General features: G+C 42.6%; 1 protein-coding gene across 6 annotated transcripts; it reads left to right on the top strand.

Moving 5' to 3' along the window:
* Positions 1 to 59,086: 59,086 nt before the first annotated feature.
* Positions 59,087 to 132,231, top strand: KIAA1549L (KIAA1549 like). Of its 6 annotated transcripts, none has more exons than XM_026850853.1 (23): positions 59,087 to 59,149; positions 59,613 to 59,945; positions 63,237 to 63,383; positions 64,669 to 64,781; positions 66,361 to 66,580; positions 67,583 to 67,716; positions 70,058 to 70,220; positions 73,352 to 73,411; positions 74,991 to 75,142; positions 76,632 to 76,803; positions 79,902 to 80,065; positions 85,936 to 86,126; positions 89,386 to 89,513; positions 91,124 to 91,147; positions 100,127 to 100,305; positions 101,939 to 102,147; positions 102,554 to 102,557; positions 104,966 to 105,097; positions 110,466 to 110,813; positions 117,565 to 117,662; positions 118,805 to 118,950; positions 123,160 to 123,311; positions 127,112 to 132,231. In XM_026850853.1, the coding sequence occupies exons 1-23, from the start codon at positions 59,131 to 59,133 to the stop codon at positions 127,391 to 127,393; spliced, it is 3,570 nt and encodes a 1,189-aa protein (XP_026706654.1). In that variant the 5' UTR covers positions 59,087 to 59,130; the 3' UTR covers positions 127,394 to 132,231. The 6 variants fall into 6 exon arrangements, with proteins under 6 accessions (XP_026706654.1, XP_026706650.1, XP_026706653.1 ...); XM_026850849.1 differs by having other exon boundaries at positions 62,769 to 63,383; XM_026850852.1 differs by having other exon boundaries at positions 59,613 to 59,960.
* The last annotated feature ends 4,779 nt before the right edge of the window (positions 132,232 to 137,010 follow it).

The raw sequence follows: 137,010 nt of genomic DNA, 5'->3' as shown, positions 1-137,010 counted from the left end.
GGGCCAGTTCCCGCAGCGAATGCGGGGCCCCCGGGCGGAGGCTTTTGTCAAACCCGAGGAGCGTTCCCGGCGGGTCTGTACGCGTGTGGCGGGGAGAGGGCAAGCTCTGCTGAGATCCGAGCGCTGCGCCTCGAATGCCGCTGCGAGCTCCCACAATTTCTGGGCCGGATTTTTCCTCTTTTCCCTTTTTGTGCCAGGCAGTATTCCGTGTCCTCCTGACTTCTTACAGCAGCCGATATACTCGGTGACCTCAATGCAGAAATGATTGCTGTTGCTACTAGTTATTGTATGTGCCAGATAGAGATGCCAAATATAATCCTGAGGCGATGCTAAAATAATTGCAAGAGGCTAAAATTGATATACGGCCAGATTAATCCCATGGATTTAAGAAAAGAATAGCGATGTGGATCCACGTTTCCAAGCTGTTAAGGTGAATCTACAGTGATCGTGTACAATGGATGTCGGTTTTATAACTGTAATATAATAAGGTTTCTCACTGGCAGGTTGTGGGTAGGTGGAACAGTGCCTCGTACTTCATTACTTGATCTGAACGTGTAAATACAGCGGTTGGATTTATCGCTGTAAGAGAATTGACCTGCGATCAGAGGAATGGCTGATTTTTTATTTCTGTTTTTTAACCCGTTCTTGTCAATGCAGGCTGGATTTCACGTGAACTCTCACACCGTGTCTAAATGAGGAAATGCATCTCCCCTCGGAGGTAGCCAGCCTCTCAGAGCTAAATTTTTAAAAGCCGAGGGATTTCTGACAACGGCAACAAGACACCTCTTCACACTTGAGCGGTAGATTCAAGAGAGGAATGAAAAGTGTTAATCCACCATTTCTCCCGTTGTGGTCCGTAGGTCTTTGGCACAGCCATTATCTCACTTTTAAGTGAGGTGAATCCGATAGAGTTAAAAACCGTATTTGTAGGTATCTCATAGCTTGCAGCTTGAAAGAAAAGAGGTGAGAAGCTACAACGGTGCCAAGCCAACGTACATAATAATAGTATGCATAGCACACACAGTGGAAAATACTGTCACCAGTAGGCATTACCTGGGAATTTTAGATGATCAGGTAGTAACATTAAGGTACTTAATGTAATCGGTTGTAGTTAATAGCTTTGAGCATTACGGCTGAAATTGCAAGTAAAACTTCATCAGTCCAATGCAGTGTTTATCAGCAGTGACCGTCGCTAAGGTGCAGAAATGGGGTGTCAGTCAGCGTATAAAACTCGTGTCTCCCAGTGAGACAGAGCACATGAAATGCAGCCTCCGGATGAACTCGGGGGCAAAACACGTAGTACAGCCGGATTTTCAATCAAGAACATTAGTTTTGTCTACTGCACGCTTACGTAAAGCGGTCTGTGTGTAGTCCTGGATTTCTGTTGAGGAAACGTTCTCAGTGATTTCTGTGATTATTACTGTACGTGGTTCATAGAGCAGGTCTACTGCCGTGGAGTCCAAGCGGCGTTATGTGATGCGTTAAACACGGGGAAGAGCATTTGTCGTGCACCATTTTCACTACAGCTTTGTCCACCGGGGAATATTTGCATCTATGGGAAAATTCTGTCTGTACATACGTAAACGCTCGCAGGTAAATGCTTGGTTCTCCTGCCGGGTTTACGTGCAACACGCAGCGTTGCTGCGTGTGAAGACGAAGCAGGGAACTTGGGGCAAAGGGTAAAAGAGAGTTTTATACTCTGGTGCTGGTTCTTCAGAAGACAGCTCAAAAGTTTCTTGATCCCTGAGATGATTTTAAATAGCTGTGGTAACAGTATGTCCTTTGACCTCAATAAAAAAATAAAAATAAAAAGGGAAAAGATTTCCCTGAAAAGAGATCCTGGCAGGATGAGGCATTGGGCTGCCAGGTGTTGGGAGAGGAGAGGTTGGTTATCTCTGAGTTAGGGGTTCAGAACCAGACCTCAGCGCTGGTCAGTGCCTCGGGACGCTTTCACCACCGAGTGCAGAGCGATTAGATTTCGAATGCAGCAGATGAGAAGCTTTATTTTTAATTTTACAAGTATTTTACGCTTCTTTAGCCAGATACGCGCAAAACTGCTCAGTGACACGCAGAGTTAATCGTTAATTTCCTCAGCATGTCATCCCCGGGACCGCTGCCTGATTTCAGGCTGAAAATAAAATTACACTGTCCACCTGAATCAGAAATATATAAGTATATATCAGAAGTGATTTCTGGTGGGTTGTAGAATAATGAATGCAAAAACTCAGTCAAACTGAATATATCTGTCAAGAAAGGAACAAGTAAGGAGCGAGAAAACCAACGAGGGAATGGGCAGTTCTGGGTTGACTCCTACCATGCTCCAGCCAGGTAAAACTCCCTCGTGCACCAGAGGCATGAACCGTGGGCAACCGTCTTCCCTGGGGGAAGAACAGAGGCAGTTTGTGAACTGGGTGTGACTTTGACAGGCAGCTCTTGACGGCTGACCTGGCCTCCCTGGACCATCTCTCAGCTGGTAAATACGCGCGGCACTATTGTTCGAGTCAAACAGAGGAAAAGGCATGTTGCTCACACTTGTGTTGCCCGTGGGCTTAATCAACTGATCAGAGGGGAAATAAAGTCTTAAGAAACATTAAAATATGCCTTCTATGTTTTCCATCATCCTTTACGCTTGTTTGTGTAGCCTGTTTGACTGATAAACTTGTCAGGGAAAGGTCCATTTTTTCCCATGTCTGTTGAACACTAGCACAGTAAGATCTCACCTTAATTAACAATGATTTTGAAAACAATAACGATACCTCCGGCGCAGGAGCTGCTTCGCACAGCTGGAGCTTGGACTGAACAACTCGGAGAGCGCTCCGTGCCAGCTGCTAAATCGCCGGTCCCCGCTCCCACGGACCGTGGCTTTTGGTGGATGGCAGCTACCCGAGCGCTGACTCTCCGCTCCTGAAACGCCACAGAAAGCACCAGAACTGGCACATCTGGGCTGGTGTTCCCGTCGCCAGAGGAGCTGCCGGAGAGGCGAGGGCTGTGAGCGTGTCAGGGTGCGAGTCACTCCCTGCGCCCCGCTCCCTGCGGAGGAAGGTGGTGAGGACGTAGAAAAAGACCCTCTACGCTTCCCGTGGTTGCTCTCCAGAGTTACAAATCCAGCATTTGGGGGAGGCAGTAGTGTCAGGTTGGTCACGTTGCTCTTTTAATGCTCTGTCTGATGATCCCAACAGAACAAAACATGGGCAGATACCTCAGAATAGTGAAAAGTTCAAGTTCTGACTAATTTTATTCAAACAGGAATCTACAGCGTGGTCTGAAAGATTAGGCTACCCGGAGCATGCCGGAAGGTGCTTCTCCGGGAGGGTACGCTCGGTATAAATCCACCAGTCATGAGTTACCTTCTTCCACTACGTTCCTGGATCGGAGTTATTCCCCACATTAATAATCTGGTTTATTCCCCACGTTAATAATCTGGTTAATAATACGGGTTTAGCATTCATATAGATACAGGATACTTTAAACTCATATATATTGAAATACCTCTGATGAAACCGTTCTCTGTAGATTAAGATAAGCAACTGGTGTCTCGGATGAGGATGAAGGGTGCAGATGTTTTGCCTGTAAGGAAGGCTGGCTGGCTGTTGGACACCCGTGGTTAGAGAAGAACTTTTACGTCTTATTTTCAGTCATGTTCAGTCATCCAGTGGTCTGTTGGGTATGTTGCATCCTCCTAATCTTCGCTGCACTGTTTTCTGAAATCTTTTACGCTTGCTTGAGGTCAGGTTGATGAACAAGAGGAAGGGAACTGTCAGTAATTTTCTGTTCATGGCATTTTCCCAGTCATGTGGGAATGGTTGTTTCTGCTGAAGTAAATACTGATATTTGCATATGAATTTAGGCTTCGATGTCCAAGCATGTCAACGTTTCATTAAAAAAAAAGAGCATTTTGGTGGTTATTTACTGTTTTAACTCCCTTCTGCTGAGTCCAAGGGAGGAACTACTGCACGTAACTGAACTAATCTGCATTTCCCTGCTAATCCCGAGGGCCGTGGGTAAGGCGCTGCATCCTGCGATCAAGGGGGTAGCACTGGTGGGCTTTGGACATAGGGCATTTCTCAGCGAAAACATCCCACAGAAAAACATTCCCAATGAGGGTATTTCGTTAGAGGAAGTACAGGATCCAGGAAAAACAGTTTCTGTACCTCTTTCACAGAGCAGTTCGCTGCCGAAGTAGCTGTAGTATTCTTGGCACAGTTGGTCTTTGTGCCTGAGGTTGCCTCTTGAATATTAAGGGTCAGGCTCCTGAAGAAAAGGCAAACACATCTTCTAGAAATTATTTAAAAAAAAAAAATAATCAAGGAAACAACACTTGTGTACTTGAATTGAAGGTGTGCAGGAGTTTTCTTACCAAAAGAGAAAGAACAGGGAAAAATAAATAAATAAATCCAGGTAAAATAGATTGGGACAGAGCATGGCAGGTAGTGCTCTACCTGTCTGAGGGAGAGAGGTGCTGCAGCTGCCCGTGGGAAGGTGAGAGCAGAGCTGGGTAAAGGATGGAAGTGAGGAACGTCCACCGCTGTAGCCTGGGTGATACATCTCCTTTCTTGGCAGCCTCCTCGGAGGCTGGGGGTCCTGCTGTCTCTGGGCTCCCGCTAGGCTAGCTTATCCTTTATCCACCGCTCAGACAGCTTCATTTTTTGTGGCCCTTGTCACCAGAGCGTTTGAGACTTCTTGGATCACAGAGCTGTAAGATAGGAAAGGTTTATCCTTATTTTTGCAGTTCACGGTCTTGCCAGTGATCACTCTCACGCTCCTTCATTCGTGGTTTTTGAGGCTGGGTTGGCGGCTCCACGAGGGGTTGAGCAGATCGGCAGCTGCTGGGACCTTTCTCTCTTTCAAGCGTTAGTGCAATCTAAACCCTCACACCCATAAATTGCTTAGCAATACCTCGCTTACTCTCTTCCCGTCCTGCTGAAAACCCAAATATACCAAAAAAAGCAAAAATGTTTAGGTTCCATAAATGAATCCTCAAAGTGCATCAAGACAATAACGAAATAAAGTTTTGAAAAAAAACCCACCAGGGTCTTCGCTTTTCTCTTCTAAAACGTAACTTTCAATAGGTTTAGATTAGAAAAAGTCTGCGACAAAGCTGTGGAATTGAAAAAGAAGCAGACAGGAGCAAAGTCCAGGCTTTGAACTGACGTTTTAGTGGCAGACCTTCATGCGTGCAGAAGGCTATGAAAGGAACATCTGCATCTCATCGTTGTTGTCACAAGAAGAACGGCCAGTGATGTTCTTAAAGTTGGAAATGGAGCTAAAATGCTGATTGTATCTGAAGTGCATCTGTGAAGGCAGTTGATGCTTCCTCTCGACAGCAGCTCTAAGTGACTCTATATATGTTTGACTACTCCCTCTTAAAAAGAGGAGTTGCTGTAGAAAATGGAAAGCCTGAAGATATAAGTACTATGGGACCCTTTGGGGTGAAAAGAAATGATTATGTTATTTAAATATTAATATCTTCTGCAGGGATGAGGTATGTACAGTGTGGACAGCAAAATGTAACACCCACAATATTTCTGTTTGATCTTGAGGTTAAATCAGGGAAAAATTCCTTTCTGAATTGTGGGAGCAGGAGGAAGGAAGGAACAATGAAAGGACGTTTAAAGATGGAAAAAAATAAAAAAATCCAGACTTAGTGCCTGTTTCCACATTTTCCCCACCATGTCTTACTGCGGATTTGAAACTATCTGCAAGTCCTCGTCTATCATTTTCTCACCTGTTAGCAATATGTCAGTGTTGGTCTTTTAAGGGAAATACCCCAACTGATTCCTGCTCTCCCGAGTTGCATTTCCCTTATTATGACTAAAAAGTCTCTCTAATGAATGGAGGGATTTTGGTTACTCTCGAGGAAAGTCTTCGTACAGGATATACCTGCTGATCGTGTGTTTTCCTAAGTGCTCGTGCAGATGGGTGGTGATAAAAAACTCCCGAAGCAAGCCAATATAAATTAAAATCCATCTGTATACCAGGTAATAAAAAAAAAAATAAAAACAGAACTATCTTGCATCACTCTGCTGTTTAGTGATACGATGATCTCACTGCAGTGTCTTTAGCTGAAAATAAGTGAAAAGCCTCAAAATAACTTGTTGCCCTGTATTTCAGAGGTACGGATTTTGTAAATTAAACCTGATATAGTTTCGAGCTAGGAGAACTCAGGAAGATTGTTACATAAATATATGTAACTCACAATGCTAAGAGCCAGATTCTTTAAATGTTAATAAGTCAAAAGGAAGGCTAAACATTTAAATGCATGGAAATTAAAATGTCAAAAAAAAAAACCCAGATTCCAAAGGAACGGGAAACAAAGATGTATTAGATTTCTGTGGTATTTCTTAAACAATGAAATAACTGAGTCCAGCAAAATATGTTGGCAACCAATGTAAAAACGGCAAGAAGAGAGTTGAAAAATGCAAGTTTATCCTCGGGAACAGTTTGTTACCAAATAGTTGTTCTTTGTTTTAAAAATAATAAAAGCGACTTAGGTTATGTGATGATGTTCGTCACTGAAGTTCTGAAAAGCTGATTTACAAAAAAAACCAAACATTACCGACTTGCCTACTTCTTTCTTTGTGCAGTTTTCTTTTAATTTGGTGAGTAACTTTGACAGATGAATGTATCAGTGATGAAAAACTGGATTTTTGTAGGGATCGTGGCTAATTCAGAAAAAGAATGCATTTTCCAGTTTATCATTGTAGTTTGTCTTTGCTACGAGGTGTTTAAGCTGAAATTTTTAGAAGCCGTTTTGAAAAAAAAAAAAAATCCTTAAAACTTATGGGTTTGGTTTTATTTATCATATTCTAGTCTGGCCTTCCATAATACTGTAATTTAAAAAATGTTTCTCTGATCTTGTGGTAAAACGTCTGATTTTAAAACGAATACGGGCTTGATTGTTGTGGCGTTTAGAATTGTCTAAATTTCCTGATGCTCACCCACTCTGAAAGTCTTAAAATATTTTTTTTTTCCCCTCTTGTACTGAGTGTAGCTGCTGAATTAGATATTCACGTAAAAGGAGACTTGAAAAAGACTGTCTGTTGTTGACTGGCAGTCCGTAAACATACTGGAAATTGCTCAGCTTTTGCTCAGAGCAGTTAGTAACAGAGATGTTTTCACAGCTGCAACCTGCTCAGTTTACCAATATATTTGCCTATGAAAGGTTTGGTTATCCAAAATTCGTTGCTATTTAAAAATAAAAGTTTGACTTCTTGGAGGATTAGAGCTTGGGCTCTAAATTGCCTGCAGGCAGCGATCTTTTGTTAAGCGAATAAGCGGGAGTGTTGATCAGACGGTTTATGGGGTGCTGCTTGTGGCTCTACTGCTATTAAAACCCCCCGTTATTTTCTATACCTACCTTTTATTTTCTTTGGCTAATGAAGCACCTGTAAAAAGCTTATCGAGTCCTGCCACGTAATTAAGATGAAATTATTGAATTATTTTCAGAAGAAACTCCATGAGATCGTCACCTACCAAAAGCTCTGAGACGCCTTTATGTTTCACTGAGGAGCCGTATACAAAAATTCTGCTGACCAGCTTGGGTTGTCCGTGAGCAGCGTTTCCTCTGGTCATCGCACACCCAAACGAACAGTGCAACTTGGGGAAGGGTAGAGATCGGCTGCAAGAAGGAGTATAGAACATGGAAAAAATTGTATTGGTGAGAGATCACTAGACATTTAGGTCACGGAGGAGTCACTGAGGTTGAATTTGCCTTCTGCATGAGGTGGGCCATAAGGTTTCTCGTAGTTTCAGTGGGTAGACTTTAAAGGACTATGTGACCCTAATTAAATTTTTTCAGGGGCTGCACCACGATTACTGGTGGAGGGAGTTAATGTCATGTTTGGAAGTGTTTATCATTTCTAAGCTGCATTTGTCCCACTGTGTTTTCTAGCCAAGCTATCTACCAGACTGAAGAGCTCGAAAATCTCTTTTCCACGCGGGGCTACTTGTACACTGCGATCAAGTCATGCCTTTCGCCTTGAGTTCTCAGATGGTTCAATCAAAAAGCACATTTTCCATGTCTTTCATCATTCTTGTGACTCGTCTTTGAAGTCTGATGTCCCTCTGGAACTGCAGCCTTGAGAGCTGATCTGGTATTCCTGGTTCATCAGGAATGGGCATCGGCATCAGTGTCAGAATTAATATAATTTTTTTTATTGATCTCCCTGTATATAAGAACTGAATTAAGGTTACTCCTGTAGGAGTTCCCATTGATTTGATTATTCGTCTCTGCTTCCAAGATTTATCTTTTTTTAGAGTGAGGCTACTCTGCAGACCTCAGCATAATCGAGGTTAACAACCCCTGAAGCTACAGTGCTTCTCCTACTTGTAGCTCCTGCACTCTGCTCAGTAGACACAACCCTTCTGTAGACACTCTTATCCTGTGAAACTGCTCTGTAGCCTTTATTGCCAGATGTGTGATCTGATACTTGACTGCATCTGCCTGACCGCTTCATCGTTCATCACCTTCCCAGTCGTCATCTGAGAACTTTTATCAGAGATAGTTTTAACTTCCTCCAGTTTACTGATAAAAATGTTGAGTGCAGTTCCGAGAATCGGTCCCAATGGGAGTCTGTTGGAAGCACTGCTGCTCAATTTAATAATTTAAAATCTATTGCATATGCACCGTATTCATTTTATATTTTATTAATCAAAATGTGAGAGATAAAGTCAAACGCCTCATTGAAATCGAAGAATATTAGATCAAATTTATAGTCTGATAGAAATATAAAATTAAAGTGATTCATTGTCCGTAAAAATTCATTCCTGGGTGTTAATTATTCCATCCATTTTTGTTCCTCATTAATCAAATCCTTTCTCTGCTAATCCGTCATCATCAGCAATATCAAAATCTCTGCTTGACAGTTCCCATTTACCCCATTTAAATGTCACAATATTATAGAACAAAGATAAATACTGTTCTTTGTTTGCTTTGTCTCCTAGCACTAGGAGTAAGGGGACAATCAGCAATTGAGAAAAAAAAAAAAGTCTTGTTCAAACCCCGTCAGTGCTGCTTCCTCTAGTTATAGGACTCACTGCTACTCTAAGAACCTCCAAAATGTAGGTGTGGTGTGGTGGTGCCTGGCTGCACCGACTGACGGAGACTGGTGGGTTCCTCTTTGGTGCGGGATGGCGTTTCCTGCCTTCCCGTACGGACAAACAGAATACCCAGAATTTGAATAATTAGCACTAAAAGAATATAGACTATAAGAAGACGCGTGGAAAATAAGCACTACTTGAGTGTAGGAGACGCTTCTCCGGAGAACTTTGTGCCTTTACTCCTGATTGCTGAGCAGACACCTGGAGGTCACGGTGTGTCCCTGTAGGATGAGATTAAGAGAGGAGATTAAGGATCAGGTCAGAAGAAGAGGACACACATACTGAGTTGAAGAGTCTTTCCAGTTGCGAACGGTCTAATCTTCTCTTTGTAGGCCTTTCAGGCAGAGGTGATGGGGCACTAGGTGAACCCTGCTAACACTTTATTCCTTGAGTTCACCTACAGAGCTGGGATGTTAGGGTTTTGTTCGACAGAGCTTGACTTCTTGTGCTTCTTGCTATAATTTATTTGGGAGCTGGAAATACGCTGGTGAAAATCTGAGCCTGAGTGGAGCCCACAGGAACTCTACCGCTGGTTTTCACGCGGGTGAGATTTCGGTTGGTTTGTTTTCCTTTTGTGATGACTTTTGACTTCCTTCTTTTTGCAGCACGGCTCTTGGTGTCCTAGGTAGGAGACCGGAATGGCGTTTTAATATTAATCTCCTTTTTGTCCTCTAAAAGGCCTCAAACCAGCTACTGCAATTAATGAAACTCTTCGGATGCTCGAAGGGAAGCACATATAATGCTTATCTGAAATTAGACTACAGTCCTCCAACACGCCGCAGAATACTGATCCCTGTTAGATGAGCTGACGGGGCGGTGTGTATTTTGTTGAAAAGCCAACAGCTCATTTGAAAAGTGAGTGGTGAAGTAAAAATAATAGATAATGGAAACAGGACTGAGATAGTAAAGCGTGGAATGTTCAAAATTTATCAGATATTTCAATATAACTATTATTTTCCCTGTAATGCAGATAATTAAAATCACCCCAAAAGAGATAATCTTACAGGAATATATTCTCAGAACGTGATTTGTTTTCGACAGTATTAACTGTAAGCTACAGTACTGTGGCGTGTCATGCGGGGTTTATGTAGGATAGATTTCTGTAGCTATTATTACGACTGTCCAATCAAAGAAATCTCTCTGTATAATTTCTATGATTATTTAACTGCTAATTTGATTCTAAAATTGGTCTTTCTGGGCAATTATTGCCAAAATCGATGCTATCTACTTGTGCACACATGGAAAAATTCTTAACGTCCTTGCAGCCACCCTGAATTCACTGCATTGATGTTGAGTTGTTTAAACTATTTGGGTATTTCCATGATTAATTAGGTCTAGCCGTGGGTATCTTGACTTTTAGATCTGTCCTGGTCCTGCTCGCGTCCGGAGCAGTGGGAGGAATCTCGGGGACCTCAGTGGGACAGAGTCTCTGATCTGCAAGGTGGCTCTCAAGTGTGGGCTGTTTCTGCCGTGAATTAGCGCTAAATTTATAGAGGCGCACCTGGGAGAGGTGTTTTCACAACGGGGAATTTTGCCTGCTTGTACTACAGTAATGACCAAAGAAAAAGGCGAAACTGTTACGGAGGACATCAAATATATGGGATGATACTGATGCTCTCCTAAAGCACGTGCTTGAACAAATTGACGTTGCTATTTTAAGGTTGCCCAACCAATTGTACTTGAGCTCTTCAGTGACGAGGACAATGTAAATAAAAGACTGTAAGGAGTAATCTGGAAGATAAATAACTGTAGTGCAATATTTGAGTTAGCTGTGCCTTCTTAAAATTGGTTTTCCCCCTTAAATAAATCGTGGGTTGTTTCAGGTGTAATTGTAGCCAGACAACATCGTACAGAGTCACCTGCATGAGCTAAACTGGGGTAGCACTGAGACATCCGTGCCTCTCTTCTATGGGGATAGGACATTTTCAGGAATACCCTGAACTTTATTTCAGTTCAGACGGGCATGTCATTGTTGTTTTTATATTGTTGACGACTTGTTCTAGAAGAAAAAGAAAAATAGTGATACGTGTATTTTAAGTCTCCTCACTCATTATTTTTATCGGTTTTCAACCCAAATACGCTTCGTTTGAGAGTGAAAACAATCCAGCGTATTGGTTCATGCTTCTCTCTCTATAAAAAGTTTGGTCTCTTTATGATCTTTTGGTTCCTTTGCTTTCACGGATAAATAGTTTGGGAGTAATTAGCTTCAAAAAAACCGCATGCTTCTTGCCTCACATCATCCGCTGGTAAACTAGCAGGTTCTTAAAACAGTAAGTGTGTGCGAAAGCTGCTGTGAGCAGCAAATTCCACTTTTTTCGGTATCTGCGCGTGTATCTGGGCGTTCCAGCATATCTGGGTAGAAATAAGACGGTTTTGCCTTTTAAGCACTGAATGTGTACTCCCACAAACGGAGATTTGTTAATTACAGAGCACCATCCCCTTTTGCAGGCGCTTTAATATCAGAAGAATGTCATTCTTTTCTCTTCAATACTGTTTAAACCTATGAAAAGTTGTTTTTTTGTTTTTTGTTTTTTTTTAAATGATAGCAATTACATAATGAAAAGCAATGCTTTTATGATTCTATTGCTGTATAAAGTCAGACTTATTCCCATCAGAGTAACGCTTACAACCCTTTTGTTATATTAGTCCTTCTCTCAGTGATAATATTGGCATTCATTCTGGTAAGCAATTGAAGGATTGCCACTTCAGCTGATGCCGCTGTCTCCTTAGGGAAACTATTTTTTTACGAGTATTACCGCTGCACCTTTGATAATTTCCATGTCTGAAAGGGAAATGTAATCTCACTTCGGAGCAAAGAATGTACGTTACTTGCTTTCTACTTAGTACAAGTGAATTCTTACAACGGAGTCAGCAATACAGTTTGGAAAATTCAGATTAAATGGAGTTTTACACACAATTTTTTTTTTTTTTTTTTCTTAAGATGCCTACTGACGGTGTTGATGGACTGACATTTAGGTGAGGTTTCTGGTGCGTGTTCTTGTCAATGGGGTATAACAGGGATTATTTTTAAGTACTTGGCAACACGTGTGTATCCCATTGTGTGGTAAAAATTGTTCTTAGGGGTAGTTTTAGGCTCACTGCTAGAGAAAATGTAGTAATATTCAAGAAGAGAGCTAGTCAAATCACTTCAACAAGCATCTCCTGTGGGTCCCCCAGTAGTTGTGAGGGGTCAGTATTCTTTCAGCTGGGAAGCCAGCGGGGTTCTTCGGGGGCTCAAAGAAATAGTAAAAAGTCTGCCGATAATTTGGAATAAAAGAGGTTAACATAAGCAGTATTTGCAGGGTAGCATCTCTGTGTTTTTATGCGGGACCTCATGTTTCAACCTGCAGCTCTGACTTCCATTCTCCGCCTGCCGTAGGTGAGTACCCCTGCCCGCTGCCAGGGCCAAGCGCGGAGGTGAGAGCGGAGGCGAGGGAGCCCAGGGGAAGCCCCAGCAGATGCAGAATACACTGTCCGCGGGGGGGTTGAGGGCCTCCGTGCTGAGCGTGTCCCTCCCGCCCGGGCTCAGCGCCCACATGCTGGGCTCATCCAGGCAGCGGCCGGAGCCAGGCTGCCACCCAGAAATAGGCACTGGTGGTGGCGCGGTGATTCGTCTGGAGTTTTTCAGCTCTTCTGTGATGTTTCCGTGTTGGAAATTGCGCTGCGTGGGGAGCTTCCGTATAGTAAGTACTTTCTGTACCGCCTGCCTGCTCAGTGTTCCCCAAGACCTGCTGCGGGCGTCTGCCTGGGCTCTGCTCTCTGGGTCCTGATGGCAGAGGCTCTGCGAGATAAAATTCTATACGCTTTACTCATATCATCAGCTTTAAAGAATTAATTTCCTTTAGCGTTTGTGTTTGCTGCGTCAGCAGTATTTACATTCACTGAACTCCGGTTATTGCACATTTTCCTTCCAAAATTTCATGCACTGTAGGAGCACCACCAAGGCTGAGTTTGTCAGGTATTTCTAGATCTTGCTCTGTCGAAAACCATTTATTGTCTTTATGTATTTATTGTGAGACGGTTATTGTGGGATAGTTCTTCCACTCTAAGTCCGGAGGAGAGAGAAGGCACCTATCCATTTTACTGCGACATTTCTCTACCCGTGGCTGCTTTTGCTAAATTAATCTCGGTGTAAACCATCAATTTTTCATCTCCACTTTATATTAACTTTGCTTGACTCAGTTTAGACAATCTGTGTACTCCCAGCACTACATCCCCACTAGAAGTTTGCGGTGTTGGCCGCCTCGGTGCAACAGCATGTTTATTTGAGGTTTTGCAGAGAAGAGGAAATATAGATCCGGATGTATTTTTCCTCGGTGCCGTCTGCAAGCAGCGATGCTCTCTGAGGGCAGCAGGCCGCCCAGACCTGGCCACCAGCAGGGTAACATCCAGGACCACTGTAGGACCCAGAGAGGCTGCTCCATTCTTGGCATCACGAGTCTCCATTTCAGCTTTGTGTTTGTACATCCACTCAGGCAGAAACTTGTTACCCGTTTCTAAATTGACATATTTATCTAATTGTTTTCGATAGTTGTTTTTTGTTTTGTTTTGTTTTTTTTTTCAGGCCAGCTGATTCATACACTTTCCTGAGCATTTAACATTATTTCTACATTAATTCCATATCAGGGAATAATTAGAATAGACAAAGAAAGAATAAGTAGGACTTAAGTTATGAAACAAAACTGCCACGTGAATTTATTGCCTGTGGTTCTTCGGGACCCAGTCATCTGCTACAACTTCTTTTAATAGCTCCTTCTGACTTTAATGTGATCAAAACAAATGTAGCTTTTTGTTCTTGAATTACATTCGGATTCTGCTGCTTAGCTGTTGGCACAAAGACCCCCGAAAAGGGGTGGGAGTGCTGACCCTGAAGTTTGGTATACCCAAACCACCAGGGATGTACTGCAGAGCCTGCCTGAAGTCCTCTGGTACAGGGTTATCTTCCCTTAGTCAGGTCACTCAGTGATTGTGCTGGCAGAAGCCTCTGACAAAAAATATGACTGACTTCTATGGGATAAATGCGTCGATTTTCAATACAGCTGGAGAGGTAATGTGCAAGATAGGCTCACTAACACGCTGTAATATTTTCCTTGCTTTCCTAGGGAAACAAAAACCAAAGCAATGGATTTTACCTTCCTTTCTTTTCTCAGTCCATTTGAAAGACCAACAAACGGACAACCCTCCTCAGTGACTTTTTAATCCCTTGGCCAGCTTCCATCAGGTCCGTCAGAGATGGAGATGTCTGCTGTCTCAGGTTCTTCCTGCTTTCGCAGAAACCTGTGCCTGCAGAGATGGAAGGCAGCTGATAACAACTGCTCTGCCGTTACCTGCCGTTTCCCGATGCTCGCCCCCAGCAGAGGGGTGTGATGGAGGCAGCTGTCTCTGGGCGGCAGGTGGGGAGCTCCGTCCGAGCACGGGGAAGGGTTGGGGTTTCTGGGGTACGCGGTGGGGCTCAGAGGCACAGGCAGCGCGAGCTGGCTGAGAAGAGGGGACGGGGCTCCTGAGGGTGTGGGGCGGAGCTGGGATGGCTGTGCTAGGACGATACCTTCCTCAGCAATTCCTGTTTTATTGTGGCAGAGGGGTCCTGGCCCTGGCCCTGGCAAGCAGAGCTGAGTTTTGCTCCGGGTAGGGAGCCCTGAGCTGCTTCTGGGCTTAGGGACAGAAAGCGACGACAAATATCTGCCACCGCTTCCATGGAACCAACTGCCCTAAGTGCAACGGGAAGGATGTTATAAACACAGTTGTTGATTCATTCAGCCAACAGAAGGTACCAAGAAATACAAATTAGCTCCTAAAAGGTCTGACCTATTTCTCCAGGCTTTTCATATTTGAAACAAAAATCCTGTCAGCGCACGGTCTTGTTTACACAAACACATATATACGTGCAACAGTTCTCTTTTATTCCATGGGCATTATCCTGCTGAGTGTTCACTTGCAGCTCTAGGTCCTGGGTTTATCGTTGTGGCAAATTGAAAGTTTTCAGCAATTTTCCACAATCAAAAAAACCCACAACAAAATCTCGGTGCACATTTTTAGAGAAGACACCAAATTATATTCAGTTTTCCAAGACATCTTGCAGTCAAGATATCAAGGGTCAAACACTCAACATCTTTCTGATTTATTTTTTTTTTTTCGCTGAGGGATTATTCAGAAATTGCTATTATCAAGTTTATGGGTTAATCCCACAAAGAGGCGATGCAGATCACTGGTGCTCAGCCTTTTCTTTGGAGGGAGGAAAAAAGAGGACACATTGCAGTGTTGTAGTTTTCAGATCAGTGATTTACATTATAACAAAGTGTGATTTAAGTTTTTATGGCAAAATGGGATGAAATTAACATAAACTTTGGTGCAAAAATAGCAATATGTTCCAGTTGGAGCTTGCAGAAAAATGCTTAAAAGTAAATAGCAAGTCAGGCTCTTGGAAGCTTGTCTGCCTTTGCTCGTCCCAGGTGCTGCCTCCTGAAATGAAACCACAACCTGCTCATTACTGCCTAGTAGCTGGGTCACGGCTTGTGAAGGTGCTCCCATGGCTACGAGAGAGAACAGGGAGGCTGCCAGGAGGAAATCATTCCTTTTTTTGGAATTTGCTGAAACGTCCGGGTAATTCTCTTGACGTGACAAACTGATGCGGCAACCTGTGGTGTTACTCCCTGCGTACTGATGCTGTGTGAGAGAGATGCTGGAGCAACGCGACTCGTTAGTGGGTATAACATTGCAAATAAGATTTGCGTCAAGGCTGTCATCGGCCATAAACTGAGGGTTTACAATATCCTATTTCTTCTCCCATTCGTCCTTTTTGACCTTTTGGCCCAAGAAAAAAATAGCCAGAAGTACCCGAGAATCTCTAAGGCTCAGTTTTAAGAGTGCCGTAGGTACTCCAGGCAGCGGTGCTCGGGGGCTGTCAGTGAGCCTGTAGGTACCAGAGCGCTGGCTGGTGAGCGTTACAAAGGCGTTTAGTGCCTACCGTTGCAGACAGGAGCCTGCAAGATCTGGAGTAATTTCGGCACAGAACTTGCACTGCCTTTTCAAGGGGCTGTTGGCTTCTCAAGTGAGTAGGTGTTAGGCAGCTCTGGGAGCTGGCAGCTTCAGCAAGTCTTACAAGATACGTCCATGCATCATTTGTAAATCTGCCCCTAAGGCGCTTGTGATGAATTATTCCAAGCGCTGTATAAGTTTCATGTTTGCTTCGTCATCCATGCAGGCACTGTGATCTTGTCTGCAAGGTTGTCTTACAGGTTACTCTTTGAGTAGCTTTTGTTCCTCTCAGAGTGTCGATATCTGCCTTTGGCGTTAAATACCAAAGACCTTCATGCTGCTAATACTAAAGAATTAAAGGTGGCACAAGCCAACATTCGTTTTGCAGGGGTTAAGCAGAGTGGATGCAATATGCTCAGGTTAGTCGGTGCTTGTCTGTGAGCAAAACCTGCCGCTTGCTTCTCTGTCTCTGACCTTCAGCTCTCAAAATGGTGCAAAATGCCCTTTTGTAGGTGAGAAGAATCTTTGCCCTATGCATGTGCCTATACGTATGTCTCGCTCTTTCATATGGCAGTGAATGTTGTAGCTGTGTCAGACTGGCATATTAAGTAACGGCGTGTATTTGTGGTTTTATGTAAATGTTTGTATTTCTCTATGTCCCTCCTTCCCCCCCCTCCGTGTTTTAAGGCCAGCATCTGTTTATCTGAAGGTGACAGCTTTAAAATCGTCGTTTTTGTGATTATTTGATTTGATGTCAGCTCCGTGATTTATACATTAAGGGATTAATAATCGCTGCAATTTCAGAACATGAAAGACATGGAAACTAGCTCTTTCCCTTTCTTTATTTCCTCAGATTTGTGTTCGCTCATGCTTCGCATTTGACTTCAGAGCTGCCCACGCCGCTGCCCCCGGGTTGGTTATCCCGTGGTGCTGTGGCTGTGCAGCAGCTGGGCACAGAGCAGAGCTTCCCCTTGCTGTGGTGGGGATGGACGTTTGCCTTTCACCCTGCAAGGAGAGGCAAGGCTCTTCTCCCAGCTTGGCCCCGGGGATGTCAGAGGGCTCACACCTCTGCAAGACACCGCCTTGGGGTATTAAATAGAACCGTCTGTAGGATTTCTACATGTTACCAGGATATTTAACCTCATAGTGCTTAAAGAAGCTTGTTCAGAATTTGCCTTCCTTCCAAACTGACCTGTATTTCCTCCACGCGCAACCGCATGGTTTGGGCAAAACTGGAAAGAATTGAGCAAGCCTCCGAGCTGCAGGTCCCTGCACACACGGAGCCAGAGCTGGTGCTGCTCTGAGGACGGGGTGCTCCTGTCTCTGGCGTAGGCAGCAGCGCACCGCAGACGCCGCACTATTTCCTACCCAAGGTGTCGCGCACGCTTTGCATCTCTGCTGGAAGCAGCGCGTAGCCGTAGAGGGATGTACACTTACTCATTAGTTCCCTGTGCCTAATGCCTCTCTCCTCGGTGTTCAGTAACGGAATTATCGTGACAGGAACATGGGAACAGTGATATGTTTGATAGAGGAGGTAGAGGAGCGTTCCCGTTTATCCCGTGTGCTCAACTCTCTGTATGTCTCCCATCACCACCATCATCCTCGGGCCATGGCCTTTGCTTCATGAGGAAGAAATGCGTTAAAATTCTTCAGCCCGAAAAAAGCTGAGCCAAGGGAGATTTTTGAAATCATGAGTTATCATTCCTGGAAGCGATCACGGTAGAGAATCATTACCGACTATATTTATTTGTATTTATTTATGATATATCTCGCTAAATCTGGGCTTCTCACCACTAATTGCTGTGCAAATATCAGACTAAAGCGTAGTCCTTCCCCAACAGCTGATCGTGCTTCTGTGTCCCGTTCAGTCTGCTGCTGAGGGTGCAAAGCCTCCTTCAGGGCTTTGAGTTTAATCTGGAGTAGTTTTCCCTCTTCCACTCGAATTCCCAGATGACTCCGTGGGTATTTTGTGCCATCCTGCTAACGTATTTTCTAAATCGGGTGCTCAGGAATAAAATGGGAACATCTTACTTCTGGCACCACAAAAGTGATTTCTGCTCCCTTTCCCCAGTGATGCTTTTGTTGGTGATGGCAGCATCTGCAAGTAAGAAAATGTCTGTCCTCCACCCTTCTTAGCTGAAAGTACAGCCAGTTTATTTCAGGGAAGTACATGGGACATTTTTTAATTAATCTTTTCCATAAATGTTGGAATTGCATTACACACCTGAGATCATGGGAAATAAACTCAGTGGCGTTGAGTTGTTTTTCAGTTATCATCGCGCAAACATCAAGGAGAGATAGTACAGGAAGGTTCTCTTAAAAATGCCTTCTGTTCTGCCAGGCTAATATTTTTTTAATCAAACCTCTTCGAATTTATTCCCTAAACTCTTATTTTTCTGGCATTCCTAATTCTTGGGAGACTTCTGAATTCTGAATAGATATTTTAAAACATGACAGGGAGGTTGGCTGCTGCTTATCCTGAGGAAACGTATTCGATTCTGCTGGATTAGGGCTTTCTGAGCTTTTAAACTGTCTGAGTATAGTTTAAATCTTGATATTGCACAAGATACATCGAGCAGCGTCTACCAGTCAGCAGTGAAATGGCGTCAGCATTTTATTACTTACAGCACCGAAAGTAATTTAATAAAATTAACAGAAAAAAAACCCGATTGTATCAAATTGCTGTGACAGATATTTGGACTTACAAGTGCAGTATAATAAACCCATAGTCATATCAAAATGGGAAATCGTGGAGTGTAGCAGTCATCATTAAATTTTTTGCATCTTGAATGAGTCCATTTCTAAATACAGCTGTGAAATATCTTCATTGCGGTGTTGATTTTTCTCACCTTCAGCGTACTCCTGGTGTTATCGGTGTCATTTGTGGTACGAGTAGCTCACACGAATGCCTCGAGGCGTACGTTGGGAGCGTTACTACCGTTATCGATTTACCACATTAGGAAACCCGAACTTGATACACACCTGGTAATTTTTGGTCTGAACATCCGATGCCTGTTTTAGCCCTGGGTTGTTCGAACCTCTCTGGCAGCCCCTTTCTCGTGGCAGCATCTGGACGGGCTCGGTGCGGGGAGCGAGTAGGTGGGGCGAGGCACATGGAGCACGTTTCATGCAACTACTCACCAGCTGAAGTGTGCCAAGTGTGGAGAGTTCCTGCATCGCAAGCAGAATTCATTTCCTATAAATTTACTGAAAACTGCTAAATATTGCTGATCGGGGTAGGAGAAGCCTCCACGTTGCTGTTTTTATTGAGTTGCTGTTGACAACGCTCCAGTTCGGTCCTAGCACTACAGTGATACGTCATGATTTACTAACTATTGTCGTCTTTACGTATTTAGCAGAACTCCCTGTTTATAGAAATGAAATAGGTGAACTATTATTAAACTATATGGGTTGGTAATTAAGGGGTGAGGTTTGCTTGTCTTGTAGAAATTATTATTTTATTTAATGTGACATTAGTATTCTATCTGATGTGTTATGTGCGGAGTAAATAAGGATTGTTCTGTAGTTCATAATTTAAAATCGGTTTATTTGTTTAGTAGATTGCTTATTATGTGTATTTCCTATGAAATTTATAGTGGGCCTGACCGGTAGGGCTGTAAAATGTGAAGTGATGTATTGATGCATTACAATGCAATATTACAGTAGTACAGCTGGGCTATTGATTTTTACCTTTGTATGATTCACCTGCCCCTTTATGGTCACACATTTGGAAAGAACAAATGCTGTTACTTTAATGTACAATATTCAGACTTGAGAACCATTTGGTCGTGGGGGGGGAAGCTGTTGTTGCTCTTGTTTCATTGGTGTATAACCAGAGTAATGTTGCTGACACAGCAACGACGTTGCAAAAAGCCCCTAGAAGTTTGGGAAATATTGCCTTTTGAATGCTAACAGAATAGTCTTTGGTTTCGTAGTCTCTTATTTATTTTTTAAGCCCTCGAAAGGTTTCATCTCTTTCAGTCAAGAACGGATCAAGCGCTAGGAACGAACCAGGGTTGTGAGATGAGGGTTGTTACCTGCGAGACCACCGCCTCGGCTGTAGGATTGGGAAGGTGTTTTCTGCTGTGGACAATCAACTGCAGAAAGGGAAAGGTCTCTCGAGGCAAGGCAGCCGAGATGGTAGGCTTTTGTGGTTTTGAATGTAAAGAGTGAACGCAAGAGAGTTTGTTCGTGTTGATAATGCAGATAACTTAAATCAGATTTGAGGCTTCTCTTTTTCTGAGTGTCTAGCTTGAGAAATCTAAGGCCCAATTTTGCGTACGTGTTGGGAAGAGGGAGTTTTGGCAACGCTGCCGAATTCTAACAGGTCTTTAGAATGGGGGAACTGTCATTTTTCAGAGGCTTGTGATGAGCAGATTTGGCTGGATAGTCATAGGGACAGTAGGTGGCACATCTCTTACAGTAAGATAGCTCCAGTTCTGTGTTCCACACACCTGCTCAAAAGCATCTGTATGCCTGTGTTTCTCAAAGAAAGAGCTGCAGTAATTTTTGAGAGGACAAAATAGCAAATTTCCTCCTGAATTCTAGTTTCTTAAAAAAACCCCCATCATCTGTTTTATTGAAAACCCACATCCCTACATCTCCAAGTTTGATTTAAGCATCGTCCATGTATAAACTCTCCTCTTGACTATTCCAGTTTAACAAACGTACAAGGGAGTGAAAATAGGGCATTATGAAAGAATTCAGCCACCTCAGCTACAGGAGTCCCCACCACCGACGCCTCTGATAGGGCACAATGTCTGTGTCGAGGTCAAAGCCGTAGATGAGATCTGGGAGTTGAACTTGCCTGTCCTGAGTCTCAGTCCAGTACACCGGCGGTGGGAATTCTCATCCCCCTCTAAATGAGCTCCCAAGGAGATTTACCTGGCAGGATGCAGCGTGGCAGAAGTATTTCAGTCTTGAAATGGTAATAAATATTCACAGCGATTTCTCCAGAGCTCTTTAGTATTGTTAAAATGAACAACTCTAATTACAGAATATTTGTTGAGGTTGTGATGACTCAGCCACTGGTGGTGGCAATAAACAGAGGAACAGAAACACTGTCCTTCCTTGCTTGGAAAACGTTCTTCCTGTGGTTTTGTGGCGTGAGTGCCTGGAGTTAACACCACAAACGCAGCTGTGATTTTGACTGCCCCTAACCTATCAAACTTCCCGATGCATCAAAAGCTTATATCAGCCGTTTCTGAAAGTCTGTTAATGAGCAACGATAATTAAGTGGTCTTGAGCTTCATGTCGATTCTGAAAACGTCTGGTTTGTAGCGAACAATTCTACGGTGGCAGTTTGCTGCGTTCAGGTTGGACTGGTTTGGTTCATTATTGAAACAAACACCTGAACATCACCCGCAGGGCTTGCAGTGGCAGCACTAATGCTGAGCAGGGCATCTCTTCCGCTGCAGAATGTGCCGCGGAGAAGTGGACAATGTGCAGACGTTACCTAGTACCTGCTCTGGTTAGTTTTGAGGTTTGGAGGGAGTAGTAGATGGACACTGCTCTTGACCTGGATTTCTGGGATAATGAGCCCCAGGAGAATAAGTCTGTAGAATTTTAGAAGGGTGGAATCAGTGGGTTTTACAGAAATTAAACTTCTTTTAAAAACCTCTACAGCTCAGCAGAGAGCGCTCTGTGGATTCCTATAGGATCACTTAAGAGTGCTATAGAAAACAGAGTTTTCTGTTCAGTTTCAGAGTATCTTACTATGTTTACAGCCTCAGCTTAATCCTTGTGCTAAAGTATCATTCTCTTTGGCAGAAACCCCTTTTTTACTGTAAGAGTGGTCAAATGCTCCAACTTTGCCCATGGAAGCTATGGAGTCTCCATCCTTGGAAATGTTTAAAACCTGACTGGACGTGGCCCTGAGCATCCTGCCCTGGTTGACCCTGCTTTTATGGGTGCTGCTGGACTCGGTGACCTCCAGAGGTGCCTGCTAGCCTCATCCATTCTGTGTGACTTTCTCTGGGGTGTTCCCCTTCCAGATATCCCATAGCTACACAACTGGAACCATAGTAAGGGGATAAAGTGCCGGGGTCGGTTCTATAGGACCTGCAGAGACCTGTGGTTAGTCTCAGACCCACAAGCCTTCATAACAACTCTATCAGGACAGATCTGGTCCACAACCTTATTCTCCTGAACGGCAATCCCCTCTCTCAAGGCCTCCAAAGAATGAATATTAGTACTTAAATAGTGACTAAAGATAATCTGTGGAGTCATCGCGCTGATGTACTTGCCCGTGCAGAACCAAGGACTGCCCGTTCCCCTGGCTGGCTTGCCCCTGTGAGGCACTCCACTGTGCAGAGCAGGACGCCAGCATACCCGCTCCAGTGCAGAGAGCCACGTGTGGAAGGTGACCCTCTGCTCATAGGTCTCATAGACAGGACTGGCACAGCACCGGTATTCCGGTTATTGACCACCCGGGAGAGACGAGTGTCCCCTGCATCGGAATTCCTTTATGTACAGTGGCACAGTGAACTCTGTATCTCCGTGTGTGACGTCACCGTGCTAATAATGACCTTTTAACACTTCTTTTTTTTATAAGGCACTAAAACGACAACGAGTGGTACTCTTTCCTCTGTCATTCCCACCGCCGGAGATAACAAACCTGCACTGGAACTCTGCTGTAACACTGCACAGAGTCTGAGGCAAGGATTTACAAAACCCCTTCAGGAAGGAGAAACTCTCTCAGGGGATCAGCGATGGTGTCAGCCACCATGAACACCCTGAGGGGTGCTGGGACCTGCTCAAGGCTGCAACAGCCGTCACTTCTGCTGCCTTGCATGGAAGAAAGCAATAGCGAGGAAACAGCCTCAAAAAGGCTTAGGAGAACGGTAGATAGCAGGAGGCAGAGGTGGAAAAAATAGTTAGTGCATTAATAAAAGAAACTTTTGTCCAAGGTGATGTCCTCTACAGAAGGTTGCATCTGCCAGCGAGAAAGAATTGAACTAAAGATTGTTCATAAACATACGGACCACCTACTCATTTTTCCTTCCCCTGCCAGTGGCTAGCCCCTGGGCTACACAAGTGAACGTTACGCCCTCTCCACTCGATGCACCAGCCACCACTGGTGCTGCTCTGCAGCAAAAACGACCATTTTGTGAAAACCTGAGTTTGCCAAATACAATTTATATTTTTCCCCCAAAGTGTGGGAAAGAGAGGGACCGAATAATTTACAGGAGGATATCAGGAAAATAAAGAAGCAAGGTTTCCACTGAATGAATGGAACTGTGGGAAGCAGGCTTTGTAGATGTGGCCAAATTGTGCAGAAGTTTTATTTAAATAGCATTATAAATTGCAACTTGAGTTTAGATGTCTCTGTCATAGCTGTGAGAAATCAGGGTCCTGTTGCAGGAAAAAAAACCCCACGAAGCACTAAATTGTTTCGTTTAACTCTGCAGACATTCTAATTAAGCAGGTCAGCTCATTTCAGACTTAAAATTTATAACAAGACACCTAAAAGCCTTTGCAGAATTGGAGGTCACACGCAAAATAAAACAGCACAGTATGTACAGCTTGAAATCACAGAATCGCTGCAAAGACAAGAACCCCTCCTGAGAGGTTTGTGAAAGCATTAGCAAAATGATATTTAACATCTCTGTTTGTGGTTTGCTTCGTTCCCAGAAGGCAGCATTCAAGCCCTCTATCAGAGAAGAGCATTTGAAATTTGCTTGTGTGGTGCTTAATCTCAGTTTGGTGGGTTCGAAATTCCTCAGCGAGGAGGCTGCAGAGAAACCACTGCGATGGAGGCAGTCCCGCCGCTGACCTGGCAGCCGGTTGTGTCACCCAAACCTGTCCTGCTGCCACGGCCTCATCCTGGGCACCCCCTGGAACGGGAAGCAGCAAGAAATTGTTCACGTTCACCGCTGTGAGCTTCTCTCTGAAACTCTGTACGTCGGGGTCCTCTCCAGTTTCACAGTCTGAGCGGTCGCTGTTGGGGCTGGGCTGCCCTTGCCCCGTCCCCGGTGGAACGATGGAGGCTCGGCTCTGGGGGGGTGGGCTGCGGGGGGTGCGTAACGGGGCCCTGCCAGCCTGCTTCGGGTGGGCTCCGGGCAGGATTCAGGGCTTTGGCCAGTTTTGCGAGGGGCGATACGTGAGCTAGGCAAACCTTTGCTTGTGAATAACTTCAGAAGGGCATTCTCTTCTCTTCACGGGCACGGTAACCACGATAACCCCGACCTCCGACAGGTCAGCCCGCTGTCTAGCCAGCAGTTTTGTAGCACGACATTCCTGTGGTGACTTCTGCTGGGAGGCACAGACAGGGACAGCAGCCTGGGGTTCAATAAAGAGCATGCTTTTTTTTCAAAGGTTTACTCTATTTTCATGACTCCTTGAGGCCAACTGTCTTTCTCTGTAGTGTAGGAGTTGGCACCTGAACACCCAGTAGTGAAATACAGTGGAAATACTTGCAAGTGTTAGTGCACCGGGTTGGACCCCGAGCTTTACTGAGGGAGACTCCAAAGCCTCTCTGGACAAACTGAGTGTTTGACCACCCTGACAGTAAAAAAGTCTTTTTCTTATGTTTAAATGGAGTTTGCTGTATTTCAGTTTGTGCCTGTAGCCTCTTGTCCTGTCTTTGGGTACCACTGAGAAGAATCTGGCTCTATCTTCTCCACTTTCCCATGAGGTACCAGAGAGGGGAAGGATTACCTCCCCTGACCTGCTGGCAGCGCGCTGCCCAACACAGCCCTGGAAGGTGTTGCTTCGCTCTTCTGTTTTGTTTTAGAAAGTATAGCACTGTTTGTTGTCATTAGTGCTCTCCCTGTGAGTGCTTGACCCCATCCTGCCACCAAACACTGCCTCATGCGTGGGGACAAAGGGAAGAGACGGGGATCTGAGCTGGAGCCTCGAGGTTACTTGATGGGTATTTCAAATGTGGAACAGGCTGGAGGTATGTTGTTAGGACTGCTAGAGTGAAAAGGAGGTCTGAGACTGGACATAAGTGATTCTCTTATTACAGATTCAGCTGTTAGGTGTGATTAGCCCAAAGAAAGGCGGTGTTTTATAGAACAACTCCAAAAATAATGAGTGGGTGCATTCCAGTTCATCCCTTCAACACTACTCCTAGTGGTTTAGATTGAGTCACCTTCATCCTATGCAGGTACACAGAGGTAAAATTTGGCCTTGTAGCTTCATTTTCACCATCCATATGCATATCAGAGTTGTTTCACGGAATAATTAAGTCGGTTTCTAATTCACACTGGAAGTATCCCTGTGTGGTTTGGTTAAAGCCTTTAGAAATAAAGGTAGTGAAAAATAAAGGCAGCTCTGAAAAGTTACGTTTACAAGCTCTGACAACGGAGCAGTTAAATAAGACACACTTTATTGTGTCAGTCATTAATGTAGAAAAAACCTGAACTGTCTCCTGATGATTTCAGCATGGGTCATTACCTAGAGCCATCCAGTAGCGCATAAAACCCACTGTCAGCAGAACGGAGGGGAGGAAGGGAGGAAGGCATTAGTGCTGCCTTGCGGCAGAGCGCTGTGCTGGAAACTGGCTCTGCACCGCTCAGGTGTTTTGTGTTGGGATCACAGGATTCAGCCCATGGCCGCTTCTAGGCTCCCACTCCGAAAGGTCTCCCAAGTTTTGGGTTTAGTGCAACAGAGAATTGTACTGCGAAGGTGAGTGATCTTCTCAGGAAGTAAAGCATCTGTGGGTTGTTGGGGTGTGGGGTTTTTTTTTTTTGAGTTTTTTGTTGTATTGCAGTTTCCCGAAGCCATTATTTCCAGTGGCAGTAGTGAGTGATACCCTCCGTGACTTGTCAGGCCTGCTCTGGTGGCTCAGCTCTCCGCTGCGGAGCAGTGGTCCTCGTGATCAAAATCTGCTCTTTACCGATACATCACACTTGACTGAACTGAAGGTCTGCATTTTCACTGGCATTTTCCCCGGCTTCCCTATCTCTTTCTCTCTTGCTATTGTCCTTAAGATGTCAAGGGATATCGAGGGTTTTGCACCCTCCAGGCCTCCCTGCTCCAGGGGCACTGAAGTAATCTCCCTCGGGTACCTTTGTTTCCAGTTTTGACTTGATCCTCAAGAGGCAAGTGCTCTCTGACAAGATAAAATATGTCAGTTATAATTCTTAAATCAACTGAAAGATTGGATCAGTTGGTATACAGGAACAAAATTAGATGACTTACCAGAAGAACTCTGGTAGACAACAGAGAAAACATGAGATGATGCTGACCAGGCACGTGTAGTCCCGAAGCCTAATCAGGGTGGCCTTTTCAAGCACCAAGAACTTCTCCAGCTAGACATACTTTAAAAGGACAACGTAATGCTGTAGACTCCATCGATACTTAAGATCCATCAGGGTTTTTCGTTGCGTACATCTGAAAGGTTCCAATTTTACATTAGAAATAAAATTCATCTATTTGCCAGTTGACAGCTAACGGCGTTATTACTGGCCAGAACTGGTTGTAGTGCGGTCAGGCACAGTGCAAAAAAACTTGACATAGCCTTGTCATTCCCTGTCTCTTACAAACAAATTCCTTTGCTGCTATTGTCCTACTGTGAATTAGACCTGTCTGCATCAGTCAGTCTGCTGACCGGGTAAATACCCCTAGGACTTTGAAGCTGAGATCATCACCATAACTCTACTTTCTCCCGTTTTGCCCCTCGATCTGAAGCTACTGTAACGCTTCAGTTTTAGTTAGAACGGGCTGAGTCACACCTGTCACTTATTCTTTACTTGTTCCAAACTGGTGTGCTCTCAGATGAACTGCTAGCAGCAGGAAAATTCAACTAACGCGGTTGCAGGAAGAAATATTGAGCCTTTCAATGCACTTAACGAAACGTTCTCTGAAATGACTGATCGGAGTTGTTAACCGTTTTGCTCAACCCAAAATTACTTTTTTTTTTTTTGCCAGGCAATTTACTTTTTCACAATATTTGCTGACTGTTTAGTGTAAGGGTGGAGATGAGGGGCATACATTTTACGGCTTACACAGAGCTTGAGAAATCCTTGACTCTACTTGCCTGTCCTTCCCTAGCGGTGGAAAATCTTTTTTAACTGCAGTTAAAAAAAGTATTAAAAAAGTATTTGAGTTGGCGTCTTCCGGGAGTGAATCAGTACAGAAGCTAAAACTTCCTTCTCCAGGGTATGGAAGCAGTAATTGACGGTCACTTTGTTTTTGTGAAATGGCCTAATGATTTGGTATCAGGTTCTGTCAGAGCATTGTAGGGAGTGCGGCAGACACTACTCGAAGGTACGCATTGAAAAAGGCAATACTAATTTGATCATTTGTCATCACTCATAATATCTATAGAGAATCCTTTCCAATTAGAGTAGGTACATTTACACTCTAATATGTCAGATGTTTTCAGATTTTGATATAAATAAAATAAATTGCAAGAAAATCTGATGCATTTAAGTGAGAAATGGAATGATATGGCACATAAATTATAGCGTAATTGTGGAAGAGCGAGAAAGTCCTAAGAAATTCTGTGTTTCCGATGCTTTATGGAAAGTTTATGGAAAGTTGTTTATGGAAAGTTTATAAAATCCAATGCTGGAAATGGGACGGGTAAAATGTCTACAACTTGGGCTTTCACAATTCAGATCAACTGTCGTTAGTAATCCCATTAAACCAGACTATAAGAATAGTCTACTATCATTTTATCAGAGGCCTTTTGCTTCTATTTAAATACCTGTTGTACTACAGAATAGCTGAGCTGTTAAATTTCTTGACTTCATTCTCTGTATTTTATTTTAAACGTATTAGTGTTTGTTTTCAGTGCGATCATCCATGGTGGCCGAGCCTGTGGAAATACTGAATGTGTCCATTCAGAGAACTTGCTGAGTTCTAAGATTTGTCTAGGTAGAAAAAAATATTGCTGTGTCCCATCTGCTGCGTTTTTGGTTTTTTTGAATTAGTTTTACTAGAAATCATTTGCCTTCTGAAGAAGTGTCTCCTAGACTAGCTGCTCTCATAGCCTACGAACCGACAGAAGCAGTGCATCTTCTGGAGCCTAACCCAGAGGTTTTCTGAAAGCCCATCTGATTGTGGGAGGCGCAGCCCATGAAATCAGTCCTGCAAACGCTTCACCACGTGAGGAGAATAGAGATGGTGTGGCGTGAGGAGGGGGGAATATAATCATTTGGATGTAATGGAAAGGGAGCTGAAGGAATTGGTGTAAGAAAAAAAAGGGCTGTAAAGGAAAATGTGGAGTTGCTGATACATTTCTGTTTGGATAGCCTGACAAATTCACTGCTCCGGGCAAAAAACCTCAGAGCTTCTCCTGCTGCCAACTTGTGATGAGAAAGGTACATTATTATAGTGCCTGAGAGGGTGTTACTTAATGCTGCTTCTGCATTTGTTGCCTGTAATAGTCATTTCGATAATGTAGAGAGGTTTAGAAGAACAAATCAGTGTTTGGTACTAGACTGACTGTTTTATTTCTTGGTTCTAACTCATGAGTCCTTTCACAGCTTTCACAGTTGCGTTTTCTGTGATGTGACTCACGGGTTTCTCCATCCCACTGTGGATACATGCCGGTGCACCACATCGTGTAGATTTTCTGGCTGGATGATTATGTACTAGCCTGGGGACAGCAAAGGAGCTGTAAGGCCTTGGGGAAATACTGACAAAATGTAACCAACATCTAATCTTTCCATTGTAAAACTAATGATGTAGCTCTAGCCAACCATCGAGCAACTCGCTGTTGCCTGTTAGGCGACCTCCCCCTCACCAGCTATCCCTGGTGTTAATCTGTGGTCATGGGAATTAGTAAAGCCGTGTTAGCACACCTTTTTGTCTTCGCTTTTATTGCTGTAGATTTTGTTTTCCTCCACAGAACAGATAAATACAAATTTAATCTATTGCCGTACGTGGTATTGTTCAGTGAAGTCATTTTCAGATAATATTTACCGACAGGGAGACCGTATGAGTAGAAGGGCAGCCCAAAAAAAAAAAAAAAAAATCATCAGTGGTATTGTAAAACTTCCCTTTATCCATGGACTACTTTTGTACAAGCTTTAAGAGAGTTGAATCACTGGCTTCAATTCCTTTCTTACCACGTAGCACCAATGCCTTAGGAGCGTTGTGACCGAGTGGTTGGAAGTTTGGATGGCTTGGGCTTCCTTTTCTGTCCAGATGCATCCTGCTGTCCAGCGGAATTCACGGTTGATGGGATCCAGACTTGTAACCCATCTGTTTTCATTGCCATCTCTAAGGCTTGCTTGTGCTGGATGGGGAGAAAATTCAGAGGTCTTTCCCGAGAACAGTTTAATCGATAAAAATATTTTCTTAGATGTGGGATTGGAGGGAAACATGAGGATCTGCAGATCCTGACTTCACCTCTTGTTAGTAGCATCAGCAATTCTCACTCAGGAACAATTACATTACAGCAAACACAAAGCACAGCCATTTGGAGTTGCTTTGAAAACGAATCTAAACCCTTTTCATTTCTTTAGTTATTCAATATTTAATTAATTAAGGCCATCAAATAAAGCATTACAGTTCTCCTTAGATCCTGCATGCCTTCCAATGCTAAATTATGACTTTCTTTTACCCAGAGCAATGACTACTGTTGCCTCAGTCACAGCATCAAGGGTCCAACTAAACTCTGATTTTATAAATTTGTGTGTGTTGCGGTATATATAGCCTTTGGTTAAAACCCAGCGAGGTTCGTTACAGGAAGCCCCCTTCAAAGACACAGTTTCCATTTTTTGACGACACAAATGTTCTGAACAGCAAATCCAGGAGAAAAGATCTGGGTTGCTAATGCCATCGCGATGGACCTCCTGTAGCCTCCTGCAAATTCCAGCTGCCCTGGGCAGACTCTTTTTGGCTGATGGGAGCTTTGCCTGCTTGCAGTGGATTTATAATAGCAGTTCTAAAACTGTGTGTGATGCAAGCGAATTTCCTACAAGATGTGTTTATTTTTTACCCTGAGCTGTTTTCTAGGGAACTGCATGGAAGTGTTTGCTATACCAACTGATCATCAGGGCTGTTCTGGTAAATATAAACCCTCCAGTATAACTGAATCATGATCTGAGTTTTGTGCTGGTGAATTTTCACGCACCAGTGTTTTCTGCAGTGACATCTAATTATTTTACAGATTTAGGATTTTTTTTTTTTTTAACCCGTTTCTCATTTGGCGTGTTGCGCTATCACAACCCGTGTTAGAAAGATCTCTAATTCACGAGGCAGTTAGCCTGGCTGGCATGCTCCCTGTCCTAATAAAACCCCACTCTTCTCCTATCCGAAGTATCTCACTCTTCTACCTATTCAGGTAAAGCTTTTCTACAAGGATGTATTGCCAGCCCCCCTGCAGTTTTCTTAGGAAAGCAAACAGTGGTAGCATTTCTTATTCTGCTTGTCATCACTTTATTCAAAAAATTTCACTGAACTTCTGTAAACATTAAATTAATTCAGATGAGACCACTGCCTCTCAAACAATCACTTTTTACACGTAGTGCAAGTGGGGCACAAAAACCACGGAGAAATTAAATACCTTCCGGAGGCTCACACAGTGAATTGTCAAAAGCTGAGCCCTGGCGTCCTGAATCCCTTTCGGAGTTGCAGAAATACCTCACACGATTCCCCGGAGTGCTGAGTAGACAGGATACACGAAATGGAAGTATCTTTGATCTCCGATTTAACTACTACGTGCTTAATTAAAGCCTGTTTGTAGTTTGTAGAAGAGATACCGGAATTTAGATTTATGAGCCTCGGGTTTGCAGGAGCTGATACAACAAGATGGCAAGATGATGTATTTGCAGAGGCTGCTGCGGTGATGAAGCATCCTGTGAGTTCAGTCTAAGACACTCATTTAAAAACCACCTTTCTAAGTGGAATATAATTGCAGCACACGCACTTTTAGCTGGTAACATTCAGGTGAGTATCTGCTTGCTCCGACTGTCAAAATGTGACTCGAGCTACTGCCCTGAAAAATCTTCATCTTCCAGCCTCATTTTTAGAGGAAATACCGGATCTCTTCACATTCGGATTTAGCTTCTATTTCTGTAAAGACTGTGTTAATGGTTTTATTTTATATTTTTCTGTATTATGACTATACATTTTGTGAACATGTCTACTTGAGATAGTCTTAAAAAAAAATATATCCTAATGTTTCCCACATGCTCTGTCAGCTGCTTTTTTTTTTTTTTTTCCCATTTGATCCTTTCAGTTAATAATAAATCTATCATCTAATGTCGGAGAGCACTACAGTCCTTTTCCAGCTTGCCCATTGGAGTCTCAATCTTTCTTCATATTTCATCATTGTCCACCCGCTAAGATTGGTTCTTGGTTCTAGGGCTTTACTGTCACATTGCATATATGAAGCATTACTTCAACTTCTGCTTGGAAACAATTTGTATAAAATGTGTGGATGCATAATTTTCACTTCTATGATCCCACCGCGTCAGTTCTTTTCTCACACTTTTCCTGCTGGCGCACGCCACCTACATACTACCCATCTCCTTCTGGCCTGCCTGTCCTACCCGCGTTCCCCCTGCTCTGCCTCATGAAAGCTCTCTTGGGCTGGGCGCAGCCTCTGCCTGCTTTTTGTGGAAGCTCTTCCGTGCTTTTCTCTTCTGAGAGGAGCAAGGCACCGTAGCCACACTGGGCATGCTGCTGGTGCTACTCAAGTGCTACGCTCAGTGTTTACTCTGAGGGGATCCCTGTTCTTTTTCTAAGCGTTTAAATCTATTCCAAAGAGAAATCACAAGTTGTCTCTTAAAATAATACATCTCAAGCAATCTGGTCACCACAAAATCATTAAAATGGTAAATAGTGGCAGAAAAACTCAACGTACTTGCTTCCGTTGAAAATACGTCCTTCCTTAAGTGATTATGAAACGGTATTAAAGTGGACAGAACTTCCCTTGGCGTGATTTGCCTCTTAGATCCGTGGATTTACGTTGATCTATAACAGGTGAAAATCTGACCGATTGAACATAGTGTAAGTGATTAATCGGTATTTCAGTGAAGCGTTGCCCCCGCTCCTGACTCTCTTGGTTGCAGCGTGCAAATCAGAGGTAAGTCTACCTTTAATTTAACGGCGCCAGATATGCTGTTGGCTTGCATTATAAGCAAAAGACTTGATAAACACTTTTTATCATTATTTAAATTAAAGTATTGCTTTCATGCAGTCTTCTGAAGAAAAGGATAACAATCACGCTTCCTGATTTAAACGCCGAATGGTATAAAAAAAATGGAGCAGACGTATCAATTCAGCCTCCTCTAGAAAAGCGCTGATCTCTGTGTGACTAGAGGCAAGCCAGAAGTACCGATAATCGGAGGCACATCAAACCCCGTTCTGTAAATTAAAAGCGTTTGTTCACAGAATGCCATTTCTCTGATTTTCTTCTGCAGAGAAATCGTCTCTTAACCATGAGTATTTCTGCTAAATGAGATATTTGTTGCATTCAGCGGGAACAAAGGAAAATACAAATCCTAACGATTTTTTAATGACTTGATTCAGCTATTTTTAACTTCTTGCAATCAATAGCCTTTTTTTTTTTTTTTTTCCCTAATTCAGCAGAAATGATTACACCTTCCCATCTAGCACCAACTCCACTGGAAATGGCTATAGACCGTGTTGCTCTTCATATGGACAATTAAAAAAAATTATTTTTTTTTAAAGAATGCAAATCCTAGGGTTACTTGCAACAGGACTCGGATAGTTTGTAATTTACAGACCCAGAGTGAAGAGTCTGTGGCTTTGCTATCTACAGAGATCTGGGGAGATGGTCAGTGAGTTCAGGTACCGCTCCCCGAGACTTTGGCTTATTAAGGTTTAGGGTTTGTACATGTTGTGCTTACACTTTGGTGCGTACCACGTATACAAAACCTCTGATGGGGTTGGGTGAGAAAAGGTTATCTCACAGAGATCTTCGGCAGCAAAGTGAATGCAAGATTAATTTTTTTTTTTTTTTCCCTTTGGAATCAACCTTGTACTTTTTCAGCTCACCTTGTCCATGGCATTGCAGTCGTTGGGATTTAGGATAGAGACAGGACAATGTTTATAGGGAGAGATGAGCTGTTTTATTAGGAACAACTTGCAGAATTGGCAAAATGGCATGTTTCAAATGCGCAAGCCTTTCTTCATCTTTCAAATCTGGAAGAAGAGCAGCAGCTTTCGAAGATAAATGGATGAACCCCGGAGCTCAATATTTAGGGAAGTATGAATTAAAATATCTTTGGGGATGTTACCAGAGAAGAGAGAGAGACCGAGGTAGATTGCTTTGTGAGGATGTGAAAAATGTATGACTAGTAGAGTTTGAGTCCTTTTAGTTTCCTGACACCATGTGCTTACAGATGTCAGTTATCTTTCTATTTATGTTTTTCTGCCTGTCAGATAAAACTGTGATACTTGCTTAGCTCAAAAGACAGTGTAGAAGAGGAAGTAATTACCGTCTGTTTTGGACTCGGAGTGTGCAATATACTCTGAAAAAATCAGGTTATTGGGATTTCGAGTTTATATCCAAGAACAGGGAGGGGTTGGCAAAGTTTGGCATTAATTTTCCTGTACTTTAGATCCCTAATGTGAAAACTCATCTCTTTTTTTTTGTTTGTTTATTTGGGGAATGGACGAGACAATTGAGTTTTGTTAGGGACAGTATCCTTGGTGATAAAAATGAAACAAAAAACGGTAACTAAAATCTGGTACTCGTAGAAAAATATAGGAAATAGATGGTATGAAGAGGATGGTTAGAAAGCGAAGTGAACATACAACTTAATTCCTGCTTGCTATCCAGTCCCTGCGCTGAACAAGGCAAGGACTCAGAGGAAAGGGTGACATGTCTGTGTGCAATCAAAGGCTGTTGGGGAGGAACATGTCTAATTTTGGAATACTTGACTTTCCACTTTGAGTAACATTTATCACATCAGGTTTTTAGGTTTCGATTAAATGTGATATTCAGCACTGTTGTGCAAAATCTTTATGTTATGTCAGTAAAAATAATGGAAAGGGAGAACATGGTGTTCTCAAACCTTCTTTGAATGACTCACTCGAGTGTTGCACGTGTCTTCTGATTTGTTGTGAGACCCCTGGGAAGATGCCCCACCAGCTCTGCCTCAGTTTCCCCCAGGCAGGTGCTTCTGTAAAACAGGGCTGATAATGCATCCTTAAACAACAGGATTTTGTAACGGTAGTTTGCATTTGAAAATTTCAGTTTACGAAATGATCAGCTTTGTATTGCCTGTAGAAGAATACTTTAATTACATTAACCTCTGCTTCATTTTGCGTACAACATAATTACTGAGTTCACTATTTCTTGATTTTCTTTGTGAAATATCATTACAGGCTATGTTAAAAAAAATAAAATAAAAGAACACTTAGGTAGTAATTATGGAGCCATTTCTGTTAGGATATTGAAGTTTCATTCAGTTTTTCACCTGCTTTAAATGTTGCTATTCAATTTTTTTTTGGTCTGTATGGAGGTCACATTATAATTTCATCATATTTATTTGAAAAAAAATTTTTTTTGGAACAGTTAAACTAAATCTATTGTTTTATAATCTTCTGTGCACTAAAGCTGGGAGGGTTGTTTTGCCACTGAATGTCTGGTTTGGTTCTCCTTCGGGCTTCCTACATGCTAACATCATTATTAGGTAACATCAGATGCGTCTTTGAGAGAAGCTAATCAGATGTAATCACTTTTCCTTTATATTGCCTTTAATTTTGCTTTATTCAAAGTATCGGGTTTCTTAATTTATGGTTGTTTTGAAGCTTCCAGACAAGATTAAAGATCCTTTTTCTGTCAGTGAGGAGAACGCTGTTGTTAAGCTCTCTTGCTGTGTGGCAGAGCCCGGGGAGGTGGGATGGCGGCCTCGATATGGCTGGTTGTAATGTCCAGGGATACTCTAAGGCCGTTCTCCAAGGCAGCATCTTTTCACAGTAAACCTGCCTTTGTATGGCATATAAATCTGGCAGGCTGTTAAACCAGTGATAATTGAGGAAAATCTGTAAAGTCCATTTTGTTTTGGCAATCCTTTTCTAAGACTATTATCACTTCATCCTTCTCCAACAAGTTGTTCACTTGAGTTATGCTCTCAGTCCTCATTCATGCTGATCTTGCTGATGGGGTAATTATTAAAGTATGTCATGCTATTAGTAAGATGCAAGATGATGTATTGCATAATGTGTGTTTTCATGTCATGTGAGGGCTAAAAAGTTCCTTATAATGATATAGAAAACACTGCTGTAGGTGAATCACCCACTAGAAGGCTTCCACTTGTTTGGCACCGACTTGCTTTTTTAGGATCTATGTTGGAAAAAAGTATTAACTGACCTCAAGCAAAATGTGTTCTGGAATATTGTGTAATGGATGTCACCAGTTAAAGCTGTAAAACACGGAGAAGACATTTTCATGGGACTCGGATGCGGGGATGTTTGGTGGGGATGGTGAGATCGGTGTGCACGGAGAGCAAATGGGAATGTCCAGATGTGGAAGAAATGCAAGGGATGGCAGAGAAAGCGTGTGAGATGTGAACACATTCGCAGCACCCCTGTCAGGAGGAGGCGGCACCCAGACAAATGAAAGTCAAACTGCAAATGGGGAATCGCTCAGCTCTTCATTGAGCGGTAGTTGCAGAAAGGTGAGGAGCGAGGCTGGAGCCTATGGAGAGGCAGAGATCTTAGCCCAGTGCCAGCTCCAAAAAGCACACCCAAACCCAGCAGTGGGAGCAAGCTTGGGAAGGTGCAGGGGTCGTGATGGGGCTTTTCCCCAGTGTCGCTGTGGGGAGCCCAGTCCAGATGGCATGGACGTGGTGGTGTTCCCTGGTGCTCCCTCGTGTTCCCTGGTGTTCCCTGGTGCTCCTTGGAGCGCCTTGGTGCTCCTTGGTGCTCCTTGGTGTTCCCTGGTGCTCCCTGGTGCTCCTTGGTGTTCCTTGGTGTTCCCTGGTGCTCCTTGGTTTTCCTTGGAGCTCCTTGGTGTTCCTTGGTGCTCCCTGGTGCTCCTTGGTGCTCCTTGGTTCTCCTTGGAGCTCCTTTGTGCTCCCTGGTGTTCCTTGATGTGCCTTGGTGCTCCTTGGTGCCCGACCGTGGGGCAGCATGCCTGGGTACGCTTCTCTCAGGGTGTGTTAGGGCGTGGGTTAGAGGGGGTGGGCAAGTGAAATCTGTTTTATTTTTAAAATAAAATAATCTCAAAATCACCCTGCCCTGAAGCCTCACGTTGACCTGCGTTAAACTCTGGCTACGGCGTGGTCAATGCATTTGCTGTGCCGTGACCTTGCAGTGTCCGGAAGGTGACAGCGTAGCACAGCCGATAAAGCACGGCATTTTTCACATTTGGGGCTGTGCCCTGTAGAAGTAGCTGTCAGAAAAGAATTAACGGGAGTGGGTTAGATATGTGAGGGGAGAGGGAGTATTTAAAAGATTTGGCAGGAGCTCAGCAGTGGGTATGAGTCACATTTCCGGCAGGGTACGTATTTTTAGCATTTACTCCTTCTGCTGTATCTTTCCTCATTCTACAGTAAATAAGTACAAACCCTGTGTGCACCTTGGTAGCACCGGTCTTCTTTTTTTTTTGCATTCAGCAAAGCTGGTGTGGAGAGGCGGTGTTCTTGGGATTGGGACCCGTCCGGTCTCCGTGTTTGGTGGAGAAGGGCACCGAACACTTATTAGCCCCAGAGATCTTCGGTTTCTTTGTCGTGCTCTGAAAGCTCTTTGTGATCTTTCCCTTTTCTCTCCACCCATGAAATGGAAATGTGAGATGCAAGCGCTGAGAGATGAAGCTCTGGTTTCTTCAGGCTCCCGAGAGTCAGGCAGGAGGAGTGGGCTGGAGTGCATGCAAAGAGTCTCTTGTGGCTCTTTTGAAGGGGGAAGAATCAGGACAAACTCCAGGATTATATCATCACAGAGATTTTACGATTTTTAATCCTCTCCTCTCTAGATGAAGGGGAGGAGACCTGTTCTGCGTGACACAGAGTCGGGGAGCAAAAAGGAATGCGTGGTTGTCCTGCAAGTCAAATCACCATTCCATCTCAGATATTATTTCTGAAGTTTTTTATATATTGATATGACTACTAATTAAAAAGGTAAAAAAAATATTTAAAAGAATAAACCATATTTTTTTTATATTTAATCAATCAAGCATTAAATGTACCATCTCTGCATCAAGGTGCGTTTAGTGCCACGACCGAGGGCTTCAGGTTTTCTGCCAGGGTCATACATACCGCTATGCTTTGAACTAACGACATTCGAGCGTCTCTGGGTCTTTGATCTGAGCATGGAAAAGATTAGAATTTCCCATTATTTGTTTGAATTAGTAGTATAGCGAAACCTCTGCCCGGAACTGTAAAAAAAAAATGTGCAGAGTTGTACCCATGGACTGATACTAGAAGCAAAGGGCAGACCTTGTGCTGTTGACAGTTCAGATTTGTCTCACTGCTTCACCTCAGTGACGGGGATTAGTTTGTGCTTAAGATTCTGCAGATTTTAAGAAAAACAAAAATGTAAAACATGGCAACGTGTGTTAGTGCTTCACAGAGGAGTTGTGCCTTTGTCTTTGCACAGCAGGCCATTGGTGTGTCCAAAATGAAGCTACTCGTCTCTAGAAAAACAGTTTCTAAAGTACTCGGTACTTTCTTGTATTGTTTTGACAATACAAGTGGCAGGTAATTTTTTTTAATTACTTTAAATTTGCTAAGGAATCATGCGGGTGTATTAATGACATGGGAAAACAAGCCTACTTCTGCCTAATGAATCAGCATGCATTATGCCTGGTAAACTGCAAAGAAAGAAAAAAAATTGTAATAATTTTTTTTTAGGTTTTCATTTGTCATATGCTTTACTCTTCTTCCCTTTTTTTTTTTTTCTGAGGAATTTGAGGTGTTTTTCTCAGGACCTATCAGCCTGTGGATTCATAGTAATGATACACGCAAGAAATGTGCCCGTTACTTATTTTTTTGAAGTAAGTTACCAAAAATTGTACTTTCATTTAGAAGAAAATATGGTCAGCATATATTGTATCACTTGGTTCTTCGATAAAAAGCAACAACTAGCTTTCGGTGAGTAAGCAGGGGAAGGAAGGTGATAAATATAAATGTATACTTGACCTTCTAAGTGCCTAGAGGTTTGAGCTGTAAATCTTCTTTGTCTTGAATCAGAGGGAAATTGGGCTTCTGACTCTTGAAGTCCCTTTTCATATCGTCCTGCTGCACTTATTCTGTAGGACTGTGCTGTGGGATGTTCTCTAGTAGCAGGTGCGTGAGCATAAATCAATAGTTTAATGCATATTTTTGTCATCCTGTGGCTACTTATGCAGTTTGAAAAATAAAACGATGGCTATTAACTAATTGGAAACCTGTTTTCTCTGTGTCCCGGGACTGTGGATTATAAAGAAAATCCCTCACATAGAAAATCTTTTTAATAACAACCTACTAAACCTATTAGTAAGCTTCATCAAGGCAAGAAGGTCACTTGCCCCCCTGAGGATGGTTTGTCTTCTCTTTCCCCCACGCCCATAATTAGCTTCCTTGTTGTAAATGTTTGCCACTGAGTAGTTGAGGGCAGGCTATTAATCAGGAGAAGCAGGTGCTGTGGTCTGCAAAAGCTCCTTTCAAGGTTACAGCAGCACTGCCCGTGGCTGCCTGGTCTCTGGGAGTGATGGGCTGAAGAGAAACCTCTCTCTGTGTAGTTACCTTGTTCTGTCCCTGAATGAAACGGCCTGTTTTCAGTAAAGGCTGAATTTTCTGCTCGATTGAAGGCAGCAGGTTGTATAGAGCAGATGTGAAATAAAAGGTAAGTATTGGTTTTATTGGTGTGACCTGATTTTCCTCCCCCTTTTTTTTTTTTTTTTTTAACTTCAGGCTCCAGGCTGATTGATGATTTCTGGGGGTGTTGGACCCATAGATTTTGGCCAATCTGGCAGCTTGCTAAAGGGCTTCTGCTGGTGCTTTGGGAGCATATGTAGTATTTCAGGCTGGAAAAGTGTCTGTCCTAGAGGAGAAATTTGTTTTGCAGCATGAACTAGCAGGAGAAAAATGGTCATTGCAGTGTGAAGCAGATGCTGTGAGGAGGCTGGGTTGCTTAGCTAGCGATGGAGGGGAAGAATAGCAAAGCGTTTCTCTCCAGAGCCATGGAAATCCTCCGGCCGTGCCTTCGCTCACGGCCCAGGCTTGGTTTTAACGTTAATCAAAATCTGCGCTGGAGAACAGGTGGATGAGAGCACGCCACAGAAAACCAGAATAAACTCTGATAAGCCCCGGGCACAGTTTAGGGGGCTGACTGCTGGAGGGATGCGGTGCGGTGTACAAAGGGGTGTGTGTCTGGTCTCCTCTGGGTCTTTCCATGGGAACGTTTCAGAGGACTGGGCATATATGCAGGACTCTCCTTCTCAAAAAAGATTCTATTTTTTTTTTCTTGTGGTTCTGGGCAAAATAATTATCTTGTTAAATTAGAAAAAAAAAAAGAAAAAAAGTGCTGTAATAGACAAGCAGGGAAATTACCCCCCTTCCCCTGCTACATGGCCAGGAGGCTTTGTCCACAGCTGCTTAATCCGCCTCAGAACTTGTCACAGTCACCAAATTCAAAGGAGTCAGGGTGACACAAACTTGTGCGGGCTCAGCAATTCGAAAAGAAAACCTGTCCTGTTTGTCTTCTAGTTGTAACCCTTGGTTGAAATCCTGAGAGGCATTTCTTCATCTGCTGGCATTTGAAGAATGTGGATTTTTATGCTTTGTGTTTTAATGCTATGATATTTTTTTTTTTTAATGAGCAGCCACTGGGAATTAGCACTGTGACATTAGTTCTGGGTGAACACTTCGTAAAAATCTTGCCCCTCTGTGTGCGGGAAAGGTTGTTCTCGGTCTCATTGGAAACAGAGCGACTTTGTTCCTTTACTGTCAGAGGAAAATACTTGTTTTCTCTCAGCCTAACTCTTTTCTAAGAAATGATCTGCTTTTATTTCTGGTGTACAAACTGTTTTGATAGTTTGTGTTGGGTTTGGGTGGGTTTTTTTATTATTATTATTATTATTTATTTTTAAATAACTTGTATCCAAAATAAGCATCCAAGTCAGATTATAGGCAGAATAAGTAATTGCCTTTCTGTGTGTCTAATTAGGTGTCAACGACCTGCCCCTAAACTCCACTTATAACAATTAGGCTTTTGCACTAGAAGCCCTGAGAGGATCAAGGGTTGGGTGGGTTTGTGTTGGAGGTAAAAAGCCTGGCCAAACATCTCTGATGGAGGGGTGGGAGGGCACTTTCCTAACCCAGGGCCTGGGGGTCAGCGGTGGCTGCTGGAGGGTGCTGGGCTGTGGACACCAAGTGCTGCTGGCAGCCCTGGGCAGTTGACGTGGATGGTCCCGAAGCTGTGCCCAGCGTATGTATGTCGTGTCTTTGGGTGTCTGGGGTTTAATTGTGGCCCCAGCACTGGGAGCAGCTCTAGCCATTTGTTTAACTTGGGCTGATACGTTTTGTTGTGTTTGAGAAGATTATGCTCAAAACCTTCACGTTTAATAGGGAGTTAGCCTGATGGTCTGTTAGCTGCGTAGCTTGTCCTGTTAATGATATTTAGTACTACTTCTTATTACCGTTTCAAACGTGCCACCATGTTCAGTGATTGGCACTGCAGTTTAAATTTATATAGGACATGCTCTGGTTTCCGTGTTGGGTCCATGGGCTGACTTGAGACACCAGTTGCAAGCCCTTATCTTCCCGTGCTGTGGGAGGCAGATATTCTGGGAGAGCAGAACTCCTCCGTGAAGCATCACCGGACAGAGAGCCTTAAGGGCCCGGCTCTCGGGGGAGCGCTGCATCCCCTCTCAGGAGGACAGGAGCCATTCCTCCGCGGGTCCCTGGACCGCAGGGCAGGTGCTGGGGTCTGAGCCAAGGGCAGGACAAGGCTTTGGATATCAATGTCGGTGGTTTTAAGCTAGGATGTTTTGAAAGTGTGGTTGCAGGTTGTGACTGGTGCGTATGGCCTTTTATTCCCTGGATAGTATCTCTTCCATATTCCTGATGCTACAGGTAAGAGCCTACAACAACAGTCCAGCGTTCAATCCTTTTCAATAAATACTATTTACGGAAAAATTTCCCCTGCTCAGAGATTGAGTATTTTAATTGTCTTTACCTAATGAGAAATATACACCATTTTGTAAGACAGCAATCTAATCAGTGACTTAGAAGAGCGGTGAGTCTTTTTTTTATTTTTTTTTTTACTCCTGCCAAACCAGAAAAAAGTGTTTTGCTTCAGATTAACTTTCTCAGCATCTCTGCTTTGAGTCAATCAGCTCTCTCACAAGTATTTCAGATTAACGTGCAGCAAAAATATTAGCTAATTCTTCATATAATTTACCTTCAGATTACCTACTCCTTAAGCATGTCTAAAAAATGCTTTATTTAAAAATTTTGAAATTCTTTATTGTTTGGAAATATTTTCTTGGGAGGCTTTTTTTTGTTTTTTTTTTTTTTTGGTATCAAAATAGTTAAATAGATTAAATGCTTAAAACCTGTATTTTAAAGGAACTATTTAAAATGAAATTATTCTCCATTGTCTTCAGCTGGTTTGCTTTCTCCCTCTGAGGTACCAGAGGACTTCAGCCCCCTTGATAGTAGCTGGGATTTGCAGCTCTTCATCTGGGCGTTGTGAGGCTGGTGGGAGGGGGAGAAACCAAAACCCACTTTCAAAGCCTCTAGAACTATGATAAATCTCTCAGAGAATCCTTCATATTGTGTTAATGTATTTATGTATTTCAGAAGCTGGAGACCAAGCTACCGTATAAATCTTTAATGCTATGTACATGCATAAAATTTAAAATTAGTGTTTGGTGACCTCATTGTAGAGGGATGGTGAGAAGAAATCCCACAGGAATGCAATATTTTTAATTCTGGGTTTCTCCGTTTATATATTTATTTTCTTAGAATTTAATTTGTCCGTGTTCAGCGACAAATATACTTTAGGCCAAGTAGCTGGAAGGCACGTATTGGAGGTCTTACTTTTGGGAAGTGGTTTCCAGTCAGCCGCCTTTGTACAAACGGCTTCTCTTTCAAGTGTTGAACATCCCCAGGCCGCTGCGTAATCGGCAGACGCCGCTAGGGCTAAGCAGCTTGGGAAATGAGGTTGTTCTGTTCCGGTTACAGAGTTTAGAATTTAGCCTACCATGTTTGTAAATGTTGCCGTAAATAAATATTGCTGATGTGGCAGGCTTCGGGCAGCTTTAGTTTGACGTGTCAGATGATGCTGCTGTTCTTGCAGGGTGGTCCCTACGTGCGTTGGAAATGGGGGGGGGGGGCGCAAAGCTGGTTGAGCACAGAATTCAGCGGTGCTTTGTACAACCACCTTCCTCCCACGGAGAAGCTAAATGTCCTCGTGGAACATACCGTGCAGGTGTCTCTGTGCTCAGCGCGTCCTGTCTGAGTGAACGTGTCCTTAAGTCGGTAATTGTGGATGAGTGCGGAGATGGGATTCGCACTGGTAGGGAAATGATTTGCAGCAGAAGTGGGTTTGGTAAGGGGGGGGGGCTGCCCCCAGGGTCCAAACCACTGCTGCAGATTGGTGCCTCTGGGAGCTTTGGGATTAGAGATGCTTTGCCTAAGATGCCTGGCACGCAGGGCTGGGTCTGAAACCCTTCTAGAGACAGCGGAGGTGGTGACGAGGGGAAACCAGCATGCCATGGGCAAGTAGAGATTGGGTAACTGGCTGGTGGTTTATTAAAAGATAAATAAATTAGTGCTCAGTTCAAGTAGATAGTCAATACTTTTGGATAGAAACTTCCTTGGCGATGTTTTGTGACTCACCTGAATGTTGAAGTTGTGGTTGTATTTCAGTTTACCTAGGAAATTATATATATATAAAAATATAAATTCAATACATAATCCTAGAAAGAAACATTATCAGTTATCTACCTGAAAATGCAGCGGTGAGTTGTGGTTTGGTTTTTGGTGTGGTGGTTTTTGTTTTATTTTTTTTTTACCTTTTTAAAGGAATGTCTTGTCTGCAGGCAAGCTTGTTGAGTTGTGAGCTTGCTGGTAGCCAAGCATCAAGCCATTGATGGCCGAACACCAATTCCTTCTCTGCCTGTTCTTCTAAGGCAATGGTATTATCTTCAGGATATTTGTCTAAATGGTGTGGTGGGTTTTTTTTGTTTTGTTTTTGGTTTGGGTTTTTTTTTTTGACATTATATCTCCTAAGTAGGGGCAATGTTATTCTTGGCACGGGTAGAAACTTTACCACGGCATTTATTTGTCTTTGTTTAAAGAGACTGCATTTTCCTGAAGAAACCGTAGGCCAGCAGGGACTGATTTTGCTGGAGTCTGAGGAAAATTGTAGTTAAATCGCTGGTGACTGTTCCTCTAAATCCCCATGGCAAGCATGGGTTTGGCTGCAGGTGGGCTCAGAGTTTGAATCAGTGCAGAACGCCTGAACTCTTACGGAAGACTGAACGCGCTAATTAATTTTTAATCTTCGAGCCTTTCGCCACACTGAGGGGGACCCACTGATATTTGCTGCCTTCCAAATGTTGTTTTCACTTAGCTCGCCGTGGTATTTCTCGACTAACTGGAACGCACACCTCTAGGCACGTTGTGCGATACCAGGCGCAGTGTGACAGCGTGACTAATGTGCAGCTACAATTAAATAAAGTTCCTGAAGATTTCTTTTTTTGTCATATGATAGTGCCAAGAGATTTCAAAGACTTCGATGTCGACAGTTACAGTAATTACACGGCATCCATTATGTTGTTCTTGGTAAATTAGATTTCCTGAGTTGGCCTGAGCAGAGGTGCAGTCTCTCATCTTAGCCTGCTGTCTGATCTACTCAAAGCTTTTTCTACATACTCTATTTTGATCTACAGAGTGTCAAATTAATTTTTTTTTTTTTCTGCCTAGATTACTTATAATACATTTTGTTACTGATTCTTAACGTGTCTCTCTTCGTATGATGTAGATACCTGGAGTATGAAGGTGATTAACACAGGAGGAAAAAAAAAAAGCTACAGCCAGCTAAATAAATAAAAATTAATGTATTTCTCATTGGAATCCAGAACATATAACTTTCCTGCAGTGGTATCCATGCATTACTTCCTATTGCTCGTACATCTGGCCTGACTGGGTGTACTGCTGAGTGATTTCTCAGATTTCTCAAAAACGGTTGATGATTTCTGGGGTGGTTTTATGTTGTTTTTTTTTTTTAAAAAAAAAAAAAACCAACACAAATTTTCAAGAGCGCTCTTGCCACTCGCTCGTTGCATTTTTGGGATGCAGTGAATTGCTGAAGCGCGGGCACTTGCAGCGGGCCTGGTTCATCCCTGCCCTGCTGCTCCTGCAGCTCTTTGCAGCTGTGCAGAGCAAGTTTGAAATAAAAAAATAAGTATGTTACTTGTGTTCAGGCTGATTTATACAACTGTTGTAGAAAGGAGGGGCTTTAAAACAGTAGTCAAGGCATAATGCTAGCCCTCTCAGTCCCCTCATGGCACAAGAAGGGGTTGAGTGACCGGGGTTTAAATGAGCTTTATGCTTACTTCACGAAAATGTAAGGGGTAAAACTAGTTTCAGTGCAGTGGGGATTAGATTTACTATGCTTGCAACAGGTTGGAATGTATTTACGTAATTAATTTTTTTAAAAAAGTTAAGGAATCGGGCCATATTTTGATCGAAATGGTTCTCATAAACCAACTGACGGCTTGGATCAACTCATGGTTTTATTTTGTTTTCCTCTCCTGCTGGGTAAAACCTTACACAGATTGTAAGAAAGTTGTGCTTTCGTGATAGAACACAGCTACTCGCAGGGAGACAGAGCTTAAACGCATCCTGGCTCACCCTGTAGTATTAAGCTCCCTTTTTAATCCACTGCTATGCTACAGTATTAATTTTTTTTTTTTTTTTAGCTTCAAGCTAGATTTTTGCCAACAAACCGTCTCATTTCATAGCGATGTAGTCGCAAACTGAGGTTCTGTGATTGATGCTGTTAAGCCATGTAATATATGGCGTTCCGTTGTCAAAATTTATTTTTGTTATTGTCAACGTTTTAATATGTCTAGGCAGAGTTTTAAATAATCGCTGCAATAAAAGAAGCCGTTGGGATGAGGAACATGGTGCCTGGTGGTTTAGCAGAAAGGGAATGTGATTGAAGTGTATTTATCACTTTGAAATTCCAATTTCTGAGATGACAAATCTTTGATTCATGCGGAAAAAATTGTTATCGTTTAGGTTTTTAATTGGAATTCTGGAAACATCCCTGGTACTATTTTAGGTATCACCTGTTAATGAAAAAGCAGCAGTCAGTGAGGAATGAAATGAATTATTAGTCTTTATTTAAGGTTCAAATCAGTTTCTGTAAAACCATGAAAAAGGGATTAATATGAAAGTCAACAAGACAAATCTTTCGACTGTGACCAGAATTTACAATCTCCATTTCTGTCTTCTACAAATAAAGCATTTGCCTTCAGTTTAAGATAATTCAGAGCAGCACCTGTCTTCTAGCCCAGACCCCAAGGTGGGGGTCTGGCGTCTCCCTCGGGGGGCCAGCGGAGTCTCCAGCGGCTCGAGGGAGCGCCTTGGGAGCGGTGGTCACCTTGTTGTGCTCTTGATAGAGAGAGAGGTGCAAAGGAGCCTTTTGGGTGTTCCTTGGGGATCCATTGCTGCTGCTCAGGTCAGAACTGGTGTTGGGCAGATAATCGTGAAGCCAGAACTTCTCTTGATTTCCCCCCGCCACACCCCCAGTTGCTCTGCTTTGTCAAGATGGGCTGTTGGACATCTCACACACGAGGCTTTCTCCTCGGCTAACGTTTGGCCAACGCAACTCTTTGCTCTGCAGGTGATGCAAGAGCCTACGTGGGACTCTTAGGGCATTACAGAGGGGCAAGAAGGAAGGTAGACCTGCAGTAGATGCAGTGCGAGAGCTGCTGGGGAGCAGGGTAGATCCCCCAGCATGTCCCAGTGTTCTCCTTGGGGGCTTGCAGGGAGGGACAGACCCTGGGGGAGAAGGTGACAGAGCAGCACCACTCATTGAGAGAATTTTAAAAATCGGAAGGTAGATGTATCTGAACCAAATGGATATTTGAAAAAATAATTTACCAGCCTTTTCTCTGCTTGTGGAAGAGTCATGATCCTCTTCCGATATTTTTTTTTTTATATTTTTTTTTTTTCCCTGTAAGTTCAGCATCCACACTTCAACTTTTTACTATACTCATAATTTTAGTTCTACTTAATGGTGGTTCATCCATGAATTCACCAGTTTGTTGTCGTGGTGTCCTCGATCGATGGAAGAAGAGCAGCAGTCTTTCAAAGACAATCACTTTCCATAAGTGTGACGTGTCACCTCTGTGGCTATGTTTGTGCGTGTATTTCCCCATTTTCCTGGCATCCGGACTAGTAAATCTTGACAGTGAGAAGAAGAGTGTGTGTTGAAAAAGTACCTGGACGTGGCATAAACCTGACTTAAGGAATTTGCTTAAGCGCTGCCCTGATCTGTGCAGTAAGTCACCCGTCAGGAAGCTTATGGGAAGAAATTTCACCTTATGCTTCTGATCCTACCTGGAGCAAAGCCTTGGATGGTCAGGATGTCCTTTTGGTAGCAGATCTTAACCCTGGTGCTTTGACACCTGAGCAACTCTTAATGGGTAGTGAGTAATGAATGACTGCATGACCCGGCAGTTCTAGCACCTTCTTCCTTCATGTATCTTTTTCTTTTTTTTTTTTTAAAAAAAACCCCACCCTGAATTCATTAGTTTCCCCCAGTCATCCCTCTTTCATTTCACTAGCAATACCAGCATAAAGCAGGCTAATGGAAGACTTTCTTAAATGCCATGTAGTGCATATGTTTGACAGTGTAGTCGTAAGACTGAGACTTAGACTAAGAGCTTTAAAAATCCAGATACTCCGTTATAGTTACGTAACTGCATGGTGTACGCACAAAGGGAAAGCCTGAGTAGGGCATCGTCGTCTTTCTCTTTTTGTTAAAAGTGACCATGCGTGTCTCTGAAGATTAACTGAGTGGTTGGAAAGAAATTAGGGTCTGGTTTGGTTCGAGGCTGTTGTTGGAAATAGCTTTTTAGAGAATGAAATCTTATGGAACTTTAGCAAAAAGATCAGCAATTAAGTGACAAGAAATACCGTGGCAGTACCCAAAGTGGGTCACAGTCGGGCTTTTTAGGGGTTTAGTTCTGCATTAAATTCGATATCAGAAAGATGGATTTCAGTTGAGGATCCAGGGCGGAAGCATTTTCAGTTGCTTTCCTGCCAGAGCCCTTTTTACTGATCTGAACGGTGCAACGTCCCGGAGCACTTGGGTCCCCCGAGGCAAAGCCCAGCAAACCGTACTGCTGTGGAGGAGCAACTTTATCTTATTTGGCTTGTTTTAAACTTTTCAGAGGGAATATTTTAAGTTTTCTATCATGAGCCCCAAACCTTTCTGTAGGACTTAAGAGACTTAAATCAGGAGGTCCACCGGCTTGTGCGGTGCTGTTCAGGCACCATCTGGGAACAGCAGCATCTTTTCTTTCTAATAACGCCCTTTGTTTTAAGAAACCAACTGCTCACTTTGGTACCCGTTCACTGTTTTTACAATTAAAAGTGACTTCAGCTAATACTAAAAAGTGATTGTGCCTCTAGCAGTGATCCTTCTTGTTGTATGATTATTATTTTTTTTTTTTTTTTAGTTCACAGGGAAGATGTTGTCCAAGTATTTGACAGAAAATACTCAAACCTTTATCTTAAGTAAAAAACCCAAGTTTTTGTGTGATATCACTGATGAGTACCGATGTGTTTCACGTTGAGGCAGCCAATGCAAGATTAGAGCTGCGGTCTGTAAGTGCAGCTTTGGGTTTGCTACCTGATGTTGATGCCTGTCAATTAAATACCAAACCACTGTAGGATATCTATAACTCAGGTCTGAACGTGTCAGAGAAGAGCAGCGGTACAGCCGGTGTAGGACCGATGAGGGATGGGGCTTGCCGAGTGCTGCGGAGGTTTCGCGGGGCAATAGGTGAGGAGCAGCTGCAGGCGCCCGCATCCTGGTGCTGGTCCCAGTGTGCATCGCTTGCCGGGGAGCGTGGAGCTGGACTGGGAGCTCGGGTATTTCTGCAGCGTTCTTGGGAAAACCCACAGCCTGCCAATGTGACAATTTATTTTTCAGATGCAGAAGCAGATGTCATGGATTCGCATGTATAACGTTTCTCCTGGATTTTGATTCATGACCAAAAAGTTAGATTTGACCAGGGAGTTATTTAACCTTTGTACCACCAGGGACTGCACTCCCCCTTCGTGCTTTTAGCCTCTGTCAGTGGGGGTGGCTGATTTTATTTTTTACTGACAGTAATGGTGTCCTGTCAGACAAGTATTTGCAGCGATGTCCAAGAGGTGAGGAAGTGAAATGAAGCAACATATTGTTATAGACTTGAGCTATTGCCACTTTTATGAAGAAAAGATCCTGAAAATAAAGGCTAATGAGCTGTGCAAAGCACAGTGAAAGTCACAGAAAATGGAAATAAGTTTTTAAACATTTGCATGATAGTTTCGAACCCGAGCCAAGTCCTCACCTACAGCAGAAAAAGGAGCTTAAGAATTAATTACCTTGTTGATACGTGTAATTCATTAAGATGTAATTTTTAATTGTAATATATGTTGGACCTCATGTTGAATATCCACTGCTGGTCATAGCAAAATTGTAGGTTGACTTATTGTTTAGAAGAATTTAGTTGCTGTTTGTCATCCTGACGACCTCAGGAAGCTCTGACCGCTCCTTGGAAGCTGAAAGTTCCCTTCATAGGCGAGCGATTTCCCTCGTCTCTCAAGAGGGACCTTGCTTTGTTGGCAAAAGGTAGGAATCTAAGGGCGATATTGATTTTTTTTTTTTTTTTTAAATCAGATTTTTTTTTAAAAGGGATTGACTTTGATAATTTCTGGTAAGTCAGTACATCAGAACAAATTAAAACGATGTGTATAGGGCTTTCTTCATAGTTTCTATCCTTCTTTTTAAGTGGAGAGAGAGGGAAAAAAAAGCGCCAAAGCTTTAAAATGCATCTCTCCCTGCTGTCCCTTACCTTCAGTGCTGTCAAACCTGCTCAGGAAAAAAAATTTCTAATCTAAGAAAAAACATCCATCTTACGTGGACTGTTTCTCAGCAAGAGGTTATGTTTTTAGTCGCATTCATTGACATCAAGAGGAGTCCCCTCCCAGTAAGGATGTGCCACACTTCAACCCAGTATTGGTCTGTTGGCTCATCCGTGGTGGTGGATCTTACACGTTCACTGATTTAACCTGCGTGTGTTCTGGGGCCAAGGAATAGACTTTTGTTTTTTGGATTCAGAAATTACGTTATATACCAGGACGGATAAACTTTGGTTATTCAGTGCAAATCTTGGAGAGAACAGAATTTGGACTTTTTTTTTTTTTTTTTTTTTTTTTTTTTTTTTTACTTCAAATGTGGAGTGGTCTTTTCAGACACTCTTCAGTGTGACTAGAAATTTTTCTAATCTAAAAATCAATCAAGTATTGATTTTTTTAAAATTTTTTTTTTATTTTTTTTAAGAGCAGTGACTGGCATACTTTGGAAGCATTATCAGTGGGGTAGTACTGAATGCTGTGCAGAGAAAGCAGGATGCTTCTGTGTGTGACCTACATGTCCTTCCTGGCCTGCATCTCTTTATCCTGCATTAAAGTCAGAGGCCACAGGCAGTGGAAAGAGCTTGAGAATAGTAAAAGAGGTTGTGGAAACCTCTGTCCTTATACTGATCCTGTATGCATGGCACTGCTGAGAGCGTGCCTCTCCTTAGAGAGGGTTAACTTCTCTCCTGGTTATCTTGCTGGGATAGACCCCGAAGAGGGTCTGCCTGTGTCCTCCAGGGCAGGCACAGGGGTGCCCAGCACACGGCCTCTCTGCCCTTCGTGTCCTGGCCTGAAACAGTCACCAAAAACCAGAGAGCGCTCATCCTCCCCTGGCCTTGGCGCTTGCGTGTGCGTTACATGAGTAACTGTAACTTGAAAGCTCTGAAATGGATGATGGAATAAGTAGAAATGAAGAAATTTTAGGGTTGTCTGGACACGGTGTCAGGCATTTCGTTGCACACAGCTTAGCTACAGCCACATAATGTACCTTTTGTAGCTGATGCCTCTGGTACATATATGTAACAGGTAGAGCTGGGTCTGTGATAATCAGCAATTCTTGGATTTCATTTTTTTTTTTCTCTGACACTGTTTTGGTCTATAACGTGCAGCAATCCAAGAGCTCTCTGCTCCTAGGCTTGCTCCTGTGTAAAATGAGCAGCACTCACTTTGAACTGCCGGGGTTTCAGCCCCAAGCCCACGTGAAGGCTGACATGTGTTTGATTCCCCCAGCCCTTCCCAAAGGGGGGTGAGGTTCCCTTTAGGCTTCTCCCCAGGGTGGGGCGGCCTGGCAGACAGAGCCGTTGGGTCAAGGAGCCCCAGGGGTCCCACACTGAGTCACCCAAGGTCAGGGGTCCCCCGTAGGAGAACAGCGGGGACCCCTCGCAGGAGCAGGGCAGGGTCTGTCTGCGAGGGGGACGCCCTGGGCAGAGTTCCCTGTTGGGGAAGGACCTCCCGCCGCCCGGGGACTGGGCTCCAGGCAGGTCTGGCTTTTGTAAACGCGGCTCTGTAGGGATTCGGGATGGGGCTGCCTTGGTCTGATGTGTTGGGCTGTTGCCCTGGTTGTCTCCCGTCCCCTCTCTGGGAGACTCTGTGTCACTGTTCATCGCACCATCGCTGGTCGGGCGGTGTCGTTGTTGGGGTCGTTGGGATTGACGTCGATTAGGCGTAACCCGAGTGACTGGTTTGTGCCCCCAGCGCTCACCCATGGACTGACCCTTTTGTGTCAAGTCCAGTCTGGTTATTGGTTCATCCTTAGGCTGGCTCTGTCCTTTATGCTAGGCCTGATAATTAGCAAAACACGCTTATGCTCAGTTAACGGTAGCAGGGGCTAAAGCTCTTGTGCCACCACTCTGCTTGTTACGGCCTCTCTGCTGGAGGCTCCTGTGCCCGCGGCACCAGAGGAACATGCACCTGTGCGTTGGTGTGTTGGTGTCCCGGCTCGAGCCGCTGAGGCCCTGGTGCGGGTGCCCCCCCTCCGGTGAGGGATGCTGTTTGGGGCGGGGTGGCAGAAGCTGCTGCTGCCACTGCAGTGCATTAGGTGTGTCACCGTCCTAGTGCTGGCAGAGCATGGCCCACAGGGGCTTCCCCACTTGTGGGTTACAGCCTCATGTTACGTGCAAAAAAAATATTCCCGTGAAGATGTTCTTGGTTTGGTGACCAGAAAGCTTTTTGGCTCAAGGGAACATTCACAATTACCCAACCAGCATGTCAAAATATATCTTATTATGTAATTTGGTGCACAGTTCAGCCTTTTGAAAGACGTATTGTTTCTTTAAAAAAGTTCTGGAGACATTTTTTTTTTCCTTTGTTGAATAATCTACATGGCTTTTAGCAGAGATGCTCTTCAGTCTACATTTGTATTTGATTTTGCAGGGGCGGTTCAAACTCTTCTGAAAGGTTTATTAAAGGAGTAGCTTCTAGTTAAGAAAATACATTTTTATTGAATATAATAAGAAAGCTGCACTATCATTGATTTGTAACTACTAGTGGAAAAACTAAGCTGAATCCACATTTCCTGTCCTTTGCTGCCAAACTCCCCAAAAGTCTGAGCAGATCAGAGTGTGGTCCTAAAACTCTTCTGATGCTCTTTCAGAATGTGGTACCACTATTGCAGTCTGTCCTAGCTCTGGAAATTAAAAAAAAAAAAAAACAAACCACAACACGTCAGTCCTCTAAATATGTGACTTGCTTAAAAATCATGAGATTTTTAAAGTGTTTTAGTTTTCTTCTATCCCATGGCCACAAGAATTCAGAATTTTCGTGTTAAGAATGAAAGCTGAAATACTAATACAGTCTGTTTCACTTAAGGGGTATTTTCCCCCCCCCTATAAAAAAGCCCCTCAAATAATGTAAGGCTCAAGGTAAAATAATAAGAACTGGCAGCTTTGGTATTGCACATTCCCAAATGACCTTGAATTTTTTTTTTTAAGCTACCTTGTTGATTAAATCATTTATGTTGCTGCTAGCAGTGTCTATATAGACTTCCCTGGATAAACACAATTCCTTTATGAAAGTTTAGATAAATGTGGGCTTACAAATAAATAGATAAGCAGTGTGCTAAAGCGGGCTGTCAGGCTTATAAAAGCATCGGTCCTAAAAGCGTTGCTGGATAAGTAATAAATTTTTTTTTTTTAAAAAAATAAATGTCATTCATTCAGTTATTCTGTGAATAACCTGATAAAGTCAAGCAGAAACAGTAACAGGTACATTCAGTGGGCGCGAGGGCAAGAGCCCCCGTAGCACGTTCTGGTTTCTATATGATTATGTGCAATTATGCTGCAGCTCTGGGTGGTGATGAAATCCTCCTCGGCCGTGCTGCTCGTTCCTGCGTTTCCTAACGATCCGCCTGAACATCTGCTCTCTGAATACAACGTGCAGATGATGCAGCTGGAATCGCCGGTGGCAGAATTGTTCCCTCCACAACAGGAGCGTGGTGTTTTACCCTGGCTGATGTATTGTCTCTTATACTGCTCTTCGCCTCCATCCCCGCTTGCTGGATGCAATTAAAGCGTCCTGGCAGAGCTGCCTGTGTGGCAAAGGAGACACGTTCCAGCCCCAGGCGAGGCTGGCACTTGGTCCAAGTCGCACCAGCCTGCTGGTTCCTGAAGCAATATTGATGGCAGCGGCGAAGCGTTTCCAGGCTCTGCTCCGCTCTCCCGAATCCCAGCCAGCCTGTGTTTGGGCTGGGTGAGCAGCGAAGGCAGGACATGTTGAAAGAGGGAGAGAAGTACGTTTTCCTTGCAGCCCTCTGGTTTTCATTTCACAGCTAAAAGGTTGCTCTTGATGCAGAGCTTTGCTGCCGCGGCGTTTCCCTTGGTACCCGGAGGGAGTTCCGAGGGAGAGGGGAAGGGGCACAAACGGTCCTGTCCGAGCTCACGTGAGCAAAAATGGGGTTGTGACATTGAAATGGCCAAATGTTGTGTCCAAACATTTTTTTGTTACTAGCTATGAACGTCAAACTCTTGTTTGCTGAAAACGTTGTGCTGATGGTATGTCCTCGTGCAGTTTTTCCTCACTGAAAAAACTGTTTTGTTTAAACAGAATTATGGTGGTTTGCGGATAAAATATTTTATCTGGTTGTCAAAAATAAATTAGTAATAGTTTTCAGGTGTTTTCTTCGAAGATCGCTGGGAAGAGGGCTTGTTTTGCTGGGAGATGGTACTTGTGGCTGTTGGCTGCTACAGGTAGGTAGAGGCTAGGATGTGAACAATCTCAGGTGCTGGAAGGATCAGTGTTTTCATTCTTCCAGGTCAGGATTTTGGGTTTGTCAAGTCAATAGCCAATTTGAGAAAAGTTACAACTGAAACAAATGTGAGAATCAGTCTGTTGAATTACTGTAAGGTTTTCACAGAATCTGCATGAAGGAATTAATATTAAGGAGGTCGGAATATTTATTCACCTTCGCTCGTTTGAGAAGGTCAGTGCGATCCCAAGGAAGGCGATTTCCTCCCCGCTCCACCTCCTGCTGTAGTAGCTGTGAGTCGGCAGGTGCCGAAGATGCAGATATTTGGGTCCTGCCTTCCGCTGCCCTGCCTGAGCCAGGAGGTGCCTCGGGGGCCGACCCGAGCCCCACTGACCACAGCTACAGGCATGGTTTAGGGGGGAACCCAGGCTCGGGCGCTGCGTTTACAGGTTCAGTGTTATGCGAGGGGTGTGAAACCAAGCTGCAGATGTCTTGTGGAATGGTGCCAAAAGCGAGGTGTATGGGGTGCGCACCTTGTGATGTAACACTTCCATCAGTGTAGGACTGCAATAACAGATAGTATCAGGGCATAATTAAGTTTTACCATTCTGCACAGTAAAATTTTGGCGTGCTGCATAGCTGTTTTTATAAATACTTGCCTCTTTTATATTTCATATCCTTTGACCTGTGAAATCTGCATTTCTTGTGCCATTTTTCCAATTGTAAACCCCTTAAGGAATTTAAAAAAAAAAAAAAGTCATTTTAGGAAACTCTGATGTGGCTCACGTGACATACATGGTAATACTGTTGTCAGGCTTAATATCCTTCAGCAGAATTAAATTGTATAACCCTGGGAATAAGGTGGTGCCTTTTTCCACTGGTGTAACGGATTCTTCTGTTTATTTCCATATCATATCCCATATCAGTCACATCTGACCTTTGATCACTCTGTCTCTCATGGTAAAACAATAATAAGCAGGAAATGTCATATTTGTGAGAAGGAAAACAAATACGCGTCTGTTGATACGATAGTGGCATTGTTTTTAGGAGGTGATGCAGCCCTAGGATGGTGTTATCTATTACTGGGCAGACTGGGGTAAAGCGGTAAATGGTCTCTCTCAGCAGTACTACGTTGTTATTTTTATGTATGTTTGTAAGTAATTGTGTTTCTCACAAGCTGATTATTAATTTTTTTATTTTTTTTTTTTAGTTATCGCCGTAATCGCTTTGCCTTAGGGCTGATTGATTTAGACCTGTATAAAATCCAGATTGCCTGTGTGGTTTAATGTTGGGGTTTCCACTGTGCTTTAGATGGCTGTAGTTACTTGTCTGTAGATACTATCGTATTGTTAAAATTTAGCCTTTACAACAGGTAATAGCAGCTGGGATTTATTTTTATTTTTTTTGTGTTTTTTTTTTTTTTGTCTCAAAGTAATAATTGACGCAGATTAGTTTGAAAATTGAAATTTTGTCTTCAATATGCTGAAGGCTCTGGAAAGATAAATACCTGATGTGTAATGGGAAGGTGTCTTGGTCAGGCATAGGATAAAATTTTTAAATGTCCTCTTTATCAACTTCACTCTTAAACGTTACTCATCCGGATGGTCTGTGAGTAGTGAAATGGAGGTCAAGACAACGCAAGTCTTCTGCTGTTGAAGATGATGTTTCGTAATGGCTCAGAAATGGCAAAACAATTATTTCTTGACTGCCACAACAGCGAGGGAAGATCAGGATAGTCATTGTGTTTCCTTCAGTAGAATTGTACGCTGTTACTCACTTGAGGTTCTCAAACTTTTTTTTTTTTTTTTCTTTTTGCCTTTTTATGGAGGGAGGTGTTTGAATCCTGACTGTCTTTTGTGTTGTGTTGTTGTCTGGTGTGTTGGTTGTTTTTTTTTTTAAATTCAGTTGGAGCTGAATTCATTTTGTGAGCATGTTAACAAACAGAGACTCATCTATCCATCCTGAGAGGAGCTCTGCTCTTGGGCTCCTACAGGCTTCTCTGTGCCTGCTCCTCATGCCGTCAGGGCAGATGAGAGGGTACGTGCTGCGGCATCTGCGAAACGTGTTGTTCGTTATAGATCTTTGCCTTATGGCATAAAGCAAACAGGATCATGGTTTCATCTATTAGCAGCACAGATGAGCAATTCGATCTCTTAATATACTGCGCTGGTGCATCCCTGCCTCGAGTACCCTCGAGTTTTTGGAGAAGAGAAGGCTGAGGGGTACATAACAGTCTACAAGTTCCTCATGGGGGGCAGCAGAGGGGCAGGTGCTGATCTCCTCTCTCTGGTGACCAGTGGTAGAACCCAAGGAAATGGAATGAAGCTGCATCAGGGAAAGTTCAGACTGGACCTTAGGAAAGCTGCTTCACTGAGGAGGTAGTCACTCCCTGGAACAGGTCATGGCACCAAGCCTGTCAGAGTTCAAGGTGAGTCTGGATGATGCTCTTAGTCTATGGTTTAGTTTTAGGTGGTCCTGCGAGGAGCAGGGAGCTGGACTTGACCATCCTTATAGATCCCTTCCAACTTGAGATTTTCTATGATATATATAGATCTTATGGACAGGACAAACAGGCATTCTCACTAGCCACTACCTTTTTTCAGGGGACATGTCCAGTAAGACAACCAACTAGTTGTCTTACTAGAAGTAACCAAACTTGTCTGAAGAATAATATGTGACTGTGGTGTCTCAGGAGCAGGGGCAGAAGTTGGACAATAAGTGAGACTTTTTTGCGCCAGAGGTGCATGATTCATTATCCTTTATTGCTGTCACACGTTAAATGTATGCATCACCTTCAACCTTTGGACAGGCACAGAGTGTCTGTGCTAACGTTTCACTTTATTAGGGGGGGTGACAGGAGATATTGGTCGTCGTCTTGGTTGTTGCCGTGCTCTTCTCTGGTCCCTGTTACTCCTTTAGGTGTGCACAAAAGGGCCCAGAAATTATAAAGCCACGATGTTCTCTAAACTGGATCAATTTTTAACTGCCTGCTGTGGCATGTTGAAGATATTTCTCATTATTGCAAATGGAAAGGTCCCTAATCAATGATGGTGGTCGTAATGAGGTTACCGCTAAATGGGTTTTGGGATTGTCGGAGGTGGTGGTTAGTCAGTCATCTGAAGTACGAAAGAATAGCAAGTAATCCCGAGACATGAGAAACAGCGACTGGTCCGCACAAGCAGTGGCTCAGCGCAGAGTGCGTGCGGGGTGCGGTTCTCATTGCAACTTTCATGCTGACTTGAATTGGTTGTCTTCTCCTTTCATCAAGTGTCCTCAGCTCTTGATAGATGTAGACGTAAAATATTTCCCCACGTCTGCTCTTTTCTGTGATACCGTCTTGGTTTGCACAGTATTTGATCGGGATCTGTAGCTGTTGATATCATCCTACCAATTCTCAAGTACGACACTTTAAATCCGTGTATTGGGAAGATAATTTTGCCTTTTGCACCCGTCGTCTGGTTACTACCAGGATGTTGAATTCATGGCAGAAGTTTGAAATAGATACTAATAGTGCTTTTCAGTAAAAGTAGAATCAAAGAAAACTCACTTCAGTGGAGTGCCAGCATTGTATCTTGGTTTTGGAATATTGTATAATTTTTTTAAACCTTCGGTAACTCAAGAACTTAATTAATGGACGTAAACAGAAAAACTGTCAGTTGGTATGGAATGGAAGAAACAAGAACCGAAGGACTCCAGTTAAGCAGCGGTTAGTGAACATTTTTATTCAGTGTTTTATCATCTTCGCGTTGAGCTTTACTACTCGTCAAAATGCGGTAACACCAATTCAGTGGGTTTTTTTTTCAGCATTTTTATTGTCTCTTTGCTCGTAATCATTCTCATTAAACCAAAGTGTGAAGAAATATATGAGGAATAGTGCAGATTGTGTGTGGATTGATGTTGACAGGTTTTGCTACTTTAGAAAGCAAGAAAACATTGATTTGTTTAATTCCTCTTTAGGGCTTGCATTTGCTAAATGTCAGAAGATATCCCGTGTTAACGCTTTGCATTCACTTTTCAGCACGGCCTTTCAGTTCAGAGGTGTGAAGCAAGACAGTTTGAGGTGTAACAGGTCGGGTCACGATGACTCCATCAGCTGAGATGACCTCGCAGAAAGTTAAACTGCAGATTGCCCAAGGCCTGATTTTTGCAAAGCGCATCCTCTAGCTGTTAATTTCAAGCATATGTTTGAATCCGTTCTGGTTGGGCAAAATACGCGTTCTCCTTGCCTGCCTTCCGTAAAAAGCTGCCTGACTAACAGGGAAGGAAAAGCCACCAGAACACAATCGCGGCGTGCCTCCCAACGTATGGTGGAGCGTGTAGAATGTCAGAAATGAGGCCGCGCCACTCGTTTAGGACTCTGGTCCCCCAGCGCCACATCAGCAGCCGTGGTGCAAATACAAAAGCATTGCTTTTAGGCTGCAGATCTCTCCTGGTGGGTCAGGTTCCCTGGTGGACTCTGCAGCCTCCTGTCCAACTGCGCAGCTTCGTAAAGGCCGATGGGACTTTCCTCTTAACCTGCTTATCTCTTGGTGCTGCAGGCAGCCCTGTGTCCGTGATTTTCTCCAGAACGCTAGTGCGCAAGTTCGCCTGCGTTAAGTGAAAGGTCTGGGGGCTGTTTTGGTTGCTAGGAGGGCAGAGCTCTGTTCCGTTACCCGCCCTAGAGCTGCTCACCTAAAACAAACTGCTTCTGGATTCTGTATTCATTCTTGCCTTTCAGTGGAGGAAAGATTATAATGGCTGTTCTTCATCATGGCTTAATAAAGCTCTTAAACACAGGGATTAAAGGGAATCATAGAATCAAAGAATGGTTTGGGTCGCAAGGGACCTTAAAGATGATTTAGTTCCAACATCCATTCCGTAGGACACCTTCCACTGGGCCACGTTGATCAGGAAAATGTGTTTTGTTTGTTTGGGGTTTTTTGTTTGTTTTTGTTTGTTTATCGAGTGGGGGTTTTTTTTGTTGGTTTGTTTTGTTTTTTTTTTTTGTGGGGTGCGAATGCCACGCTGAACATAATTCCAGCATGTTCCTGTTGAATGCACACAGGAGCCTGAAGCAGCTGGTCAAATCATCTACATATGGATGCTGGGCGGTGGAGCACAAGGGCATTGCAAGAATGACACTCCGCTTTAAATAGGCGCAGCGTGACCCATTTTCCCCTCCGGTGTGCTGCTGCTGGCTCCTGTTCATGTGGGCTGATCCCCTTTGGTGCTGTTGGCTCTGTTGGGTTGGTTGGTGGCTGGAACTAATGCCCAGCCCATTTCATAACCGTCTATCTCAAGGCCTGGCCCCGCTTTGTCTTCCGTGCCGTCGCGCTGGGGTTATTCATAAGGGTATGGAGGAGGTTGGCATTCTCTGTGCTTGATCCAGAAGTGCTGCAGTTGGAGGGCAGGGACTAGCTCTGTGTTGTGCCTCTGTTTAGCTATGACAGGGGACACAGCTTGGTGGGGTTGCAAGTTCCAGTGATGAGTTTAGATCTATTATCTTGAGGGGGGGAAAAAAAAAAAAAAGCCCCTTAAATTTTATTCTTGGGTGAATCTTAATCTCTAAATTAGTAAGAAATGAGAGACTTCCCATGCTACAATTTTAGAATAGCTGTAATCATTTTAAGTAAACAAAGCCTAGGAACATCATAGTGTTGAATGTAGACCAAACTGGTCTTTGAAATGATGCGTTGTACATCTGCATATATCAGAAAAAGAAGTTTAATTTCCTAATTTGTTTTGGATCTTGCCCCCCTTTCCTCATGTTCCATCCCTGTTTTATTTTTCTTCCTTTTGTGTCTGTAATTGCACGCGTTATTAGAACTGGCAAGATGAGCACCTCCAGATGCGTCCTACAGGAACCCAGCCAACGCTGACTCTGTTCCCATGTCAGACTGCGTGCCAAGTCAGTGAGGCTTGCTTGTTCCAAAATCTATACCCTCTCAACACATCTTCTCTACCCATCCTCTCACATAATATTTTGACAGAGGGTGACTCATGATAACCTCAAGAGTTGTCCCAGGCTTAAGGAAATGTCTTTTAGTATGTTGAACCGTCCCAGTTAGAAGTAGTATTTTAGACTAGTTGGTCTAGGAAACTTTCTTTATTCTTTCTTCTGTCAGCTGAAATGACCCGAGGGGTTTATAATCTGTCATGTTGTACCTTTCGCTGTTTTTTATGGTGTTTTGTTTTGTTTTGTTTTGTTTTGTTTTGTTTTTGTTTTTTTTTTTTTAACTCTCTCTGAATTTTTATGCCCTTTGAATACAAAAGAAGTTCACTAAACATAATGCATTTTGCGTTGTGATTTGTTGCAGCAAGACAACTCCCTTTTGGGGAAGAACATACTAATTTTATTTATTATTTTACAGGTATCAGGCAACAGCATATCAATGTCGCTCCTTCTACAGGATCTTTTCCCAACTGGAGATCTAGACTATCACCAACACGGCCTTCCACAGAAGCTAAGACTCCCTCAGTGTCGGATATTTCTATGGGACAGACTTTGGAGAATGCGAACTTGCTTCAGATGATCAAAACAACACTGACTGGTACACGTACCAGGACTTTGGATCAAACTCATCTGTCGCCCACTATTTATCAAGGCAGTGGAAACAGTGCATCCCAGGAACCTGCTGAAGTTTCAGCTGAGTCGCCTCTGAGGTCGTCGTCTCAGGATGCAGATGAAACAGCTGCTGTATCAGGTTTGCTTCAACTTGGTATGTTTGCCACATTGTCCACTACACCGTCAGTGCCACATTTGAGTACAGATGTGCCATTTCAGCTAACACCATTAGAAACACCCTCCATTTCAAAAGAGAGCACATCAGGATCAGACATGCTTGCTGTTGTTCCATCACCATCATTCTCCTCATTGGTAATTCAGTCACCTCATACCATTAACTTTTCTAAACCAGCTGTACTGCCCATCAAAGTGCCTTTGTCTGCAGATCCTGAAGGTTTCTTCCACACAGATTCAGCCAGTTCACAGGTTAGTGAAAGCAGAAATAGTTCTCTGAGCGTGGTCACTGTAGTACATCCCAGTACGGTGGATCACAGAAAGGGTCCCAGGTTGTTTACGGGTACCTTGCCTTTCGACCTCTTTGGATCCACAGCAGCGCATTTCACAGAAATAGTGGGAAAAGGGTCTCCTGCAGAAAGGACCTCTTTTTTGTCTGTGTACTCTGATATTCCTGTGTCAAAAACATACCGGTCTTCCCTGCCAGTAACTTCCAGAAGCCTGTCACGGTTTCCTGATGAGAGTGTGTATACTGTATCTGCTACTGGAGCAAAACCAGTCAGTCAGCCGTTTGAGGCAATGCTGACTGACAGAAATAGTGATATCACTCCGCTGTCATCAGTTTTTTGGGATACAGGAGAGGTTCCTACATCAGTCTTCCATCCTGTGGGTACTCCACATCTAATACCGCAAATGAGTCATCCTCAGTCTTCCACAGCACTGACTAATTGCTCTACCAGTGCACCTTTCATGTCATCAGCTCCCGAGAGCCTGGCTGAGGTCTCCAGCTCAGCAGAGAGCACGCCTTCCCCTGCGCTGCCAAAGTCGTTTATTCCAGATGCGAAGCACGCTCACAGCGCAGTGCTGCCAGTACGAGCGTTTAGAAGCCAAACAGATTTACTCTTTACAAACGCGACACGCTCCTCTTCAACAAGTGCAAGGTCTCCCTTGCTAACTGAGACAGATGACACCTTCACGGGGATAGCAGGCAGAAACAGTCCCAGCGCAGCAGCGGCCGCGGAGGGGGCTTTGCAAATCCCTCTGACTGTCTCCTCGCAGCCCTCGGTGCTGGTTCAGGATCGGACTTTTGCAGAAGACCTGACCGATGGAGCTTATCGGGCAAGTGGCATGCGACTGCGAACTGCCCGTACTCCCCCGACTTCTGATGGCTTTCCTGCGGCAAGAATAGCTCCACAGCCTTCCACGAGAGGGGTGATGCCGAAGCTGTCCATGAACTTTAAAGCTAATAGTGTTCTGCCTTATGGATCTCAGCTTTCCAAAGTTTTTCCAGATATCAAACGCAGGAAACTCCTCAAAGGATCAAAGATACTAGGTAGTGTTTTGGAAACAGCCATGACTAGTCCTGATCTAGTGGCGCTAACTGCTTCCACGACGGGCCTTTTAACACCTGAATCTGCCGTCACGTCTGCTGGTAATATCTTTGTGACGGCGTATCTTCCACCTGGTGATGCGGAAAGTCCAGATGTAACTGCAGATGAAGACAGAAATATGAGAGTGTCTGCTGTTGTGACCCCACGTGCCGAATTTTCACCTCTAAGAGCTTTAAATCATTTTACCTCTCCTCAGACTTCACATTCAGTTGACAGAAAGCCACTTGCTTCTGTTGTGCCTCCAGCATGGGGTATGCTGCCATCGTTCATTTCCATGACAACGGTGATGGACAGCCCTAGTTCCAGCTTTTCTGGGATTTCAAATGTGGACTCTGAGAGCAATTTAGATCCTGTCGGCTCTCCTGAAGTTGCAGCTTCAGCTTCCATGTGGACCAATACAGCGTTGCTGTCTTCAGCTGACATTAGTATTCCTTTGGTAACAACTTCAGTCAAAACAGCAATAAGAGAAGTTCCTCCAAGTATTTCTGCGTTGGAAACTGATTACCATGCACCATACTCCGTAGTTTTGAGTCTGCAAAAGAAAATTGATACAAATAAGCAGGCACTTTTCTCCACCCCATCAGCAAACTATTTGTATGCAAACTCTAGCCAAAATGGCTCAAATTCACCCTTGGCTGGAATCAAGTCAAGTAGTTTTCCAGAATTCTCCGTAGATGCATTTGCACTGAAAACGTCCCCTGTTGAGTATCCATCCCTCGGTACCACTCTGACAGTGCCCGACCCCCTGCGAAGAGAGCATGGAAGTGGAGCTGCCAGCGCTGCTCCTTCCCTTACTGTCGGAGACACTGATACCAGTGTACACCCTGAAGCACCTCTCCGCCTGCGTGGGCCTCCTGTTAACGGTACAGGCGCTTCCCCTCGCCCTCTAGAGTCACAAACAACCGATGCTGGAAAGATTACTTCGCTGACAGAAACCTCAGGCACAACACCAGTGTTGGCTTCGCAGGTCACTGACCCCTTGACTCTTCCCTCCAGCAGTGAAGACAGTGCCACCCACGGCATGCTGCCAGCCGGGTCCCCCTCTCCCCCAACTAAGCCTTCTAGCTCAACTCTCTGGCACAGTGTTGTTATAGAAGGTGACACTGGTTCTGGATATTTGGCAGAATTTTCAGATAACCAATTAGAGTCCTCTGGTTTTTTGTTCGTGGCTGGTAAAAATCCAGCCACGTTTAGCGTGGAGGAGTGGGACACAAGTGCTACAAGACATAGTTTAGTTCCCAGTAACACATCTAATAAAGCTACCAAGGGCATCCCATTACAACCCCCTACCACCAGTGCTCTGCAGTCAGTCATCATAACTTCTGTCCATGCATCACCAACACAACTAACTTCTCCTTTTTTGTCAACAACCAACTTTACCCATTCTGTCATTACAGTGTTATCTGGAGTATCTTCTGGTGCAATACCTACAGTAGGAACTTCAGAAGCAAAACCACTAACAAGAAAATCATCTCCAGCTTCACCAGTGCCAGCTTCTTCCTTCTTTTCTCTCGGCACTGAAAACACACCTTTGCCATCTGTGATGGCTTTAAGCACACCGATACTGACACTAACAAAAAATAACACTGCCACAAAATTGACATCAGATCTAATCTCAGTAGGAACACACACAGATTTTCCTTTTGCAACAAGAAACACAACTGCATCACCTGTGGACGTGACAGCTATGCTCGTAACACCTAAAAGCAGCATGGTCACAGCTTCCACACTGGCACCCGCAGCACACGTGCCAGGGCAGATAGAGACAGCAGTAACTGACACCCAGAAGTTCCCAAGCTCAGAAATCACCCAAACGTCAACCCTGTATCCGCTGACAATTACAGCAGCTTTGACATCTATTACAGCATCAGCGAAAACAACTAGGCTTCCCCCTACTCCAGTGGAAAACACCTCTGCTCCTCCCGAAACCACCGCAGCAGGCGCTTTCGCTAACATGACAGCAGCCCCTCCCCTGGACTGCCGGCTCTCCAGGAACCTCCTGGTTAAAACAGGTGTGTGGGGCCACTGGGCTTGCCTGGGAGTGGGCGATGCACTCAAGTCTCAAGGAACGTGGGGGCATCAGTGATCAGGCTGGGGATGAGGCTGCTGCGCCGCCCAACCAGGCAGAGGAAAGCAGGGTTGCTAGCTAGGAACAGCATTGGCTTTATTTGTAGCTTGGGTGTTCACCGTGTGAAATGGAGTAGTGAGATCCGGGGCTCTGGAGCTCGGAGGGTCACCGCAGGGATCCCGCGGGACCACCGATGTGGAGGGACAGCCCCGTACGACGTGATGGCTTGGTCCCTGCCCTGCGCTGAAGAGTCTGTTACCGAAGAACGTAGAGCAGGGACCTGCCTCCGTCTTTGGCCCTGTTTACATATGAATACCTAGTTATGTTTTTTCTATGAACACCTAATTATCTTATTTAATTTGAAAATCACGTTTAGTATTTAACTCCCACTTAAGGATGGGAGGGGTTTGAGCTTTCTATGTGAACAGGATCGCTTCTAGCTCTACTTATTTTTTCACAGACATCTTTTCCTTGTAAGAACTCTAAACTAAAGGGGTCTGGAGAGGTCCCTTTGCCCAGGCTGCCTATGGACTCCTTGTGGTAGCACAGTGCAACACCAGAAGATGTGTATCTTGGAGATCTTGGCAAAGAAAAACAGCGATGTGAAAGGGGTTATGGCCTTGTATAGACCTGAATGATACTGGGGAAAATGAAATAAGCAGCTTTTGGACCTAATGCGTGTTTAGGAGCGACTAAGTATCTACATCAGTAGCATGATGAGTACAACTATTTCTGAAGATAGCTTATGTACAGTGAAACGATTGAAAGTGCTTAAGTGCAGGTATAAAACTTTCTGCAAGTTATAAGAGAAAGTGTATGGACACTTCCTAAAAGTAAAATAATTGTAGCAGTGGAGTAACACATTCCTTTGTTTATTTAACTCTGGCCACAAAGGTATGAAACACGCGTCCTTTACACAGGCCTGCCTGGGCAGCACCAGCTCAGTCCCCTGGGGATGCTGCGCCAGCCCTCACTCAGAAAGGCAGCATGGCAAAGACTTGTTGCTGAAGAAATTGCATGTTATACCTCCCCCTGGAAACAACGGGCTCTTGCCACGGGGTGATTAGGTGTGCTGCTGGGCCCCTGCGCTGCTCGCTGCCTTTGGAGCTGCTGCAAATCCCAGCTGCTTTCGTGAGCTCCACCAGATAGCCCGATGTAAAATGAATTAAAAAAGCAAACAGTAGCATTGTAATGTCCAAAACCAACGTGTGGCTTGTGTCGTTCCACAGTTCTGTTTCTGAACACAAGGAGGATGATGATCAGCAATGCCTTCAGGGAGAGCGTGAGAAAAGGGCTCAACCAAGTGCTGAGACAAGCTTTCAACCAGAACGTCAGCGCTCAGGTAAGCACGCTTGGTGTGTCCGTGTGATCCCATCCCACCAAAACAGCTCTCCCACCAAGAGAAGCCCCGCTGCCTGCAGTTCCACTGATGTCTCTGGATGCGGAAAGCCTCTTGGAGGCGAGCACTGAGCTTCTCCTATGGAAAGCAGGCATAGGTGGCACCCACGCTGTGAAGAAAAAAAAAAAAAAAAGAGACTGTTCCAAATTTTTTACCACTTTATTTGATAAAGTAAAAGGGAGAAATACAAATTTCTTTTTGGTATGTTCTATGAAATGACTGCTGACAGCAGTTTCCTCCTCCCCTTGCAGCTCAGGAAGGACTTCTGTTCAGTCAGCAAAGTGCCTCGTGCTCAGCCTGCGTCGGTGGGAAGAGCGGGGCTGGTCAGTGGGGTGTCACTGCCGTCAGTCTGCTCCCAGGCTTGGAACCCCAGTACCTGACAAGTGCAGCTGTACAGGGATGAAAATCCCAAGCAGGGAGAAAGTGAAAATTATTGAATTATTATTGAAAATAAACGAGGGAGATGAGTTTGTCACTTGGCAGCTAAATTGCACAAACCTCTGCGTTGCTGCGTGTAAGAACAGGCTTAGGTGGATTGCCGGGGCGCTTCTCTCTGCAGCACAGGTTCCCGTGCACTTAGGCAGGAGTTTGTGCTGAGTCTGAGGCTGGTATGATTTATACTCCCTAAGCCACGGGGAAGGAAAAAAGTAATTTTGCTCAAAATAGAGGGCATCAGGTTGACTTCCGTCCCCATGCTCTATTGCTGCAAGTTTGGATGATGGATGTTGGCTTGGGAATTGTATATTCCTCAGTCTCAGCAGCAGCAATAAAACTTGTCCAGTTTAGTCCCCCACCTTCTTGTAAACCTGAGAGAAGCTGCCTTTTTCTAACAGCGGGAGCCAGCTAAAACTTAGGGTGGAGGACCAGTTCCAGGCCTTACATTTTGGAAAATACAGAATTTCGAGGTAAAACTCAACTCATGTTTTGACTCGCAATGTGTTTGTGCTTGTGGTTTGTCATTTCTACTTACACAGGGATAGCTTAACCATCTGGGACAGGATAGGAAAATAGTATAGAAGAGACAGTTGAGGTTGAAGAAACAAATATTGGAAACTTTCGTCTTTCAAAAAATCTGTCTCCAAACCTGCAATGACAGACATAGGCACAAAATCAGTGACCTTCAGGTGTGAAGGAGCAGCTGGAAGTTCTTTAGGTTCTCTGTATTTTAACATTGATAAGTAAAATGTCCCAGTATCGATACGTGCGTGAAGCCCCAGCCTGCATTAGAGGTACGTGAGCTGTGGTAGAAATACAGCACTGCTTCAGTTCCGAGCACGTTTTGCATGGACTTGGGTCTAAAGCTCCCTGAGAAGTTCTGCTGGTACCATGTCTGGTCTGACACTGATCCTGTAGGGTTTATAGGGGATTACAGGATAAAAACCCTGTAGGGTTTATAGGGGATTACAGGATAAAAAACAAGGGAGCTATATTCTGGATGAGAAGTCTCATCAAACAGTGGTTGAACTGCAAAAAAAAAAAAAAAAAAAAAAAAAAAAATTAAACGTTTCCTGGTGTGTTTTAGGTTGAAATCCTGGAGCAATCCAATAACGTGACAGTTGGTTACTACGTTACGCGGGGCAGGCTGGTTTTCATGCCAGCCGCCGTCATTGAGAGGCTTCGTGCGTACGGCATCAGCAACGCCACGGCCGACATCAAGCAGCACGTACCACATCTCCAGTCCGTGGCGGCCCTGGCCTTGCCCTGGCAGCCCCTTCCCGCCTATCACTTCCAGCTGAAAACAGGTGAGCGGGCTCTGCAGTCCCTGCCCCGGGTTGAGCGCCCGTCCCCCAGGCTCCGTGCACGGGACGATGCTTCTCCTCCCGCTTCCCGCCCTGCCTCAGCCCCTGCTCTCCCGTCCAGCCGCAGGATGAACTCTGGTTTCACGCCTTGATGTCGCTGGGGCGAGCGGCGCAGCCAGCGTGTAGGTCCCTGTCCTGCGCGGTGCTCTCCTCGCCCCTGCGGGCACTGCTGTGGAGTGGGATAAGTCTCCCCAGTGTGCTCCAATAAGACTTGGTGCTGGTTAAAACGGACTTCAGCCAATGAGTTGTGCAGCAACCTGTGCGTTCCTTTTGAGAACGGTCAGATGAGAGACGTGACTACGTGATGGACGCGCGTATTCTTCTGGCTGGACCCAAGGCTGCTGTGTACCCCTCTCTGCAAGCATCAGTGCGCAGCAGTTGCAGGGCAGCACAACAGTCGGAGCTATGAGAGCGCAGGCAGTGCTGTAAAACAACGTATGGGCTGTAAAAAGATTTCTTACGTGCGCGCTTATATGTTTATATACGCACGCTACTCCAGTTACCCAGTGAAGTCTATTTTTCCTAGCACAAACAGAACGGGAATCAATATTATGATTGATTATGTCTTGCAAGAGCAAATGACCTGCAAGATTTAAAAGTATAGCTTGTGTGTTAGAATGATTTCACTTACTGCCTGGCACTGAGGGGTTTTTTTTTTTTTTTTTTTTTTTTTTTTTTTTTACAGTGAACTGGTCTTATCTTTTATATAACTGCAGCAACGATCTTTGTGGAGAGTATCAGCTGTAGTAATGCAATTTAATCCTCGCGTTTTGTCTTAATTAAGGCTAGTTTAGTGCAGTGCTTGAAAGACACAAACCGCTCTTACATGGCATTACTTTCACCTGTTTAATTTGCGAGTTGGTCACCTTGCTGTCGGACGTTACAGGAATTACGCAACTGAGAATATTTTGTCTGCGTGTAAATACGTTGGTTCCTTTTTTCCAGAGCTGCAGTTTGTGGGTCAAACGGACAATATACAGTCATGCAAATTTGTTCAGACCATGGAGCAACGGTTACAGAGAGCGTTTCAGGATGCTGAAAGAAAAGTCTTAAACACCAGCAACAACTTAACAGTTCAGGTACGGTGTTGCTTTGCCAGTGCCTGTTGCCAAATTCTCTGGGTTGTTCTTTCCTATGTATATCCCTGTATTTCAACATAACGTCTTTGATAGCCGCTATGGCAGCAACCTTATGCTGTCCTCGGAAATAAGATTGTTTTCTTTATTGCAGAAAAAGTTATAAATCCATGATTTATAGAAGACTCTTACTGTTGTTTTCACGAATTTGAATTTTACTCTTTGCAGTTAAATCATTTAAATGAGATTCAAATAAAAAATATATATAAATTTTTCTTCCGAATTGATATTTTTACCGAATATGTTGTTCTGACATAAGTTGCTCTTAGTGAGGCTATTCAGGTATAAAGATAGTGTCATGGATAGCTGTTTGGAAGATCTAAGCTAATGGAATATGTTTATTTCTTATGTGCATTCCAGTTCTACACTTGCAGACCCAAATTCACTATTAAGGGCCTGATTTTTACAAAACTTGATGCTTAGCGGCCCAACACCATTATGCTCTGGGCCATATTTCAGGAATAAATAAATTTATCCTCTGGGTGGGATACGTATCTGGCGTATGATAAAACCGCGTATGGACTCGCACTCCTCAGAAAGGTTTGCATGCAGCTTACCAGAAGGAGAAAACTGGTGATCGGAACTCTGCTTAGTTACTTTGGTACTGTCTCCTGTGAGTTTGTGTTCAACCTGGAGGAGCTCAGGGAGGCAGAAGAGTGCACGGCAGGAGATGACCTACTGCGGAAGGTAAAGCGATTATCAACCAATTCAGTAGCTGGACTCGTGATGCTGAGGGGACTTTCATGGTGGCTGATTTGCTCGCAGAAGTAGTAGCAGATTTTATGAAGCACCGAGGCGATTTTGTAAAGAGCCCCTGGAAGAGACTGGTGGTTGTGTGGTTTGTTGGTATTGCCAGTTTAGGAAGTGATAGGATGGAGGTCTTGGAGGCGAGATATAAACTGGGAAATAAGAGGCTCAAGGGTGTGATATTCATGATAAATTTTTCTGAAATTATTCCAGTACCATGCAAAGGCCTAAGTCGGTGCAACAGAAAATCATACAAAGGTTTTAGATTAATAACAAACTGAGGAAGAGATCTGGAGCAGATGGAACTGACTCGGAAAAGGCATCGCTGCACCGCAAGAATAGAGAGAATGGCAGCAACATGGGTGACAGGCACTTGCATGCAAGAATAAATTAAATTTGCCATTGTTCTCCAACCTCGAGCGGTGCTGTGAATCAGGAGCGATCATCTAGAGTTTGCCCTAACAGAACTACTCAGGTTTAAATAAAAAGAAAAATCCTTTCCTAAGGTTTTGAAGACAGTCGGGTGTGACTGGAGAAAAAGTATTGAAGTTACAAAAAGCATTTGGCCAAACATACGAATAAGAAGTCATCAACCCTTTTTTAAACCCAAGCGTATAACTCATGGCTTAGGCTACACTTCTGAGCTAACCTTGCACTGTGGAAAAGAGTCCTCGTGCCCTCTGCTCATCCTCCAGCTCTGCTCCTGGCCCCTTGTAAGTGGATGTCAGTTTGACCTCAAACTCTTCTGATGCTTTTCTTATACCATGTTTTGTGTTTTTCCTTACTGATCCAAATCATAAAAAAATGGGGTATTTAAATAACATTCATCAATGCCGAATGCTGGTGGCTCTACCTACACTGTCAGTAGCCAAAACCCCATCCCTCTTGTCCTAGGGCGTGAGTTGTCTGAGAAAACGTGTTTTGTTCCACTCCTGCCCCACCTTTGCCTTTCTGCTTCCTGCATAAAACTGGTGTTAGAGGATGTGATCCGATATTCGCCAAATAGAATTGGTCCTTAAACGCAGACATCAGATCTAGGGTCAGGAAGAGACTGGTGCAGAGCTAAAGTTGGGAGGAACGTCGGGAATCCCATGATGCTAGGGACGGAAGACACGTGATAGCCCTTTAATTCCTGGGGAAGAGGTGTAGGTCTACATAACTGCACTAAGAAGGCAGCAAAGAGAACAAGACATACAAGCCTAATTCCTCTGCATCAAATACTGATTTTTTTTTTCTTTTTTTTTTTTTCCCCCCCTTATAAGCATTCTCACCCTCATCTTACATTTCCTGGTAAAAAACAGGGAAAAATATTTTCAATCCTGACTGTGCCTTTTCTGCCTGATGTAAGTCCTCCAGTAGCTCTTCATGCGCTAAAGTAGGAATTAAAAGTACCACAAACTGTTTTACACAATCATGTCGGGTGAGCTGTATCTAATCCATTGTTCAAGTTGTTCCCAGTTTGTCTGCACCGTTTCTTTTCTTTTTTCTAACCGAGCTGAAACACAGCTACGCGTTATTTCTTTTACCTCTGTTTCAGATTTTGAACACATCTAATGTCTCCCAAGCTGTCACCCTGTTTTATGTAGTGAACAATCAAAGCACGACTCTAAATGGCACGATTTCCAGCAACCTCCTTAATCAGCTGTCGGCTGAGCTGGTGGGTTTCTATCTGACCTACCCACCTCTCACCATTGCAGAATGTAAGTATGTGCTTCCCAGCACGCAGATCCTAAGCGGTACCCAGGGTTGGGCTCTTGCTTTGCAAGCACCACAAGGTTTGTTGTCAAGCTCGTCAATTGTAGTGTTTTGCTTTTTAAACTATTTTTTTTTTTTAAACAACAACAAAAGGTGGATTAGGTGCGGGGCTAGTTCTGGGTTTAGTGTTTACCTAAGCCGCTAGAAACACCAGATAGATATCTATCTGCAGATGGGAATTAATTATCTGCAGATAATTAAGAGAAACAGATAGATGCTGTCATTAATAAAAAAAGTGCCTATGTTCCAGACAAAACAAAATTGTAGTTTTATGTAAAACAAACCACAGAATTTCCCTAAGTTGTCCATTTCAGGAAAAATTTAGCACAACACACAGAGTTCATCCTTGGCACAGCCTTTTATTTCCATGACAGACTCAGCCCCCAGTGCTTGCGCCCGTGGCAGGGCTGAGGAGCACGCTTCGAGTGCGTGTTTGGGTGCTGGGTGAGATTTATCTGTGCTTCTCCGGTTAAGGAGTTGTTGGTGTTTTCTGCTGAACTCCACCCTCAGTTTAAAACCTGGTCTAAGCACTTTAGCACTAATAATTTGCTTGTGTTTCAGTTGTTCTGAAGAGTCGGAGGTACAGAGAGCAAGAGAAGGCTGCGTGCTCTCTGACTCTGCCTGCTAATTTCTCTAAAATGAATAAAGAGAAAAGACATTTGATTATGGGGATTTTTGTTGAATCTGCTTGTTAAATTTGGTGTGTGAAATTAAGCTCGCTGTAGGGCCGGGTTATCCCATCCTTGAAGGAGACAGGGACGTGCTGGGGGTGTCCGTGCGTGGTAAGGGACTCGGGGCGAGGAAGGGCAGGCTTGGGCTCGTCTCCTTGTGTGGAAATCTTCACAAGATGCTTATTAAATTTTGAAATACTGTGTTCAAATACCAGGAAGGATCTGGTTAAGCTTCTGGTAGCTATCAAAGTCCCTGATAAGGCTAAACCAGTGGTGAAGTAGTTTGTAACTTTTCATTTCACAAATATTGGAAGAATCGGGCACATAATGATAAAGCCAAATGTGCCTTTATGGCCAGAACATTCAAGTGAGTGGATTTACAGCTTTAGATAAAATTATTAAGGTGCTTGTTCATTTTCTGGTTCTAAGAAAAAGCAGAAGCAGGCCGCTGGAAAACGAGCATTGGGGAAAACACACGTTACCCTTTCCGTCAGTCCATTTTATTTGCATACAGCTCAACAGCAGGGTAATTGCGTTGTGCAATTCCTCATCAGTTACTTGCACAACGGGCTGCGTGTGGGGTAAATGGTCCCTCTCTGGTGCGAAGCAGTCGGGCATCACGGTTAACTCTGGTGATTGTGTGAATCCTTGAAAAAGAAGGAGCATATATCGAGGCAGTACCTATCTAAATCAGATATTTGCCCACAAGCGGGTGAGACTGCCCAGTGATGAGTTCTTGCGCTGCGTCGGTGCACTCCTGAATTGGATTTCCATCACAGGATAAGAGGCACGTCTCGGAGTAGGTTTGCGTTTTCATCAAGTCTTTCCGCAGCCAGGGAGGGGTGGAGGGGTGCTGTTGACAGAGGGTGTACTTGGGCACCTAAAAAGGGATGTAGACCATTCCTCGTGAGACAGGCTCCTTCCTTTACGCCGCTGGCGGGTGAGCCTGTCCGAAGAGCGCCATGGGGGTGGGACGCGTCTTCACGGGGCATCCAGGAGCACAGGGAGAAAGCCCGAGGAAGTTTTGATGCTGGCTGCGCTCAGTTCGAGTGTTTGGCTTCCAGTATAGGCCTTTTGCATAGGAAGAGGGTTATGGTGCTTCTCGCAAAGGCACTGCAGGCATATACTGCGTAGTCAGGAGCTGTGAAAGCCGTTTGTCACGCAGGGAGAGTCCCGTGTGGTATCGCAGTTCCCTGCCCATCCCCGCACATGATGAACTGGCCCAATACAGTCTTTAGCTGGTGCTCCTTTAACAACTAATGGCTTATATTTCATGTTGGAGTTCCTGATTTTATTCCCAGCGCAGCAGGTATGCTGCAAACTCATGAACTTAATGCGCGCACCGTGTTTATGGCCTCAGACTGATAGCGCGCCTTGTGGAAATGTTTACCCTGAAAAAGTGTTTGATGCTTCTTCACGAGGCGGTGCGGTTGTGTCAGTTTATCAAACAAATGCTGCTGCCGTTCCCAGCGTGTTATTCCCCAGTAGACTCTCTGGTGGCTCCTCCAGAGCCTTCGCAGTCTGTGGTGGCAATGCACAGCTCGGGACACGCCATGAAATCCCTCCTCAAAAGCAGTGACTGTGTGTAATCAGGTGCTTTACGATGTTTACAATTTCAAACCGCTTTAAAAAAATCAAGGTGTATCGACACGCGAGGCACGAATATTTTCTGAATTAAGTTCCAAGTATTAATGCCTTCTCCGTTGCGTAAGTCTATTGGAAAAATTGCTGAGCTGTATAATGAATGAGCAGCGTATTGAACTTTACAGCCTAACGCACTTCGGGGATGGAAAAGGTGACAAAAGGCATCAAACTGGCAAGCATCGGTCTCTCACGGGTGTAAACACGTATGGTAGTAATACCTTAAATGGTGCAGAGTGAGAGTACCACGCTCCGAGGGGGTGCTCACGGTTGTAATTCACGCGGAACCGCGCTCCGATTGGTGGAATCTGATCCTGGTTTACTTTAATACCTTTTCTGGTTAAAATGGTGCTCTGGGTTAAGTACGGGTTGAATCACAGCATCACCATAGAGTGTCATCTTGTTTCCCCAGGGGATTATTCACAGGGAGAAAGCAGCAGAAATGTATATAGCGTACATGTGCATATTAGTTAACATTTTTAGCAGTGGGCAATCCTGGGCTTTGCCCCAGATAACATACCAGCCAATATTCTGGTGACAGAAGGCGTGTTCTACGTTGTGTGGCAGTGCCTGTACCGTTTGCACTTGACGCCCCTTTTTGGACAGAAGAGAAATTTCAGTCCTGAAGATCATGCCTCGAGGTCTCCTGGGCCATAGTTCAATTTTAATTTATCAGTGTCTGGTTAACCCCAGAAGTTTTGTGATGTACAATGTGTAGGCTGTTGGAATATTATGACATAATTTCAACTTTTATTTTACTACAGCTTTGGAGTATCCAAACCTTGATGTCTCGGAGTCAACTAGAGACTACTGGGTGATAACAGGTACTTTTAAATCTCCTTTCCTCCTCTGTGCACTTCAGATAATAATTTTTAGCGCTCGATTATATAAAACACATCCGTGCAGTAGTTTTCCACAGAAACAAGTGGCTGCCCACTGAACCTTCCTGCCGCATTCAAGTGGGCAAATGTATTTAACGTTCCTCTGGGGCGTAACTGTGATTCATCATCTTGAACGGAGACGTCTCCTGTGTCCAACACTCACCTCAGAGTTTGTGCCACTTTGGTTTAAGCACTTCTGAGAGCATCGCTATCTTCTTAGAGTTTTAAACAAATTTTTTTTTTTTTTTTTTTTTTTTTTTTTTCCCTTCTTCTTCTCCCCGGGACTTGGATTTAACGCTGAAATCAAAAGAGACTTGTAGACATAACCCAGCAAGAAAGGCAAACTGTTAAATTGAGGAAATTTGTTATGATTTGCTGAATCTCAGGGTCCAGGAATTTTTGCATCTTTCACCTGAAGCTTTAAGCACGTGACATTCTGCTGGTGGAACAGAAGATGCAGAGGCTGCTAATAGGCTTCAAAATACTTGTTTTATTACCGTCCTTTCACTGATATCACATTCTCATTCACGATCTTTTTGACATTAGAAGCGATAACTGGGCAAGAAGGAGACCCTTTCCCCCAGACATCTTTTAGTGAGGAGGTACTTCTGTAATTGGTGTGTCTGTACCTGGAATTGTTTAATGCTCAGGAGAGCAAGAGAAAAGGAGCCTGACATGAAAAGGATTAATTTCTACACTCTGCTTCCAAAAGCTGATGTGATTCGGTACCTGTGATATCTATTCGTAGTTTTGAGATAAAAATAAATTTATACAGAGATTATGATCCTCTGGAGGGTGTGGTACAGCTCCTCCCCATCTGGTCCGTGTGAACCCAGTACTCCACTTCTTGCTTTTGTGCACTTCCTGCGATGAAGTATTATTGATGTTACCATGGAAACGCTGTTTAAAAAAAAAAAAAAAAAAGCATGATGGTCCCAAAAGAATTGTGAAATAGTATTGAAAAATCATACATATGTATGAAATAAATCAGTATGCCGTATCACTTTTTTGAACTTTATGTAAATTCAGTGTCTTTTAAATTTTTACATTCATTTATACTTAGGAACGTTTACTCGGTTTTCAGTGCTCTTGAACGTACGATATTTTGTGTCCAACCGAGCTGTACAAAATCCGAATTTCAGATTTCAAAACTGCTGGATGAAGACCTGGTTTAGTTAACAGGAGCATCTGGCAAGAAGCAGGCAGCTTTCAAATAGGTTTTAAATTTAGTTTTTTACATTGAGGATCATAGATTAGATGTTTTGGTGAACCGAATGCCTAAGAAAGTTTTTTGGAGGGTTTTATTCTAAAATATTGTTGTCGTTATCCAAGAACAGTAGTGCAGGGGCTGAAAGAAAAGCTATAGCCCTGTCAGGAGTTACTGAGGGGTTGTACAGTGTTCAGCTATTTTTCTTCTACGGTAGTTAGTACATCCCTGTCCCGGGCTGCCCTGCACACCATCTGTTACTTGATCTGTCCGTGTAAGATGTGCTGATAACGCGATTTTCCTCCATTCCCACAGTTATTCAAGGGGTTGACATTGCGTTGCTGGGACTGAACAATCAGAGCTTTGCCAGGTTAATGGAGCAGCGTTTGGCCCCGCTGTTTATGATGTCCCATCAGCAGGGAAGGAGATTCAAACGTGCCACTACCGTGGGCAGCTACACTGTGCAGGTGCTCAGCGCGACGTCGGTTTGCCTAGATACGTGTGAAAAAAAGGGATTTGTTTGCATGTTTCCTGTCTCAATTTGTGTTAAAAAAAAAAAAAAGTTTAACTGGGTTGAGATTTCTTTTTTTTTTTTTTTTAATGGATGTCAAAGCAGTGAGTGCGAAATGCATGGCATTACTGATGGGTTTCTTTTTCTGCAGTCAGCCGTGTTTGCATGCCTCTATCTTCTAGAAATTGTCATTAATTGATCAGTGTTAATAAATATTTTCTCGTTGATTGCTATGAGGATTGGTACGAAGTACATATTCTAGTGAAAAGTCCTGTATTCAGCATAATTAAGAGTTCCAGGCTTTGGTTCGTGGGGGAAAAAAAAAAAAAAGTTTTCTAGGTCTTCTTTCCTAGGTAACTCAACAATGCTAGAACTTCTTTTAGTTTTTGTTGGAAGAAAAAAAAAAGTAGTATGAAGCAATCTTGATACAAAGGTTAGTCTTCAAATCATGTGGCCACGGATCACATTATGAAGTAGAGATTTCAATCCTGAGTAATTTATTAATCATCTTTCCCTTATTGAGCAACGTTTCCCATTCAATATTTTAAAATGATCGTATCTTGTTTTCTCACTAATTTAGCCAACGTAGTTGTGGGGGATTCAAAGAAGATCTGTCTTCAAAAATTGCATGACAAGTTACTGCGCTTTTTTTTTGTTTTTTTTTTATTCTGTGATGTTTTTCAAGAATTGCTTCTTGCAATTTAAAAATAAATTACTACTTTTCTCATTTGCCCACAATTCTGTGTGTTTTCCCACTGAAAGAAGTCAAAAGAAGGAATAGGTTTTTACTTGCCGAAAGTGTGAACCTTTGTAAAATTTCCCATGAGGACATGACATAATTTTAGTCCACAATATAATGGTGAAGAATCACAAAACTTCGTTTTCCTCTCATCGTTAGAGGTGTTTGACACTTCATTTACTCTCAGGGAAGACAGAGGTACAATGTAAAAATTCTGCTGGCGTTCCGCAGAATAAAATGGAAAAGGCATGGATCTCTTTGTTGTCAGCCTGGGATCAAAAATAATGAGTATGGAGGTAAAATGTGAGGGGGTTTTTCAACTGCAGTATGCCAGTAAAGTATACGTTTCAATATTGGGACGGATTTTAAGAGCTCCCGCTTTATGGAGGACTGTCATGTCCAAACGTTTGATCCTTTCCTCCTTTTTACCGCATGCTTTTCTTAGTATAGAGTTTTACCTTAGGATCATGTTTAAAATTTTTTAAGCCAGCAGTCAGGCCTCACTGATTTTAATAGCCTAGGCTGTGAAGAGGAGAAGCCCTGATCCTGTGAGAATATTTGCATGCAGCTTATGGGGTCTTGAAGGAGTTCCCTGGGTGCGCTGCCCTCAAATAGCTCCTGGAGGGTTTTGCAACAGTATAATACAAATACAGTATATTTCTCTTCCTCTCATTTTTTTTTTTCTGTTCTTTTTTTTCCCTGAAAGATGGTAAAAATCCAGCGTATCCCAGGACCCAAGGAGCCGGCTGAACTGACATACTATACGTTATACAACGGGAAGCCTTTGCTGGGCACCGCAGCTGCCAAAATTTTGAGTACCGTTGACTCCCAGCGGATGGCATTGACACTGGGTTATGTTATTCAAGTTCAAGCCGATCGTAAGAGTTCTCTTAATTCTGTGGAACTGTCAAGTCAGAATTAATTCTGATGCGAACCAAACCATGACACCACAGGCTAATGACTGCTGAGGCTAAACTGCTATAGTCAAATAACTTGACCCAAAGTAAAATGTGGGGGCTATCAAGATTTCACTCATTTTGACTTGTTCAGAATAATGTATTTTTTTTTTTTTTTTTTTTTTTTTTTTTTTTTTTTTTTTTTTTTTTTAAATAATGATATTTCACCAAGAACTGTGTAAAGTGCATAACGTGGTTGTTAAAGATATTGTTTAGAAACAGATCGAACAGAACTACTGCATGTATGGACAGTTTTTGTTCAGAATAACGTGGCCAAGGAAGTTATTCATTCTTGAAAAGTGTTTTCAAATTTATTTTTTAAGACTTGCATCAGATACTGAGTGATTGTGGGCACAGGTGTGTTCTTAATTTTTGGGGGTATTCCTGTATCGTTGGCCCACAGTCATAAACCTGTGGTGAAACTTGGAGGGTTCTTCGTGCAATAACGGCTTAATGACTAAATCGATGCCTTTAGCTAACCAGTGGTTCCACTTTGCCAAGGTTTTGATCCACTATTTATAGTGGACTTCTGCACTGGATCTCCTTACTGGCATGTGAAATGGGACTGCCTGATGCCGTTATTTCTGCCTGAAGGAGCAGTGATATTGAAATAATTACATGTCGTGGTGATAGGGAAAGAAGGGACCACTCTATCAAGTAATTGATGTATCATCCATAAACATATGATGAAGTTAGAAGACTGAAGTATGATACAATTTCCAGAGAACACACTATATACATATCTGAGCCTTGATTTGATCATGGTCTGTTACCGACTTTAATTGGACTGGAACCAGGGATCTCTATTCCTGCTGCCGTAAAGTCTAGCATTTAAATTCTAAATTACTTTTGTTTTCGATGAGATTATTTATTTCAACGTCATTTTTACTAAAGCAACTGTAGATAATACATGGAGGTTTCCTAGCTCTTCGTGCAGTTTTGTGGTTTACATGGGCGTTTAGGCAATTATGACATCTGCTGCTCGTCATCTAACTTCGTACTTCCACGATCTGATAAGACAGCCTCATTCGCCTATAGGTTTTCACGCAAGCTAAATATGCACAAAATACTGTGAGAGAGAATATATAGACGTTGAAATTATAACCCCGGGTAACTGAGATTCTGAAGCATTTGAAATGGAGGAGGTAGTTCTATCTTTATACCTTATTATGAAAAAAAAAATAATCAATTTCTTTCATTTTGGACATGGTATTTGTAGTCTGTCTTCATATTCCCAAAGAAAATATTTTGTGTGCACTTCATTTTTACTCATTATAAATTCTGTTATAGCAGAATGAGAAGTTCCATACTAAAATGCAGTCAGAAAAAACATCTACCCTCGGGAGCTCATGGTCTGGTTAGACAAGACAGACAAATATAACAAAATTTAAGGATGTTCCCGTTTTATAAGTGAGGGACTGAGTTAGGGCAGAACAAAAGGCTTGCTTGTCTTGCCTTGAGTTGAATGAATCATGGATTGACTTAGTCAAGGTCACATTGGAAGCTGATAACTGAATTAAATATGTAAACTAGGACTCCTAAATGTTTGTCCTATTAAGCCGTAAGGTCATTGTTTCCCCTGCATTCCCTAGAAAGTTTTTTTTTTTTTTTTTTTTTTTTTTTTTCAAGCAATTGTTTGCTGCTCTCACAACAGCAGTCTATAAAGTTACTGTTACCCGATAAAATACAGGTTCAGTTCCTTTTCATCCCCAAACTAAATGTCAAAGTCGATAATTTAGAACTCTGCAAGTCCATTGCAAAGTGACCCCTGAAAGGCTTCAACCTGGCTTTTTGGGTACGTGGTTACTGCGCAAGGTATGCGCCTAACGCTGCTACTCCTCTCGCCCAACAAACTCCTTGGCTTTGCACAAAGTTGTAGATAAACAAAGAAAATAGGCTCAAGCTTCAGGCAGATTTTTCAGCTGGCTTTTGTAACTGCTGCTGAACATCATGGTATGCGTTTGGAGTCTGATCCTGAAAGATGCTGAGTGCCTCTGACAGCTAATAAGCTCGATGGCATCTGCAAGCACAAGTCTCCTAGGAAATGGGAAAGGCTGCTTTACGCTTGTGTTCTCACAATTGCCCGTCCACTCCAGCAACCAGCGCCATAGGAAAATAGAGATAGCATGGGGAAGGCCACGAAATATTTCGCTAAAATAAAATTCAGCATCGTAAGGAGATTATCTGGTGTTTTTCCGGAAAGAAATTAAATGAGAGAATGGGGGAATGTGTCGCAGGAGGATCTCTTCTGTATGTACAAGTTGAAGGTTCATACTAAGAGACTTTATTCTGATGAAACAGAATCTCAGACATTTTAGCATCGCTGCATTTCCGAAAGGGACCCTTTTCCTGGTGCCGTTATTAATGTATCAGCAAACAGGTCTTTGCAACCTCATCCCTTCCCCTCCTTCAGAAAGGATGTATTCATTTTCACCTGAACTGTGCTGAAGTAGTTTTAGAGCACAAGAGAAGCATTTTCTTACTGCCCTATTGATACCAGTAATAACTATGAGCATGCTTAGCCTCACGGTTGTTGAAAAAGCTCCTTTTGCTCAGTTTACTCTTGCTGAGCCAGTCTTTGGCACCAGGTATGGACTCCGCGTGTACAGTGTTAACACACGTGCTACCTTACCATAAGCTGGTTTTGTGGTTAAAAAAAAATAATGAAAGATGTATTACCTGAACCTTTTTGTGTTTAATCTGTAAACGAACCCTCGGAGTGATATCTAATACAGCATCAAACTTGTCTTGGGAGTTGATGGCTGCTTTGGCGTCTAACTAAGTAACATATAACTAAGAAAGAGACTCATGAATTGAACAGTGTTGCTGGTTTGTGGTTTTTTTTTGTTTTGTTTTGTTTTGTTTTTTTAAACTTAAGGAATACAAAAATATAGCTAGATTACTAACAGTCCTTTTATGCTAATTATTATATGGAGACAGCCGAAGTCTGTGTCGGAAGCGATTTAAATCTTGTGCTTGCACCGTGAGACTCACCGATGCTGCTTTGCGCTTTTCTGTAGCTGTGGTGAAGAACCCTCCAAACAACCTGTGGATCATTGCAGCGGTGCTGGCTCCCATTGCTGTGGTCACGGTTATCATCATCATCATCACAGCAGTTCTGTGCAGAAAGAACAAGAACGATTTCAAACCAGACACCATGATGAACCTGCCTCAGAGAGCTAAAGTGAGTGACCGGTCTCTGATCCGAGATGTCTGTTGGCTTAACGCGGTTTTAACTGCGTTTCTCTGCTAGGTGTAGTTGAAGGATGTTTGGAATCGAAGTGGTTGTTACTCACAGGCTGGATCTCTGCACTTCTGTGCCCTTGATACCGCCGGTCACAGCAATTACCCTTCTCTTTCACTCAGGACTCATCAGCGTCCGTAACAGCCCATCCTTTGTGGCACGGGTAGCAGTGACAGAGTGACAGTGACACAGTGATGTAAGGCCGTTAGGGCTGAGGAGGTTTTACTTGGGGCAGGTGCTTCCTACATCAAGTAGAGGAAATGGGACGTTATGCCCAGGCCTGGTCAGGCGCACGTCTCCCGTGGAACCTCATTCTCAGGTCCGTGGCCTGAGCTGCCCCTACCTGCTGCAGGTGGCGGTGGCCGAAGCTCTGGGCTTTGGCAGCGGTTCAGACCTGCTTCGAACCAGTTCTCCACCCAGCTGCTAATCCAGAGAAGACAGCCTTTGAATTTTTTTTTTTTTCTCCCACTGCTATTTTTCTAGTCTTGAACTTTCTAATTTATTTGTGGATATTGTTGGTCGGGTTCAAACAGTTATATTTTCCTTAAACTAACCCATACCTTACCTTAGTACCTTCCTTACTAACCCATACCAATTCCAAGATGTTTTTTTTCCAAATCAAACACATTTCCAGTTTGGTTCTCTAGCAGAAGAAATGTCACAGAATACTGATTTCTCTCCACAGTGAAGAGTCTGCCTTCTCAGTGCTGCTGTTAAACAGAGCCACCCAAAGTTAGGAGTTTTTTAGGCTAAAGAGCCTGTGTGTAAGTCATCCTGTTCCTTTGCCCTTTTAGCTGGCTTTGTTCTTCTCCCTTGGCATGGGATTGAAATGATAGATTTTTTTTCTTAATGCTACAGACAGCAGGATTGTTGTGATTTCAGCTCTGTTGCTTCTACTGAAAAATGTAGATTGGAGGGAGAGCTGAAGGCATGATGCATATGACAGCTCTTTTCTCCTCATCTTAGGTTAGTTGCAGATGGGTGCAGCTGGTGCCAGTTGGAAAAAAGACTTGTATAAAAAACGATGCAAAAAAGGCATTTCCATTTTGGTTCCAGTATGCTCATCTCTTTATCCAGTGTGTTATCAAACTAGAGTTAAGACTAGATCTGCAAAAGTGAAACAAGCAATATCACAGACACAAATAAAAATTAATACCCCTGCAGTAATATCATATAATGTCTCACTGAAACCTCTCAAATGCAAGTTGTGCTTTATTAGGGGCTGTTGCAAATACTATGCCCCACTTGTTTCTTATATGTAATCTTATTCCCAGCTAAAAGACAAAATGAGGCTAAATTTGTACATTGTTTTGAGCTGGCCATCATGATGGGATGCTTTACAGCTGAAGAAAGTCACTATTTTAAAAAAACCCACTGCTGTTTAAAGCTACAGCACAGGAAAAACTTGAAAGCATTTTAATATTTTAATCCGAGAGAGAGAAAGCTGATTCTTTACTTTTCCGGAGACATCAGATTTAATCAGGCTATAAGATACGTGGTCAGGTTAAAACCTGTTCAGTGAGTTGACATTTGTATCAGCAGTCAGTCAGATCGGGGGTGGATCTGCAGAACAAAACAATCGGTGCTGAGCTCCCAGCATCCGCTCTGCGCTTGAGAAGATTTTTCCTCTAGACTTGTTCACGTTTGCAGCTGGAGGGCAGGAGGTCCACTTCTAGAGTGCATTTCCCCCTTTTAGTATATTTTGAGACCCCATAGAATTGAATTTAATTCATTATCCGAGAAGTGATGCCTTTCAAAACGAAAGCTGAATTGCTTTCCGTTTAGTTTCCCAACGATGGCTCCATCAAAAAGGTTCAGCCGGGTCTAGCTCGGGGGGTGTGCTGGTATATGGACTGTGGAGGGTAAATTCTGCAGCGGGATTGGAAAGGGACTGGGTTTGTCATCCCTGATTTCAGCACCCTTGCTTAAAATAAGGCTAAGAAATGTACTTTGGGAAGATAATGGAAACGGTCACTTCGAAAAGAATGGTTTTAATTTTATACCAGCATTAGGCATATCAGGAGTGGTGGTAATTACCTGGACTGTAATTGCGAGGTTTGATGCAGCTTGGCAGTACAAATAGCTGGTGAGCACGTATCTATATCACGTTTAAAACGAATATATTCTATTTCAAGGCTTAGGAAAGTGCCCAAGACTGCTTGATGAATCTGTTCTGCAAGTGGTGTCACAGCAGAGTGATTTTTTTTAGTTTAAGAAGCAGCTTTAATACTTTGTTTCTCCGCATCTGAGATTTGCTGTTGAATCACTGGAGCAATTTTTTGGATACCTTTTGAATATCCAGCGAACTGTACAGAGAGGAAAAGAGAATATTATGGGCTGCTCCCAAGCACGGATTTCAGCTGGGTTTGTTCTGAGTGGTGCCATTTAACGTGTTCCGATGCCAGAAGTCCTGCACCAAGGGGACTGGCAGAGCAGAGCTGCCTGTGCATCGCTGCAGTCCTGGTGCTGCTGGGAGCAGCGGAGGCTGCGGGTCCGCTGAGCTGAGCTGAGCTGAGCTGAGCTGCCTGCCACGGCCCTCTGGAGTCCCAGTCCTGGTCCTGTGCCAGCGGGGCGGGATGCCCGGGCACAGCACAGAGGGGGGATGAGACACTGAGGCTCAGCTGTCCTGTACCTGGAGGAGGGGATGGAACAGAACAGCAGGACTGCTGCCTCTGCCTGGTAATTAAGGAATGACTTTTTTTATTGTAATGGACTGAAGGCTAAAGAAATGGAGTTTAAAAAAAATGACCTCTCATACGCAGTGTAGTTTATAGGATGTTACTTAGGAACTGTGTTGCCGTTCCGAATTGCCTTAGCAGTCAGAGACATCTGGACTGAGTTGCAGGAAAAAAGGGACTGTTACCATTTTTTTTTTTTTTTTTTTCCCCAATTGGCTCTCCAATTGTAAAATTAAAAGTAATATAAATTCAACTTGGTGAAATTCTGATGGGAATTTATTTGAATGTTCTTTCAATGCTGTTTTTATTTCGAGCAACTGTTTTTATTTTGAGGTTTTGGATAGGTGATAGCTTTTACTTCTCTTGCTTTCTAATTCACAGCATGCTTTTTTCAAGGCTGTAATCTGATTTGTCACCTTCTCTTTCCTTTAGAGGATGAAAGAATAAGCTTGCAGGTAAACAGAGATAAGATCTGCAGTAGAAGACCCACAAGCAAAAGCAAATACTGCAGGCCCTGAGAAAACAACCATTATCAATTTGATAAAGGGCATGGGGGAAAAAAAAAAAAATCAGAGATGATGTCTGTGCAAATGGGTATACATGTAGAGGGGAGGGGCTGATCGTCCTTTTTTAATTTTTTTTTTCTCTTCTTTCTTTTCTTTTAAAATATCAGTATCTTTTTTTCATGATTGTTACAAGGGAAGAAGTCCCAGAAACAACTCCCTGTACTCAAACTACCCTTTGCCAGGCAACGTAATTTAATGGTCTCATCATTTATTTATTATTTCAAAAGCAATATCCCAATCCCAGACCTTGGGCCTTTCTCAGTGTTTTGGCTGTGTTGGACATCTACACTTGCAGTGCTTCAGCAGTGCCTGACTGGGATTTAGTCTTGCCAGTTCCCTTCAGGGGTGGTGAAGCCATCTGCTCCTGCGGGCTTTTACAGAGCAGGGTTCCAAGATCAAATTTTACTTAACACAATATGTCTGCTGACGAGCGTGGCTTTTTCAGCTCTTCCTCTATTGCAGTTTGTTACTAGACATGGTGGTAAGTAGAACTCAGATTAAAATAATCCTTCATTTTCTTCCTTTGGCAGATCCAAGCTGGGAATCTGCAGAATTCTTAAGTAATTCTCATGTTCTGCTGCTACTGGTTTCGGTTTTGTTTGTTTTTTTGTTGATCACTTCTTAAAAAATAAGTTGTGAAGTTGTAACTTCTAAGCCTTTCAGGTGCATGGAGGAAGAAATGACTGAATTAATCAGCTTTCTGTTACTTTTTTTTTTTTTTTTTCCAGAGTGTCTAGGAAGGTCTTGACTGACTTGAAAAACATTCGTTTGGTTAAAAATATTGCTATCTAGGATGCTGTGCAGTAGTTCTGCCTAGCTGTCCTTCACGCAGCTTCTGCTTCCCCTTCCTTTCTTCCTTCCCTTCCCTTTCTTCATTTCTTCCCTTCGTGGCTAATTTGGTGGCTGCTTTTGTAGCACCCTGCCTTCAGAGGAGGGCAAGCAGAGGGCTCACTCCGGGGCAGTGTGACTGTGACTTGCCATGGGGTGGTGATGGTGAATCGGCATTTCTCTGATGGGTTGCAAGGTTCATCGGGGGAATGCGCGGAGATGTCTGCCCTCCCAGGTCGGCATTAGCCCAGTCAGCATCGCCTTAATTCACCGGAGCTACTTAGCAGAGGAATACTGGAGTATGTGAGCGCCTTAGAAATCCTCGGCCTCAGTTTGAACAGGGATTGCGGTGCAGATCCCCATAAACAAAAAGCCTGTTTTGTGTTAAAAAATAGCACAGAATGCCATTATTTTCAGAGTGAGATTGCCTATGAAATTTGTCTGTGTTTATAGCTATAGCCCAAATTTAGTAAGGGACAGAACAAAAGATGTTTTTTTGGAGCTCATCCTTTTTCTGTGCCATCAACAAATTTTGTGGTCCAGCTGATTTCCTTCTGGAGCTAAAATGTTCAATAAGAACATGACAGGAACCTGAGAGAGACTAGTCAGTTAGGAACTATCTCATTCCGACGTGTTTCCCAAAATATGTTTGAGGGTTAGAATCACCATTGCTCCCCTTTTGAAATGTTTTATGGTGCTTTTTTAACATCCTATCAATAGTCTTTGTACTTCAGAAAAAGCATCCTTCCAGGTTTAAAAATCAATTTATTGTAGTAAGGACGTTTTAATGTGTTACATATTTTTTTCCAGAGGTGGTTAGGATTTTCTCTGAGTGATTTATTTTTCATATTTTTTTCCCTCTCTTTTTTTTTTTTAATATAAAATGCAGGTTGGTTTGGGTTTTTTCCTCCTCTCCACCCACCCTTTTTTTTTTTTTTTTTTCCCCAATAGAAAACGCAGTTTGGAAAGTTAAGTTTTGCTTAAATGCTTTAATTTTTCCATTAAAGAGAACCCACCTTTTGGCAACTGTTTTGCCCAGAAGGCACGTGTCAGTTCTGCTTGTTCCTTGCAGAGGCAGCCAGGAAAGCCCGGCCGGGCTCCGGGGAAGGAGCAGCTGGGCACACGGCCCTGGGGTGCCTTGCTGCAAGGCTCCTGCAAATGCTGCTTCCCAAGAGAAACAAGTGAAGTCAATAACAACCTTCCCAGTAGGCAACTGGCAAACCAGGGGAAATAGAATTTCACTGATCTGAAAAAAGATCCTTTTCTGGAAAAATGTTGCCCATGAAATTTTGATGTGTGCCGTTTTTACTTTTGTCTTGATTTGGAATAAATTACTCCCACCTTTTTTTTTTGGAAACACGAGATTTTTCTCAGAGAAAGTTTTCGATTTTCTGTATGGTCTTGTTTTTCTTCCTTCTAATTTTTTTTTTCTTCTGTATGCTTATTCTTCCATTGTCTGTTAGTCTGGCGGTATTACAGCAGGGTAAGAAGGGTTAGCCAAGATCAATTTCATACTCACTAAACATGTTTAAGTCGTGGAACGGAGATCTCATCATAAAATTGGTTTGTTGTTGGGCATTCGTGTGGCAATCCACACATTTTTACTTGTCACGTAATTAACAAAGTTAAGGGGTAGTTGAAAATTTTATATTGAAATGGGAGTTCTACATTAACATATGACACATGCTGGAAATGTCTATTTTTTTTCTTTCTTTTTTTTTTTTTTTTTTTTTTGCAGCCAGTACAAGGCTTTGACTATGCCAAGCAACACTTAGGTCAGCAGGGGGCTGAAGATGAGGTTTTACCTGTAACTCAGGAGACTGTTGTACTTCCACTTCCAGTTAGAGATGCTCCTGCCTCCCAGGAAAGAGAAATTACTCAGGATGGGAGCACCATCAAAACTGCCAAATCCAACGAAACCAGGAAAAGGTACGGACTGACGACGTGTTTCTGCAGAGGGGTGGAATTAGGGTACAGGCTGCTGGTTGCTTAGGAAAAAACTCTAAGGTTTGGCACCCAGGCTCTGTGTGTGGCAGATGGTTCCTCCATGATATATTCTTGGCATAGCGCTGGCCTGCACTGGGTGTGTAAGATTGCTGCAAAATGCAAGATAAAATAGAATGAAGTGTTCGCAGATTGTCCGTGCGTGGAGGAGGTAAATGGGAAGTGGCTCTCGTAGGCATGCTGGTGTGGTGCAGGAGATAAACCCAAACAAAACATGGGCTCTGGAACATGAGCAACGATCATTTCTCAAGTGAACCAGAAGACAGGAGCTCCGCCCCTGTAAACTGCTGTAACTGCACTGATGGACGCTGTCAGAATTGCACTACATGTCCTCATTAGCAGAAGGGCAAATCCTAAACATCCACTCGGTTATGGAAGACCTTTAGACCCCAAAGCATCTACGGAAGGACAACACTTTTGAGAGTGGACGAACAGACTGCGTAACATCAGTGGCTAGGGGAAAGTGTCCCAGGTCTGCAGTTTCCTCGTAGTAAATCTAGAGTTAAAAGATGACAAATTAGAAGGTCCCCAGGAAGGTATCTGGCTCTTCCTCTTCTCAGCACTGCAGGGCCAAATACACCCCTCACTCAACTTCATCTACCTTGTTTTAAAGTCTTCCAGAGGTGGGATGATCACAGCCTTCTCGAGCAATCTGTTCTTCGCTACTTTTCCCATTAGGAAGGTTTACTTCATGTCTACCTTCATCATCAGAAGAGCTGAAGGTCATTAATTCTTGTCTTGGCCGTCTCGGGTGAGGAAAGCAGGTTATCCCTTTATCCTAGCTGGTTTGCATGCTTCAAGTCCATTTTTCCATGACCCGCTCTCCTTAAAATTAGTTTAGAGTGGAGGATTATCAACTTTTTATTGCTGAAGAATGCTACTGAAGGGGAGAAGAAAATAAAGAGTCAGGCTGTATAGTCCCAGCCAAAAATCACTTGTCCCTTCTGAAGTCTTCTGTCCGCTGATGAAATGGTGACTGGAAGATGACTGTGACACCAGCTGTGCTTGCTGGCGCTGGGCCACCGCAGGTTAAGTCTTTAGTTCTGTTCTTTAAGATGTTTTGAGGCCTCTCCAAAGCCATGCGTAATTACACGCAAAACCGGCCCTAGTAATTAATCCTCTAACAAAAGTGATTAAGAAATCCATTCAGTCCTTGGAATGGGTGCAGAAATCCACCCCTCCTTAACCTGCACAATATTAAACAAATTTTGATAAGCAAACTTGATCCAGGAGTTCACAGGACAGTTACTCTGATTATAAAATGCATTGCACGTTGGTGTCTTTCAAAAGTCTTAGTTATTTGCTTAGACTCCTTCGGAGTGATTACTCGGGTAAGTGAGCACATGCAGAATTTCAGCCTTTTTTCATTCCCAGGATCTGTGTCTGGGGATGGAATTGAATGGTTTCTAAAGATGAAGAAATATTTCTTGACCTTTATATATTTGCTCATTCATTTAGGCTACTTTGCTGCCTGGAAAGGTCAATTTAAATCAGACTGCCATGAAGTGGCCGGTAACTGATCAGAATATTTTCTCCGATATTACCACCGAAGGAAACGTCGCAGTTAATAATACGACGGGCACTTAAAAGGGACGAATATTTAGATTAGTGGCAGCAGATACCATTGTGCAAGCTGTCTGTGCTCATAACGTGTTCCCGAGTGGAGCAGATTTTCTTCAGGTGGTGTTCTGTCCCTGGGTTTTTTTTTTTTTTTTTTTTTTTTACTGAGCTGGGATTATTCATTAGCAGTGACAGACAGGTTTATAGGGGAGAAATGCTGCTTTTCAAGAATATTTATTCTCAATACAATCTCACAAGAAAATCCTCAGGCTGGGCTGAGCTGGAGTTCTTATAAAGCCCTGTAGGTGGAAATAGCCTGTCTCAAACTACATATATTTCCACCTAGGCTATCTTCAAAAGGGTCTGTAAGAATTAATTTTCTCATACTTGTCCCTTCTTGTTCTGACCATGGTTTATGTTCTGCTTAGACAGGGCAGTCAGGACTTGGAGGTAAATGAATGCTTCAAGATGGCAATACAGTACCGGCAATAATTTACAGGATGGTTTTTACAGTTGTTTTACTTTAGTACCATTTTCTGGGTATAAACCTATTGTGATGGCAACAGAACTTGATTTTTTTTTTTTTTTTTCCCTTCTGTAAATGAAAGTCCATGTGATGTCTGTTTGGTTTTGGTTGGTTTTTTGTTTTTTTTTTTTCTTCTCTGCTGCAACCTCTTTATAGAATTCTGTCACTGGTTGTGACAATGCAGTGATAGATCGCAGATAGGTGCAGGAGTAGCTATACAGATCCTTGTAGATGTTTTCATTCCCGTTGTGGCAGGTTTCACATGTAGAAACACCGTGACACCACGTCTAGATGTAGAGTAGCACCAAGTTGAACACTTCATACCCTTGCCTGCTTTTCCCAACTTGTGCATTAGGGTTCGAGTCATTTGCCCACCCCAAAAAGAAGAGAGGTTCTGCTGAGGGCTCGCTCCCAGTGCGGCCCAGAGTTATGCTGCTCCCTTCTGTTCTTGCTCCTCGTTGGGACGGGATGCTCGCAGCGGTTCTGCCCTCCCTCCTCACCCTCTGCAGGGACCAGTTTCAGGGCAAAGATATGCAACGGCTGAGTAAAACAAGCATTTTCTTAAGAGTTTCAGCAAATAGTGGTGCTGGTTAAAACAGGTTATATGCAAAAAAAGGGGAAAAAAAATTAGAATTTTCTCATTGCATAGTGTGGGCGTAAAGTGAGTGGATTTTGCATTGTGGCTGACAAAAGAGTCGATGTAAATGCAGGCTAAATAATAAAGGAATGAGTTTAGCCATATATGCAAAAACAAAGGTCTGCTTTATTTTAGCTGTCTAAATGGCACTGAATTGATAACGGGAGTTTTTGTCCTCTGCAGTGCCGCTTCTGTCGTTGTGGGGGTTGTGCACGAGAAGCGGTTGCGTTCGATGCCGCTGCGATGCCTGTCAACCCTCAAATAATTGAGCAGTCGCCTTCTCCTGCCATCGCCTTGTTCCTGCCTTTCCCCTGTTTCTCTGTGTGCAGTTTCTGTCTGCTTTTGGGGTATAAAATCAGACTTGAAAACTCGGTGATGCAAACTGTGCAAAGGAAATAACCTTGAAATGAGGTTTAGAAGGAAGAACTCACAGCCTCCCTTGTTGCTATGGTTACTTGCAGCCGGTCCCCGAGTCAGAACGGCTCCATCATCAGCAACGGGTCAGGAAAGCCCAGCTCCGGCCAGAGCTCCCTCCAGAAAGTAATGGCACCGCAAAAAGTGACCAAAGACGACGGGAGGAAAAGAAACGGTGAGAAGCGTGTGTTGATGGAAGCTGCTTGCAGTCCCCTGTAGCCGTACCCACACCGGCGATGTCGGAACCACCTGCCCGTACCTTCAGCAGTACTTGGGCACTGTCTGTTTGTAGCTGGTTTGATGTTTTGTTTTTTTTTCTCCCCCTTTACTGCTGTAACTGTTTCTCAACCTCACACGGAACAGCGTGGTGTTTACTGTCTGTGTGGGCCTTAGCAAGTTTTCTTTCTTTTTTTTTTTAATTACTTTTTTTTTTTTCTTCTTTAAATACCAATATACTAATGAAGACGTGATGCTGCTTAGTAGGTGGACAGGGTTTACAGCTTTTTTTTTTTTTTGTGTAGAGCCCTAAGATATTAAATCCCATTACTGCTGTTGCTAAGCTGGCCCAGATTTGGTGAAGATGAATTAATTAGGTAAAAAATAATTTGAGAAAGTGTGAGACATCCAGAGCCTTAACTTTCCATCTCTTCTCATCCTTGTCATGCCCATTATGAATGCTTACTGGCAGCTTTTCCCGATGCACCTAGGATGTTACACTGGATGTTTTTTACAAGGCTTTGGGGTGACCTTGTGACTTGAGATGTATCAGGAACATCTGATCAGAGTAGAATTCAATACCCTTTTTTTTTTTTTTTTTTTTTTTGGGCTGTGTGTCTGCTTATTTCTCCTGAGTTATAGCCTTGCTGCTGTAGCTATATTTTCCATATGAATAGAAAACACTGTGGCTGAACCAATTGATCACTTGCCTCGAAAGGGAGGGAATTAAACTGGATGCGGTGTCATCAGATCCTGTCATGGATACAAGTCCATAATTCCTCTTTGTTAAAAATGGAAGTGTGGACGGAAGGTCCCAGATAAAGAGAAAATCTCAGTGTAGATCTCTTCTTTCTTCAGTAAATCACCTGAGTAACCTCTGTGGAGCGTTCTGATGGCAACCCTGATATCACTTCATATCATCCCTTGATGATTGATATGTAACGTGTCACGCAAAGGATTTGCTGCTTAGGCAGGGATGCAGGGAGATACAGACACAGCTACAAAGCACCAGAGATGGCCTCTGTTCTCTACAGGAAAATCACGCTGCGTTTTCCAGGCGTCCTCTGTTCTTCCCATTCATTGACCATAGAGCGTGGCACCTTGTGGGACTGATGGAACCGTGTTCTAAAACCAGCCGCACTGAGGTTTACGCGTGTTTGCAAAGTCACGCGAAGAACTGAAGTCGTTAATTTTCTTTTGGTTTGTGTTTGTCGCCAGTACTGCTTGCTTCTGACAGACCTGTCACTTCACCGGTTACTCCAGACCTGTAATCAGTGTTTTGACTGGTCTTTCTAAAGAGGTCTTTTTTTTTTTTTTTTTTTTTTTTTGTAGACAACATGACAATATTTCATGGTTCTCAGTTTCAAGGGTCATAACTATTTTTTTCACCATTTCAAACGCAGCTTATTTTGAGCTGATGGTTACGAGTTAATAACTGTAATTTATTCTGGGTTTTATTATTCCCTACACAGGAAAGCCAATATTCAAAGCCAGTGTCAGGTGATGTTTACACGTGTAGGCAAAACAATTTAGTGAAGTTTTTTTTTGTTGTTGTTGTTGTTTTGCTAGGTTTTAAATCTTCAAAGAAAATTGGTAAGAACTTTGAGTTTTTGTTAAAGAACTAACCTTTAACATTCTTTCTTCCGATCTGGACTCTAGTGTGTTTGTAGAACGTATACATACTCCTTAAACCTTTCAATGTAGTATAAGGGAATACTAACCCTTTATTTTAAATCTTAATTATAATTTTAGCTTCAACTTCATTTGATAACAATAACTATGCGCTTTTCAAATTAATCTGGAAAACTAATAACTGCTTTAATTACACATTTATCTTTCCTTCTGTCTTCTGGAAAAAAAAACCAAACTGAATAATGATGTTACTTCATGATGGTCAAGGTGCTCCTTGTTTAAAGCAGCTAAATGATTTCTGGTTCTAGTGCCGTAGGGAAAACTTCTTTAGTGTATCCTCCATTTATACTCTGGGTTCTTGTCATTTGTTCCTGCTGCATGCTGGCACCGAGATACTCAGCTCCCGTGCCAGAAGGGAAAAGCAGTATTTGCCCATTTAAAAAGCATTAGTACAGCACTTACACGGAATATGAGACAGGCTGTTTCTGTCTGACTGCTCTGGCTTGGAAGGAGCCTGCGTGTAAAACACCTTCTCTGCAGAGCCCTCAGCTCCTTCTTCCCTTGACCGCCGTGGCCCTACAAAGGGTCACCTGGTGCTTTCCAGGCAGAGATAGGAAGGGGAATAAATACCTTGTGCCTTGGTAAAGAGATGGAGATTATTTTTTTTTTAGCTGTAGGCATGAAATGTTTAGGAAAGTTTCCTGATAGAACCCTTCCAGAACAGCTTCTGAAGAGGAAGGTGTGGTCACGGGGGATGAAACGGCCTCCCAGAATTACAGAGCTGGCCCCACGTTTATTCCCATGTGCACGTGCAGGTGTGCTTTTGCCTTTTGAGTTGTGTCATCCCAAATGCCTGTTGAAGTCGAAATTAAGAAACAAAAAAGTCAAGGCACCCATTACTGTTCATCACAGAGCTCAGGCTTTGTTTCCAAGTGCCGTGATTACAAATGCTGCTGTCATCTCTGATATTTTGTTCTTTTCGCAGGCTTTTATCTTTATCCAGCGTGATTAGCATCAGTAGAATGTGTTGGCTGTTTTTCCTTCCAGTTTAAGAGAGAAGCCACTTTCCTCCTGGTTGTTTGTCTGAACCCTCTCCAGCTCTCCAGCCTGGTTGTAGGCTGACACCTCTAATGCGCATGTCAGCAAAAGCAGCAGCATATTTTCTTCTCGGAGAAGCAGCATCTTAAAACTGGAATGAATCCCTTGATGGTCACATGTTTGATTTGGGGACTCCAAGTTAGAATGGCTCATTAGTTGCCATAGCTACAGACCAATTTTAGATTCTGTTTCTTGCTGACATTTAGTTACACGGAAAAATGACAGCACTGGGTGTTACCTCAGTACATAAACTCTATGTGGCTTGTATCAAAAATTGACTCCAAATGGAGTGTGTCAGGGCTGAGAGCGAACAGTGCGGAACCGGCACAGACTGACAGGTTTGGCTTACAGACCTGATGTTTCTGAGGATCGGGAGAACTCTTCAGCTGAGCCTTATTTCTCAAGAAAATACAAGTGAAATACCTATTTGTATTACAATAGCGATAAACTTCGGTAATATAATTGAATTTTTTTCCCTTTTTTTTTTTTTTTTCTTACAAACACTTATTGGTATTTTAGAAAGGAAAAAAAAAAAAAAAAAAAAAAAAGTAATATAAAACCTTTTTAAAGAAGTGCCTAATTGCATGTGTTAGAGGGCTGCGAGATGAATGAATCAGCCAAGGGAGGATGCGGGCAATTTCTGAGATGAGTTTGTAAAAGAACAACAGGATATTAACACTTTCACCTATCGTTTTATCAGGCCAGATATCATTCAGGGAGAAGCAAACAGCTTCACCCACACCTGCTTAAAGATCTACAGCAACCTACACTAAAGCCTTTCCTTTCACCAGCTCTTCACAAAGCGAAGCCAATGGAAGTTTTACGGGTTGTTTTTTGCAGCCTTTAAGCGCTTGATTTGGCAACTTTCCCATCAGCATCTTTGGGAGGGTGTGATTGCTTGCTTGTTTTCAGAAAAAGAAAAGCTTTATTTTGCTAGCAGTTCTTAATGAAGCGTGTGACTGCATAGCTTTTGGGATGACTCCGTAGCTTTGACTCCGTGCTTTTGCCTGCACGGCTCTGTACCTTTTGGCTGTATAACTGAGCCCGGTTCTGTACTTGAATCTCATCGTCACGAACAGACACATATCACGAGTGAAGATGCACAAGCAGCATTCCCCAAAGAGTCAAACTTCCTCGTGTAAGAAACTTTCCTGTACCCCTCCTAAGAATCCCAGCCGGAACCCTTCTTATCTTCCAAGCATTTGGACGCTGTCTTTAAAAATAGACATCACTTTTCAGAAGGGCCTAACTCCTTTTCAAAATATCGGTCCCTAAGATTATAATTGTCTCTGTCCAGGCAGAAGCGGTCATACATTTTTAATTATCTTCTGTTCTTTGTAGGGATATCTGAAAATCAGCCTGCGGGAACAAAGTACTGGGGAGAACTTGGCTGTATTATTGGCTTGGCTAAAATCAAAAGGATTTTTGGATGTAACTCAGCCAAGATAGGTTGCGCTGCCTCCCTTATTCTACACAAGTGTGGGCCACTAGTTTTCCCGCTGTCCGGTATGGCAGCTCAGTGCCAGCCAGTTTTTTTGAATTTCTGAGCGGTTGTCTGTATGACTCAAATGAAATGTGGCAATAGCAACTGAAGCAGTAGCAGTGATGTAGCAGTCTGCTTTGGCACCGGAAGATGTGGTGTATCCCCAGCAAACATCCAGCACCCTTCATCTGCCTTTTCTGTGCTGGGCGGGGTGAAATACAGAGTGCAAAGGGCTTCATCTCGCCGAATTTTGGTCCTTTAGAATTGGTTTCCTAATCTAGCCTAACCAGATAGACTCTAGTGACTCCAGAGGGTGAGAGCTAGCTGGGACAGATCTCTCTGCTCCGTGGGTGCTCACCTTTCTCTTTCCACCGAGGAAGGAGTTCAGACCACTGCATTTGAGCATGCGTGCAGATTTGAAGTGAGATTCCCTTTCACGATGCCCGTGCCTCTGAAGGCTGCGAAATCGGAGTGCTAGGAAGAATGAATGGTGCAGACTCTTTCTATTGTGTTCATCGTTCATTCCCTCTTCCTGAAGCATTAGCTGCTTTTGCCCCAGAGTGTTAGTGGGGATCTTGATCTAACTCTTCACCGCCCCCCCCAGTAAACTCCCAGGCTTTTCTGGAGTAATTTCCTGAAAATTAACCCTAGCGGGGTAAAAAAAAAAATAAAAAATCTGCTTGTTCAGCTGAAATCCCTCATATTTGCATGTTACTCTTCTGCTTGATCATCCCAGAAGCTTTACACATTGATTCTTCTTTTTTTTTTTTTTTTTCTCCAAAGATTTCAGCTTGTGTGATTTTTTTTTTTTTTTTTTTTTTTTTTGCATGTGTGTGTTTGTTTCAAATGTAGAGCGCACTGTGACCCTGCTAACATCCCGCTGGTGACAGTGAACCCTTTGTTTCTTCAGACACAGCCAGTATCATTTCCTGCTGCTTTCCCCACTTGGTTTTGGTTTGCAAGAGGCAGCCAAGTGTTGTAACCTATACCGTGAACTTCGGAGCCACATTTCTGAGCCTCTTCATACTCCTACTGAAGCAAACGGTGCAAGTGCTCCACCTCCTCTTCCCCCAGAAAGAGTGGGAGAAAACCAGCACCTCCAATCTGTGCTGTGGGAGCGAGGCCACCCAGGTGCTATACTCACAGGCATGGCAGAACTTGCATAGAATAATTGGAAAATACTTTCTTTGGCCTCTCTTAGGTCAGCACAGTTAACCCAGCTTGGATTTTTTTTTTTTTTTTTTTTGAGTCAGTCTTTCTGATTGCTTTTCTGATGGCACGAAAATACCTTATCCTATGTTGCTAAGGTGCCTGTTGCAGCAGACCTCTGAGGGAACTGGGACCTGCAGGTGGTTGCGCAGTTAAGTATTAATTCATGTCTGCCTTCCCCTCCGGATGAGCTTTTCTTTGCCACATAATTGAGTCTGACAGCCATTCTCATCCAAGCAACGGTGTGAAGGGCGTGTAGATGTTCACGCCATCAGATCCAGTGGCTGGCTGGCTGGTTGGGATCGTTCACTAATCTGTCAGCACTGAAGAAGACAAATGGACGCTTTTATTGTGCGAACAGAAAACTTGTTCTGCGAAGCTTTTTCAAGCCCCTAGAACGCTACGTTCTTGAAAAAGCCTCTCCTGCTGTAAGTTCTCATGCCTTTCCTCTCTTCTTGGTATAGTCATCATTCTTGTCAGTTAAATAATTTTTTAAAAAAATTATTAAATATGCCTGGGATGGTGTTAGAGAAGTGCCAGCCAAGAAAAGGGTCTGATGGATGCTGTATGAACATTATGAAACACATGGTCTCTTTTTTGAAAGACTTTGAGGAATAGATGAGGCATATATGGTTTGAGGGAGAAGATGTAACCGCAGGGGAAAATGTCTTTGCTTCTGTTCATAGAAAGCCAATGAAACAAGCAGCTGATAGAAGTGTAGACATCCCATGTATACAGTTTCACACACAAAAAAAAACCCCACCCAAATGTCAGTTCAGAGCTCTCAAACGACCGCCTTAGGGAACTGCTCTTTTCAGGATCCCAGGCAAACCCAGGACTGCAACACCTCAGACACTCGGCCTGGAATTTCGCAGCCTTTGCACGTGAAACAATAACGTCCAGGAGGAATCCTGAGCTGTTTCCATTGGTCTGTAAGCTGTCTGCTGCTCTGAAAATACAATATTTGTGCTGTTCCCGGAAGGCTTAGAACCGCACTGTCTCACGGCTGAGCGTGTGTGTGTTGTGTGTACACAAGTGTGTGTTTTGCTGCACTGCAGTATCTTAGAGAGGTACTTCAATCCTGAATAGGCTCAGGTACTGATGTTAGGAAACTTGTATTTTACTTTTATGCTTATAAACTCCTTCAGAAGCTCATGATATTTTTTTTTTTTTTGCTAGGAGCTCTTGTTTATACCTTCCGGCTAACGAATGCAATGATTTAGACGATGCAGAAAATGTCTAATCTTTTTTTACAGAGAGAGATTTTATCTAAAATGAAAATTATTTCCCCATTATTAATTTGCATTCAGGACAGGATTTCTGTTTGAAATACTGATAGGCAGGCTCTTTCCTAAGGAGTCTTTTAGATCTGCGGCGGAGTTGGCTCTTTGTCAAACTCTAGGTATACGACACGGGCATGGTTACAGTGTTTGCGTTCCCCTCATACAAAATCGGTCTTGGAAAACTTTTAATACTTCATTGAATGACCTAATTAAGAGGCAGGGCACGTTTACCTGCTTGTGAGTGTTCCTCGGGTTTTGGCTTTATGCATTTTTCTCTGTTGATGTCATTCTTTTTCTGAGGACTTACAAAATCAGACAAGTGGTTGCTTCTGAGCAGGACAGCACCTAACTTTGGTTCAGGTATTTTGCTGTAAGGTTACCTGATCCACAGGCAATTTAAACTTCCTTACTATTTTTTTTTTTTTTTAACAGGTATTTCAGTCCTTTTTTTCTCCTTTCCAGCATAATTTGATTTGGGAGAGGGGGACAAAGACAAGGTGAAGAGGGAAAGGGAGAGAGAAGATACCTTGTGTGGCCTTCATACTGAAATCTTACGCTGACAGAAGTATAACTTCTATTTTTTGAATATAAATAAGTAAATAAAAACAGAATATCCCACCTTTCTAATAGTTTCTCAACTGCTCTGAGCTACAGTTGCACAGCGCCTTTTCCCCGGGCTGCAGGGCTGGTGGCACGAGTGGGTAGCACCATCTGCTGGCATCGCCGCACGGGCTGGCATCCCTGAGGCAGCTTCCATCCAGCAAATCTTGTGCACTAATAGCTGCAGCGAGGTGGAGATAAAGCTTCAGCCATGATTCTGCTCTTTCAAAACCCAGTGCTACCCTGCTCCTCACTGCAACTGGCACTCAACCCGAATAAATGATCGCTTTGGATATATCTTCATGTACTCCAGTCGCAGGAAGATGAAGAGGAGTAATTCAATCTCAGCGGATCATGTGGCATGAGATATCTAGCACGAGATGTTTCAGAGACGGGAAATTACTGTTAAGTCGGTGATTAAGTTGGGTTTTTTTTTTTTCCCCCCTTTTCTGCTGCTGAACTTCTAAGTCTCGCTGTGTGCGCGCGCAGACAGCGCAAGCAAGAGTAGAACGAGGAATCCACAATAACGTTGGTACGCCTCTGTCTAAAAACAGAAATGATAAAGCATCGCTTTCAATTTGTGTGGCTAATTATAATAAGTGTGCTTATTGTCAGTGAGTATAAAGAGTATCTGGGCGGTTTTATGAAGTTTCCCACAGCTGTCAGTCATTTGCCCAGCGCTGGGATGGGCGCACTGGCCCAGGGCAGGGATACGCGTCAGAAACGAACACTCCAGGTCTCCCACTTTTTTTCCGAGCTCCCTTCGGTTTGTTTTTTGAAAGTTTAGAGATTGCCGTGCTTCGGTTGTGTTATAAATGCTTGCTGCAAATTCTCTCGAAGACAGAGATAGGAGTAAATACTAAAATTCCCACGGTACTTGCTTATGGTTCACTGCCAATACAAACTCTAGCAGCGTGCCAGTAGCTGCAGATCAGACTCTTATCAGTCATGAATGAAAAAAACTACTTTTATATTATAAATGCCAATTAATGAACAAATTCTAAGCTAAGGTGGAGTACACTTAGAATTTGTAGTCCCATTTGGCTGTTATTCCCATGCCAGGAGCGCTGCAGCAGGTGCAGGAGATGTGCTCACCCGTGAGAGGGCTGATACTGAGGGGGCTCTTGGGCGTCAGCTACCAAATCAGAAGTAGCTGGTGTCTGTGATCCCTGATTCTCTTTACCTTTAATTTTTATTTGCTTTAATGAGTCTTTGAACCAGAGGAATTCTGTTTAATTAAGCAAAACTCTTGGTTTCGGGTCCTGAAATGAGGTCTGAGGAGACAGCCCGCACATCTGTAGCTAGTCTTGTTCCCTGTGGGTGCCTGGAGATCACTGCTGAGGTCTCAGCAAGTGCAGCCCTTCTGAAACGCTGCGGGGGAAACACAGCTGCGCTGCTTGGTGATTTCTGCTTGAAGTAGGGTACACAGAGGATGTTTGGAAAGAATCGTGTTTTGCAAGTTGATGCTTAGCCAGGGATTTTTTTTCTGGGTGTGCCTGGCTCAGGCAAATGCGGAGACAGGCAGCCAAGGAGAAGGGATTCCACAACTTCTTGGTACTTGGACTGCTGACAAGATAGTATCCAGGCTCCCCTCAGCTGTCATCATCCTGAGGGACCTTCTTTGTCAGTGAAAAACACAATTCACACAAACTTTTTCTCTCTTGGAGAGAGCTGTGTCACAGCCAAGGTACCTAGTTAGGGTAGCATGGAAGTTTCAGAGGTGACTTACAGACAAGACCCATCTTCCAGAACTGCATCTGGTGACTTACGTGAGAAACAAATTCATTCGGAATGTCCCCAGAGAAGAATGCTCATCGTAACAGAAACGCAGTCCTGTTCACGCGTGGTCTGTGACAGATGAATGGGGCGATACCTGCCTGGTTTTGGTGTGTGGTGTCCGGGTGGCGTGGCCGTCAGAGTCTGGCAGTAACTTCAGTGAGTGAGGCTTGTGATCCACGTGCTCCAGTGAGCGGACGGAGTGCCTGAGCAACCTCAGGAGGGACGAGGGGATTTCAGACCCACTAAAGACTCTTTTTTTTTTTTTGTATTCTGACAGCTCTTTGGAGCCGAAGGGACAATATTTAATGATGGATTGATTTAGCCCATATACTTCTCAAAAGCTCAAGCAGTGTCAACTCCAGTCCACGCTGAGTACAGACAGAAAGATAATGAGCTCATATTTTACGTCACCCCGTCAAATATTTTTATACCAAAATCATTGGCTGTCTAAACTGCTGAGTTTATACAAGTCCATTGCAATTTGTGCAGCGATTAAATATTAAACCAGAGCGTATTTTCAGAGGAAATAAATTTAGAGCAGACCACTTTGTTCTTTAGCAGAGGATCTCTGCTCCTGTCAGTTAGGAGATGGAGCAAACGTTCCTCCCTCTAATAGCATAATTATTCAAAAATGTTTGCAGGGATCTCTTTGTAGAATTTGTGCTCGTGCTTTAGAGTTATTTTTTTATTCTGAAATGAGGATAAAAGGTTTAAGATTCAACAGCTGACAAGGTGATGCAGGTTTACACACAAAATTTGGAGGAGAAAGGGTCCAATTGTATATGTAAAAGTTATCCATTTATATAGAAATCTAAAACTAATGCTCTGCCATGCCAATTAATTTTAAAGATTTTTTTTCAGAAGCTGCCTTCTATCTCTTAAACGTTAATGTTTTAACTTTAGAGCCACCTGAGGTATTGCCTTGCAAAGCAAAAAATAAAATAACAAGCTTGGACAACATCAGTTTCTTAAGCAAGTTTTAACACACAAGAGCAATGCTTCCGTTTTAACAGGTGGCATTTTTAGCATTCATAACTTTTGCTAAAATCGGTAGGTTTATTTGTCAAATTTTGAGAATGCCCTTGCAGTGTAAGACAAGAAATGCTGCACTCTTGTGTTAGATCAGGTGTAACTACTGATGCCTGGGCACGTGGAGATGTGAAACCTGGGGAAAGACACGCTTTGACTTTCGTTGTCGTTTTCATACCATTTTCTGTGTCATTATTTTTCTCCTTTTTTTCCATCTTATTAGTGCAGATTGGAAATCAACCTTCTTTGGGGGACTGCCAGATAATCCTTTGAATACATAATGTTATAATGTTGTACGTAATGTAATCTAATGGGATTTTTTCTCCAGTGTAAAGGTCTCCCAGGTCTGCTTCTTGAGTGTACCGAGCAGATCATTAATCTAAACGATGTGCTCGCTGAGTTTTACCTTGCAGTCAAAATACCCGTGTCTTTATGCTGAATGAGTCTGATGTGCTTTAGTGCCCGTAAGCGATGAAGAGGAAGGAGGCATTCTCTTTGATAATATTGCCAAATCTGCCATTGACCCCTTCGACACCTCTTCTGGATCCGTACAGCTGATAGCCATCAAACCTGTGGCACTACCTGCTGTTCATGCTGCTTCAGATAGGAGCCAGGAATCTGCCATCCTTAACGGAGAGGTAAGGGCTCTCTGATAATGTCTCCAGCTGTTTCCTTGGCTACATCCACAGGTGGAACAACCTTAAGCTGCTTAGAGTTGAGGACCGGTAGGAGATTTTCACTCTGAGGCTACATAAAGTTCCGTGAGTATTGTGGGCTGAGAGAGCTGAGAATTGAAGATCTACTCCTTCGAAACACACCTGTGAATGTATGCGACCTTGGAAGAGGTGATTCTTTATATTCCGGTCACCTTCCCAATATCCTTTTCTCCTAACGTATTTGTTTTAACAAAATGAGTAATGAAGGCAGAGAGCAGAAATAAGATCTTCGTCTCCGTGAGTTCTGTGGCTGAGTGTGGAGATGTCTCCAGCTTGTGCCGAGCTGATCTTCCTATACTGAGTGAAACGTCTCGTTCAGAGCAAGAAGGGATGCGACAGGACTGTGGCTTTGCTCAGTCTGCCCTCCAGCCTGTGCACAGAGAGTGCAGTTGTTTCCTGGGAAAAAGCTGGGATGGCACAAGTCTCTGATTCAGGTTCTGGCCAGAAACCGTGCTTTGGTTCCAACACTTGTATGGTAAATCAGGGTTTTATGTAGATTGAATCAAGACTGGTCCATTTACAAAGGACTGAGGCTTTTATATCGTTGTTAGACATGATGGGGACGAGCCAGAGGTGTGTCTTGTTTGCAGACTCACACTGCAACAGTCATTTAAAGATCAGCCGGAAACTCTCTGATACCGTTTAAAAGCAACAGGGAGGGCTCCTGCCGGAGACACAGTAAAAGACAGTGGCATCAGGCTTCCCGTGGGGGCCTGGGTGGGAGCGCTCTGTCGTGCTCCATTTCATACTTGTGTATGAAGCCCTGCCACGGAGTTTCCAAACTCAGAGAAAGGCTTGTTTAGATTTCAGCATCTATTTTCTGTAAGTCAGCAGGATGACATTCCCAGTGGTGTGTGCTCTCCTGTACAGACATTTCATAAAATTCGTGAGCAGACCTGTAGAATTTGACTCTGGAAGCACAAAGTTCAAATGAATTGCTCATTTCCATGTAACTGACCATTTGAAACAGAAGGGAAATTTTCTCAATACTTAGGAGCATCCATGGGACCTGACCTGTTCCAGGTCAGATCAAACCCCTGTTTATTTAAGGATCCTGTCTCTGACAGGGGCCCGGAGCAGATTTGTAAGGAAGCATATAAATAAAAGGAACCCATGATGATAATTTACTGGAATTCTTCCTCAGACATTGGTGGTGACTTACTTAAAGTTTTGTGTAGTCAGGGGCGATGTCTCTGTGCTTACAGGACCCTGGAAAAGTTTTCATTGGTGAGTTCTCCCCGTGTTACCCAAAAGCAAGCGCAGTGTTGGGTCACGACAATTGGCTAACATCATCAGTGTTTTTCTTTAGTGGGTGTCTCTGAGTCACTGTTGTAATGGTACACAGTTTTTAGGCTAAAATTATTTAACCATCTGCCAAGCCATAAAAATGCAGCGACTCTGTTCACTTGCAGTTCCTCGCTGCTTACAGATGGCACGGTGTGGTAGAAAACGCGCTCTGTAAAATGACACATGCGGTGCATCGACCACGTTCTGACAATATCATTTGGAAGTAGCCAGCCCGGCACCATCCTTTAATTGTCTTTCTGCCTTTTAGGTGAACAAGGCTTTGAAGCAGAAGTCCGATATAGAACATTACCGCAACAAACTGCGCTTGAAAGCCAAGAGGAAGGGGTACTATGATTTCCCTCAGGTTGATAACAAGGGGCTGACAGAGAGAAAAAGGATGTATGAAAAAAAACAGAAAGAGCTTGACCACATTTTGGATCCAGATGCAGATATCTCGTCTCCCTTTGCTGAGCCTAATTTTTTTTTTTTTTTTTTTTATTTGCAGTTCTTTATCTAGGAGGAAAGTTGATGTCCAGGGCATGTTGGGAATCAAAGGGGCTGCTCTCAGTGAGCCAACTGTTTGCTGTATGGTCAGCTGGCCCCTCCTACTTTAGGAAGAAAATTCATGTGGCCCATGATTATTTATCAAAGTGTGTCATCTGGTAAAACTTCAATGTGGTTAAAAAGGAAGAAATGGAAAGACAAAAAAATGAAAGGAAGGGACTGTTGCAAGTTCTTGTGAGTCGTTTTGCAGGTAACGTAAATAGAAGTGGTGGTAGTGGTTTTGGTAGTAATGAGAGTGGACTTAAGCCAGGAAGTTAGCATCTGAATTCATTCTTTTGCGCAGTTCAGCGGTGCTATTATTCTGTCATTAATTTCCTCTGAACGTGACTATCGCGGTAGGCATCAAACGACACCACCAGTACTGTATCGATGTAATTCCGTAGGTCCTGCAGGGATGGTGGCTGTAAGATTGTGTGTGGACCTGCTGGTGGTGATCTTCCTGTGCCTTTAACAGAGAAATTCATAATTTGCTCATCCGTGACGTGGAGCTGGCATATTGTATAACAGTACTAATGTTTGATTAACACTTCGCTGTCTCCTGAGGATGGCACACCAGTAGTATTCATCTCCCCATTTTAGAACCGAGGAGGGAGGGTACACGCTGATTCTGCCTGAGCCTACTGGGGGTGGGTGGACCTGCTCTTTTGCTGGTGCTCTCTGAAACACAAGTTGATGCGTTGAAAAGAGGAGACGACACCAGCCCTACCCCAGGATTGGCACAGTATGCAGATTCCTCTTCTTTAGGGGTGGTGGAGGTGTGAAGGTTTATGAGTGTGTTTGCTGTTGCGCCACGAGGGTTCTGGTTCTTACCGTAACCAGGGACCAGCAGCAGCTGACCCACGAGAGAAAAAGGTTGTACTGAAGTACATTTCCTCTGGAAATGACCCTCGTGCCTGGAGGTGCGGTCTTGCATCCCATCTGCTGGGAGGTTCAGACCAGAGTTTTCCTATGAGTAGAAATCATAACTGCAGTCAGAGCACTGATAGTGACCCAGTCTTTGCACACAGTGCAACTTCAGCAATTACCCTTGGGGCCCAGAGATGACACAGACTGTAACAGGAAATATAAAGGCAGTGTTGGCTCAGAACACGGGCAGAAGCTGTGATCAGATGAACTTGTGTAGGTCTAGAGGTAAATGACCGGGGATGCTGCCCTTGGCGAGCCATTTCCCAGGGTTGCGCTGATCAATGAAGAAGAAAGATGCTGACTTAAGCATGTGTTATGTCCTTGCTGGAGGGTCTGGGCATCATTTCCTTGTGCAGTTTTCCAGTGGGGGAGGAATAAATTGCTCCAAGTGCACTGGAAGGTAGGATGCTGAACCCTCGGCACACAGGAGTCCTGCTCTGTATTTTCTAGACAGTCCGTGCAGGCGGAACTGTAGAAACGTTGATATGACCGCATGCTGTACGCATAGTGAAGGACCGTGGCATTACTTTGGATGTTTATTACGTGTTAGGTGCCACGTAGGAAATGTTTAAAACATTAAACATGAAGCTTTAATGCTAGCCATCTGCTTTTTGTTAAATATACTGATGTTTGTTGATGTGCTGAAAGGTCCCAGCATACATTTTTATTTTTTTTTCCTGTGTGTTTTCTAATGTGTTGTGTAAACCTGTCATAGTCTATTTGAGATAGTGATCACTGGCGTGATATAAAGCGCTTGAAGGCAGGTATGCTGCTGTAGAGGAATGATGTCGTTGTGCAGCTGAACCATAAAAGGCTGACTGCCAGATTTACTTGTTAAATAAAATAGTCTATATCCCTACATAGGAAGAGGGGAACCATTTCTGATGTACTTTCTGTAAAGAGCCACACAGATGTTGCGGATGTTTGCAAACAAATTCCAAAGTCTATGCTAAATTTTCCAAACTAAGACCTGGAGCTGAACTTGATAGGCTGCAACGCACGTGACAGCATTATTGCCTTCAGTATTCAAACTAAAAAAAAGTTGGCTAAAAGGGCACAGTGCTGGAGGAAGACCTTGAATAAAACTACGAGGTAATGTGAGTTTTGGTGATTGATAAATGAATCGATACGCTTGTATTTTGGTAATGAAATAAAAATGGTTTTAAAGCAATGTAGGTTAGCATAAAATTGAAAAGATTTGATTTCCAACTTTTTCTGCTTTGAATCGTTGTTTATAGTTACAGCAAGTAAAAACTGAAAAATTGCGTTTTGTGTTTTTAACTAATATCACTTAGGAGTCAGTCAGAGATTTCAAAGTTTCTAGGGGAAAGGTTTATTCCACTCTTTTGTATATGTTCCACTACGTTAAATCACATTAAGAAAGCATTTCCAAAATATACGAGAAAGTAAAGATGCGGTTGATTACTCAAGATCACCTTTACAATTTGGATTTGTTTCAAATTGTATTTAAAAGTGATTTACAAAACATTCCTGCTAAATAATTTGATTTGCTCAAGAACAGCTTTTAGCTCCTGGTACCCGTGAGTCTCCTGCACCATAAAATTGATGTTTTAAAATGTTCCAGTTGTGTTCCCAGAAGGCACTTTCTAACCCGTATGAATGCCTGTTGTTAGCGTTCATACCTCCTTTCTCATTAGTAAAACTTTCTTAAATGAGCTAATTGGCAATCTCGAAGCAATTTTTAAGAGCCTACTGATCGTATGCACTGTTCTGGGGTTTTCTTTAATAGTTTGTAATCAGGTCAAGAATCTGTGTGAATTGGAGAGCTGTTTTCATTTTACTGTTTTCTTGTTTCATATTTTCTAGGCAACCGATGAAGAACTCAGTATACAGAAGCAGGCAGTCTTTGAACAGCCCTAGCCCGGGAGAAACTGAGATGGATCTTCTTGTGACTCGAGAAAGACCTAGGCGTGGAATCCGTAATAGTGGATACGACGTAAGTTTATCAGATACGTGCGGTGAAATTTGTTCAGCAAAGTCTTAACTGGCTCCTATAAATGAGGAAACTATTGCTAAGCTACAAGGTAGAGGGCCGTTGGGTGTTTAACGTTACGGTACTGAACGTGCGCTCGGCGTGCTGAAAAAAGCTCGCGATCACAGATTTTCACATATGTTATAGCTGTACAACATCTTACAGCCTGAAATGCAAACAAAACGTTCACCCTGAAACTCATTAGTGGCCAAAGGATTGAATTTTGATAGTTCTTCTATCCACTTGCTTGATGCTGAGGTTTTTTTCCGTTACAATTAAACCCCTCTAGTTTGTTCTGTACCTCTGATGCTGCTCTCTTGATTCAGAAGAATGAACAACCAACTTCTGGAAATTTCACTTAAGTCCTGATGGCAGTGTTTTGTGGAAATCCCCTAGGAACAGATATTGTCCTCTCACTACGTCAGCGCTGGGAGAGTTTCGCGTAGGTAAATGTCAAAACCAGCCAGAGGAGATGCTGGTTTATGGTCCAAGGAACACGTGCAGCCAACACAAGACAGCTCATCTGCCTTGTGCAGTCTGAGCGTACGCTGGGTGCAAGTTGACATCAGAATGAGGATCAAAATCGCCCTGCACTGGAATAATTTAGAATTTTTTTCAATCCTTTGTCACATGTACAAAACGCCGTAGCTCAGCCATCCCTGAAGATCAGTCCCTAGAAAAGGTTTAAACCAGTCTGGGAAATACGGAAACGATGGTTATTCATCCTCTAAACTCCGTAGGAGAGAAGCGTTTTGTGTGGGGCTTAATTGTCGACTCTCTCAGCTGCCAGGGATGTGTTTGTAACAAGGTGGGGGAATGTACTGAGGTCAGGGGATGTGTTCAGGGAACTTTAAATCTTTTACAGAATTCTTTGGGGCATGCTGTGGGTGTCAGATTTCTGAAGTGATTTCCTGCATTTGGACACTTCCCATCGGCTTGCATGTGTCACGTGCCATGTAGGTGGGATGAGTGGTTCGCTGCTTTCTGGGGCGTTAGAATACATCGCTTTAGCCTGAAAAATAAATAAATAAATTTTAAAAAAGATATAACCTGTTGAAATAGGTGTTGAGAAAATATTTTTGCACACACCCTTGCCCCTTAAATGTTACCGTTATTTTTGGAGCTTTCTTACATAAAAACATTACCGAGCCAGCCTTCCCTCAGTATCCTGAAAATCATGTTTCAAGAAACATGGGATTTTATTTTTTTTAATATGCTAAGAAAAGCTAATTTTTTTTTTTTGTAGGTGATATTTTCCTGAAACGAATGTTGAAAGCATTCTGGGAGCAGGCATGGCCTCCTGCTATTAGTTCAAAATTAATATGCTATAAATAGTAATATTTAAATAATACATTTTAATACATATTCTATATATAAAGTGAATTTTTAAAGAAAGTTTGCAAATTGAAAGTAGATTAGCGAGTATGTGCAGATTCTGAAATGTCCTAAAAGTAATTATCAACGCTGCGATCTGCGCACGTCACGCACAGGTTTGCTTTTGCCTTTCTTTGAACGTGGCGGTTGCACAGGCTGTCCGTGGCACGGTCTTTTTTTTTTTTTTTACTGCTAAATTTTAAAATTTACTGATAAAATTCCTTTTGCCCGATGTGCGCTGCAGATTCACCGCAGTGCACCTCTCCTAACTCTGAATGTTTTTCCCAGCTGAAAGCAGAGAAATTGCCTGGAAAATGGGACAGGATATTGAAATTTAGTTCCCGAGCCTCAGCGTGGGCTGGTTTTCCTCACTCCCGTTCGAGGTTCCTCAGAGCTGTGCCAAGTGTCTGACAGTCTCGGTCTCCCAGGATACCCGCGGGTGGGCACTTGTGGCTATATTTGTGCACAGAATTCGTAGGGATCTCACCAGGGGTGCAACTAAACCCCTCTGTAAACCCGACCTCTGAAAATGGGTGAAAAAAGGCTGGTTTGTGTGCCGAACCTTGGGTCCTTTCTCTTCTTAGTCACATCTGGTGCCATTCTGTGACAGCCACTTTGCTGTTCTAAAGGTTCCAGCCTTCTCAGACCCCTGCTAACCTCTTCCTCCCAGTACATTATTTAGCAGCAAGTTCTGCTAAAAAAGAGCGAAATTTGTGTTTTTATAAGCAGTTCCAAATAATTAAATTGATGAATCAGGTAGCTCATATAATCTTCAAGTCATGAGTTTTGTTTTTTTTTTTTACAGCTTAACAAAATAGTTGTTTTTTTTCTGTTGAGCTGTTACTAGTATGGCCCCGTTATGTGTCGAGGTTTATCTTTCCAACAATGATAAATATATAGATATTTTTAACAAAAGAGACTAAGATCTCCCCAGATTCTTTAAGAAAGCTGCTTAAGAACTGCTAGACTTATATGCACGACCAGATTGTGAGAGTTTGAGCTGCATGATTTTGCGTTGACCTTTAAATAGCAGAGGGAAGTAAGAGCTCAGAAATCTGCCATTCCACACCACCGATTTTTTTTTTAATTTATTTATGTGTTTTTTATTCCCCTTACATAACAAACTTCTAATATTTCAGTTATGGTTTTCTAAAACTATTTCATTCTCCACAATGATTTTTTTTTTTTTTTTTTTTTTTTTTTTATGATATTTCTCCGAATCATAGTTCTGTTTCTCAGAGCTAAAAACTGGTCAGGATATGAGGTCAATAGTTACGTGCTGTCTGTACAGAATGAGTAGCTTTTTGCGTTATTGTGGAGTGTACGTTCTACGGTTTGATGTTCTGAGTATATTATTTGCCTTTATAGCATCTTTTATAAATGGATTATTACTGAACAGTACATATCTTTCAATTTTAAATAATCCCAACAGGGTTTACTACATCACCTTCACCTAGGAGGTAGATTAAGGAGACTTGATTAACGTGTTTATTATTTCCAACACGTTCACAGACAATTGTGAGTAGAGCAAACGTTGTAATGAGAAGAGTCTAAAACCTGCTGACGAGGTTCATGCAAGCGCAGAAAATATCTAGGCTGGTTTTGGTGTAAGAGGAAGAAAACGACCTTACTATACATATCCAAGAGATCAAAATGCAATAGAATTTACTGGTATGATTTTATCGATATAGTTAAATTAATGCAATTCCTCAGAAATCTTACAGACTGCTGTTCACGTGAAGAATTTTGCTGATATAGTTGTAGCAGCAGAGTCATGCCAAAAGTGTCTGTCTCTCAGTGCAGGATTTTCTTTTCCTTTTTCATGGAATTCCAGTTCCTCGTATTATATGGTAACTGTGTATGAACAATATCTGGATTATTATAACGGTAACGTTAACATATAACGGCATCTATTTATGATACGTGTTTCAGCTGACAGGAAAGCCAGTGACGTACATCAGAAAGTGATTAAAAACAGGAATGGTCACCAGTCTCCTCCAAAACCTTCCTACCAACTTCTATATCGATAAATCAAAGCTGACTTCATGTTGACTGCTAATATCCATCCTTTACTCATACGATACGTTTCAGACATTCTATAGAGGTCTAATGGGTTGCAGTAGAGAACCTGATTTATTTCAGCGTTGGGTAATAATAGGTCTCTTGTGGGATTCCATTCACTGGCATTTTTATAGGCATGAGGAAATAGAAGAACTCTGGTTATTAATCATCCGGTTTGGACATTATGATTTCAGAGGCTCTTTGGTTGCACTTATACAAAGGTATCGCTGCATTTTATAGTCAGGCTTCTAAAATTTACCTGATTTTTATTTACTGTAACGCAAATAACAATGGAATCAAAATGCAGGAAGAAAATGAAGGGAAACTGTTCAGTTGAAGATTTTTCAGTTTAGGATAACTTTGTGCTGTGACATTGTTCCTCCCCCAGGCTGACGTGTGTAGGAAGCCTAAAGTTTGGTTTGAATAATAGATCGCATAACCATATAAATTATCGTTAAATTCTAATATGCAAACGATTGTCCTAATTTTCCTTTTTTATTGCTTTATTTTCATTAAGTACCAAATCTACTTAAAACAGCTAAGAGAGAAAACAAATTAACATCTTTTATTTAAATATACTGTCAGGTTTTAGGCTAACCACATAACTCTTCTCTGAACGGCTGATAACAAAAGAAGAAAGTTGGGTTGATATTTTCCTCTGCAAATTAATATGTACTGTGGTTGTCCTAGAAGTATATAAGATCACACTCAGCTTGCAAAAGGTTGGGGGCACACTTATAGACTAGATATAGAAACTCACTGTTACATGGGGAAAAAAAAAAAAAGTGTGCTGCTCTAGGAGTTACAGAGCACTCAAATTGTCAGGATAGCGCTGGAATTTTTAGTAAGAACATCCTGTTGTGTTATTTTATTTGTGGCTCTTCGAAATGCCAAGACAATTCTAACCACATGCTATGTATAGGAGGAGTTACACATCCTCTTCTTCGTTCCAGTTATCAGTAAAACGTACTTACGATGCTGTTGAAAGAATGAGAAGGAATTGGTTGCTTTTTCAGGTTGCCTGTTTAAAAGGTACTTTTAAAAACTATAAGGTTGTAAAACTGATCTTACAGAATATAGATGAAGTTAGGTATTTCTGCTGTAAAGTTCTTACAGTATAATGACTTATTCTGTCTTGGAGTTAAAGGGGAAAAAAAAAAATATCAGTGGGGTGATTTTTGTTTGCACTTATCTGTATAGAAGGATTTACCCTAGGAGTAACCCTTCAAGTAAAGCTGCCAGGGCACTACCTGCTCATTAGAGTACGTGCTTCGGTCACTGTTCCCACATTGGTTTGGGCTAAATTTCTGTGTAACTGCTGTTTGGTGACTAGGTAAGATGACTGATCTGGGTCAAGATTATTTTCTGTGAGGGACAGGTCCTAGTTTGTGGCATCATTGGTGGTGGTCCTCGCTGGGTTAGAAACTTCAGGCAAACTCCTAAACTTTAATTCTTCTGACATCTTAACATGTGAGAATGGACAAAAGAATTTCAATCTCCGTAGCTGTAACAAGAGGTCCCTTTGTAAGGGGTCCTTCGTAGTGATTGGTATGACTTAGGGAGCCATACTCCTCCTGGCACAGTTGTACTCCCATTGATACTAACCACTAAGGAAAGAATTTAAACATTATTTCTGATTGTTTTAGTGAATCACTGACAGTTTAATCTGCTACAGAGTGTCCCTCCTAGTTTTTGCAGCAACCAATGTAGGATATAAAAGTCTATTGTACTCGCCTGCATCATATCGCTCCTTTCCAATATTTGTCGTGTGTCTATATTGTCACAATTCCTGACTTTGTGTACGTTACATCTGTGTTTGAGAATATTTGTGCTGCTTCACACAAAACGCCGTCTTGTAAAGCTTTTTACGTATACATGCTTTTATTCCATCCAACAGACTGAGCCTGAAATTATAGAAGAAACAAATGTTGACCGTGTCAACGAGCCTCGGAGTTACACCAGGTCCCGTCAGGCCAAAGGCCACTCGGAGACCTCAACTTTAAGTTCTCAGCCCTCCATTGATGAGGTTCGACAGCAGATGCATATGCTCTTGGAAGAGGCCTTCAGCCTGGCCTCTGCGGGCCACGGAGGACAGAGCAGGCAGGAGGCGTACAGCTCAGCACCGCACTTGCCCTACTCGGAGGTTGTGACCAGTGCTCCTGGTACCATGACCCGACCTAGAGGGGGGGTACAGTGGGTACCCACATACAGGCCAGAAATGTATCAGTACAGTTTACCAAGACCAGTAAGTGAAACTTCTCTTTAGTATATTGTAATATCATAAAGATATTTCTACTATGAGACAGATTTTTTTTTTTTTTAAAGTAGTCGCCCCGTTTACATGCTTAAAACCAGATGTAAAGCCATGCTTACCGTAAATAAGTTTGAGTAGTGGGGTTTATGTATGTATGCTTACCCATACCCACCTCTTGCAGGAAGACTCAGTATCTATTTTAGGAACAAGGTCGTCTTGTCTAAATTGTGCTTGAAGGAGTAGGCTGCGCTAAGCTCCAGGCTGTTCAACAAGTCAAGACCGTGTTTGCACGTCTCCTCCTGCTTACTGAACGTGTACTAGGAAGCAGCCTGGTTTTGTAGAACAGCTTTGTAGGCATCTGGGTATGAAACATTCAACGCTTCTGCACGAGGTCTGTCACTGAAGAGCACCATCGCAAGCGAGTGAACCAAGAGTAATAATCGGATCTGAAATGTGGGATGTTATGGGCAATCTGGCAGTTGTAGCTGTTGACTTGGGACTCTAGAGATGGTTCAATTCTGTGAGTTTCTTGGTTGACTTTACGTAAGTCACTCTTTATCCTTCGTTTCCTAGCCTCAAACTGTGGCTAAAATGTCCTTCTCTCACAGAAGTAACAAACGCATTCAGACCTTAAATCCATGGGGGGGAACTGTTGATGGAATTTTTGTAGGTATCTAGGCAGACGTTGAAGCAGCACTGTGCACACCCTCGGCACGTGAAACTGCCCCTCAATTCCCACATATGGTGTTGCGAAACTCAACAACATACCTTCCTTCTCATATGTCAGGTACAAATCTAAACCAGAGATGACTGGTTTCAGATAAGGAATATCCCGTCTATCAATATCAGTGTGAACTTTTATTTTTCAGGCTTTTTTTTTTTTTGGTTGGAAATGAGCACTTTTTGGAAAGAATGCATTTCAGACAGTCTCTTACTTTGGCTGGAATAAGAGGATAATGCAAAAATGTCCTCAGTTCAAATGAACTGTTACTATGGCTTCCTTCCATCACAATAAAAAAAATACATTAAGGGATGCTGCATCCGAACTATTCTGAACATATTTGAAAGCCAGCGGCACTGCCTGCAAAGGTTCAGGCTGGTGCTATTTAAATCACGCTAAAGGTTATTTCTGGCACTTTGAAATTGGTCCAATGAACCTCATGCATCATATAATCATGTTTTATGGTTAGAATTCGATTACAAGCTTAAGAGACAGCTAATAGGGAGTCAGATTCCTTTAACGTTTCAGAGTCTTTCTAAAATGAAATTAAAAATATTATAGGTGATGGGGGTTTTTTTTGAAAAAAATAAACCCAACAATGTAACAGCCATACTTTTTTTTTTGGTGAATGCTTCACTGTGTTTTTTTTTTTTTTTTCCTAAGACTTATTACTCTTCTAAATCATCTGCATGTTTAGGACATTTAAGCATTATCTCTCTGGCATTTTGAAGATAGTGATAAAGAGTTCCCCGAAGATAGCTGATTGCCACAGATTAGGGTGGGCACAGGCTGCTGGACTGATAAGGGCCGTTAATTCAGTTTTCACAAAAACGAGCTGTACTTTAACCACACCATTTCCTGGTTTGTTCTCAAATGGGAACGGAGGGTTGGAATTGAAAATATCCAGCTGAGATATGTGTGGGAAGTGAGCTGTGGGTAGGAAAAACATGGCAGAGTTACTGCTCTCAGCAACTTGGCAGCGGTTTGTCTGCCCAGGATGCCTCCGCTCCGCAGCTCTGCGGGCGACGCCGGGATGGGGAGCGCTCGAGAGCGGGTTGGCTGACGTGTGGAGGAGGTGTCCAGGCTCAGTGAGCTTTGGGGATCGGAAGTACCTGAGCACTGGGGTGTTTGTTATACAGGGGAGGATGTTAACTCTGCAAACCAAGATTTTTTTATTTTTATTTTTTTAATTGTTGCCCTTTCTTAAAATTCGGTTTTTAGTGGCAATTAAAAGTCAACATTAACAATGCTATTATAATTTGAAATCTGGGTTCAAGAGCATTTTTGCCTGCTTAGATGGAACAAATGCAGACATTGGCTTTACTGGTGGGTCTTTGGATACAAGGCAAATATAAAAGTCTTCAGTCCGTCACTCTCTTCTGAGATCTGGCTCTTCACGGACCAGTTACTAGACTAAACTTTTTGCAAGATCGCAAAAAATTTTCAGTTTGTGGGAGCGCACCTTTAGGTTTTATGAAACCTAATGCAAAGGTTTTTCCTAGGCGATACAAGCGCTGTGTAAGATTTCTAGCACAAACATGCTCTACCTTTATAAAAGCACAAATGCTAAACAGATTGAGGCAAAACAGCCAAAAATTTGCATGCAAATCTCCATCTGAGTGTTTGCTTCTGTTCCTGAGTATTTGTGCCATATGCTGTCAGGGGACCAGAACCACTCTTCAGGTCTGTGTTTCTTCAGGTGTCGTCCAAGTTACGGATCTTTAATTTTTTTGCAGTCAACTTCTTGGTTAGTCCCACCATCAGAGAGTTGTGTATCTCTCCAGAGTGTGCATGCATCTTCTTTTTTCTGTTCCTTTTTCTTTTCCCTTTGGAGGCCTTCTCTATTTTTTGGTGGTTTTTTTTTGTTGTTGTTGTTGTGGGTTTGTTTGGGTTTGTTTTTGTTTTTTTTACATTCTACCATTAATACCTAAATTATTTGTAGCTCTTACAAGGGAATGCCTGTTTGCCAAACTGCCCGCGGGTAACCTGTGATAACGGGATTCCTTCATATGGGGCTAGTGCCTTCTCCTGGCAGAGGAAAACTAGTAAAATGCAAACTCTTAGTGTGGTTGTGGAGCCTCCAAAAATGGGAAGAGAAACCCTTGGTAGGGTCCTTGTCATCCAGCTGGTATACTATGACTGGAGGATGGAGCTAGAGTCGAGTGTGTAACACAAGCCTGACAGCCAGCGTTGTGCCCGGGCAGATCACGTTACTGCTTTGGCACTTTGTGCAGCTCAGTCAAGCAGAGAGGTATGGCCAGGGGAAAAAAAAAACCAAAACAAAACCAACCAACCCAAACCTCTTTATTGCAAGGCTGGACCAGTTCCCATCTCTCCTTTTTAGTGCTCTAGAAAGAGGAGTGAGAGTAACAAGAGCTCCCAAGGTGAGACCTAGCACCGTAAACCAGGCACCGATGGATAAACTCGCAGGCTGAGTGACTGGTAACGTGTCCAAGTCCTCAGAGCTTCCCTTCATTCAGCAGACGTAGAGTATTTTAACAAAGTTCAGCCTCCTTCGGTAACATTTATTAAACTAAGTGTAAAACAGGACAGCTAGCGAAGCAAACCCAAATCTAGCTGAGATCAGTTTGCGTTATTCCTGGATTACAATTTAATAATCAAATCAGTTAAATCATTCAGTGAGTAAACACGGGCGCTGCCCTTTTAATTCCGATGCGGAGATGTAAGGAGGTGGTTCTTCCTGTAAACAGACGGCGACACTGAATAACTTCATCCAAGACAAATCTAAATATTTTTAATAACATTTTTAAAATCCTAAAATATTTTTAAAAGTGCAACCAGGGAAACGTAGCCTTAAAGCTAAGTTTAATTTTTTTTTTTCCTTTCAGACTGTAGTTATTCTGTGCTGATTTAACTTTTCTCCCCTGCATCCTGACAGGCGGTACCTTAGGCTTTAGCGGGTTGTAGGAGACACTGGCGCAGGAATCTGCTGGACTTGATCTTTCAGAGGGTTGTGCTGTATGGCCCGTGGGCCTAAGAGCTGAAATTTCTCTGGAAAACTGCAATTAGTACTTTTAAAAAATTCTTCACCGGCTGGCTTTTTAAATTGTCAGTGTTTTAGCCACAACAGACTCCTTCACTGACGTTTCTCCCTGAAAGGGTGCCGTGGGTCCCGCAGTCCCGTACCTGCGCGGTCTGTCCCGAATCTCAGATTTGATTATTTCTGACGCTGATTGTTATAGTCTTTGTATCGTACAAATCCTCATTTTTCAACAAATAACAGTTTGGGATTCATGCAGGTTGTTTCTCTTTTTTAAGTAGTTTTGTTAGGTTGGTTTTTTTGTTTGTTTGTTTGTTTTTTTCTGGTGAACAACAGGAGTGATGCAACTCTTTTAAAGGATAAACTAATTTTGAAGAATAAATTTAGGTGGGTTTTTTTCTGTTAAATCAGCTGTTTATTTTGTTCTTTTCTGATTGGAGTTACAGCAGCGCACCAATTTCAGTGAAGTGACTATTTCTACAGTCATGCCGGTTAGTCTAGAACTGAAGAGCTCATCTAAATCTATAACAGACGGGCCTCTATAGTAAAACTTCAGTTTAATTTAGCCTCTGAACACTTTTTTTTTTTTTTTTCTTCCATTCATGTGTTGCATGCAGGCAAACAGTGATGCCCCATCCCATTGGAGAAATTCTAGAAAATACTGGCATTCCCTCTTGAAATCATTTTGTTGTCTGTGGAAGCTCAGCACAGAGGGGACTGACTGCCATCCCCCAGAAGGGACTGTTCCTTGGCCGTGGTTTAGCAGATCTTCTAACAGGATTTTTCACCTGAACAGGATTCCCTCTGCATAGCCATTAGCAAAAGATTGCCACTCACTCAAAACTGGCCAGCTCTTACATAAGCAGCAAAATAAATGCTTCAATTTTCTACTTTTTTTCCCCACAAAATTTTTCAGTACCAGTCGCAGCACACTTATGACCTGGTCTTTGTCATCCCTTAAAATGCCTCCTTTGACACCCATATTCCAAAGCAGATCCACTAACACACAAGAGAAAACCCCAATCTACCTCTGTGTCCTTGTCTACCAACAGTATCTGGAGTCACCAACCACTCCGAAACATTAGCTTATGTGCTGTTCCTTTAAAATATAGCAAAAAAAAAGAGGGGAAGAAAAAAAAAAATTTCATACTTGGTACAAATGCATGCTTTGAGCAAGATGTGGGGTGAGAGGTTTGTTCAGCCTGAGAGAGCACTGCCAGCTTTTCAGAGGCAGAAGAGGCATTTCGGACCTTTTCAAGTCCAGTGCAATTAGGAGAAGTCTAATTTTCTATTATTCTATATTCTAATTTTCTATAAATCTATTGAGGTTTTCTTCGATGCAAATAGCTTTTGTTTTTCTATGCAGTTCTTTCGTTAAAATCAGTATTTCCAACCCCTAGCTAGGAGATGTACAATTGTTTTTTTTAGATTTATTTTTTTTTTTACCCACCTAAATATAGAAATACTTTAAATACCATCGTAGCACGGTGAAAGTAAATATTAGGAAATTTTGTAGGTGGCATGAAAGGAAAAATAATTTTCACAGACATGCCTTTGAGGGACTCTACCCTGCTTTAAAAGAGGTGGCTGTGAGAGGCGGGAGAAGGATGCTTGGTCTGTATTGCTTTTCCCTCAGAGGCACCAACATCAAAAGTCCGTATTTGATGGTACCTTTCCTCTGCGTTAACCCCGTTTTGCAGCGGTTTGAGAAAGAAGGTATTGGAACGCTGTCTAAATGTGTCACTTTAAAATACGATTACTGAAAGGTTTTGATGTTTAGTGTGGGATTTATATTGCCAAATTCAAACCTAGATGTAGGTGTTAAGTCTGAGCTAATCACGTAAATTCTGTAGGCTCCTCCACAGGCAGGAGGCAGAGCGTGACTCATCCCATGGTAATGTTTTTTTAGCTTTCTCTGCTGTCTGTGGTGGGAGCTTCTCTGGTTAAACCAAATACCTCTTGTTTAGAGGGCCAAAGTCCCACCACTGGACTTCGGACTCGTATTTTTTGGTCGGAATGCCCATGTCTTGACACCGGACAGCCTCCTTGTAATACGTTGTTTTCTATTGCTCCGATCGTATCTTTAATCCTCTGCGCTGCTCTGAAGCATTGTCAATAAAAGCAGAATTAAGCCCACACCCCCCCTCCCAACCCACAATGTGTTGAAGTGTCAACAAAGCGCTAAAGAGAGATCACCTCTCTGTCTTCAATTATGCTTAACAAAATTATGACTCTAATCTACAAGAGCACAAAGAATTCAGAAGAGACATTCCGTCCTACGTGTCATTTCTTGGGTGCCATGGTTTTCATGCCCATCCTTCACGTGTATTAGTGATGAAATCCAGAATTACTACAGGCGAGACGCTTAGTTTTGTGATTTAGCGGGTTGGCCCTGTGTTCCCCTGAATTGCTCTGCTTTTTCAGGACTGACTGAGACCTTTGTTAGTGCTTTAGAAAGTTACAGAGCTTGGGGGGGTTTTGTGAAGAATTTTCTTTTCATCTCTTCAAGGCTGAAAGGAAGAGGTTGAAATATGCGTTGCTTACGGGCAGCTTCACTTCACTAGATGCTGCTCTGAACAATGCTTTCTGAATTTTTAAAATATTTTGTTTCGGGAGGAAGTGAAAATACCAAGATCTTTTTTTTTTTCCTGTGGGTCCAAAGCAGCTGTTGAGTCTCAACATAATCATAACAGATTTGCTTTACCAACAAGGTTCCAAATGTCACAGGGACAGTGTTTGATATGTTTTATTTTAATTAGACTTCACCTTAGCTCTGAGCTCATTTGTTCGTGTTTTCTTCCACGTCCTAAAATCACGCAAGTGCTGTAAATTCTCAAATAAAATGAAATTACTATTGATGCCACAAAAAGTTAACTTTCTGTTGGCCAGCACAAGCAGGTATCTAATTTCTGACTTTCTTTTTTTTTGTGTGTGGTTTTGTTTTGTTTTTTTTGTTTGTTTGTTTTTTTAGTTTGATATCTACTGATGTTTCAGAAAATACTTATTTTTCTCCTTTACAGGCTTACAGATTTTCTCAGCTTCCTGAGATGGTAATGGGTTCTCCTCCTCCTCCTGTCCCTCCCAGAACAGGTCCTGTGGCTGTTGCCTCTCTCAGGAGGTATTTATCTGTTGTTTTATTTTAGGTATGGTCTCTAAAAAACACACTGTTGTAATAAGAACCAGGGCAAACCCTGAAGGGGCATTTACAAGCCATTTATGAGGCACTGAAAGACACATTTGTGAAATTAGAAACGTGTTGGGTTTGTTTCATTTTAACATGAAGAAGAAAGGAGTAACAATGAATTTTCTATTAGCTAATCAGTTTCAATAAAATTAAGAAATCCAGGCTCCAATTCCTTTTAAAACACGTTTTGCTTCAGCCGGCATAATGGCTTATTGTATTGCAGATGTGTGGTAGATAATTCGCGCTGTCATTCTCCCTGCTATTTTCTGTTGTAAGGACTTGCAAGGGGATGGGATATGGATGAATTGTAAGATGTTTCTCTCAGTACTCTGGGTCTGGGGATTTTTTTTCAGATATACCTGCATTCCTGAAGTGAAATATGTGTAAAAAAAGCCCGATCGCCTTAGCTCCGTGCATATATTTTGCCTCTTCCTCACAGTGAGGCGCTCTATAAAATGCATTTCAAGGAATTTTTATATTTCTGTGGTGGGTGAAGTCCTTTAGCCTTCAGTGCTGTGCTGTTAGGTACTGCCCGAGGCCAAAGGAAACTTCTGAGAGACTGCTGATGATCTTGTAACTGCATCCAAATATTCAGGATGTGGACACTGTCTGTTGACATGTTCTTGTTTGTCCATTACATTGCTCTAAAGCAACTGGGCCAGACCGTTTCAAAGGCTGTTAATACTTCCCCAGTGCAGGTAATGTTACTTAACCACAGTCGTCTCCTACTGTGTGATACCATGTCATGTATACTGTAGTAATAAGGTATTGCCCACAGTTTTGTGCTGATGAACTACGGTAAAGCTCTGGGCTTTGTGTTACATGGCACAGGCATTTGTTTGAAGCAGCAAGCAAAGACTCTGTGCAACGGTAGTAGCAGAGTAGTGACCAGTTGTTCTCAGACCTCCAGACTTACTGTTTGACAGTTCTCCAAAATTCTGTCATGCCAGAGCAAAATTAGGTAGCTTGTTCCCAGCTGGCTGTAGCTGTTAAGCATGCGTGTAGGTATGAATCTTATCTGCCAGTCAGAATGACAAAAGTTTGTTTGTTTGGTTTTTTTCTTTCTTAATGCACAGGTCTACATCAGATATTGGCAGCAAAGTGAGAATACCGGAGTCCAGTGGGGCAGATCAGGCCCAGCATCATGATCAGGCATCTTTTGCAGCTGGTTCGAGAGCTCCGATGTCTGTTGGTCCACTTGATCAATCAGCTTTTCACTCAGGTGAAAAAACAGTGCAGATCCAACTTAGACCTTTGAGAGCCTCACAATTTATTTTGCATATAAGTGAGTGTATGGGATATAGCAAATAGAGATGATTATTTGGGGAGAGACTCTATTAGGTGTTTCTGTCTGGTACAACTAAAGGACACCTACAAAGGATTGTTCCTTTGTAAATGCAGCATCAGCTGCATTGTAAACTACTACTCATGTGCAGAAGCACCAGGACCATTCTTCTGGCTTACTGATAAGAACTCTGAATTAAAAGCCCATAAAACGAGTTCATCTGTACCACAAAACCCAGTGGAATTTTTACGGGTGGTACAGAGGGTGTTGGCTAGCAGAAGCTGCAGTACTGGGACTGTTGTGTGACTCGCACTTTGTGTTGCACCCTGTACAGAAACAAAGTGGGAGAGATGGGTACCAGGGTCCCGAGGGGCATGGAGAAATGGGGTGGATCCTTCCATAATTTTATCAGTCAAGAATATCAGGTCAAGTGCTAAAAACCAGAGTATGTACAATGGAGCTGTAAGTAGTACTGCAGAAGGAGGCTTAACGGCATTCAGCTCTGCTTGGTTTCTAAGGAAAAGGAGGAAAACCAAGTGGCTGTGAAGAACAGAGTGTGCGAGACAGGTTTTCCAACCTGGCTGTGGGATGAGGTGTTTTTTTTGATTCCCTGTTTCCTCTTGAGAAACTCAACCCCTCATCACAACCGTGGGCTGCTGAGGGGGCAAGCTGAAGGTGCGCGCTCCCTTCCCTTCAAAGCACGAGGCAGCAGTGCTTTTGCGTGGTCAAAGGTAATCCATTAGCTGTCTCCCCTCCTGTTCTGGACAACGTGGTTCCTACTCAAGCGCAGAACTTGTTTGGGGTCTAAACATCCCTGTGTTAAAGGTCTAGTGAGTTCCTGGTCCTTTTGATATGAATTTTGTTTAAGAATGAATTGATTTAATAATGAGGTTAAGCGGGTACACTGTTTTGATGGTATCTGGATAACATTTAGCTGGGGAAAATATTTGAAATAGCTTCTCATTGGCAAAATATGTTTTATGGAAGAGCTATAGAAAAGACCTTACAAGATTTTTTTTTTTTTTTTTTTGACTTACATTGTCAGTTCAAAGTTTTGAAATTAGTAGGTTTATTAGGCGTTGCTCTGTTCATCTGCCAGGAAAAAAAAAAAATAAAATTCTTAGCTTCCTCAGAAGCAATACAGCGTTATCTGCATTGTATTCGGCTTTACTGAGAATAATAACGTTATGCAAACCTGTTGTCAATTAATTATAGTAGGTTCTACTTTCTTGTCATACCTTCGGCAAACGGTGCGTGTGAATCAGAAAAGAGCAGATGCTCAGCCTTTCATTTTAAAGCATTTGAAGCTATAAATACGCCACACTACCAAGAGCTCGGTCGCCGTGTCTGCAGTAGGGTGTTGTGTGTGATATGGGCTTTTTCATCGTTTACAGTGATGGGGAGGTTTTACTGCTGTATGTTCAAGCAGGCGTGTTATGTTACCACTGAGGAATGGCTGCATTTCAGAAGAGACCAAGTGACCTTCGGGTACATTGCGGAGTTTCCCAGAATAATTCTGGGGGTAGTTGGAGGAAACTTTCGTATATGATAGATGTTAGCAAAGGCTGTAGTACAGGGAAAGACAAGGAGAGTTGTGAGAAACCTGCAACTTTAATACAAAGATTTCTGATAGGAAAAAAAAAAAAATTATTTCCTCAATACGTGAAGAAACGTTGCTGCAGGTGCTGGCTTGGCATGAAACGGCCTGATGTTGCTCTCATGCAGCCCATCAACATCGGCTCTGAGTTAATGCTGTTGCGGTAAGAATTGGGATAAGGTATTGCATCAGCTAATTAAGTGTTCAGTTTGAATAGCAGCTCGTTTTGGTGCGGTTAAATGAACAGAAGAGCATTGTGGTGTAGAAGCCACATGTCATCTACAGGAGGAGCACTTTCTCCTCTACATGTCTGAAGAATATTTATTTCCAGCCTTGCTGACTCATTTAAAATAGCAAACTTCGTGCTGTCTGTGATCTGGGAAGCACAAGGACTGCTCCCATCTCTTAGCCTGTGTCCTTCCAAACCAAGGGGCTGGAGGAATCGGGATAGAGGTCCCGTGAGATACCCCGTGGCTACTTGCTGTGCAGGTGTACATCAGAGATCGCAGCGATCCATAGCAATTCCACCGTGATCGCTTCTGCGATGGCTGAGTGACGCCAGCATCCTCGCGGACATGGGTGAAAGGCACTGCAACCCAGTGTCAAAATGAAAGCTCGGACTGAATCCCTACCAGTAGAAAACACTGTGTAAATGTCAATCACAACATAGAAGTTTTTAGTCTATATTTTGGATGATGTATCCCTCATTTTTCTTCCTTTTTTTTTTTTTTTTTTTTTTTTGAGACAGTCTTGAAACAGATTTTTGCTCTGGGAAGAAATGTGCTACAAAATATATTTTTCTCCTCTTAGCAAGCCCTGATTGCATTCGTAGCTAGGACCGCATGGGAGGTCATTGAGGACTTAAAAATCACCGGTTTTGTGGAGATTGCTGTGGGGATGGGCGTCACTGTTTGAGTCTTTCTATTTCTGTGCGTGCGCCTGTGCGGTGTTCCCAGCATCCATCAGAGCAGGCAGCGTAACCCCCTTACAGAGTGTCCAGGAGCAAGGATGTGCAAGGGCTGTAAATGACATTCTGGGGGACAAATACTTGAAACAGCCCATCAGCGATGCTAATTTCTATCAGTTATTCTCTGTGTGAAGTTTGGGAGAGTGCCCAAGTCTTGCCACTTTGTTGGCATCTCTTCCGTCTCTCTCATACCTACTGAGAGCAATTAGTGGCAATATTCAAACGATGTGCAGTTGGAAGGAGGGGGAGTGTATTTTCTCTGCATTGAGTCTAGTCCAGAGCTGGTGCCCATCTAGCCAATGTTACTGTACTCCCATTCCTCAGTGAAAACGCTTGAGTTGTGTTTTGTGTTATGGGGATTACTGGCTCTTCTGCTTTTCACATAAATGATGTTAATTTTTCTATATTCTGTGAATCTGAAAAGTACAGTACGTGTCCATGTATTATAACTGAGTACTCAAAACACACTCTCCACACGCTTTGTTTACTGCCTGATAAAGATGATGTAGAGCCTTCCCACCCAGGGTTTAGGAGTGAGGATTTCTGTGACATTAACGTAGCTGTGGTATATTGCTGGTGTCTGCCTTCATGAGTAAACAGACACTAGAGGAAGGAAGTCTCACTGGAAAAGCAAGTTGTTTGTACTTTCAACGTGGCAAATACATGGAGTAACGATGGCTTCTCTCAAGGGAAATAGTGGGAGCATGCAGGAAGGTGTTGGTCTTCCAGACAGCCCAGTTAGAGCCTGTGGATAATCTGAGTAATTGCACCACGTTGTTCTCTGCATCTCTGAGAGTCCCATTTATAAACCCTACCTGAAAGAGCAGGTCTAAACATCTCCAGAGATTTGGCCAAACCTCGTACTGGGAAGGCTGGTTTCTCCCACTCCACTTGGAGTGTGACAGTGAAATGTTAGTAGAAGGTTTCCTGGACATCCTTACGCATACATCTTGATCAAGGTGTGATAAAACAGGCTTGGTGTCAGCAAGTTTCCTGTTAATTTGTAGCTGCATAATTTATTGTGGTCATGGACGGTTCCCGGAAAAGGAATCGAGCAAGGTAGGGCCTTGGTATTTTTAATGGAAGCATTGAAGTTTTATGATGGGATTGTTGAGATTGCAGTCTTTTAAATGTCACTCATTTTTGTAGGTTTGGTGCCTAGAGATATTAAGACACTTCCACCAGGTAAACTGAATGCTCTGTAACCTGCTGTTGAAAAGAAAGGTGCCCTACTCCAAAACTCCTGGTAACTATAGCTAAAAATTGGATGCAAGGAAGCAGGGAGCAAATATAAGAGGAAAAAAAGGTGGTTTATTTTTTCTAACAATTCAAAGTTTTGATGAAGATCAGTTGTTGCAAGGATCAAGGCCTAAGGGCTAAGTCCTCATACCTTGATTTGAAGGCTGTTTATGGTTATGTATTATATATTATTATATAATCTTTCTGCAGTATTTCCCAGCATTCTAGAGATGTTCTAGTCAGATGGTAAAAAAAAAAAAAAAATTAAAATTATTAAGGCCAGTTATTTCATAAGCATTGAAAAATGTCAGTTATTAATTATATGTACTCTCTTTCTTAATAGGAAATACCGTACCAGCAGTATTTGCCATACCAGCAGCAAACCGACCAGGCTTCACAGGCTATTTTATCCCAACACCACCCACTGCATACAGGAACCAAGCCTGGATGCCCTATGCTGGAGAGAATGAATTACCAGGGCAGTGGGCAGACTCAGTAAGCATCCTTGCTTTTCTAACTACATATATTTTCTGTGATTCGCAGAGGAGAGCTTTTAAGTGATGCTAAATGATCAGCAAAGAATCTGAGCAAGGTAACTCTTTCCCGGATGGTCTAGCAGTGAAGAGTTAGGAGAGGGTGGCATAGGTGGCATAGATACTTTAGGTGTCCATCCCACGAATTGTCAGGTCTTTTAGAGAATTAAAGTGATCACTGGGTGAGGGGCTGGCACCCACATAAAGCTGGTGGGTTAGGTATCAATTTGCTTTCCCAAGACAGAGGTTAAATATTTGGATAGCACGTGGCAGGAGTAGGTGATGCTGCCTTTCAAGGCGGCCTTGTGCTGTTTGGAAGCTGGGGAGCGTCTTCTCCTCTTGGAGGCTTCTCTCAAGGCAGCCCGGCTCCTCAGTCCTCGCTCCTGGCTCTGCTGCGGCGCCGCTGTGCAGTGTTTTCAGTCCTCCTGCAGGCTGCAGTGACAGATGAGAAATTAAATAATTTATTGCACAGTCCTAGCCTGGGACAGATGTAATTTTCAGCCCAAACTATGCATACCTATATTTCAAAGAAATATAGTTGAGACATCCTAAAACGAATTGCAGTATTTTATCATGTTTGAAACAATTTCTAAAATTTAGGGCTTTTTTCCCCTAGGGGGGAAAAAAAAAAAAAAAAAAGATCAATTCTGCTGCTCGAGCTCACATCTGGTATTTATGCAGAACCAATTAATCTAAACAAACTGGGAGATGGATTCTATTTCCTTGTGCATATCATCAACAGAATATTTTAGTGAATTGCATTTGGAGTCTAATAGTTGGCTTTGAGCAGCTAAGCAAGAGACAACACAGTCATATAAATGTTCCTGGAGGCGGCTATTTGTTGCCAAATCTTTATTACTCTTCCTGATGCCTGCAAGGAAAAGAATTCAGTTTGACTGTCAGATGCAAGTCTGAATTTGTAGGCTGAACTGTCAAGAAATAAAGACGTTCATCTCTAAACTGAGCACATCTGCTGATGTGTTCCTGACACCTGGAGGCTTTTGATGCCATCAGATTCCCTTCCCAGAGCTGCCCTTTAAAGTATGGAAACCCTTTTTCTTTTCATTAGTTTATTTATTTGGGTGGCTTGTTGTTGTTGGTTTTAATCCTACTGACATTTTAAATTCGGGAGGACCCTTGTGTCTGAGCAATCATTTTAAACTTTTTCTCCAAGAAGAAGAAATTAAAAAAAAAATAATTAAATTATTTCCATTCTTATTCCCTTTGATCTGCCCCTACTCCTTCACTGCAGTCTCATGAAAAAAGTCAGATATCACTTGCCCGAAGGGGAGACTGAAAACAAACTGAAATGCAAGTTTCCAACCCCTAGTTTATTCCTCTGGAAAGAGAAGAATGTAAACCTGTTGTGGGTTTCCCTGTCTTCAGGGAAAGGTGGGAAGAGCAGTTAGTGCCAGTGGAACGTACAGAGAGGACCGGAGAGGGATAAATATAACAAACAACTGTGGCAATATAGAATTCACAGGAAACAACATTCCTTTTAACTTCGCTTACCCATTACAGAGCTTTAACAGCTTCTGTTTACTCAGCCTTTCAGCCCTCCTGTGACTTTGCAAAAGAGGAAAAAATGTCAAAACCAAATCACTTCAGTTTCTACAATGAATTTCCACCTCCCAGTGCCTGAAAATATGTCAATACATTGTCTTTATTTGAAAATCATTACTAGAGGAACTAGTAATAGTGTTAGCAATGTAATACAGTCAGAAAGCCTGACTAAAACTGCAAAAAAAAAAGAAAAAAAGATCTGAAGTAATAGGAGTTTGAGTTTCTGGATGTTTTTGTGGTTTCTGAGCCTCTAGGTTATAGCTTGATCATGCTTCCAAGGTTTTCCTGACAATTAGTAAGAACAGAGGCTTAGGATCTGTAAGGTGAAAATTGGAATTCCTTCCTTGTCATGCATTTCCCCTAGCTGGACTGGAAATAATGGGACATAAGAAACAGGAGATTTGACAACAAAGACTTGTAAGCTTAATTTACTGTAATGTACTATTTCCCCAGTCAAAAGGTAAGTAGCGAAGCACTAAATTTTGTGGGAGAAGAGAACTGTATCCAAAAAAGCGTTTGTTTTCCCCATTGCTAGATGAGGCTTAGTGAAAGTAGTAACCTGGTGGCCCCTAGTGGTGTGTTCATGTGTACTACTAAACCGGTTGAATAATCTTTTGTAAACTAAACAGATGCAACAGCATTTAATGATCACTGCCATACCACGCCCGTTTCCTTATGTTTATCCCATCGCGCCATGCTGAAGGTGTCCGACGTTCTCTCCATCACTTGATGGATATCTAAGATTGCGTAGAGCATGTGTAAATCCTAGCGGTCAGGTTTTCATAGGTTCTTAGATGCCCGAAGTGGCAAAATTTTCCCAAAGGGTTGTTAAACTTCGACAGGGCTGGAGTCAAAGTGGGATTTAAGCAAAATTCCAAAGGTGTCATTCTGAAGTCCATGCTGAGGTCCCATGTTCCTCAGAAGCTATACAAAATTGGCAGATGTTTTACATTTTGACATTTCAGTCTGCTTGCAGACACCTAAAATTCCGAATTTCTGCTTCTGGCATACCCACCGACGCATTAGCCCGGGTGGGTAAAGCACCTTACACCTCAGCCTGACTGAAACCCCAAAATGAGCTGAGACACCTGCCTGGCCACCTGTATTCTAAGTTACATAAATCCTTAATGTATTTGGAAAGTAAAAACATGTAACCTTTCAGCGATTAAACATCGTGGAAATATTCCACTTAATTTATAAGTGTAGTATTCTGAGTGTAGTGTAGGCTAGTGTACTTTTCTGAGTCACTCAGTTCATAAAAAAGTGTCACTGAACTTTCCTAACTTGCCGTTGGCATGGACTAAATGATCAGCTTTGTCTCAAGGAGAAATTATTTTGTCCTAGTAATAGCTTATGGGTTATCTTCTATACCACCATAAAGCCTTCTTCAAAATGAAGGGCTGTAGTTTCCCGTTCTACAGACTTCTGCAAAACGTAAATAAATTCTCTTTTTATTTGATGCGCTAAAAACTTCGGAAAACTTTAAAGATTGGCATCGTGGTTCGTGGATTTGTGAAGGAAATGTTGTATTTCACGGTGGCCAAAGAGTCTACGCTACTATTTTAGTTTTAGCCAGTGTAACTTGGGGCTGAAATCAGTGAAGCTACAACAGGGTAAAGTTGGGAATCCCCCATGTAATTCTGTTAAACATGGCCAGAAATCCTGATAGTTGGGGGAAGTCAGTGTTGAGTTTCCAGGTTGGCATACCTTAGCTTATCCCTGTTGTCTGGATCTAGTGAGTTTTTATTGGGAACTGTAAGTCCAGAGACTTGGCTGACTTGAATTATACAGTGGCTGCAAATCAGCAAACTCTACTTTTCTGTTCTAGGCTTTTTGGTGTCCTGAAATGTAGTGGTGCTGTCTGTTTAAAACTGGAATGTTTCGGAGGAACAGTAAGCAGAGGACACACTTCCAGAAAAGCCTTCTCCCTTTTTGCAGTGATGAAAAATGAGGACATGCAATGTTTCCCCTGCTAGGTGTTTTTGCTGCCACAGTCTGGGGAGTTGAGTACGTGGTACAGTGACGTATGTGCATTAAAGACACATGCCAAGATAGACGCTTGTAAACGGACACTTAGGAGTATGAGGTTTACGTTCTCTTCATACGGTCCTCTCTGTTCCATCTTGTTCTGTCCCAGGGACAGGTGGCACTGTGGATCAATTGTTCTGTATAATTTTGTATAATTACAATGCTCTACAGGTACCACTACCTGGATACATCGAGGCTTACCCACGCTCCCGCTACCAACACAATTCTCCTTCACGACTTCCTCGCCAATACAGCCAGCAAGCGAGCATGCATCCCAGCCTGGAACAAGCTCCTCTGCCGTCCACCGCAGCTTCTCAGCAAAGCCTGACAGAACATGACCACTCTGATGCTCCTCTCACCAACATTTCTACAGCTGCCCTCGTAAAGGCAATAAGAGAAGAAGTTGCTAAACTGGCCAAGAAGCAAACAGATATGTTTGAGTTCCAGGTCTAATATCTTTAGCGCACAGTAGTTGTATTGTGCAACCCGGGGTAGCCAAGGGACTCCTTTCGTTTTTGGTGACAAACTTGCTGTGAATTGTGCCAAAGCGGTGGCGTTTTTCTCTGTCTGAGAAGTCAACACTATGAAAGGACTTCAAGCAGAGCAACAGGACTCTGAAGATATGAAATTCTGCTTGCCAGCTAAGGAAAAGCTGCCAAGATACTGTTTAATACTGATAAGATGGATCACATGCAATTATCAGCTCTTGTACCGTGACCCACTGTCACTAGAGATGCTGCTGGACATGTCTGCGCCACAACGATGTTTCGTTTGCAGGCCCAAAGGCAGAGCGGCTGAAAATAACTTCTGCATGTCAAAACTTTGATTAAAGAAGAAAATACAGTAGAAGATGTTTAGCTAAAGGCCACACGCAGTAGGTCTGGCGGTGGCAATGTTAATTGTGGGCTGCAGGATATTGTATAAGGGATGCTGATTTCAGCAATGCAGAGTGATTCAGCCTTTTCATTCTAGAGACCGTATTCAAACCAAAAGAATTTGAGATGAGTAAGTAATACAAATAAATGTCCTGTAAATAGCCCCGATTCTCCTCATCCTATTAACAGTACAAAGAAGTGAAAGAAGAGAAGACTGTGAAGAAGGAGAATGATATTTTGATAATTGGTGTCTCCCTTGTCCCTCAATGCCACTGATGAGTTATGGAGGGGAGGTTTTTTTTTTTTTTTTCAGCGTGAGAGAATACAATGCATGAAGAGCCAACAAAGGATATTGGTGCTAGAAGCTTCCAGGAGAAATGAAAAAAAAGGTTATTTGTGTTTGCTCTATATTCAGGCTTTTCAGTCTGAATGCATGTGAAGCTGGTGAACCTGAGACCTTTGAGCAAGTCTTTCCAACCTGGAATAATGAATGCACCTGCTTGGACAAGCAAACCTCTGTTTAACACAGTGCTTTTTTTCCTCTTTCTTAAACAACGATACCGACTAAAGGGATGCCAGAAAGCGCTACCCTGAAGCTGCAGTTGATTTTGATTACACTGGCACAGTGAATGCACACCTAGGAAGTTCTGAATGTAGAGGACGTGATTATGACATTAACGTGTATATAAGTAAACAACGACGTGGACTAACAAATACACTAATGTTCTGTGGAAAAAAAAAAAAAAAGCGCGTTTCCAGAAATTACGCTGACTTTATATTGTGCAAGATAAAGGTCACTAATTATTAAACTGCATTGTTGTATGAATCCAATCCCAAAAGAGAATCAAACCAGTTGAATGAAACCGTAGTTTATCTTTTGCAGTTGTACAAACTAGTTGGAGATCACGAACAATTGTTTTCAGTTCTTTCAGCAATTAGCTTTGGGAACTGAAGTTGTTGCAAAATTAGTTGTGTTGGGCATGTTTGATGTCAACTGGAGTTAAAGGTAATGTCCTTCGTTTCAGTAAGTTATTAAGTTATTCTTAATTGCTTGTGCTCTTTTGTCTCTGATCATTTCATTTCTCTGAGTTTCTTTGGTCTTTACTGAGGGGAGAAGGGGAACTTGGTTTAGCTTTTGGCCATCGATAAAATGAGAGAAGGGGAGAGGAGACTAGAACAGAGGATAAAAGAAGAAATTGCTGAAGCACAAACTTTTAAAGCAGAACTATTTTTTTTCCCCATATAATTATATTATAAACCCTGACTGAGATTGTGATACATAGTTATCCTAGAATATACAGATATCTTCTGCTCCAATACCTTAAATATTGCAGGAGCCTTTGGAATGCTAGCTAATCTTTCAACAAATGTGAAATTTATTTCTTTTTTTTTTTTAATTTAAAAATCAGATATAAATAAAATGTATTTTTGTAATTTCTATGTATATATGTGCTGTATATTTATATAAGTGACTAGTCTGCTATAGTCAGAAAATTTCCATAAACCAAGTGAAGGAAAAAAAAAAAAAAGAAAACAAAAGAAAACCCTAATAATTGTAATGATCAGTATAAACATGCTATGTCTGGAGTACACAAATACACATTTGGGTGACTTGGATACAAAACAACCAAAGAAACTCAATCTTTCATATAAATATAAGTCTAGTAAAGACGGACTGCTCTCAGTTACCTGTCAGCTAAATAATACTGATCTTATCAGTGTAATACAATGCACCCAAATTACGTTGAATAAATAGCTGCCTAAGAATATCACACTTTAAAATAACACCTTAAAAATCCCGGGCCAAACTCAGAGTGCCATAAAAAGACTAGTTCTGGTTGGCTTCGGTGGGAACTTCACTCACTGAGAGCAAGGCTGAGTTTCTCTACTAGGGTTCATGTATACATTCAAGTCTCACTAGAATCCCTTGAACAATATTCTGCTTATTTTTTTTAGTCATTTACATCATTGTAATGTAAGCGGGGATGTAATTGAAGAGCGGCTTGCTTTTATTTAGCCTAAGCTGGTTCATAACTGGCTTACTCTAACTCGGTAAGTGAAACCTCCACTAAATTGGGTCAGCCACATTTTGCATCAGCTTTATGACCTCAGGTTTTTTTGAACGGTTCTTCTGTTCAGCTCAACAACGTTTTGCAAGTAGATGGGCCCTTCTATGCAACGGGAGTGAAATGTGCTGTGAAATAGATTTCTGTATCTTAGACTCCAGTTTTGCAGACTTTTTTTTTTTTTGCAGACTTTATCCTAAAGCTGCAAATACGGAACCATCATCGTTGAGAGGAGTGCTGAAGCCCTAGAGCTGGGAGGGGTAATGTTACAACATAGTCCCAAAAGGAGTAGGATATACCCGATTTAAACAGTGCTTTTGTGACACTTGGCTCTGTTTGTAAATCTCTTCCCGTTCTTAGATCTCTGCCCATTCTTAAATTTAAGCAACTTAGTAGTTCTACTGAAAAATGTGTGCAGGTAAAGCCTCTTACATCTTACTTGATGAAGTATCTTGCCATACTGGAAATCAAAAAGCTTGGAAATTATGTAGACATACAGGGCTTGAATGCCTACATGCAAACGAACAGACAGAAAAACCCCGAATAAAAACATTTAAATAGGCTCCTAGAAAGAAAAAAAAACAACATTTCAGTCAAGTTAAACAAAGTACTCTTCATCCTACTGAGGAAGACCTGTTAGACTTTCAAAATTAATTTTGTTTGGTATTGTATCGGTGATGTGCAGTCTATTGAATATTCCCTGAACCATCACTCTGAAACCATTGTGGTGCACTTAATTCACAAAGGCATCTGACATTTTTCATTCATAATGGCTTTTTTTCCTGTTTGTAATAGGTTTCTGTATATTTTTTTTTTTGTTGTTGTTTTAAAGTACAAAGTAAGATTATATCAAGACAGTAAGGACATTCCTGGGAAAGAAAAACCATGCTGTAATATTTATACTGAGCACAAAGCAATGATCAAGTGAAAATACAGTGTACAAATAATTTGTAATATAATAAACATTTTATATGGCTACAATTACAAAATAGTTTTTCAATACTGATTTCAAAGAAGAAAGTACACCCGTTTAAAGTTATAACCTCATTGGAATATATTAATGCAATTTTTACTGATAAAACACCTAGTCATTAAGGTTTTTCTACTAAATGCCCCAGTTTTCTTTAAAATTCTGTTACATGTTTAGGTGAAAATACTGTTTTCTGTGTACAAAAACGTTGCTGTTCTGACCACTGTTTGTTGTCAGATTTGTAAATCATCGTTAGAAACATCTGCAAATGAAACGCACGTAAAATGACTTCTTGGTATGTGTGTAATGACCGGTTTCAGTAGGTATACTATGTGTGATGTTCATTAACGTCAGTAGAAGAGTAATGTTAAGAGGATAAGAGGGCACTACTTTTGGGGAGAGAAACATTATCTGGATTTGAGAGAAGCTCTAGCATTCAGCCTAGAAATATAAATAATATTTATATCTAATACAATTATGGATAGAACCTGATGGAAGTGCATGTAAATCCTACACCTAGAAATGGGAAGGCTATCGTAAGTAATGATCGTTTCTTTATCAGACTAACTTTGACGAGGGGAGACATATAAGAAATGTAAGATAAAAACGCAAAGCCTGTAGAAAAAGCGTGAGTGGATGGAATGGCAGAACTGCCTTGTTTAAGGGATGATACGTACGAAGCAGTTTTCATTATGTTTCACGATGTCTGATTGTTAATTAATTACATTTTAATGTACTGGTTTTTGTTCTGCGCTGCAAATAGAAGAGCTAACTGCCAGCTTCTAAAAGTCGGAGGAAGCTCGAAAGCAGCGTTTTCTGAGCTAGCAGGAGTCACTTTGTTTTGCTGACCTTGTTCATCCTGTACACGCCCGAGCCGCTCTGAGTACTGTGTCCAAGGATGCTGTAAATCAGTTCCGGTCCTGACCTTGCATTTCTCGTACGTAAACAAATCGCAGCAGCTTCTCGTACCTCACTGACATGAAATGGGGTAGGAAGAAAACAAGCGTGAGAGAACTTGAAGGACGTTAACAGGTCAGGAGTTACCTTAACGGTCTGGAAGCCGTGGATCTTCTGTTGCATGTTAACTCATGCCCGCTGGAAAATAGTTGGTTTTGGCAGCTGTTCTCAGTAAGGGGCATTCCTTTCGTTGTCAGTGACCAATGTGCATAAATTAAGGCTCAGTCCTATCACAAGAGAGTGTATCGATTTATGCTTCCACTCCTCTGTGTAAGCCATGGGCATTCCCTGTGCAGCTCCACGTGAGAGAATGGCATCATTAACACCAGTGGTTTCCAGTTACTTGAAGTAATCTCTTGCAATAAAACCTCGAGTTGTGCGGCATTTTATCTATATTTTACTACATCATTAGGAGGAGGGGGGGAAAAAAGACATGATCATACAGTATGTTAGTGTGTTAATACCATTAGCTTTTTTTTTTTTTTTTTTTTTTTTCCCAACAGTCGCCCTCTGCTCAGTGTGCTGTTGTGGCTGATGGAGCAGATCACTCCTCTCTCTGCTTACTACCCCTCCGTAAAAGGTTAGAAGCGCACAGCTGTTTGGCGTAAACCAGATGTAATTCTGAAAATAAGTCTAGGGTGTAAATAATGCCTAGCTAGTTCTCCATGATTGCTCCAGATGCATTACTGGTCTGCCAAGCAACTTTTACAAAGCAGTGTGTGTTCAAAGAGAAGTGAGTTAGCTTAAGCTTGTTCACTACAATGTTTTTTAGACAGAGCACTGTTGTAACAGGGCTAGAGGGAGTCAGTATGTCAAGCCTGCACTTTCTGTGGTAGACTTTCTTTTCATGGGTTAATTTTTTGGCTGTAACTCCAGGACTGAATAAGATTTTTAAATTTTTTTCTTATCAAAATACTTCAAGTTAAACCTTTTTATTTTAAAGCATGCAAAATGAGGGTAAGAATACTCATTGAGAATGCTGCTTTTTTGTTTGTTTGTTTGTTTGTTTTTTTTAAACTCTTGCCTTTCTCTTGTAAATAAATAACGCAAAACTCAACTGATAGAAATTAGAGTTATATAGGTCAGTAATTGAATTGCGCACCGCTTTACTCCTTTTAAAGAAGTTTCAAGGTAGTCAAGTCATAAAGGCAAACCTGGTTAGTATTGCCGAACCTCTGTTGAGAATAACTGCATCGCACATCCTCGATCAAAGGTGTTTTGCCATGCCCAACGCATAGCAAATAATTGCAAAGGCGATCACAAACATGCACATCTGGTGATGCTTGTTATTTGGGAAAAGTCTTCCTTGGGCTGCGTACAAGATGTAGGAGATGAGACAGAGATTTCGATGGGGCTCTGAGGCGGGTAGATGACCTTACATACACATTTGCCTTTTGGGTGGCCCTTAATATCAGCAGACATAAACCCTAGAGTCATAGAAGTGGTATGGCAGAATGGTGGTTTAGGTCCAGATTTTTAAAACTGTTGACGTGCCCCCAAATCATCTATACTTCATGTCTTTAAAATCACCTTGAGACCGTAGACCATGTTTTATCATACTCATATGCATATATCTATTTGTGTGTGTGTGTGTGTCCAAAAATATTTTTTGAAAACTAATTCTGGAATCCATCCATTTGTCCCCAACCGTTTCAGGTTCCTTAACATGTACTGAAGCGGTAAGGAAGAGTTAGTTGCCAGAGTTTTACTGTTACGAAGCTCATGAAAGATTGAGAAATGGGTTTTAAATGGTTAGGTGGTCAAATGTAAAGCAGGTGTCTCAAAAATAATGACAAATACCATGAAGAGGTGTTTCAGGAATTTGATTTTGTTGCATTTGTTAAAATTAATGGTTGTTTTAAGAAGTGCCTGACTTTTCATGAATTTCCATGCTCGATTCATTCCCAAGGAGTAGCTTGAAACTATATTACATTCTGTAAATAATTTTATAACTTTATAAATACACATTTACATGCTAGGCAATAATAGGTGCAAATGATTGTAAATAATACAGAAAGCTGATTCCACTGAGTACAATAATTAAAGAGGACGTGAGTTTTTCTTCCGAAGTATGTCCCTCTCCACTGCAGCTCAGTGCATTCCTGTGCTTTTCAAACCAGCGTCCAACCACTGTAACACGCTGGCATCAGTTAAAATCTCGTGTACCTGGCAAGGAGCACTGACTTTTACATTCTCCAGTAGGACCTTGCGAAGAGTGCCTGTGTATATGATTTTTTTTTAAACTATGAAATCGGAAATTTGTGGGTCCTTAACTCTGGCTTTTTGCAAGGAATCCGGGGCTTTCAGGTCCTGCATCACCAGCAGACTCAACCAATAGATACCTTGGGATGTGATGCAGCAGAATAGAGCAGCCTACGCCAGGGATTCACCAGGATCTATAAAGCAAGTGACTGTAGTAGAAGAATAGATGGTAAACCCTTTTATTTCTGCAGTGGATGGACACTAATTAATTACGAATTGATTACTATGGCTGGTGAAATAGTCTTGCAGTTAACTGCTTGGAATCAATTTTATGTATTTGGTTAGCTTTTGATTTCTTCATTTGTTAAAACAGTGCAAAAATAGCAACACTAACAGTGTATTCTATTTCAGAGTTATAAACATGGGAGATGTGAATATAAGTAAACTTGAGGTTTATTCTTTATCCTTGCCTTTATCTACTACTTTCAACACTGCAAGTAGTAAAAAGTAAAATAAAATAAAACCAACACAAAAACACGTTACCCTCCACCAAATTAATTTTAATATTTCTTTCTATGACAGACTGGGAAGGCTTTTTTCATTTAATGTTGGCGTTGGGTTCTTCAAACTGTATTTGAGGTCACATTTGACAGAAAAAAATGACAGTGAAGCCCCAAATTTTGGAAAATAAGATAGAACCCGTCTTACCGAGGCTTGAGTTTTGGTTTAGGATTTAGCAACCCAGCAGAAACAGCTGAGACCCCACAGAGGGTCTGTTCTGGGCAGTTCTTTGGGTCTTGTTAAAAAGGACGTGTACAGCGCAGATATTCCGATGTTTTGTGACTTTTTCTTTTTCATTTAATGTCTTTCTTGCCGTTACTGTGCGTTCTGACTTGGACTTTTACGTTGGTGTACACAGAGGTGCACTCTTTAGCTTGCTGATATACTGCTGGTGTGATAGAAGTAGCAACCAACATATGTGATGTAATTTTTCATTAGCTATGGCACTTTATGGCTTTGGCCCATGTTCTACTTTGTGATGCAGATGTCATATTAGTATGAAGGCAAAACACGAATACAGATAACATCTTCCACTGAAGTTATTGACAAAACACCTGCTTACTTCAGGGACTGCGGGAGTGATCCAGTATTGTCTCAGTGAATTACTCATCACAAGTATCTTAAAATTGTGCAAACAGAGGACGGATGCTCTCTGGTTATGGGTAGCTGGAAATTAGGAAAACGGAGGACAGTTGAATTCAGAATTTGGGTTTGGGCCTGGTCAAGGTGCTTAATCTGACTATGCCTCGGTGTCTCTGTCCATAAAGCGGGGTGAAGGGACTGCCTCTCCTCACTCCTGGTGAGAAGCTGAACTAGCTAATTATGGTAGAAACACTGAAACCCCAGAATGCAAGCGGATACTTTAGTACGAAGCACTATTTATTATTTCATGGAGCTTGGTAATTGTTCGAGACTATAAATTACCTGTTCCTCTGGTAGCATTTAAGTATATGTGAATTTACAAGGAAAAAAAACCCCCACCTCCCGATGCTATTTCAGTATGTTCTAGGAAACCTTTCAAATAACACCTTCTATGCTTTCTCACAGAGATGTTACATCAATAAACTGTCTTATTTTCCATACAACAGATCTCACCTTCTGACGAAATGAACTTTTCTTACGGTTTTGAATGATGGAAAGGAATAGCTCTGCATGATTACAAATATCCTTGTTATCTTTGTTGTTCACAGCTTGATTCAACTAAACTGTAATGGCTGTGTCTGTGAAAATTGCTCAAAATTTATAAGTGTTTCAGCTGTAAATGGGAAAATTAGTTGTCTGAAGACAGAGCTGCAGAACTGAGAGTGATTTGTAAAGCCAAGTCTAGGGATTAAGCTGAAAGAGGAAGAAAATAATTAAAATTTTATACTATGCAATCAGAAGGGAAATCTCCAAGAACTGGTTCCTTTTGCAATTACATAAAACCACACCAGTGGTAGAATTTTACATATCGCTGAAAAGGAGGCATTTAAAATGTTCTGGGTCATTACCAAATGGCTGTGTTTTTACTCTGAACCATAGGGTGATTATAGAAACGAAGCTTATGAGTGCATAGAATAGTTTCTTTCGTGTTAGTGGCTATAGCTTAGTTGAAGTTGTACATGTTTTTTTCTTGGCAATTTTGCACATTAAATAAAATGTCTTAAAATCTACGTTGCTACTTCTTAGTTGTTCCTGCTGTGTCCTTTTCTTTAGATCAGCTGCTTTAAAACATGAGCGTGCTTTTTCCATTGGATTTGCCAGGCTCCTGGAGCTGTAGAGGGGTCCCACAGCTTGTGTTCTCAGGGCAGAACCTGGCAAAGGATAGGAAAGGAGATTCCAGAACTCCACAAGTTAAACCCATGTATTTCAGCGGTGGCGTTTGCTCCGAAGAAAGGCGTTTGCCTACGTTACAGAGGTGAGCAGGACAGTAACCAGCAAGCCCATGGGTTTTGAAGACAGCTTGTGATCCTGCGTTTCCTTTGTGAGTTTTCCTTCTCACCTTAACGTCCCCTATGCCTTCCCCTAGTATTCGGTCAGTTACTGTGGTTTTTATCAGTGTTCACTCAGGCCTCAGCTTTCTGCTGTCAGTCTGAAGTGAAACGAAAAGAAAAAAGGAAAATGCAGGTATGTGCTTTTGATTGTACTGCTTTTGCGTAATTTGTCATGCAGGAAATTTGGAATTATAAGTTAAATTTACTACCAGGAATGCATCTAACCCTTCCTCCCTCTTTTTTTTTTTTTTTTTTTTTTTTGGTTTTAGAGAAAAAAAGAGGCAGGAAAGGATCTTCCCAAAATAGAGGGTAAAGGAACTTCCTAGTGTACATATCACTGCTAAGGTTCTGGACAGATGGCATACTTAGGATACACTTATATATATGTAAGTTGTGGCTTAAATTACACACATATATATATATATATATATATATATATATATATATATATAATATTTTGAAAGTA

Source organism: Athene cunicularia, assembly GCF_003259725.1.
Source record: "Athene cunicularia isolate RWA chromosome 5 unlocalized genomic scaffold, athCun1 chr5_part3, whole genome shotgun sequence".
NCBI classification, from domain to species: domain Eukaryota; kingdom Metazoa; phylum Chordata; class Aves; order Strigiformes; family Strigidae; genus Athene; species Athene cunicularia.
Note: the sequence above shows the minus strand (reverse complement) of the source record. Positions and strands in the feature narration are given on the sequence as shown.

Excerpts from the sequence above, each read along its gene's own strand:
- KIAA1549L (XM_026850848.1), top strand. The coding sequence starts at position 62,393 with ATGCTGCCAGCCGGGTCCCCCTCTCCCCCAACTAAGCCTTCTAGCTCA. Across the intron at positions 67,717-70,057 it reads GCAACAACTTAACAGTTCAG|ATTTTGAACACATCTAATGT; the intron begins GTACGGTGTTGC and ends CCTCTGTTTCAG. Across the intron at positions 70,221-73,351 it reads ACCTCTCACCATTGCAGAAT|CTTTGGAGTATCCAAACCTT; the intron begins GTAAGTATGTGC and ends ATTTTACTACAG.